At 46.7% G+C, this 115,818-nt stretch overlaps 14 protein-coding genes across 29 annotated transcripts in view; 9 read left to right on the top strand and 5 right to left on the bottom strand.

Moving 5' to 3' along the window:
* Window positions 1-1,059: 1,059 nt before the first annotated feature.
* LOC124997245 (SUMO-conjugating enzyme UBC9-like) lies at window positions 1,060-3,904 on the bottom strand. The gene is made up of 7 exons (XM_047570814.1): window positions 3,558-3,904; window positions 3,208-3,293; window positions 3,017-3,100; window positions 2,723-2,795; window positions 2,418-2,527; window positions 1,525-1,604; window positions 1,060-1,443 (listed from the first exon to the last, which is right to left on the bottom strand). Exons 2-7 carry the CDS (start codon window positions 3,271-3,273, stop codon window positions 1,380-1,382), a joined length of 477 nt encoding a protein of 158 aa, XP_047426770.1. The 5' UTR covers window positions 3,274-3,293; window positions 3,558-3,904; the 3' UTR covers window positions 1,060-1,379.
* Window positions 3,905-7,555: 3,651 nt separating this feature from the next.
* si:ch211-256m1.8 lies at window positions 7,556-17,955 on the top strand. 2 transcript variants are annotated; one of them, XM_047571717.1, is made up of 4 exons: window positions 7,556-8,038; window positions 9,684-10,128; window positions 11,952-12,353; window positions 12,450-17,955. In XM_047571717.1, the coding sequence occupies exons 2-4, from the start codon at window positions 9,685-9,687 to the stop codon at window positions 16,326-16,328; spliced, it is 4,725 nt and encodes a 1,574-aa protein (XP_047427673.1). In that variant the 5' UTR covers window positions 7,556-8,038; window position 9,684; the 3' UTR covers window positions 16,329-17,955. The 2 variants fall into 2 exon arrangements, with proteins under 2 accessions (XP_047427673.1, XP_047427672.1); XM_047571716.1 differs by having other exon boundaries at window positions 9,666-10,128.
* Window positions 17,956-19,885: 1,930 nt separating this feature from the next.
* mief1 (mitochondrial elongation factor 1) lies at window positions 19,886-24,804 on the top strand. Of its 2 annotated transcripts, XM_047571718.1 has the most exons (7): window positions 19,886-20,037; window positions 20,123-20,276; window positions 20,500-20,680; window positions 21,336-21,371; window positions 21,623-21,879; window positions 22,329-22,640; window positions 24,160-24,804. In XM_047571718.1, the coding sequence occupies exons 2-7, from the start codon at window positions 20,130-20,132 to the stop codon at window positions 24,706-24,708; spliced, it is 1,482 nt and encodes a 493-aa protein (XP_047427674.1). In that variant the 5' UTR covers window positions 19,886-20,037; window positions 20,123-20,129; the 3' UTR covers window positions 24,709-24,804. The 2 variants fall into 2 exon arrangements, with proteins under 2 accessions (XP_047427674.1, XP_047427675.1); XM_047571719.1 differs by lacking the exon at window positions 21,336-21,371.
* A 1,075-nt stretch (window positions 24,805-25,879) lies between these two features.
* On the bottom strand, window positions 25,880-32,095 carry napsa (napsin A aspartic peptidase). Its single transcript, XM_047572253.1, has 9 exons — window positions 31,892-32,095; window positions 31,533-31,698; window positions 31,098-31,221; window positions 30,189-30,307; window positions 29,896-30,095; window positions 27,683-27,805; window positions 26,986-27,130; window positions 26,819-26,917; window positions 25,880-26,183 (listed from the first exon to the last, which is right to left on the bottom strand). The coding sequence occupies exons 1-9, from the start codon at window positions 31,951-31,953 to the stop codon at window positions 26,022-26,024; spliced, it is 1,200 nt and encodes a 399-aa protein (XP_047428209.1). The 5' UTR covers window positions 31,954-32,095; the 3' UTR covers window positions 25,880-26,021.
* A 201-nt stretch (window positions 32,096-32,296) lies between these two features.
* On the top strand, window positions 32,297-39,063 carry LOC124998063. 3 transcript variants are annotated; one of them, XM_047572247.1, is made up of 10 exons: window positions 32,297-33,945; window positions 34,725-34,821; window positions 34,905-35,018; window positions 35,177-35,323; window positions 35,414-35,500; window positions 36,581-36,679; window positions 36,776-36,838; window positions 36,910-36,949; window positions 37,025-37,082; window positions 37,214-39,063. In XM_047572247.1, the coding sequence occupies exons 2-10, from the start codon at window positions 34,759-34,761 to the stop codon at window positions 37,947-37,949; spliced, it is 1,407 nt and encodes a 468-aa protein (XP_047428203.1). In that variant the 5' UTR covers window positions 32,297-33,945; window positions 34,725-34,758; the 3' UTR covers window positions 37,950-39,063. The 3 variants fall into 3 exon arrangements, with proteins under 3 accessions (XP_047428203.1, XP_047428202.1, XP_047428201.1); XM_047572246.1 differs by having other exon boundaries at window positions 34,725-35,018; window positions 35,177-35,305; XM_047572245.1 differs by having other exon boundaries at window positions 34,725-35,018.
* A 153-nt stretch (window positions 39,064-39,216) lies between these two features.
* Window positions 39,217-41,727, top strand: atf4b (activating transcription factor 4b). Its single transcript, XM_047572254.1, has 3 exons — window positions 39,217-39,429; window positions 40,130-40,543; window positions 40,760-41,727. Exons 2-3 carry the CDS (start codon window positions 40,234-40,236, stop codon window positions 41,596-41,598), a joined length of 1,149 nt encoding a protein of 382 aa, XP_047428210.1. The 5' UTR covers window positions 39,217-39,429; window positions 40,130-40,233; the 3' UTR covers window positions 41,599-41,727.
* A 745-nt stretch (window positions 41,728-42,472) lies between these two features.
* Window positions 42,473-47,076, bottom strand: si:dkey-110g7.8 (GTPase IMAP family member 8). Of its 2 annotated transcripts, none has more exons than XM_047572248.1 (6): window positions 46,570-47,076; window positions 45,802-46,357; window positions 45,045-45,142; window positions 44,822-44,953; window positions 44,147-44,737; window positions 42,473-43,352 (listed from the first exon to the last, which is right to left on the bottom strand). In XM_047572248.1, exons 1-6 carry the CDS (start codon window positions 46,598-46,600, stop codon window positions 43,279-43,281), a joined length of 1,482 nt encoding a protein of 493 aa, XP_047428204.1. In that variant the 5' UTR covers window positions 46,601-47,076; the 3' UTR covers window positions 42,473-43,278. The 2 variants fall into 2 exon arrangements, with proteins under 2 accessions (XP_047428204.1, XP_047428205.1); XM_047572249.1 differs by lacking the exon at window positions 42,473-43,352 and adding an exon at window positions 43,444-43,644.
* A 146-nt stretch (window positions 47,077-47,222) lies between these two features.
* adsl (adenylosuccinate lyase) lies at window positions 47,223-52,995 on the top strand. Of its 2 annotated transcripts, none has more exons than XM_047572251.1 (12): window positions 47,223-47,508; window positions 49,314-49,517; window positions 50,248-50,292; window positions 50,369-50,448; window positions 50,589-50,760; window positions 50,872-50,918; window positions 51,026-51,116; window positions 51,182-51,251; window positions 51,507-51,654; window positions 52,273-52,453; window positions 52,619-52,795; window positions 52,880-52,995. In XM_047572251.1, the coding sequence occupies exons 1-12, from the start codon at window positions 47,365-47,367 to the stop codon at window positions 52,964-52,966; spliced, it is 1,446 nt and encodes a 481-aa protein (XP_047428207.1). In that variant the 5' UTR covers window positions 47,223-47,364; the 3' UTR covers window positions 52,967-52,995. The 2 variants fall into 2 exon arrangements, with proteins under 2 accessions (XP_047428207.1, XP_047428208.1); XM_047572252.1 differs by lacking the exon at window positions 47,223-47,508 and adding an exon at window positions 47,746-47,763.
* Window positions 52,996-58,264: 5,269 nt separating this feature from the next.
* On the top strand, window positions 58,265-69,074 carry pdgfbb (platelet-derived growth factor beta polypeptide b). 2 transcript variants are annotated; one of them, XM_047572772.1, is made up of 8 exons: window positions 58,266-58,684; window positions 61,163-61,259; window positions 61,481-61,537; window positions 65,190-65,383; window positions 66,197-66,367; window positions 66,759-67,380; window positions 67,940-68,093; window positions 68,163-69,074. In XM_047572772.1, the coding sequence occupies exons 1-7, from the start codon at window positions 58,619-58,621 to the stop codon at window positions 68,083-68,085; spliced, it is 1,353 nt and encodes a 450-aa protein (XP_047428728.1). In that variant the 5' UTR covers window positions 58,266-58,618; the 3' UTR covers window positions 68,086-68,093; window positions 68,163-69,074. The 2 variants fall into 2 exon arrangements, with proteins under 2 accessions (XP_047428730.1, XP_047428728.1); XM_047572774.1 differs by lacking the exon at window positions 68,163-69,074 and having other exon boundaries at window positions 58,265-58,684; window positions 67,819-67,954.
* A 2,839-nt stretch (window positions 69,075-71,913) lies between these two features.
* Window positions 71,914-83,793, bottom strand: csf2rb (colony stimulating factor 2 receptor subunit beta). Its single transcript, XM_047571013.1, has 15 exons — window positions 83,636-83,793; window positions 82,719-82,905; window positions 81,218-81,335; window positions 79,902-80,065; window positions 79,668-79,822; window positions 78,930-79,074; window positions 78,474-78,606; window positions 78,245-78,399; window positions 77,574-77,707; window positions 77,301-77,487; window positions 77,124-77,211; window positions 76,817-76,883; window positions 76,658-76,737; window positions 76,412-76,580; window positions 71,914-72,841 (listed from the first exon to the last, which is right to left on the bottom strand). Exons 2-15 carry the CDS (start codon window positions 82,810-82,812, stop codon window positions 72,497-72,499), a joined length of 2,034 nt encoding a protein of 677 aa, XP_047426969.1. The 5' UTR covers window positions 82,813-82,905; window positions 83,636-83,793; the 3' UTR covers window positions 71,914-72,496.
* A 4,627-nt stretch (window positions 83,794-88,420) lies between these two features.
* On the top strand, window positions 88,421-94,716 carry pvalb6 (parvalbumin 6). 2 transcript variants are annotated; one of them, XM_047572924.1, is made up of 5 exons: window positions 88,421-88,511; window positions 91,111-91,176; window positions 92,629-92,761; window positions 92,853-92,962; window positions 94,344-94,716. In XM_047572924.1, the coding sequence occupies exons 2-5, from the start codon at window positions 91,116-91,118 to the stop codon at window positions 94,367-94,369; spliced, it is 330 nt and encodes a 109-aa protein (XP_047428880.1). In that variant the 5' UTR covers window positions 88,421-88,511; window positions 91,111-91,115; the 3' UTR covers window positions 94,370-94,716. The 2 variants fall into 2 exon arrangements, with proteins under 2 accessions (XP_047428880.1, XP_047428881.1); XM_047572925.1 differs by lacking the exon at window positions 88,421-88,511 and adding an exon at window positions 89,224-89,721.
* Window position 94,717: 1 nt separating this feature from the next.
* On the bottom strand, window positions 94,718-104,840 carry baiap2l2a (BAR/IMD domain containing adaptor protein 2 like 2a). The gene is made up of 14 exons (XM_047572922.1): window positions 104,723-104,840; window positions 104,546-104,621; window positions 102,594-102,680; window positions 101,417-101,478; window positions 101,274-101,345; window positions 100,944-101,024; window positions 100,435-100,569; window positions 98,657-98,755; window positions 98,039-98,084; window positions 97,334-97,577; window positions 96,825-96,890; window positions 96,610-96,742; window positions 95,505-95,539; window positions 94,718-95,413 (listed from the first exon to the last, which is right to left on the bottom strand). The coding sequence occupies exons 1-14, from the start codon at window positions 104,786-104,788 to the stop codon at window positions 95,332-95,334; spliced, it is 1,284 nt and encodes a 427-aa protein (XP_047428878.1). The 5' UTR covers window positions 104,789-104,840; the 3' UTR covers window positions 94,718-95,331.
* A 1,676-nt stretch (window positions 104,841-106,516) lies between these two features.
* On the top strand, window positions 106,517-111,319 carry LOC124998496 (neuronal pentraxin receptor-like). Its single transcript, XM_047572946.1, has 5 exons — window positions 106,517-107,326; window positions 107,883-108,132; window positions 108,264-108,499; window positions 109,433-109,612; window positions 110,708-111,319. Exons 1-5 carry the CDS (start codon window positions 106,682-106,684, stop codon window positions 110,936-110,938), a joined length of 1,542 nt encoding a protein of 513 aa, XP_047428902.1. The 5' UTR covers window positions 106,517-106,681; the 3' UTR covers window positions 110,939-111,319.
* Window positions 111,320-112,880: 1,561 nt separating this feature from the next.
* Window positions 112,881-115,818, top strand: part of sp100.1 (SP110 nuclear antigen, tandem duplicate 1) — a 5,739-nt gene continuing 2,801 nt past the window's right edge. Inside the window, exons 1-4 of one of the 8 annotated variants that reach the window (XM_047570957.1) lie at window positions 112,881-113,356; window positions 114,866-115,040; window positions 115,445-115,648; window positions 115,732-115,818. The exon at window positions 115,732-115,818 is cut by the window's right edge and continues 33 nt beyond it. In XM_047570957.1, coding sequence (XP_047426913.1) covers window positions 113,213-113,356; window positions 114,866-115,040; window positions 115,445-115,648; window positions 115,732-115,818 — 610 coding nt within the window. In that variant the 5' untranslated portion in view covers window positions 112,881-113,212. Of the gene's footprint in view, window positions 113,357-114,761; window positions 115,041-115,444; window positions 115,649-115,713 lie in introns of all 8 variants that reach the window. The other 7 variants (XM_047570956.1, XM_047570953.1, XM_047570955.1 and 4 more) reach the window with 7 other exon arrangements.

Genomic DNA, 115,818 nt, shown 5'->3' with positions numbered 1-115,818 from the left:
AGACTAGAACCACGTCCTCACGTCTCTGTCCTCACGTCATTATGTCCTTACGTCCTCACGTCCTTATGTCCTCACGTCCTCACGTCCTCATGTCCTTACGTCCTCACGTCCTTATGTCCTCACGTCCTCACGTCCTCATGTCCTTACGTCCTCACGTCCTTATGTCCTCACGTCCTCATGTCCTTATGTCCTCATGTCCTCATGTCATGTCCTCATGTCCTCATGTCTCCGTCCTCTTGTTTTTATGATGTCATGAACATTTTAACTATTTTAACACAACCAAAGAATCTGTCAGCGTTTTAATGAACCCTCTGAACAGGAAGTGGCCTCTGTGGAGTTCAGGGTCAAATATGGACCTGGATCATGTTTAGGTTGATCTGATGAGGTTCACTTTAATTTACTGTCTTTATTGGAGGAAAACCAGATTTAATCCAGTGTCACATGGAGATGAATGAATAACACAACAACAGTCTAACAGTTTCCTGACACATGACAAGAGTGAAAGGTTTGAATGACGCTTAGGAAACGTTCCATGAGACACAGACTCTGACATCACACGTTCCAACTGGTGTTTCATGCTACCGGGGGGGGGGGAGAAAGAGGAGGAGGTGGAAGAGAAAGAGGAGGAGGTGGAGGAAGAGAAAGAGGAGGAGGAGGAGGAGGTGTAGGTGGGGGGGGGGGGGAGGTGTCACATCTTTATTTTTGTGTTTCCATGGTAACCTGAGGTGTGAATCAGCTTCAGGAAACAGGACCTCGGTCTGTGGTGACTTTTTTATTTTTCATTTCCGTCAGAGTTGTTGAGCTTCAGGTTCATCATGTCTTTGTGTGTCCACTGGACTGAGGACCAGGACCAGGACCAGGACCAGGACGAGGACCAGACCAGGACCAGGATCAGGACCGGTCAGTCTAACCAGCTTGTCCCTGGAGGGGGAGGAAGCTGGAGGAGACTCACGGAGACACAGGGACAACATGTCCCCCCCTTTTATTTCTTCTCGTCTCTGCTGACGTGTGTTTGTTACAGAAGAAGCTTCAGTTTGATGAAAAATCACAGAAACTTTATTTCACATCTCAATCTGTTTATTTTTCTTTAACACCAACAATAGAAAAAAACCTCCACAACTTCCCCTATTTATATTATTTACATGCACGCGTACGTCCACAGAGGACTCCAGCCCCCCTCCCCCCCCTCCTCCCCCCTCCTCCCCCCTCCAGGATGAAGATCTGTTTATGGATCTAAGATCAGATCTGGATCCCGTTATTATTTCATTATCAGCTGACAGATGAATGGATGAAGAAGGAACTCGGAGTCCTCCCCGGGGGGTGAGGGGGTGAGGAGGGGGGACCCTGGGACCTGGTTCCTCTGGGACCAGGTCTATGGTCTATGTGGGGGCAAACTTCTTGGCCTGAGCTCGGACCCGCTTCTCATAGTCCATCCTGTTCTGACTGAAACACAAAGAGGATTCACTCATTAACTCGTTCATTCACTCATTAACTCATCAACCCGTCGCCCATTCACTCATTCACCAGTAGATGGTGTAGGCTTCAGCCTGAGCCGGGTCCTGGATGTTCGGCTCGTTCAGCAGCTCCTGGATCCCCAGCAAGATCTGGACACAAAGGGACAATTTATTAGGAACCCCAGAGACAGGAGGGGGAGAGGACGGGGAGAGGGAGAGGGGGACAGGGAGAGGGGGACAGGACGGAGAGAGGACGGGGGAGGCTTAGACATTAACATTAATGCTAACACGGGCATCCTCTCTAACATTAATGCTAACACGGGGCGTCCTCTCTAACATTAATGCTAACACGCTGCGTCCTCTCTAACATTAATGCTAACACGCTGCGTCCTCTCTAACATTAATGCTAACACGCTGCGTCCTCTCTAACATTAATGCTAACACGGGGCGTCCTCTCTAACATTAATGCTAACACGGGGCGTCCTCTCTAACATTAATGCTAACACGCTGCGTCCTCTCTAACATTAATGCTAACACGCTGCGTCCTCTCTAACATTAATGCTAACATGGGGCGTCCTCTCTAACATTAATGCTAACACGCTGCGTCCTCTCTAACATTAATGCTAACACGGGGCGTCCTCTCTAACATTAATGCTAACACGGGGCGTCCTCTCTAACATTAATGCTAACACGGGGCGTCCTCTCTAACATTAATGCTAACACGGGGCGTCCTCTCTAACATTAATGCTAACACGGGGCGTCCTCTCTAACATTAATGCTAACACGCTGCGTCCTCTCTAACATTAATGCTAACACGGGGCGTCCTCTCCGTCCAACACCATCTTTAGTAACAGGACTTGATGTCAGTGTCTGTCTGACCAACCAGTCACATGACCACCACACAGAGGACAGGAGACAGGAGACATCAGGGGGACATCAGGGGACATCAGGGGGACAGAGGACCTGTTTGATGGTGATGGCTGGTCTCCAGTCCTTGTCCTCCTCCAGGATGGACAGACACACGGTCCCTGAGGGGTAAACGTTGGGGTGGAAGATGGGAGGCTCAAATTTACCTGGACACAAAACACACAGGATCTTCATCATCATCATCATCTTCATCTTCATCATCATCATCACCATCATCTTCATCTTCATCATCATCATCATCATCATCTTCATCATCACCATCATCATCACCATCATCATCATCATCATGATCACCATCACCATCATCATCTTCACCACCATCTTCATCATCATCTACTCACATTTGGGTGGGGAGGACGGGTAGTCGTCTTTGAACAGCATCCTCAGTTTGTAGAGTCCTCCCTCCCACAGAGTCTGGACCAGAGGACACAAAGGTCAGAGACAAGCGATCAGCTGTCAATCAACCACCGACCAATGAGCAGGCACCTAGTTACGCGTTGTCACTGCAACTGCCAATCACCATGAACTCACCTGTGTTTGTGTCAAACAGCACGAAACGACCGATACTGCAGCCATTGATTGGCTGGTTGGTGGATCGATTAATTGATTGGTTGATTGATTGATCAGTAACTTACACCTTTCTTTCCGGGGATGGCACACTCCCAGTTCATCAGGTTCATGGTTCCATCTGGATTCTTGGTCGGCACGGCAACAAAGCCCTGAGAGAACACACATGACCAATAATCAGTGATCAGGAATATAAATGAAATAAATGGAATAAATATAAATAATAATAACCACTGATCATTACTGATTAGTTGCTTACAAACGGGTGGTCTTTCCTCCAGGCCTTCCTCTCCTGGGACAGTCTGCTCAGAGCGATGCCAGACATCACTGCTCATCAACGCCCCCCTGCGGACCGACATCAAACTGCTCCATTAATCACTGCCCCATTAATCAGTGACCCATTAATCAGTGATCCATTAATCAGTGATCCATTAATCAATGAGCCATAACTCGGCTTTGGCTCCTCCCACTGAACTAACGCTATCACGTGACCAGGCTCTGATCGATCACATCATTGAGCCTGATCAGCTACGTCACCATCTACAACATTATCGATGACGTCAACGGACGTTGACGCTGATCAGTTGATCGATCGATCGATTAACCCACCGTTTATCGACTCCACTGGAATCCACACGAGCGCTCCGTGTGTCTCGGGGTTAGTCCGTTAGCTCGTGTAATGCTAAAGCTAATGCTAACGCTAGTGACGGCGGCCGAGAGGAAAACAACAACAACCGCTCGACGAATAACGGAGATTAACGGTATCGACCCAGAGAGGACGGAGACGACCGGGCGGGGGACACGGACCCCACCAACATCACCCCGACTCGGACTGGATGCGTCCCGGGATCCGCCTCAGTCCACACGGCGTGAGTCCGGAGCGAAGGACCTGGTGTATTTATTTCTCGGGGGCCTTCAGGCACCGTCCGGGACACCCCGCTGATACACGTCACAGACTGTCCGCCATTTTTGTTGTGGTGATTGCCCCCCCCTTAAATCTTTATTGACAGAAACAGATTCAAAACAAAGACAGTTACATTTTTCTCGACTGCTGAGACACGTTTCTTGAAATCTGCTCCTTTTCTCTAAACTGTGAACACAAAACACGATTTTCAAGCTACATTCACAAAACCTCAGACTCTTCTTGCAAAACCAAACTTTCACCTCAAAACAGTTCAATCTGTGCTCAACACTGAACTATGTTGTCAAATCGTGCCCCGAGTCAATCAACATTAAAAACATTGATCAGTCACTAAACACTACATAGAAAAATAGCAAACGCCATAATCAGGACGTGAAGCTGGAGAAATAAATGCTTATTGTCCAGTGTTGGCTAAATGCAAACTTCAGCATTTAGCACCTGTACAAAGACACAAAACAGAAATCTTGTGCATTTACATGTAGCACTTGTAAAAACAAACAGAAATCTTATGCATTTGCCACTTGTGTACAGTAAAAAATAAAGTACAAAAATATACAAACAAGTGCATTACTCAGCCACAGCATCATGTCTCCGTACTGGGTTAGGCCACAGGACTTCATCCACATGGCTCGGCCTGGGATGCCGTATCCAGGCTCGGCCTGGGATGCCGTATCCAGGCCTGGTCTGGGATGCCGTATCCAGGCTTGGCATGCTTCCACACCTATGTCACCACAAGCAAGTTCCTTGGCTTGCAGGGATTTACCGTGGTGTCAGGTTGGCGTTCATACCTTCCACCGCCATGAGAAGAATTCCTCAGTGGGGTTTAGGAAAGGGGAGTACAGTGGAAGGCAAAGATTGATAAAACCTTGGTTCATAACCTGGAGGGCTCCGTGAAAACTCACATTGTCCCAAACAACAACATAGATGTGATGCTCATCCTGCTGCCCTAACAGAGCATCTCGCATGTGATTGAGGAAAGTGAGGAGCTGGTGAGTGTTGTAGGGCCCATGTTGTCGCTGCCCAGAGACACCAATCACATTACGGCCTCTCCTCCTGTTGGTGAGATTACACCCAGCTTCACCCATGTAGATGTATTCATGGGGTCTGTCCATTGCATCCAGTGTAGAAATAGATATAGTTTTGTAAGTGATACAGAAAAAGTGATTTAGGCCACTACAGTAAATCACTACTTAGAGTAATCAGCATTGAATGTGTCTGGATATATAGCAACCTGTACATACTGGAACCTTTGCTCTTTGACTCTGAGTTGCGATCAAACGGCAACTCTGTACAGCTGTGTTTTGCACAGTCTGTTGCGCTTTTGGACACGATCAACAGTAGAGAGGCTGACACTGTTGATACCCTCAGAATTTACATGGTCCTCAATGATCTTCTGCCAAATTTCACTCGGTTTAATGGCGTTGTTCTCACAGACCATATCAACATTTGGGGTTTCTCGGTGGGTCTCCCCATGTGTCTTTCAATTCTACCAAAAGAGAACATGCAGTTACAAAAAATAGACATGGAATATGAGGCCTACAAACGGTTAGACCAACCCTGCATTACAATACTACAACATATTGGTACAGTGATACAGCGGCTTACATGTCCCCTCACATTATTAGCCACAAGTGTGATCAATTCTGAGTTGTTGTGTTCAAGTGGTGACACCTGTGCTTTAATTGTGTTTGACTTCTGTCACCTGTGCTCTCCATTGTGCAGCACAGGTGCATCGCAATGAAAATGTGTTGGCAAGTTGTGTCTAAACAGGTGAAAAGTGCTCATGGTTTTGCCAAAAGAGTGATTAAAAGCTGCCTCCCCTTCTTTGGATCTGGTGCGAGGGATGAGTAAATGACCACTGCCTGTTGACCGAAGTGTTGTTGCTGGGGTGTAAGTGATGAGCATAGCTGCTGCATTGTGAATTAGTTGTAACCTCTGAATACTTGAATTCGGGAGTTCAGTGAATAAACCATTACAGTAATTCTAATCTACTTGTTATAAATGCGTGGATTAATGTTTCCAAGTCTGATTGCGACAGAAAACCCCTCAATTTGGAGATATTTTTGAGATGATAAAAAGATGTGATTGATATGACTTCTGAAATTTAGATTGCTGTCGATAATTACAATAAGACAATAGGGTTTAGTGTTTCAGCAATTGAGAAAAGCTGTAACAGGCTGGTGTGTCCTGTAGTCTGCTAACTGGTGTAGCGTTAGTACGTGTTAGTGTTAACATGTTGTGGACTGATGGAGCTTCAGAAGCTGCTCTACTACTCTCCCATACATGAACGGTTACCACGGCAACCACGACACTGGTGAGCTTGTCAGGTATCTCCTAGGGCTGGACAATTCATCGAATTTTGATCGCAATTTCGATTTTGGCTTCTCACGATCATAAAAACACTGTGATCAAAGAAGAACGATTAATGTGCCGCTCAGCGTGTTTGCAAGTTCCTGCGCTGTAAAAGCACCGCGAACGCACCTCTGTCGCTGCAGCTGCAGCAGATAACGGAGGTGGTTCAATACTTTTTTTTTTCCTCAATGAATAATCGTGTTTATTAATCGTGATCTCAATATCAATCAAAATGATTATAATTTTTTCCAGAATTGTCCGGCCCTAGTACCTGCCTGATGCAATGCAGGCTGGGATTTTTAGTTTCAATCGTGCACACTCAAAATACTTGGGTTTGTAAACAAGGTTTTCTGAGGGGCGGGGCTTAACTGGATACAACACAAACTGTCGCCTCCAGTTTCCCTCTGTTCTGCCTCCAGTTAACATCATGACGTCACAGTGACGTGGACCATGAAGGGGTCTGTTCTGGACCACAGGGGGACAGGGTTCCCCAAACTATCAGCATCACTGTCAGGTACAGAAAGGCATGGACCGGACCGGACCGGACCCTAAATAAATGGTTCTGACTCATTAGGGGAACCCACCTCTTCTGGGCTCCGGCTCTTTTCCTCATCACCTGCCGTTTGGCCTCATGTCCACCACCTGGAAGTCCTGGTTCTGGATGTTCTCCGTGACCTCCTCCAATGACTTCACCCAGGACCGGTTCATGGTGGCAGAGAACCGGGCCGTTTCTTGACGGGTGTAGGCCGCTGTGACCGGGTGTCCCTCTCTGACCCAGTACCTGAAGCCCCCGTTCAGAACCGAGGTCTGCGGGGGTCTGAATAGTCGGAACATCCACAAGACCCGGGTACATGAGAACGCTCCAAAGATGGTATTTATTCATTTATTTAACTACTATTTAGAGCTAATCTTAGTAGTATTTTCTAATGTGATGGTTATATCTTATATATAATATATATAATAATAATAATGATTATATATAAATAAATATATATTATATATAAATAATGTATATGTTACAGTATGTACGAGTATAAACCATGGACCATGGATTCAGTGATGTGAGTGTAGATGACGGTGTCTGATCTCATCTTCCGTACCTATTAATCCTCACTAGGGTCGTGGGGCTGCTGGAGTCTGTCCCAGCGGCATCGGGCGAGAGACGGGTCCACCCTGGACAAGTCTCCAAGCCTCTAACACTGAGACACTCACGCCTAGGGTCAATTTAGATTCACCAATCAGCCTAACCAGCATGTCTTTGGAGGAGAGAAACCACGCAGACACAGGGAGAACATGCAAACTCCACCCAGAAAGACCCGAGCTGGACTCAAGCATTAGCATCAGTGCTAACCACTGAGCCACTGTGCCGCCCCACGGTGTCTGATATAAAGACTTAACCTATATGTTCCGGTATAAAGACTTGTATATAAATACCTAGAGGGACGTCCATTTATTAGGGTTAGAAGCTGTGATGAAGCATCCACACTTTTTAACATCATCCTCGTCCTCACTGTTTACTCACTGGTTCTGGATTCGTCTCCAGGCTCCAGGACTCAGTGGGTCCTCTGACCCGGTCTCTGGAGTCCTGGTCTCATGGAATCGGGGATAAAGTTTTCGGACGTTGGAGCAGAAATAAGAAGAAGTTCTGAGAACAGAGGGTGAGATAGAGGAGGAGGAGGAGGAGGAGGAGAGTGAATTAAGTTAATTGGAGTCATCCCTCCTTCATTACCGACTAACCTCCATCTTCTCGTCCCACCAAGCGTCTCCACTTCGTCTTCCTCCACCGAGCAGCCGGCAGATCCTCGTCCACACCCAGGTAAGAGCTTTGATTCTCCTCCTGTGCAGATGTGAGGCTCATCCAGATGTTCTCAGTAGGACATGAAGCTGAAGATGAGAGAAGGAGGCTCAGACTCAGCTCATAACTCGTTACTAGTTGAGACTTTAATGACGACAGTTGAGGTTAAATGAGGGAGCAGACGTCTGATAATACGAGACCCTCTGTACAGATGTTTTTATTCTTAAAGCCGACTCTCTTTTTAATACTTGAGGCTCATTGGAGCTTCTGCAGCGTTTGGGATGAATCAGGACAAATATAATTTTACCAAAGTCCAGCAGAGGGGGACTCGTTTCTGTGGCAACCGGCCTGATAAACGTCTTCAGTTCAGGTTGAGGACTAAGTGGTTTCACGTGTGAGCAGACGGATCCAGTTAATGGACATAACCAGGGTCTGACTGAGGGACGGGGAGGGGCTGGGGGGTCTTTGTCCCGGGACACATTCCACTCGGGTCGAGATCATTAAGCGACAAAGAGGCCAGTGTTCAATCTGGAATCAGATCAGTGACTCAGCAGCCGACGCCTCCGACGCTGGACGTCATGTGACCGAGACACGAGACGAGGAACCGCCAGGACAAAAAGATGTCCCGACTGTCTCAGAGGACAAAGAGTCACGCCACCTTCAGTCCAATTAGTTAATTATGAACACATAGATCACACTACAGCTCCACTTCAGTTATCATAGTAGAAATAAGAGAATCATTGGATAGAGTAAAGAGCAGATCTAAGATCTGTTATCTGGTCCTGATGCGTCCTGGTCTCCGGGTCCGTTACTCTGATCTTCATCACAATGACTCCAGACATTCTCCTGAAACTAGAACATGGACCAGACGAACCAGTGAGTCCTTGTGTCCAGTGTGTGAGTCTGTGAGTCCTTCAGACTAAATGTTCCTGTAACAGCTGATCAGGGTCTAATCTGATCCATTAATCAGATCAGAACCAGTTCGGTTGTGAGATGTTGGTGGTTTCCTCTCATCAGCTGATGCTCCAACATTTCTGTTGCATGAAAGTCAGGACTTTGACTTGTTCCTAAACATTCATCTTGAAACACTCTGGTTTAATCTGTCATGTGTGATTTTGGTTCATTATAGTCTCATATTTGTGTGTTTTGTGTTTCGTTGGGTTCTTTGTTGACTTTCAGGACCTGTGTGAAAATATCTGAGTCATTTTAAAGAAGAAATGTTAACGATAAATAAAACTCTTCCCTGAGACATTTCTTTGATTAACAACATCCCGATGAGGGACAGAGTCTCTTCTCCTCATTCATGGCTGCTTTACCCTTTCATTTCATTCATTGGTCACATTTAAAATAGGAAGAACAATAACTATAATGGAAGTACAGTAACTATAGAACTGCTTTGATAATTATGAACCTGATTATTGGCTATGAAGAAATTATTAAAAATTAGGGAAGAGTTTTATTTGATGAACCAAATCTGAGGAGGAAGAAATGATTCACGCAGCTGCTTTAAAATTCCAGCAACCACCTTTAATTTTACATTTTATTTTATTCCATGCAAGTGTATTTTATTTTATTTTATTTTATTTTATTTTATTTTATTTTATTTTATTTTATTTTATTTCTTATCTTATGTGTTATATCTGTGCAGCCTTGTCCATTTTAACAGGATGACCCTCCTCAACTACCCCGTCCCAGAGCTGGACGTCACCTTCCAGGAAGTGGGCCGAGTCCTGCAGCTCACTCTGAGTCCAGACCTTTACCCTGAGTTCAGAAGTACCCTGGACCAGCAGAGGGCGCTGCTGGAGGAGGCGCAGCAGGAGTTGGAGGCCAACGCTGCAGACCAGGAGAACTGGGTGACCCGGCAGTTCAAGAGAGGCCTGCTGTCCTGCACCGACCCCCTGCCCACCTCCACCGCCCTGCCCGTCGTCCTCCTCCCATCTAAAGCCAAGACTTGCACTCAGCTGGGGAGGGCGGCCGCTCTGCTCTGGGGGGCCGCCAAGCTCTACAGCGAGCCCCTCCTCCTGGAAGGACACACCCACATGGAAAACACCCAACAGTCCGAAGTATTCGCCGCCACCAGGATCCCTGGGGAGAACCAGGACCGAATTAAGGTGAGATTCATAAAGTCTGAGGGTGAAAGTCACCCACATTCAGATTCAGATCAGATCAGATCAGATCAGATCAGATTCAGATTCAGATTAGATCAAATCAAATCAAATCAAATCAAATCAAATCAGATCAGATCAGATCAGATTCAGATTCACTTCAGATCAGATCAGATCAGATTCAGATTCAGATTCAGATCAGATTCAGATTCTCGTCGGATCAGATTCAGATCAGATTCAGATCAGATTCAGATCAGATTCAGGTCAAATCAGATTCAGATCAGATCAGATCAGATCAGATTCAGGACAGGATCAGATCAGATTCAGATCAGATCAGATCAGATTCAGATCAGATTCAGGACAGGATCAGATCAGATTCAGATCAGATCAGATCAGATCAGATTCAGGACAGGATCAGATCAGATCAGATCAGATCAGATCAGATTCAGATCAGATCAGATCAGATCAGATCAGATCAGATCAGATTCAGATTCACTTCAGATCAGATCAGATTCAGATCAGATTCAGATTCAAATTCAGATCAGATTCAGATTCAGATTCTCGTCGGATCAGATTCAAATCAGATTCAGATTCAGATCAGATTCAGATCAGATTCAGATCAGATCAGATTCAGATCAGATTCAGATCAGATCAGATTCAGATCAGATTCAGGACAGGATCAGATCAGATTCAGATCAGATCAGATCAGATCAGATTCAGATCAGATCAGATCAGATTCAGATCAGATTCAGATCAGATTCAGGACAGGATCAGATCAGATCAGATCAGATCAGATCAGATCAGATCAGATCAGATTCAGATCAGATCAGATCAGATCAGATCAGATCAGATCAGATTCAGGACAGGATCAGATCAAAATCTGTTCTAATTAAAATCAATGAAGAAAAACAAAAGCAGATAAAACCTTCACAGATTCCTCACACCTTCAACTTCTCCTTCCATGACCCCCAGATTTAGATTTAGTTTTAGATTCAGATTTATTCCCCAGTCCACCTACACTCAATAGGCGCATTTACACTAATGTAGACACTATTTACTCTATTGTTTGTTTAGTTGGGGATAAGGGGTTAAATGCTGCTATCTGTCCCTCGTTGGACCAGTTCCATTCATTCCGTGCTACTGGTGCTTTTATTGTAAAGATTGTATTTTATTGTGTATAGCTGCTATAGTTTTTATCTTTATGCTGCTATAGTTTCTATTTTTGTCACTCCTGAACCAAAGAACTGATGAACTGTATTTACATATAAAAACGTATTATTATTCTTATAACGGGCAATAAAACATCAAATGAAACAAAGTAAAACTGTCAGTAAAAACTGGATTTGAAGATGAGATGAACTGAGCTAAACAAAGCTAAGCTAAGCTAGGCTAGGCTAGGCTAGGCTAGGCTAGGCTAAGCTAAGCTAAGCTAGGCTAAGCTAGGCTAGGCTAGGCTAGGCTACGCTAGGCTAGGCTAGGCTAGGCTAAGCTAGGCTAAGCTAGGCTAAGGTGAGATGAGGTAAACTAAGCTAAACTAAGCTAAGATAGCCTAAGCTAAACTAAGATGAGATGAGATTAGCTAAGATGAGATAAGCTAACATGGTATGAGCTAAGCTAAGCTAAGATAATATCCCTGTGGGGTAGTTAGGGTGTAACGGCGACAGGGAGCAACAAAGATACAGGAAACAGAGTGAGGTAGACAAGAGACAAGTATGTAAAAAGTAAATGTGTTACGGTGCAATAAATACTGACGAGCTGGGTCTTTGGATCCAGTAACAGCTGCTCTGTTGATCTGAGAGCACCATTAAAACCCGTTCCTGTATGTCCAGGTCTACCCCGACAGCCTCCATGCCATCATAACCTGTGCTGGAGGCGTCTTCCCTGTGGACATCCTCTGGCGTCCAAGCACTGGCGGCCCGGTCTCTGCTCGGTCCTTCGTGGACATCTACCAGCAGCTGGCCCAGGTCATGTCCCAGCCCAGGGCTGAGAAGACCAGCGACGCCTACGCTGTCTGCAGCCTCTCAGCCCTGCATCGCAAAGTCTGGGCTGGGATCAGGGACCAGGTCCTGGAGCGAGGGGGACCAGCCGTGACCTCCCTGGGGCTGATGGAGAGCTCTGTCCTCACGCTTTGTCTGGAGGACAGAGACGCTCCGTCCGAACTGGCTGATGTCCTCAACGCGGTGAGACTGGGAGGAGGAGGACAGAGTCCATGTCTGAGATACTACGACAAGGTGAACTAACGTAAAACTGATGATAAATGAACGGATGATAAATGAACGGATGATAAATGAACGGATGATAAACTGAGCCGTCTGTGTGTTTACCAGGTGGTGAACATGGTGGTGTTTAAAGATGCTGTCGCTGGGATGTTGTTCGAGCACAGCGCCGTGGACGGGATGGTGGCCGGACTCGTGACTGAACGTGTTTTCCATCTGTCTGAAGCTGCTGATTTAAACCTGCTTCATGCCGACTCAGAGAACACGAGTGGGTCCGTAAATGCTGTTAAATCTGTTTGTCCGAGGTCCCTCCAGTTCCCCCTGGATGGAGTCAACACCCCCCAGCAGAGCCCCGACCTAAAGGCAGCTCATCCTGTCCTCACCTTCGATGTGTCGTCCTACCCTGATGTCTTCTGTACTCTCCGAGGACAGAGGGGTCTGTACGATGCCTGGATCAACTTCTCTTTACAGCTCTCCCTGAGACAGACTCTTGGAGAATCCGCTGCCAATCACATGCTGGTCACGCCCACCCACATGCGGCACTACAAACATGGCCGCTGTGATCCCACCTACACAGTCACCATGCATTCCCGTAGGTTAGTTGGTGCTTTGGCCGCCCACATTTTGCCAAATAACACAACCCAGCTGACTACTGATCTGCTGAGGCTGTTTCACACAGCATTTCTGGAGCATAAGAGTCTCATCAGGAAAACCAAGAGCGGTCGAGGCGTCGGTCCACACCTAGCTGCTCTGCGTCGATCTTTGCCATCTGACAATCCTCTGAAGAAGTTTCTGGACCCATTTGGATGTCCATCGGTGTACCTGACGGGGACAGACCTGATGGAGGGCGTGGAGTGTGGAGTGGGCAACGTTTACGCCCAGGACCAGCTGGCTGTGACTTACCTGGGCAAGAAAGACAAGGTTCGCATTGTGCTGAATGGGAAAGGGAGCTTTGCTCTGGTTCTGGAGAAGCTTCAAGAGAATCTCAAGATGAACCTGAAGGTGATGATGCTTCTGGCTATCAGGTATGCCATCGCTTCTCAGATGGGAGCCCTGGAGTGTCTCCTCCAGCAAAGTCAGACAGAGAAAATAAATGGAGAAGCAGTTCACTGCCCAAACAACGTTCACACTAAATCTGGCCAGAGTCCAGACTACATCCTGGTGATTCATGGGGGTGCTGGAGAGGAGGTCATGCTGAACGCTCAAGTGATGGAGATGATTGAGTTTGCTCTACAAACAGCCTTAAGCCTCGGCTCCCAGGTGCTTCAACAGGGTGGCCGAAGTCTAGATGCGGTTCAGAGGTCGGTGGAAGCTCTGGAGGACTGCTTCCTCTTCAATGCAGGTAAAGGATCGGTGTTTAATAAAGATGGCGAAAATGAAATGGAAGCAACCATTGTAGACGGCAGTGTCAGGAGGTCTGGGTCAGTGGCTTGTGTAAAAAGTGTGAAGAACCCCATAAAAGCAGCCAGATGTGTCATGGAGCACAGCTCTCATTCACTGATTGTAGGAGACGGGGCTGAAGAGTTTCTGCAGAGTCTGGAGAAGAAGGAAGAGCCTGTTGGACCTGACTATTTCTACACTGATGTACGGCACAGACAGTTAATGGCAAAACTGAGCGCTGGAAATACCTCAAAGAACAACCATCCTCAGACGGTTGGAGCTGTGGCCTTGGATCGGTGCAACAAGTTGGCTGCTGCCACTTCCACCGGTGGGTTGGTAGGAAAGTTGAGAGGACGCGTTGGGGATACAGCAGTGGTCGGGGCGGGAATATACGCAGATGATAAGTTAGCTATCACCTGCTCTGGAGATGGAGATGTTTTTCTGAGGAACACGGTTGCAGAGAAAATAGCTGGTCTGTACCATCACAAAGGCTACAGCCTCAGGCAAGCATGCAGGGAAGTGATGGCTGAAAACCTGAAAGGGTCCTGTGCGGGAATCATCGCTGTGGACAGTAAAGGCGACGCCATTGTTGAGACAAATGCTGGCATTATGTTTGTGGCCTCAATGATTGATGGCATTTCAAGAGCAGAGGTCCTTCGGCCACTCAAAGACTTCTCTGATGTGATCTGGGAAACAGATGAGCTGGTTGCCTACCTAAATCCTAAGCCCTGGATCCCTGGGTCAACAATTCTGACGAGAAAAACTCTCAGTGGGGCAAGCAGCATCTTCCAGTGGGCTCTTCCTGATTTTATTGCTGTGCTACAAGGAGCTAGGGCTGTGTCCAGTTTGCTATGTGAGCGACTGGGAGTGCAGCGCTGTGCTTTGGTTTTCAACCCGACCCCCGACCAGCCAGCACACATCAGACTGCTCCCGCTTCATGGCCTAGAGCCGAAGTGGCAGCCTCATCTCGCTGGTGAAGAAGAGTTCCACTCTTACAATCCTGGCTACTGCACCTCAAAAAGTGGCCCACGGTGGGACGATGAAGCTCTGAGCCACGTCCAAGCCCAGATTAGAAATGCACTGCCAACACCTAATGCACCCTTCTGCTTTGACTTTTTCGGTGACCCTTCCAATGACAGTTTGTTCAGTCGCATTGTGCGTGGAGAGCAGCAACAGTGGCGAGTGTGGGAAGACAGTGAGCATGTTGCCTTCCTCACTCCGTACCCAAACAGTCCTGGACTGACGGTTGTGGTGCCAAGAAAGCCTCTGTCCAGTGACATCTTCAGACTGGATGAACCCGACTACACAGCTCTGATCCTAGCCACTTATAAAGTGGCCCAACTGCTGAAAGAGGGGTTGAAAGCATCGAGTGTGGCTCTGATCTTTGAGGGTTTTGAGATTGACTATGCTCATGCCAAGCTCATCCCTCTGCTCAATTCACTGGATGGCACCAAACCCTCAGAGCTGCCACCAGAAAGCTTCCAGAGCTACCCTGGATATGTGTCGTCTCTGGATGGTCCACCGGCCGACACTAACACCCTCAGAAACATCCACTCAAACATCACCCAGTGTAAACCTCCTCACTCATGGAGAGACCCCCAGTCTCACTCCAGACTTGCCATCAAGAGCCAGTGGTATCGCAGCCTGTTCCAGATTCAAAACACTCTTTTCCATGGTACAGTGGAGTATTTCCACAGTTTGTGCCAGTACGCCTATGCTCTGACGCCTCTCACCACCGACACCATCTCCTCACCAATGGGGCTGGGGTCCGACTCAGAGCCTGTGTCTGTTAACCTGCTGGGCCAGGACGTCTACCTGGCCGACTCCATGCAGTTTGTTCTTGAATATTTCCTTCGCTTCCAGGAGAACCTGCCAGGAACCTACTACATATCCCCCAGCTTTAGGGGTGAAGATCCTGACGCCACTCACTTGAACCAGTTTTACCACGTGGAGTGTGAATTGCTAGGTGACATGGACGATGCTATGTCCATAGCAGAGAGATACCTGGCCCATCTCACCAAGTCCATGTTGAAGAGACACTCCGATATAATCCTCAATACTGCTGGAACCCTGACACATCTCACAGCTCTGCTGAGTAAGCTGGATGGAAAAACTCCACTACCCAGAATCCCTCTGGACCAAGCCATTCCCATGATGCCGTCTGCTGACTGTTTAGAGTGGGTCCAAGATGGCCAGCCCCACTTTGGCAGGAAGCTAACTCGCAAAGGAGAGCGGGTGTTGATAGAGAAGTATGGAGGCGCTGTGTGGCTGACGGAGATGGACCATCTAGGAGTTCCCTTCTACCAGGCCTATGTGGAGGGCAGTGGGCGGACCAAGGCCAAAGCTGCTGACCTTCTCCTGGGACTGGGAGAGACCGTGGGTCTCGGGGAACGTCATTCCACCCCTGAGATGGTCCAGGAGGCCTTGAAGCACCATGCAGTGCCGGAGCAGGCCTACAAATGGTACATCAACATGCGCCAAGTCAAACCGCTCCTCACCAGTGGATGGGGCATGGGGACGGAGCGCTACCTGTGCTGGCTGCTCGGACACGATGACATCCGGGACATTCACATCATTCCCAGGATGAAGGGACGCAAGTACATGCCGTGATTCTCGTCAGTCGATGTTGGTATATTTCTAATACTGGGTTTATAATACACTATGCTGCCAAAAGTATTCTCTCACCTGCCTTTACACACATGTAACCTCCAGTGACGTCCATTCTTAGTCTCTAGGGTTTAATGTGACGTCTCTGGCCTCTGCAGCTCTAACAGCTCCAACTCTTCTAGGACAGTTTTCCACAGGTTCAGGAGGGAGTTGATTCCACAAGCTCATTAGTGATGTTGGAGGAGGAGGCCTGGCTCACAGTCCAGATCTAGTTCATCCCAGAGGGGTTCTATGGGGGTCAGGAGTCTGTGAGGCCAGTCCAGTTCCTCCTCATCCAGGTCTTTATGGACCTGGCTTTATCTCTGGTTCTCAGTCATGTTGAACAGGACGGGGGTCGTCCCCAAACTGGACTCCCCAAACTCCTGAAAATGTCTTGGTGTGCTGGAGCATTCAGTTCCTTTGACTGGACCTAAGGAACCAAGTCCAGCTCCTGAACAACCAGCCCCCCCAACATAAACCCCCTCCACCAAACTCCACCTTTGGCCCAGTGCAGTCAGACCAGCAGGGTTCTCCTGGGAACCTGCAGACCCAGACTGGTCCATCAGGTTTCCAGATGTCACTCCAGAGAACGTCTCCACTGCTCTAGAGTCCAGTGGTGCTGTATCCCACGCCCTGCATCCCACGCTCTGCGTCCCACGCCCTGCATCCCACGCTCTGCATCCCACGCTCTGCATCCCACGCTCTGCATCCCACGCCCTGCATCCCACGCTCTGCATCCCACGCTCTGCATCCCACGCCCTGCATCCCACGCTCTGCATCCCACGCTCTGCATCCCACGCTCTGCATGGACCGTGGTGATGTTTGACTGGGATGCAGCTGCTGGGCCATGGAAACCGATTCATGAAGCTCTGTCTGTCTCTGCTCTGTCCTGGAAATAATCCGAAGCTAAACATGAAGTCTGGAGACTTTCTGGGACCTCACCATGATGACCCTGCTCTATAATTTTACTGGTCCTGACACTTCAATGGCTTCCACTTTCTTCTAAACCCTAACTGACAGGTGACTGTCACTAATGTTTGTAGAAGCAGTCTGCAGACTAGAGGCTGGATTCATACACTTGGATGAGAGAATACTGTTGCCTGTATAGTGTAACAACACGAATCCCTTGATGATCCCTGGAACTTGGATACAGGTTTTAATTCATTTTATATTATTCCACCCATGAAGAAACTTCCTGCCTTAGAATCACGTGACAACGGAAGACCTTAAAAGTTTCTAGAAACTGGAGAAGATTAAATCATTTAAATAATAATAATAATTATTATAGGAAATAACTCCTTAAAAGTTAGAACTATGTTATATTCACTATTTCCTGGTATGAGACAGAATGATTGCTGAGATGTAAACTGCAGTCAGTAAACTATGTTTGAGTGTTAACTACGATGGTTATTCCATAAATGTTGTGTTTTCTGAGGCATGCTTTTATATTACTCCTGGATATAATCTGTTTTATTTCTCTGTATGTAAATGATTTTTCCTGCCTGACCATTTCTGTTTTGATGTTAAACTGGTAATGATGCTTCACTGGGTTTGATGTTCTTCAATAAATCTTTTGTTACACAATGGAAAACATGATTTTGTGGTTTTTTTTGTTAATCCTTTACAAACTGACTTGAAATCTGTTAAGTGAAGATGACCTGGACAAACAGCAGCAGAAATAAAAATCAATAAAATGTTTGTGTGAACATGTGACTTTACCACTTTGTTTTATTTCCAGCAGGTCTGAATACGTTCCTCCTAGTCTGGAAGTTAAAAACATTTTAATCCTTAAAACCGTTTTCATAAATAACACTGAATTTATCTGACTTGTTCTCAGTGGTACGGTCTGAAAACATGTGTTCATTTAAATAAAATTAAATCCTCAGTGAATAAGAATTAATAATATAATAATTAATAAGAAGAACTGTTTCTACACCAGAGGTATTAGGTCTTAAATTGGTTGATCATTGATCAATAAACTGACATAATTACATTGATATTGTCTTCAGTCTTCATGTATAATTAAAATCCGATATTTACAGAAAAGTGAAATAAGTTGAAGCCAGACTGAGAATCAGAGCTGAAACAGGTCTAGATTCAAGATCCTTTATTGTCTTTTATTGTTAAATTCTTGGTGTATGGAGCCCACACCAGACTTCACAGAACAAAGCAAAGTTAAAATAGAATAAAAAAAGGTTCAAAGATAAAAGAGACATGTGGCAAAATGAGACGAATATAAACATAAGAGTTTGTAGTATTATTTAAATGGTCGTACATGGGAAGCCTGGCAGCTACATAAATAAAATGGAACTGAATTAACTCGGCAGCTGAAGAGATTAACGGGACTAACGGGAGGTTAACGGGAGGCTAACTGTTGTAATATCTATCAAACCGGCACTAAAGTTAAAACCCACAGTCACTGGTCAAAACCTCATTAATAATTAATTTGGCCAAATATTATATCGACATAAAAGGTCGATACACTAATTAAAAACCACATCTTTGAAAATGAGCCCAAGCAACATATTAAAACTATGAGACTAAGACTTTAAAATGTGTTTCTGAAATATGTCTATGTTTGTTGCCCTCTGGTTGTTGTCATTACACGGGATTGTATTTTTTAATAAAGTTTATTTAAAAAAAAACGCAGCCGGAAGTAGAATGTTCTTCCGGGTGACCTCTGACTTCTGACCCCGGCTACAGCGGCTCCGGCTAAAGCAGCTCTTCGCTCCTCGGGATAAAACCCTCGGTGTGATTTCTGAACAGTAGGTCTCCTCGTGTTTCTCCTCTCTGATTGTAATTCCCCATGTTGTCTTTTATCTTCACGTCTTTTATCCGTCGGGCTGCTTTAAAGGTCAGTTAGCCCCGCAGCTAGTTAGCCTGTAGCTCCAGAGCGGGTCCAGAGAAATGTGACTTTCCTCCAGGACAGCCATTTTACAGCCGAACATTTAACCCCAGATACTTCACCAGGGCGGGATGAGATTTAACCCCAGATATTAAACCTGGACAGGATAAGACTCCAGATAATTCACCTGTAGAGGATAAGATCTGAGAGTCTGACCTGTTCATAGTGACTAACATCAGCTAGCATCTGTTGCTAACAGCTGTTAGCAGACTGTTAAGTCTGAGAGCGTTTGTGTATAAAGTGTGTTCATAAAGAGTCTGAAAGAAGAGAAAGATGGTTTAAAATATAAATGACGGTATTTTAAATAGGTTTGGAGAATGATTAATGTCAGTGTTTGTTTTATTGATCATTAATGGACTGAACGACTATTTATTGTCACTGTTCATTACTCAGTGGAGGAACATGTGCATATGTATATGTATATATTATTATTATTATTATTATTATCATTAAGTACCTATGACCCGGTTCAGGTGCCAGGGCGCCCCCCCTCTTCATGCCTGGTCCCTGATGGGCAGCTGGTCTCGTGGTGCTGTGCTGGAGCTGTACCGGGCTCTGCTCCGTGCAGGGCGCCACCTTCAGTACACCGACCGGAACTACTACCGCCGGGCTGTGGCTCGGGAGTTCAGGCGCTGCCAGGACCTGACTGGACCCCAGGACAAGGAGGACGCTCTGCGGAGGGGCCAGTTCTTCCTGGACAGCCGTCTGGGTGGGCTTATGTAGGAGCGAGGGGCGGCGGGTCAAGGGTCATCTGGAGGTTGGTGCCAGGTGGGTGAGGAGGCCGGGTACGTATGTTTGAGGGTCCGGGTCAGACTCTGAATCCTCTCAGACCCCGTCTCTGTGTCGTCCTCAGGGCAGCGATGGCCGGCGTGAACGGAGACCGCAAAGGGAAGAAAGACGACAACGGGATCGGGACGGCCATCGACTTCATGCTGTCCAACGCCAAGCTGGTCCTGGGGGTGGGGGGCGCTGCCATGCTGGGCATCGCTACCCTGGCCATGAAAAGAGTGAGTCTGAAGACGAAACCTGGTCCCCCCTGACCCCCTCTGGATCAGGTTTACCTCAGGACCTACCAGGAACAGGGTTCAGTTTTGTTACTGTACTAATTACAGACACGGATTAAGAACATGAGAGAGATTTAATCCAGATTACCACATTAGGTCCCCATTAAACCAGAGACCTGGTCTGTTGTTGGTCCTTCTGGTAACGGGGCGTTAACTCTGTGTGCAGATGTACGACCGGGCCATCAGCGCACCCACCAGCCCCACCAAGATGGAGCAGGGGGGGAAGAGGAGCTGGGAGGAGCCGGCCTGGATGGGCTCGTCTCCTCGGGTCCTGAACCACGACATGAAGTCCACAGTGAGCCGCTCGCTGCAGTCTCTGCCCACGTCCTCCCACACTGTGGAACCAGGTGAGACAGTGTGTCCTGGTGTCCTGGTCTCCAGGTGTCCTGGTCTCCTGGTCTCCTGGTCTCCAGGTGTCCTGGTCTCCTGGTGTCCTGGTGTCCAGGTCTCCAGGTCTCCAGGTCTCCAGGTCTCCTGGTGTCCAGGTCTCCAGGTCTCCTGGTGTCCTGGTGTCCTGGTGTCCTGGTGTCCTGGTCTCCTGGTCTCCACGTCTCCAGGTCTCCTGGTCTCCAGGTCTCCTGGTGTCCTGGTCTCCAGGTCTCCAGGTCTCCAGGTCTCCTGGTCTCCTGGTGTCCAGGTCTCCAGGTGTCCAGGTCTCCTGGTGTCCAGGTGTCCAGGTGTCCAGGTCTCCTGGTGTCCAGGTCTCCTGGTGTCCAGGTCTCCAGGTGTCCTGGTCTCCAGGTGTCCTGGTGTCCTGGTGTCCAGGTCTCCAGGTGTCCAGGTCTCCTGGTGTCCTGGTGTCCAGGTCTCCAGGTGTCCAGGTGTCCAGGTGTCCAGGTGTCCTGGTGTCCTGGTGTCCAGGTCCCCAGGTGTCCTGGTCTCCAGGTCTCCTGGTGTCCTGGTGTCCAGGTCTCCAGGTGTCCAGGTCTCCAGGTGTCCTGGTCGTGTTGTCTGATGAAACCGGTTTCAGTGCGGTGTCTTCTCTCCTTTGTCCGCTGACAGACGGCTTGTTGGGACACGTCCTCGTCCTCCTCTACAGTGGGTGCTGCTCTTAGAGTCTGTTGAGAACTAGCTGAACCTGTAGCTGTAGCTTATTGTCGTAGTTCAGTTTCAGAGTGTGGAGGTGGTTTAGAGTCTAAATCTCGCAGGTTTATCCAAGAAGAACTTTAAAACCTGTAGAGTCCAGAGGAGACGTTTCGTCTGAGTCTCTTAATGACAAATGTCCACATGTGGATGTTTGATGTGGACCTGGTCTGGTTGGTCTCTGAGGGACGGCTCTTTGTCCTCAGACTGTCTCCGCAGGGCCGTGGGTCGGGCCGTGGTCGGAGGAGGAGATCTGCTGAAAGCTCGAGCTCGTCTGTCCCTGCAGGAGCATCTGTGCAGGTTTTACCAGAAGGAGGTGAACATCCCTGCGGAGGAGCAGGCGGTGGCCAGGAGGGCGGCGCTGGACATCTGTGCCGAGCTCCGCGTCTTCCTCCACGCAAAACTCCCCGACATGCCGCTCCGAGAGATGTACCTGAGCGGCAGCCTGTACGACGACCTGCAGGTACCCCGCTGCTCCTGCTGCTCCTGCTCCTGCTGCTCCTCCTGCTCCTCTATCATCCTCCCTCCTCCTCCTGCTCCTCCTCCTCCTCCTCCTCCTCCTGCTCCTGCTGCTCCTGCTCCTCCTCCTCCTCCTCCTGCTCCTCCTCCTGCTGCTCCTCCCCCTGCTCCTCTATCCTGCTCCTCCTCCTGCTCCTCCTCCTCCTCCCTCTCCTCCTCCTCCTCCTGCTGCTCCTCCTGCTCCTCCCCCTCCTCCCCCTGCTCCTGCTCCTCCTCCTGCTCCGTCTAGAGGTTTGTTTACAGTTTGAGCTAAATGCTAAATGCTAAATGCTAATCCTTCCTCCGCTGGATAAATATGTGTCAGTAAAAGGTCAGAGGTCGATGAGACGTCTTGAACGTCTCCTCGTCCTGGTCACAGAGGAAACGTGAGTAATGCAGGTGTTTTGTCTCCAGGTGGTGACGGCGGATCACGCTCAGCTCATGGTGCCTCTGGTCCTGGAGAAGAACCTGTGGTCGTCCGTCCCTGGAGAGGACACCATCATGAACGTCCCGGGCTTCTGGCTGGTCCGCAGGGAGAACCTGGAGTATTTCCCGCGGGGCAGCAGCTACTGGGACCGCTGCATGGTGGGGGGGTACCTGTCCCCCAAGTCCGTGCTGGAGGTCTTTGACAAGCTGGTGGCGGGATCCATCAACTGGCCGGCTATAGGCAGCGTCCTGGACTACGTCATCCGGCCCGTGGTTCCCTCGGAGACGCTGACCCTGGAGGTGCAGTACTGAAACTCACTGGACTTTTACTTTGAAGGAGGTGAACAGGAAGGGGTCATTAGACTAGTTTAGACCTGGTCCCAGAGTCTGACTCTGTTTCATTCTGTCAAACTGTGTGAACACGTTGGAGCTAAAACCAGACTAGAACCATCAGATCCAGGAGGAACCAGTTACAAAACCACAAACATGTTGAACCAACCATTTCTAGAACTTAGAATGTAAATCTAACCTGGACATTTCTAAAGCTGATCAACACATTTACTTATTTACAACTATTTCCATTAAAACTATTTAGGACCATGTCCACAACTATCAGGTGTCCAACCAGTAATAATGTCTGAATGTCTCTAAACTGTCTCCTGTCTCCATAGACTGAATATAGCCTCACTGTTGCTTAGCAACCACTGACACATCATGTCCTGATTGGCTGATGGATGCATGTTTCCACCAATAGGAAAGAGGCTGTTATGTTGTTTCTTTCTATCATGTGTAGCTGGCTAGCTCTCTCCTCCTGCTAGCTCTCTCCTCCTGCTAGCCTCTCCTCCTGTAGCTCTCTCCTCCTGCTAGCTCTCTCCTCCTGCTAGCTCTCCTCCTGCTAGCTCTCTCCTCTGCTAGCTCTCTCCTCCTGCTAGCTCTCTCCTCTGCTAGCTCTCTCCTCCTAGCTTAGCCTCTCATCTCCTCTTGCTAGCTCTCTCCTCCTGCTAGCTCTCTCCTCTCTAGTCCTCCTCCTGCTAGCTCTCTCCTCTGCTAGCTCTCTCCTCCTGTAGCTCTCTCCTCCTGCTAGCTCTCTCCTCCTGCTAGCTCTCTCCTCCTGCTAGCTCTCTCCTCTGCTAGCTCTCTCCTCCTGCTAGCTCTCTCCTCCTGCTAGCTCTCTCCTCTTGCTAGCTCCTCCTCTGCTAGTTTCTTCCTCTGCTAGCTCTCTCCTCCTGCTAGCTCTCTCCTCCTGCTAGCTCTCTCCTCCTGCTAGCTCTCTCCTCTGGTTAGCTCTCTCCTCCTGCTAGCTCTCTCCTCTGGTTAGCTCTCTCCTCCTGCTAGCTCTCTCCTCTTGCTAGCTCTCTCCTCTTGCTAGCTCTCTCCTCCTGCTAGCTCTCTCCTCCTGCTAGCTCTCTCCTCTGGTTAGCTCTCTCCTCCTGCTAGCTCTCTCCTCCTGCTAGCTCTCTCCTCTTGCTAGCTCTCTCCTCCTGCTAGCTCTCTCCTTCTGCTAGCTCTCTCCTCCTGTTAGCGTTTTCCTCCATGAACCAAACATGACGACAATATTCAGGAAAAAGACTCAGTTATTTAGAACCAGTCTAGTTTTACTTGGTCTAGAAACACAAGTTAGAAACTGATCTATAGGCTGAAGTTTAGAAACGTCGTCTTGAACTGGTCATGTGACTCCAGAGGGTTAAAGGTGCAGCTTTATATATAAAGTGGATCATGGTGTCGTCCAGGAGAGTAGATTATTAGGGTGAAAACAGACCCGACCGGGTTAAAGCCAGATGAGAGAACATCTTTTCACCAGGTCATTTTTCCCGTGAAGGTCCAGTACGAGGCCGACCGGAGGCTCTACGTGGACTTCCTGCCTCTGCTGGTGATGGAGGACGGGACGTCGCTGATCGCCAAACCTCACCGGCTCGCCGCCGGCCGCCACGAGAACCTGTGGCGGCAGAGTTTCCGGGTGGCGGAGACGGCGAGGCTGCGGGCGCTGGACCGGGACGACGGCGGCTGCAGGAGCGTGTGTTTAAAAGTGGCCAAGGCCGCATGCAAACTGAACCCGGCTCTGAAGAGGCTGAACGCCAGCCAGCTGACCAACGCCATCCTGCTGCTGAGCCAGAGCGAGGCCGACTGGAGCCCCGAGGCGCTGGCCGAGCGCTTCCTGCAGCTGCTCAGGGCGCTGGTGGGCCACCTGGAGGCCGGGAGGCTGCCCTGCGCCCTGAGCCCGCGGGTCGACCTGTTCTGTGAGCTGACGGAGCAGGAGGTGGACGAGCTGGGCTACACCCTCTACTGCGCCCTGTCCCACCCCGAGGGTCTGCTCAGGACCCAGGAGGCCGGCGCCGACCCGGGGGGAGGAGGAGAGCCGAGGTTCTGACCCAGACGGGGACACTGCTGTATGTGATGCATGGTTGCCACGGTGACGGGAAGCAGGACGTGTGAATGCCAAAGTGAAAATAAATTGTTGAGCATCTCCAAGGATCTAATTTAATCTGCATTGTTACCAAGGAAACGGACGTGTTCAGACTGCGCACGTTAAACATTAGAGGCGGGGAACCTGCCCTGGACCAGAACCAGAACCTGGTTCTGTCCTGGTTCTGGTCCCGTTGGATCTAAACCTGTGTAGAGTCCAGACGTCGTGTCCGTTCAGTCCAGTATTTTTGTATTAATGTACATTTCATATTTATCCGTCCACTAATCCTGTTCCTCACATATCCACCTCCTCCTCTACCACCTCCTCGTGCTCCTCCTCCTGCTCCTCTACCTCCTCTACCACCTCCTCCTGTACCACCTCCACCTCCTCCTGTACCACCTCCTCCCATCTCATCATACCTCCTCCTATCCTATCACCTCCTCTCTCCCATACCTCCTCTCTCTCCTGCTCCTCTACCTCCTCTACCACCTCCTCCTGTACCACCTCCTCCTCCTCTACCTCCTCTACCACCTCCTCCTGTACCACCTCCTCCTCCTCCATCACCTCCACCACCTCCTCCTCCTCTACCTCCTCCATCATCACCTCCTCCTCTACCACCTCCTCTACCTCCTCCATCATCACCTCCTCCATCATCACCTCCTCCTCTACCACCTCCTCCTCCCTCTCCCTCCTCCTACCTCTCCTCTATCACTTCCTCCTGTCCACCTCCTGCTCCTCCTTCACCACCTCTCCTCCTCCTCCTCATCACCTCCTCCTGCTTCTGTCTTGTGATTCTCGTTAAACCACCCAACTTATGTACTTTATCTCAATCCCGAATAACCTTTCACTCGCATCATGTGACCACCCTCTCCTCCATCCCTCTAACCTCCTCCTGTCACACCTCCTCTCTACTCCACACTCCCTCCTCTACCTCCTCCATCATCACCTCCTCCATCATCACCTCCTCCTCTACCACCTCCTCCTCCTGCTCCTCCCTCTCCTCCTACACATCCTCCTCTATCACTTCCTCCTGTACCACCTCCTGCTCCTCCTCTACCACCACCTCCTCCTCCTCCTCCTCCATCACCTCCTCCTGCTGTCTGGGTTCTTGTGATTCTGATTAAAACCACGACCAAACATTTATTGTGACTTTTATTCAATCCCAGAATAAACTTTTTCACTCGCATCAGATGTGACTTAAAACAACATAGTTTTAAACCAGATTAAACCAAATTCAGATTAAATAAAACCCGACGGATCAGGTCTCGGTTCTGTTTCTACTTTGCTGCTGCGAAGCCGACGCGGTCCTGGTTCCTGTCGAACACTGTGTAGTACCTCCCCATGAAGACGTTCCCCAGGATCCACAGGGGCCCTGCAGGGGGAGGAATGTCCATCCCCATGAAGCCGGACAGACAGATGGACACTCCCATCTGAGACTCCTGGGACAGAGAGGACACGTTCACCAGTTTAACACTTTTATCTTAGGGTCAGTTTAAATCTCCATTATCACAGTGCGTTTACCTGCACGGGAAGAAAACAAATTATTACTTTAATCGGACTCTAACAGGAGAACGTACGTTCATGTGAACACGTTACTACGACTAAAATCAGAGTCTCATTATTATTGAGACGCTCAGATAATGAGACTGGAACTCGATTTTCTCTGGTATGTAAACAGTGAATCGAAGTTTTCATTGGATAACGTGTGTGTCCTGTGACTCCGGAGAAGAAGAAGAAGAGAAACGGAGGCGTCTGAGGGACAGCGCGGATCTTACCTGCACCAGAAGCAGCGCGAACATTACGTATAAGATTAAAAATGTTCTATTATCCGTCTGGTTGTTGTTTAAATGTCTGACACATGAACGACTCTAGTTTATTACATCATGTAATAGATCAACCAGAAATCGGGCCGTATTAACGTGGTATTAACCCGCTGAAAAGACACGTGTCGCCCCCTAGTGTGGAGGAGGAGAACAGTTATTAGATTTTCTGTAGTCAGAAAGTAGAGTTTAGAGCAAAGCTCCATTAAACTCTGCATGTAAACGCTCTGACAGTTTAAAATGTCCCCTCATACCTTCACCACGTAGTCCTCTCCAGTCAGGTTGAAGATCTTCCCTCCGATGTTGAAGGAGATGAGCGGCAGAGAAGGAATCTTCTTGCAGTCGATCAGGTACTAGAAGGAAACCCAGATGTTATTTCCAGAGCAGAGACCAGGCGGAGGTTAAATGTGGGGTCACCCACCTCCCCCATCAGCAGGGGCAGAGCCCCGATGGCTTTCTGCAGAGCTCGGACTTCCTGTGAAGGACCAACGATGAGCGACGTCCCAGAGTCAACGATCGCCTGGCAACCGTCTCCACACAGACTCAGCTGGTCGCCCACGGACACCCTGCAGAGACGAGAGGACAGACTCAGCACCTAGGTCCAGCTCCAGGTGGGACGTCCTGTCCTCAGGGACCAGTTCAGTCTGGGTATTAATCCTGTGTCTGTGTGATTAGTGAAGTTATAACTACAACATGACCAAACCCTGTCCAGACTCTCTGGAGGGAAGTGATGGACACGGTTCAGTCACCAGGAGGCAGCAGAGCCCAAACTAACCAACAGACTGGGAGGAATGAAAAGAACGAGGGAGGAGGCGTCAGAGGCAGGAAGTGACGGTAACGACATAAAAAGACCAGGAAACGAATCTGTTCAGGGAAAGAAAATGTTCTGTGTGTTTCATCTGATCTGATGAGCTGAGTAGAAGAAAACAAACATATTAAAAAGGATGAAGTTCATTTTATTATTTATCTGTTTTAATAAACGTACTGAAGGACACGTCCTTGGCTCAATAGACTCTAATATGAGTTTTATTATCCACTAACTATGGACATTAGAGGACAACACAGGACCAGGTCCCAGGTAGAACTCGTCCCTGATGATAAGAAGGATCAGGTCTCACCGGGACATGTGGATCTGCCAGTAAGCTTTCCGGGTCACATTGACGTAGTGAAGGTCTCCAGAGTAGAACTGAGGGTCGGTCCCACCCAGAACCAGCTCCCCCCCCACAGCCGCTTTCGGGTCCCTGAGGGGACAAAACCAGGACCTGAGAACAGAACCTGGACCTTCACAGTCCAGACACCGTGCTAACACCCTGCTAGCATCCTGTTAACACCCTGCTAACACCCTGCTAACACCCTTCAGACACCATACTAACAGCCCGCTAACACCATGCTAACACCCTGCTAACACCCTGTTAACACCATGCTAGCATCCTGCTAACACCCTTCAGACACCATACTAACACCCTGTTAACACCATACTAACACCCTGCTAGCATCCTGCTAACACCCTTCAGACACCATACTAACAGCCCGCTAACACCATGCTAACACCCTGCTAACACCCTGTTAACACCATACTAACACCCTGCTAGCATCCTGCTAACACCCTTCTGACACCATACTAACACCCTGCTAACACCATGCTACACCTACACCCTCGCTCATACACACCTGTTAAACACACATGCTAGCATCCTGCTAACACCCTTCTGACACCATACTAACACCATGCTAACACCATGCTAACACCCTGCTAACACCCTGTTAACACCTTCAGACACCATACTAACACCCGCTAACACCATGCTACACCCTGCTAACACCAGCTAGTTAACACCATCAACACCTTAACACCTGCTAGCACCTGCTAACACCCATTCACCTGCAACACCCTGTAACACCCTAACACCATGCTAACACCATGCTAACACCCTGCTAACACCCTGTTAACACCCTGCTAACACCATGCTAACACCCTTAACCCTGAGACACCACCCCTTAACACCCTGCTAGCATCCTGCTAACACCCTTCAGACACCATACTAACAGCCCGCTAACACCATGCTAACACCCTGCTAACACCCTGTTAACACCCTGCTAACACCCCGTTAACACCATGCTAGCATCCTGCTAACACCCTTCTGACACCATACTAACAGCCCGCTAACACCATGCTAGCACCCTGCTAGCATCCTGCTAACACCCTTCTGACACCATACTAACACCCTGCTAACACCTTGCTAACACCCTGCTACCCCGCTAACACCCCGCTAACACCCTGCTAACACCTTGCTAACCCCCTGCTAACACCTCGCTAACACCTTGCTAACACCCTGTTAACACCCCGCTAACACCATGCTAGCACCCTGCTAACACCATGCTAGCACCCTGTTAACACCATGCAAACACCCTGTTAACACCATGCTAGCACCCTGTTAACACCATGCTAGCACCATGCCAACACCCTGTTAACACCCTGTTAACACCATGCTAACACCATGCTAACACCATGCTAGCACCCTGTTAACACCATGCTAACACCATGCTAGCACCCTGTTAACACCATGCTAACACCATGCTAACACCATGCCAACACCCTGTTAACACCCTGTTAACACCATGCCAACACCCTGCTAACACCCCGTTAACACCATGCTAGCATCCTGCTAACACCCTTCTGACACCATACTAACACCATGCTAGCACCCTGCTAGCATCCTGCTAACACCCTTCAGACACCATACTAACACCCTGTTAACACCATACTAACACCCTGCTAGCATCCTGCTAACACCCTTCAGACACCATACTAACACCCTGTTAACACCCCGCTAACACCCCGCTAACACCATGCTAACACCTTGCTAACCCCCTGCTAACACCTCGCTAACACCTTGCTAACACCCTGTTAACACCCTGCTAACACCATGCTAGCACCCTGTTAACACCATGCAAACACCCTGTTAACACCATGCTAGCACCCTGTTAACACCATGCTAGCACCATGCCAACACCCTGTTAACACCATGCTAGCACCCTGTTAACACCATGCTAACACCATGCTAGCACCCTGTTAACACCCTGTTAACACCATGCTAGCACCCTGTTAACACCATGCTAGCACCCTGTTAACACCATGCTAGCACCCTGTTAACACCATGCTAACACCATGCTAACACCATGCCAACACCCTGTTAACACCCTGTTAACACCATGCTAACACCCTGTTAACACCATGCTAACACCATGCTAACACCCTGTTAACACCATGCTAACACCATGCTAACACCCTGCTAACACCATGCTAGCACCATGCTAGCACCATGCTAACCTGCTGATATAGAAGGAGAAGAGGTTGTGAGGCAGTAGCTTGGCCTCCATGGCTGAGTCGAACACGGGCGTGACACCAGCCACCGATATGGCCGGGTAGGCTAAGCCCAGCACGCCATCGAACCTCGCCACGGCAAACGTGATGCCGGGCTGCTTCACCGCCTCCGCAAACTGTTGCTTAGCAACCGACAGGCCAGCGACCTGCAGAGACATTAATAACAGATTAGTAACTATAGCTGTGAGTAGTAACTGAGTAATTAATAACTAATGATTAGTAACTAATTAATAACTGACTGAGACGGTGTCTCCACTGATGAAGCCCGTCAGGCTGCCTCTCCCATAGCGGATAGAGAACTCGGTTCCATTCTTAACGAACGTGGTCGACTTCTGGGAGTTGTAACGATGATGGATCCCTGAGGATGAATAATCAGTGAGGATGAATAATCAATGAGGATGAATAATCAATGAGGATGAATAATCAATGAGGATGAATAATCAGCAAGAGGATGAATAATCAATGAGAGGATGAATAATCAGCGAGAGGATGAATAATCAATGAGAGGATGAATAATCAGCGAGAGGATGAATAATCAATGAGAGGATGAATAATCAGCGAGAGGATGAATAATCAGCAAGGAGAATAATCATGAGAGGCATGAATATCAGCGAGAGGATGAATAATCAGCCGAAGGATGAATAATCAGCAAGAGATAATAACAATGAGAGATGAATAATCAATGAGAGGATGAATAATCACTGAGAGATGAATAACAGCAAGAGGATGAATAATCAATGAGAGATGAATAACAGAAGAGGATGAATAATCACAAGAGATGAATAATCAATGAGGATGAATAATCGCAAGAGGATAGATAACATGAGGTAATAATCTAAGAAGGATGAATAATCAGCGAGAGGATGAATAATCAATGAGAGGATGAATAATCAATGAGAGGATGAATAATCAGCAAGAGGATGAATAATCAGCAAGAGGATGAATAATCAGCAAGAGGATGAATAATCAATGAGAGGATGAATAATCAGCAAGAGGATGAATAATCAATGAGAGGATGAATAATCAATGAGAGGATGAATAATCAGCGAGAGGATGAATAATCAATGAGACATTGGATAATCAACGAGAGGGTGCATAACTAATGAGTGCATGAATAATTAATGAGGGTGGTCAGGTGACCCGCTTACAGCAGGCCAGGTCGAAGAAGGAGCAGTGGATGGAGGGAACCCAGAGGTTGGAGGAACCGGTGTCGAACAGAACCGTGAAGTTCTGAGGGGGCGTCCCGATACTGATCTGACCGTAGTACTGGGCCTGAGACATTCAGTCAGAACCGTGAGGTTTAACCGCACATACAGCATTTAAATGTGTAGATACACACACACACACACACACGTGTGTATATATATATGTGTGTGTGTGTGTGTGTGTGTGTTAGAATATTTATACATTTACTGTTTTATTTATTCAGTTATTCAGTAGAGACAGAGCTCATTACTGAACATCCATCCAGGCAGCAATAGATGTAAATATGTCAGATTGTAGCAACAATACAGAGACATCACAGACAGGACATCCTGGTCCTGGTTCTGGTTCTGGTCTGCGATGCATGTGTGGCTACGTACGTCCATGAAGTTCGTCAGTCTCTCCACAGGTAGCCCTGGGGGGGGCGTGGCATTCTCTGGTGCCACACCCCCTCCGAGACTCTGCGCCAGAGCCCGCAACTCCTCCACGGACCTCCCGCTGTCACTCATCAGGCGGCGCACAGTCCTGGTTCTCTGGAGAGGAACCCTAGAACCGACAGCTTTACGTCAGAACCGACGGCTTTACGTCAGAACCCTAGAAACTACAGCTTTAACTTAGAACCGACAGCTTTACGTCAGAACCGACAGCTTTACGTCAGAACCCTAGAGTCAGAGTAAAGGACACACACACACACACACACACACACACACACACACACACACACACACACACGTTGTACCTGATGATGGACGAACATTGCGTCACCAGCAGAGTTGCTGCTAAAACAACGAATCGCTTCATTTTCCGTCCTCGTGAAAAAGCAAACAAACAAACAGTTAAAGTTTCCGGGTGTCACGCGATGAGACGCAGCTCCGACCGTTAACTGACGCGGAAAAGAGAAGTTAAAGCAGCTTCGGCGAAGTCCGCGCGTCACTCGGCTGTTTCCGTCGAGCTCCGCGATTGGACGAACCTGAAGCGCGCGCCGCTCATTATCCTGATTAAAAACCGGTGCACGAGCTGTCACGAGGTTTTACTTTATTATTTGTTTATATATATCTAACTTTATTAATAACTTAGATCCAGTACAGTGACAACGTCCATGACTCTACACACAGGTCAGAGAAAATATTTCATTACACAAAAACATTTTCTCATAAATCCAGAGTCTAACTTTCTTCCATAATATTTTCAATGTGTTGCTTCAGAGATGGAGAGGAGCGCTTTTAGATGACTGTATCTTCATTTGTGGACATTATATGTGTCTAAATGTCTAAATGTCTAATCAGATTAATGATAGAATGAAGCCGGGTAAAATGTGGTTCTAGTTGCAGATATTTTCTCATCATTTGGTAGAAAAGGGACAAGACCAGAATAAATGAAAACATCTTTACAGAAAGATCAGTATTCATCCAGAACTGTTTAGAATCAAACAGACAAACAAACAAACAAAACCTTATTTTAAAATGTGCTTCTTTGACCCCGTGTTAAAGGCCTAATGCTGAGTTTACAGGGATATTAAACATGTTTACAGCTCGGTTCGGTCTCAGCAGTTTATTTCACGGTTCATGACATCTATCTATTTTTTAGGTTTAAAATTCTGCATCATCATCATCAGCTATATTTTGTATTATTAGATTCTACGTGTTTCCTTCAGTCCGATCTTTGTATCTGAGACAAGTTTGTTTATCTTGTTTTTCTACTGTTAAAATGATTTTTCCTTCATGCTGCTCTGGAGGCTTCAGGACTTTTTAAACTGCCTTGAGACAATTTATGTTGTTATTGAAAACTGAATTGAATAATTAAAGGTGATCCACACGTGACATGCGGCTGTTGTTGTTTATGATTGTTTATGATTGTTTATTGTTGTTTATTGTTGTTTATGATTGTTTGTTGTTGTTTATTGTTGTTGTTGCTGCTGCCAGCTGTATCCTTTCAGCTGAATTTCAAATAGAAGTAAAACCAGGCTGGTTTGCTTATTTCCCAGCATCCCGGAGGTGAGTCTGGAGAATCCGTAGCTGAAGCTAACTAGCTTACTAGCCAGCTATTGTTTATTCTATTCTACTCTTTTAATCTTATTATTTATCTTTTACACAGACCACTCTTTATTCTTGTTACTTTTCTGCACTACGTTGCTGTTGCAAAGTGCAATTTCCCCACTGAGGGACTATTCTATTCTATTCTATTCTATTCTATTCTATTCTATTCTATTCTATTCTATTCTATTCTATTCTATCCTTCCAGTCAGGCTCTGGTTTGAGATAAAAAATAAAAAGTTTCAGTCTGTATTAAAACTATGATTGGATTTAAATAAAGATATGGATTGAATATAAATAATAGTTTTAATAGTTAAGTTTTTGTTGGTATTGTGTCACAGTCGTCCTGAGACAGACGTCCCACCAGAGCACTGAAACAGGTGCATACTCACTTTTCCCGTTGGGCGAGTTTCTGGTGGAAGAAGCTTTGAACTGGTTCACGTTAAGTCTCACGTCTTTATCTGCCTCTTATCAGGTTTCTTTCCTCGTGTCTGGAAACATCTTTTCTGTCGTTACAGTAAAGGACTCACTCACTCGTCCCTGTGACGCTACAGGAATTCACACTGTTTTAACAACAGATCTGAGCAGGAACAAGACGACACCTGAATCTGGACTAAAGAAACCAGCCTTCAATCGGTGGGGTGGTCTGGACTAAAGTCTGGACTAAAGTCTGGACTAAAATCTGGACTAAAATCTGGACTAAAGTCTGGACTAAAGCCTGGACTAAAATCTGGACTAAAGTCTGGACCGGAGCATGAGGGTAGGACCAAACTCTACATTAATTTTTTAACATCTTGATGTTTCCTTAAAGAATCTGGATAAGAAACTCACGTGTTGAGACTAGAACTTGTTCATGTTCAGGGGCCACATCCAGACCAGTCTGACTCGAAGGGACTGGACCAATAACACAACAGAATAATGACCTATAAGGTTTCAGACTGAGTCCAGATGTGGACTCTGGTTTCTGGTCTCTAGAGTTCAGGTATGAGTCTAGAGCCCCGTGATCTATTCTAATCAGCAGCCTTTATAAAGAGCGGATCTGACCGGTTAAAAAGCTGCACCATGCTGCCCATTGTTTACCTGTGATCTGCTGCAGCTACATGTGTTTAAACCACAGTCTCACAGAGGGAGGTCCGACCCCGGACTCCGGGTCCAGGTGTGGACCCTGGTATCTGGCCTCTAGAGTCCAGGTGTGGACCCTGGTTTCTGGTCTCCAGAGTCCAGGTGTGGACCCTGGTTTCTGGTCTCTAGAGCCCAGGTGTGGACCCTGGTTTCTGGTCTCTAGAGCCCAGGAGTGAGTCCAGGTGTGGACCCTGGTATCTGGTCTCTAGAGTCCAGGAGTGAGTCCAGGTGTGGACCCTGGAGTCCAGGTATGAGTCCAGGTGTGGACCCTGGAGCCCAGGAGTGAGGTAGTCCTAGAGATGGACTTGTCCCTGAGCTAATGACGTGGTTCCTGGTTCTGGAATGACTGATAGCGTCTGAAACATGAGAGGAGGTTCCTGGTTGATCTCAGATAACGCAACATGTCTCTTCTAACAGGATCTGATTTTGTCCCTCGTGTCTTCGTGGAGACATGCAGTCCAGCAGCTCAGAGGAAGTGTCTCAGTCCATCTACGAAGACCCGGACGCTCTGACGGTAAAACCCATGAAACCTGTTACCTCTGTTCTGACGGGCTGATCTCCTCTAACCACTTAACATGTGTCCTGCCATGTGACCAGAGTCCCCATGGTAACAGGGTCCCAGCAGAGAGTCCTCGTCCTGTCCGTCCTCCTCCCAAACCACCGGTGGACAGACGTCTCAAACCAAGTTTTAATGGGACGTCCTCTGTGAAGGTGACAGAAATCTTCCTTCCTTCAGACAGAGCTAGCCTAGCTTAGAGTGAAGCTAACGGCCTTAGCTAAGCTAGGCTAGGCTAGGCTAGGCTGCAGGATAAGCAGTGATCCTTAGTGTCTGTGGTTGTCTTACGGTGGTGTCTCTTCCTCTGTGATAGCCTCCAACAACCAGCGCTGAAGAGACAGCTCCTCGTTCTTGTCCTCGTCCTCATCCTCGCCTTCTTCCTCCTGGTCCTCGTCCTCAGCTTCGTCCAGTGTCTCCCCACAGCAGCCATGCTTCGTCTGTAGTCAGTCTTGAGTGTGACGTGAGGATAATTTAACTCATGTCCTCTGCCACATGTCCTCAGATACATGTCCTCTGACACATGTCCTCCTGTGTCCTCTTATTCTTTCAGGATGCAGACAGGACGTCCAGACCTCGTCCTCAGGGGACGTCCTTTAGACCTGCTCTGCCCACCCCTTCTAAGGCTGTTGGACAAAAGGTGAGGACATGATGACAGATGTGCTGTGGTGAGGACCGAGCCAGACAGCTGCTATGTGAGACAGGACAGACGTCAGTGGACGAGTCCCGTCTTTATCAGGCGTCCTCGTCACAGATGGAGCTGATTGTCTGAGACATGAGTCCATGAATGTGACACCTCGACATATTTTTACTAATTCAGGTGGAAAAACCAGTCGAGGACGAGGAGGTCAGATAAGACATCATCTACGGGGGACAGAGTGTCCCTCGGGGACACGTCAGCATGTAGGACATTACTGAGCATCGAGCCACCAACCCTCTGAGTCACGGACAACCCACTGATGTGTTGATGTGTTGGTGTGTTGACGTGTTGATGTATTGACGTGTTGATGTGTTGATGTGTTGATGTGTTGACGTGTTGGTGTTGACGTGTTGATGTTGTGTTTTTAACGTAGTGTCATGGTCTGACATGCTGGACGTGGTCTTTAGTGGTTTAGGACAGAAACCAGATCCTAGTGTTTGTTTCTTGGTTGGATGGAAACCAGTTCTTAGTTCCTCAGAATTAAAGGTCACGTTTTCACTTCTGTTCAACTAAAGGTTAAAAACAGGGAAATGAGAATAATTGCGTAGGTGACGGTTCTAAATGTTTGTCCTGTCAGAGACGTTCTGGTTAAATGAGGAGACATTTAACAAACCTCTGACCAGGTCCCGTCCCGAGGAGGTGTGATGTTAGTGAGGAGGTGTCAGGTCTACTTTAAAACCATTGTTGCTCTTCATCCATGTGGTATTAACCAGGTAAAATGTCTCAGGGGTTGGATTCCTGCTCCATCCAATCATTCAGTGTTTGGAGAATATCTCTCCTCCTCTTCTTTCCACCATGTTCTCCTCTCTAAGCCTCTTAAAGTTCTCCTCCCTGCTCTCAGCACATCTCACTGCAGAACCTTTTTTAGGAACCTTTCCTCTCTACCTCCTCTAGGAACAACATCAGGGTCCTAGCTTCATTTTATTAGCATTGGTCCTGTAGGAGCAGCTCTTTGAGTCTTTAGGGACGTGTCCTGTGATAAATGAAGATTATTAACAAGGTTTTATTCGTCCCACACAGACCAGTCCTCCTCCACCTCCTCTCAAGCCTCCACCTCCTCTACCAAGCTTCATCCAGACACGCTGTCCTCCATATGTGGACGTCCTGCCTGTTGAGACGGTGAGACCAAGACACAGAGACAGAGACAGATCCCTGTCGGATTAGACAATTACTGTGTTCATGCTTTAATGCTTTGATGTCTTTCTGGTTGGACAGTCGTCCCTGAGGACAGAGTCTCTCTGTTGGATGGCCTCGTCTCATCGGCTGAACTCAGATGACGTAAGTCTGCAGATGATCAGTCTGATCACATTCATCCTGAGATCAAGTTAAAGTCTGTCCTCTGTCCCCAGGAAGTCACTGTGCAGCTGAGATGGTTGAGACGGATGTCCAGTAAGATCAGTTTATATCTTCACAGTATGGTCATAATGTAATCATAGATGTCCACTAACTTGTCCCGGTCTACAGAGTCTGATTTCATGGACCTGACGCCCCCATATCACCTCGATGTCCAAGAGGGTGTCAGGTAACAACAAACCAGCATCTCATCGTTTTGGGGAAAGATATTGGAAACGTCTGCTAGTTGTTACTTAAAGCTTATTAGTCTGTTGTGTTACTGGTCCGGTCTGAAGGTTTACAGATGTGGTCTTTGTGCAGGTCCTTGAACCAGAGAGCCCTGGACCTGAGGAGAGCCCTCTACCTCTACAAGCTGCTCATGGCCCGGTCCAGAGACCAGCTACGCAAGATCCTCTCAGACTTCAGGGGCATCTCTGAGACCCTGGACAAGGTGAAGCAGAAGAACAGAAACATGGGCATCGCTGGAGGAACCACCGGCGCCGTGGGGGGCGTGGCCGCCGTGGTGGGCATCGCCCTGGCCCCCGTCACCATGGGCGTGTCTCTGGTGGCTACAGCGGTCGGTGCCGGCATGGTGGCGTCTGCAGGCGGCATGGGGGCCCATGCTGTCAGAACCAATAAGAAGATGGTGGACAGGAGGACAGTGGAGGGTCTGGTGGACAACTACAGGACGGAGGTGGTCGACCTGGAGATGTGTCTAGACCTGGTCCTGTGTGGGATGAACGAGCTGCGGAGGCTGGACCTGGCCAGGCTACACCGGGCCGGAGCTCTACCTGAGGCGCTGAGGACGGCTCACCTGGCTCAGGACGTCTACACCAGGACCATGGACACCAGGACGCCGGTGCACACAGGTGGGTTGCCGTCTGAGAGACTGCTGCAGACTTTCACCAAAGAGATGGATCAGTTCTTCACAGAGAACAAAGGCCAGAAGCTGAAGGGGTCCAGCAAGAGCAAGTTTTCAGTCAGAGTGGATCTACTGGCCAGGAACCTGCAGGACGAGCTGGAACATCTGGAACTCATGCACAGCATGTTGAGCTGAGTCAGAGGACACATGTGATGCAGATGTTTGTTAATTCATTCATTCATCATGACTGGGTGCCTCCCTTACCACTTGTTCATATTGTATAGTTGCAAAATCATAGTCTGACTGAAGCACCTTTCACATCAAGTGAAAAACCCGGGTTTTTCATGCTGATGTTCTGATCGACGGCCTGACAGACTGTACCATCAGCTCAAAAACAAGCTTTGTTCTACTCACATAAAGACTGATCTCTGAAGAGCTGAGATTTTGCTCATCTTTTTTTCATCAAACAAACCTATGGAAGCGCATAGGTGAACGGTCACTGTGTTTATATACAGCTTGTATAGCGATCTCCCAGCGCTCTGCATCCAAAGAAAAGAGGAGATTTGGCGGCAGATATCAGGCTCTGTGCAGGAGATTTATTCTAATATTAGTTATTTTGAAGGAGCGGAGGTTTGACCGGTCCATTCTTCAGGTCATCAACAAACTGCAACGTTATCGGCAACGTACCGATGGCTTGTGAGAGAGGAAGAAACAGGTACGCAGCTCTCACAGCGGGACGTCTGACCCAGGACTTCTGCTGATGTGAAAGCACCAAAGGCAAGTCGACCCAGGTCTTAAATGTGAAAGGGGTATAATAGTTATAATAAATCACAGGTGCCAAACATACGGCCCACAGCTCACAGGTGTGTGTCTTGTGTGCCTGGTGCTATTTCTTGTTTCTTTTTTGTGTTGTGCACTGTTGTTCCCTGCCCCATAACACCTAATTATGCCACTACCCCAACTAATATCTAAACTGACACTTTATTTAAAAGTATTATTAATTACGTTTTGACTTTGGTGATGTTTGATAGCCCTTACAAACTATATAGCCTCTTGTTAGCCTCTCGTTAGCCTCTGTAACAAAGCGGAGCCTCTCTGGAAGGCTAGCCTAATTAGCCTAAGTGTAATTCATTTGAGGGCTAATTAGACTGTTAACTTCATTTTCCAGGAGAACCGTGTTGGGAACTGACACCGGCCATATAGATAATCCTCCATATTCACTTCTGGGATGTTCTGGATTATTTATTTTGACTTAAAATGTCTGTATACTTTTCATGGATATTGAAATAAACTATTAGGACCAAAACCATGTTGTGTACCAGGCTGTAAACGTGTTTAATATTTTAACATCAGCTCTCTACCTGTGGAGCCTCCAGCGGCCGCTCGATGAACTGCACATTATTACACTTCTGCATTCATCGCTCAGACCCGGATGTTGGCGGATTGATATGAGCACCAGGCGGAAGGAGATGGGCTCTATTTGCTGTAGCTACTATATCTTATCAGTGCTCCGCGCCGCCGCCATTTTGTCCCAGCAGCAGAAGAAGTTACAGCCGTGTCTGAGTCGCCTCTGTCGGCAGAGATGGCAGCGTAGACGTGGTCAGCGACCCAGCAGCAGCCAACAACACAGTGCATCCAACCCGGGCACTGAGTCTCTCTCACTCAGCAACATGTCGTGAGTATTTTTATGAATAATAATGTGTAAAGGTTCGAGCTCCCCACCGCCCAACGCTAAATGTTCAACATGTATCACGGAATTTAACGTGAATACGAAGCAAAGACAAGTCGAATATGTAGAAATAATGACTTTATTATTGAGTAAATCAAACCGGTAGACCGGGACTGGAGTGACGTAACACCCCGACATGACAGCTGTTATCCTATTGGCTCAGGTCTCGTCACAGTCAAACACTTGGATTATTTGTCATTTTGTTCGTCCTGTTGGTTGAGATTGACTCATTACAGACACTTACGTTAATTAATTATAAATTTATTCAAATTGTCGAGTCTTTCTGTTTTGTGGCGGCCGTCTCGTGCCAACGTGGCAGACACAAAGGACACAAAATGGCGGCTGTTTGTCAAGTGACGTCAGAGTCATGAGACTTGGCGGAAACGGTGCTGCGCATGCGCGGTGACGCAGATGCATTTACATTAAAAACAAGATTAATTAACCACGTGTTGATTTTATATATATATATATATATGTGTGTGTGTGTGTGTATAAGTTAATAACCTGTGTTGATAAACAATAAGTATTCATGAGATAAATAATTACTTAAATTTACGACACTGAACTAGAAACAGTTTATTCTAATATCTTTAATATATGATGTAAGATGTTGAGTTTTAACGGCGTGCCCCCCCACCCCCTGCAGGTCCTTCGTGGAACCCCTCAGCGCTGCTGCTTTCGACAGCATAAAAGATTTGCCCTCCTCTGAACCCTGGTCGCGCGCTCCCCTGGTGACCAACAACAGCCACTATGACCACGATGATGACGAACTCGCCGTTTGGCCTGGCAGACATGGAGGCCCTTCTTTGGGGGCCTTCCTCTCCCACGGCTGACGCCATGACCTCCATCTTCTTTCACCCTGACAAAGAGGAACAGCAGGAAGGAGGAGGAGCCTCGTCGGTGTCTTCTTCCTCCTCTCCTCCCCCCTTCTACTCCCCTCCTCCCTCACCCCCGGCCGTCCTCCTCCACGGGGACAAGGCCGGCGGCGAGGAGCTCTCCTCCCCGTGGTTGGATCCCTGTGGCCAGCTGAGGACCAGCCAGACGCTGACGGCTGGTGAAGGTAAACGTCCTTCAGACCCTCTAGTCAGTTATTTATTGCTTCTTTATTTTTATCATTTATTTACAGGTTGTTATTTATTTGTATGTTGTTATTGTTGTTTATTTATAGGTTATTGTTGTGTTACTGGTCTGGGTTGGACCCCCCTGGTCCAGACTACTCTGTGTGATTGGCTGTGGTCTGGGTAGTAAGACCCTCTCTGATTGGTTGTCTCCTCAGAGGACGCCCTCCATGACCTGGACTGGATGTCTGAGAAGATGGACCTGAGCGACCTGGACCTGGACTCTCTGATCGGCCCCTGCAGTCCCGCTGAGGAGACCCCTGAGCCCCCAGAGGACTTCCTGGCCTCCCTGGACTGCCTCCCGCTGCCCCCCCTGCCAGCTCCCATCTGTGCAGACCCCTCCGAGTCTTCGGAGTCCTGCGTGGATGGACAGGAGGTCCCGTCCTCCCCCCTGAGTGTCCCAGAGCCCCAGGAGGAACTGGAGATCAAGTCTGAGCCCATGTCCCCGTCCACCCTGGACCTGGGTAGTGAGGTGGACGTCTCTGAGAGCGAGACCAAGCCCGTCGTCTCCTCTGTCCTCCCCCAGGTCCCGAGGATCGTCCTGTCCCTGTCTCCGACCCGCATCGTCCTGGTGCTGGCTCCCAAGCGGGAAGTGATCAGCGCCGCCCCTGAGGTCGTCCACTGCGCCCCCCCCAGCCCCCTTCCACCCAGGTCCACCAGAACCAGACCCTACCCTGAACCCAGAGCCTCTCCATCCTCTCCGGGATCCTCCGGCCTCAGAGCCAAGCCCCCCCTCCGAGGAGGAGGCGGCGGCGCCGTGAAGCCACCGAGGGACAGGAAGCAGAAGAAGATGGAGCAGAATAAAACGGCAGCCACCCGGTACCGGCAGAAGAAGCGGGCGGAGCAGGACGCCCTCCTGGAGGAGCACTCCGTCCTGGAGAGGAGGAACGTGGAGCTGGTGGAGAAGGTCCAGTCCATGACCCGAGAGATCGAGTACCTGAAGGAGCTGATGGAGGAGGTCCGTGTGGCCAGGATGAGGAAAGGTGCTGACCCCTAGTGGTCGGAGGGAGCAGTGACTTTCAGTATTTATCTAAGTCTTATTAATCGTCCTGTACATTTTTAAAGTTTTAATGTGTGTTCATAACCAACTGTATCTGAATCATGAATAAAGAGTCTGGAACAAGAAGCTCAGTGGTTCTGCCTCTTTATCACCACCATGATGATGATGATGATGATGATGGATCTGTGGAGGTTCTCAGTCCTTCAGGTCCAAGTTTATATCCAAAGAAAAACTGAAAACCCATCAGGACCTGTAGAGTTTAGAGGAGACGCTTCATCGATTCTCTCGTTCAGTTCTAGGGACTAGAGGTTTAAATAGAAACCGACTGGACTAGTTCCTGTTAATGACTAATGTCCATTAATGTCCCTGTCCCTAACCCTGTCCTGTCCTTATGACTGGTCTAGACCAGTATCGGTCATGGCTCCAGTCTTTAGGTGTGAACGGGGACAAATTCAGACTGGATTGTAAACGCATGTTGGTTTATGTCTCGGTCTGACGTAGATTCAGACTTTATTTGAACGTTGTCCTCAGAGGAAGACGTCCTCTGTCCTCCAGGTGGGGGGCGTCTCCGAGTCATGTTGGTCCATGAGTCTGTGGATGGTTGTTGGGTTTCTCACTGCACTGAACAATATCGGCTACGTCACTCTGGTTCTGACTGGGGGGTTAGTTTCTGAGGGTGGTGTCCTTTTTTACCCTCAGAGTCAACCTTAGAACTGAACGAGATCCTCAGGTGAAGCATCTTCTCTAAACTCTACAGGCCCTGATCATTTAAAAAAAAAATTTAAAAAAGGATATTTTGTGAACATGAACTTGTTTGGTCGGTAAAGTATTTGTTCTTCCTGTCGCCCACATCAACGAGCAGAAACATCCGTAAACAATATGACAAGTGATTTATTTTCTGAGGATGAGCCGCCGCAGTCATGTGACACAGAGCTTCACATGTACATTTACACATGTTCACAGCTACAGTGAATGAAACATCCTACCACACGCTAACGTCATGCTAGTCACGTCACTACATGGAGGAGGCTGAGGCAGTGGTCACATGGTTCATTTCAACCTGTCAGGCTTTTTTGCTGCTGTAAAGGAGGAAGTGATGTCATCAGGTAAAAGTGAGGCACTCGTTGATCTGCATGCTGCATGCCTCCCAGCTCGTTACATATTCATTATTAATTCAGGATGTAGAAAAGTTGTGGTGTAGCAGCGGCGTAATTCATGAGGTGATGTGGTTGGTTAACATGCTAAAGCTAAAGGATGTAGCCACGCTCATGCTCTGATGCTGAGGCACGAAGCTGAATCTGCCAATGTGTGACCATGGAGAGGATCTGAGTCTGCACTCATTCCCTCAAACTACAACACACGGGACCCGTCCCAGGTTCAGTCCTTAAGACACTGTGTAATGATCAGACGTGTCCTGGTCACTGCTGCAGCCGTGGTTCTCTAAGGCATCAAATCACCTGTTCGGTTTATCAGTGCAGACAGAACGATGAGGCTGAAACGCCGTCGCCTTTGAAGCAGCTGATTCTGGGACAGTTCGGACGTTTAGTCCCGGACGTGGTCTTTCAGTGACTGTCAGATGAACAGTGACGCTGGTCTTTCGTTTCCCTGAAACTGTCCAGAGTTAGAGAAGATGATCTGGATGAGGTGGTCGGACATGAGGTGATGTTTCCTTCACAGTCACTGCAGCTGGCAGCCTCGGCAGTCGTCCTCCGGTTCAGTGTTATCAGAGGAGTAGGAGCTCTCCTCGCTCACTGCCAACACAACACAACACAACACAAAGGTTAGAGTCAACACAACACAACACAAACCTAAGAGTCAACACAACACAACACACAAGCGTTAGAGTCAATACAACACACAAGCGTTAGAGTCAACACAACACACAAACTTTAGAGTCAACAAAACACAACACACAAAGGTTAGAGTCAACACAACACACTAACATTACAGTCAACACAACACAAGCGTTAGAGTCAGTGAGACTTTGCGCTGCATCTGCTCATCATCGATGGACCAATGAACTGTGAATTCTACCAGTGAACTCTGAAAGAAAATGTCAGGACATGAGTCCATGAGCTGAATGTGAAGAGAAACTGGGTCATGGAGGAAGACAAGGAGCCCAAGAACACCAGTGGTTCTCCAGAAGAACCAGATGAATGTTTAGGAACAAGTCAAAGTCCTGAACTTCATCCAGTAGAAATGTTGGAGCATCAGCTGATGAGAGGAAACCACCAACATCTCACAACTCACCTGGTTCTGATCTGGGATCAGATTAGACCCTGATCAGCTGTTACAGGAACATTTAGTCTGAAGGACTCACAGACTCACACACTGGACACAAGGACTCAACAACAGGATCAACACTGGACCATTTGACTGAATAAAATAAGTAGGTTCTGTTTCGACGTTCAGCATGTTCTGATTAATTTTAAGGTCGAGGTGTAGAAACGTCTGAAGGACGTAAAGACTTTGAAGCAGCTCTGAGTCTTGGTTTGTCCCTTTGCTTCCTGACTCCCCCCCGACAGAGACACTGAAGTTGACTTACACCACTCGGTCTGGATGGGTAGGAAGGCCTTGTCCCCGTTCTCCCGGATCATCTCTTCGATCTTGTCCAGCAGGACGGACACACTCCGGTCCTTGCCGGGCGTCTTGCTGTCCAGGACGTGGTAGTAGTTTCCGCAGTACTCCAGGAGTCTCTGCAGCTCGCGGCCTCCTCTCAGGATGTGCTCCTCGATGGGCGTCCGGCCCAGCCAGTCGCCACAGCTGAACAGCACCATGGTGTGGAGGCAGGCGCCGTCTCCGAACAGAGTCTCTATGTGGGCCAGCAACGTCCTCCTCTTCCTGGCCGTGAGCGAGGACACGACGGGCAGGACCAGCAGCAGCGTGTGGGGTCCGGGTCGCAGCAGGGCGGCCCCCCGCTGGGACTCCTGCCGGATGCGCTTCGGGGTCCTCCTCACCGAGAACCAGTCCCAGCCTGGGGTGTCCACGATAGTGACCCGACGGCCCGACACCAGGGCCTGCCTCCTGAGGCACAGCTCCGTCTCCTGACCCGACTCAAAGAACCGTCGGCCCAGGATGGCGTTCCCCACCGAGCTCTTCCCGACGCCCTTCCAGCCCAGCAACAGCAGCCGGAGCTCTGAGGGGGGGGGCACAGGACGGTCAGACAGGACAAACAAACACCCACCACTGGCTCGGTTCTGCAGGGCTCGGTTCTCCGTACCTCTGGGAGGCCCTCCGATCATTTGCTCCCTCTGCCTAGCATGCTCCTCCATCCTCATCCTCTCCTCCTCCAGAGCTCGTCTGGCCTGTTCCTCCTCCAGCAAGATCAGCTCGTTCACCTCGAAGTACCAGCCTGCAGGAGAGTCGGGCTCCGGGTTAAGGTCAGAGGTCAGAGGTCAGGCAGGGTTATTATAACCTGATAAACTCTACAGCTCCATCCAAACCTTGGTTGTCAGTGATCATCTCCTCCACCTTCTCCATCAGCTCAGGTACTTGTGTGTTGTCTTCTGTTTCTTTACGAGTGTTGTCGAAGGCGTGATACCTGCAGAGAGAAAACATGATTGATTTATTATTTCAGATTCATGAGGTTCTCTGTAAACACAAACAACCTGAACCAGATCTAACTCATCAGTCAATTAATCTTTATATCGCACTTTAAAAAAACAACACGAGGACAGAACAAGATTAAAATCATAAAACAGTCAAACAGTAGAAACAATAAGAACCAATGTCTCAGACGCATTTTGTACATTCATGCTTTGAGCCGGGATAAACCTCCTTTAGTAGCTTTCACACAGACAGATACCTAACCCTAACTGCCTCCAGGGGGCGGGGCTTATATGACCTATACTGTCTCCAGGGGGCGGGGCCTGTGTGATGACCTATACTGCCTCCAGGGGGCGGGGCTTGTATGAGCTATACTGCCTCCAGGGGGCGGGGCTTATATGACCTATACTGCCTCCAGGGGGCGGGGCCTGTGTGATGACCTATACTGCCTCCAGGGGGCGGGGTTGAGATGAGCTATACTGCCTCCAGGGGGCGGGGCCTGTGTGATGACCTATACTGCCTCCAGGGGGTGGGGCTGATTTGACCTATACTGCCTCCAGGGGGCGGGGCCTGTGTGATGACCTATACTGCCTCCAGGGGGCGGGGCTGAGATGAGCTATACTGCCTCCAGGGGGCGGGGCCTGTGCGTCCTACCTGCTCCCACAGCGCTCCACCAGCCACTGGAGGGCGTCCCCGGTGTTGGCGATGTGCTCCTCGATGAACACGTCTTGGGGCAGCTGGTCCACTCCTGTGAAGACCACCATGGAGTACCTCCAGGTGCCCCCCCCCAGGGCCCCCAGCTGGTCCTCGGCCGCCCTCCTCTGGGTGTCTGTGAAGGGCTGGGTGACCGACACCACCAGGAGGATGGCGTGGGGCCCCGGGGGACAGAGAATGGCCCCCATGCACGGCCCCTCGCTGTCCAGGCTGGCCGGGGGACGGGGGAGGCTCTCGGACTCAGCGCCGGCCTCGTCCTCGTCCCCGTCCTCGGCCTCGTCCTCCGGGTCGGGGGGGACGGCCCACGGGGGGGTGTCCACCACCGTCACGCGGCGACCGAAGATCTCTGTCTGTCCCACGTTGCTGTGGGTCGTCTCTGTCCCGGCCTCGAAGACCTCGTCCCCCAGGATGCTGTTGGCTGTGGACGTCTTCCCAGACCGGGGACCCCCCAGGAGGAGCAGCCGGCGCTCCGGGGGGTGGCGTCCCCTTGGGTCCCCTGGAAACACCCCAGACAAGAGGGTCAGGATCTCCTGGTCTGAAGAGAGTCTACATGTCCCTCCTGTACCCGTCCCCCCGGCTCTCTGACAACATGAGACACGTCTCTACAGAGACGTGTCTCATGTTGTCAGAGGAGGACACATGTCCCCTCATAGAAGAGGAGACATGTCTCCTCAGGGAGGGGGACGTGCAGCATCTTCCAGGACTCACCAGACTCGGAGGCAGAGGACACGGCGGCCATCTTGTGAGCAGAGCCTCTGGCGTCCTCGTCCTCCCCCCGTCTCCTCCTCCTCCTTCTCGCCTCCACCGTGGATGCGTCTCCTTCAGAAAGCTGCAGACCTGGAGCTCAGACGCTGTCTCGTCCTTCCACTTCTGTCCTCATGTTTCTGGTCTGTGTGGCTGCTCTCCGTCCTCCTGTCCCTCCTGTCCCTCCTGGTCCTCCTGTCCCTCCTGGTCCTCCTCCTCCTCCTCCTCCTCCTCACTGGGGAGAGGTTGTGCAATGCAGAGAAGCGGAGGATGAATCCAGCTTCGTCATTTTACTGAGACTAAACCCAGGAAGCTGCTCCTCTGGTCCCCCCCCCTCCCTCAGCCACAGCAGCAGACTGCGGAGAGGACGGGGGGGGGGGCGTTATACCTCCGACTATATTAAACTGTAATGTTGTATTTTATGTTTTATTTTTACGTTTTGTTTGTTACATTTTTATGTTTTATTTTATTTTATTTTATTTTATTTTATTTTATTTTATTTTATTTTATTTCGTCATTTTCTCTTTAACTCCTCCTCTCTGCCGTAAAGCAACACAGCTTTACTGGCATAAACCGCACACTTCACGCCGTAAGTCGACGCTGAGTGTCGTAAAGAGCTCCGCTTTATGTTCCGCCTCATGCTTTGAGTCCCAGAGTCCCGGTCACAGTCCCGGATCCTGAGCTCCACAGCCCGGTCAGTGTCCCGGTGTGTCCCGGTGTGTCCCGTGTGTCCTGTGTGTCCCTGCCCCGGCGAGAGACATGGAGTCCGCGGAAGAGTTCCTGAAGTACCGCTCCCCGCTGGTCTCCAGATACGCCAGCCGAGAAATGTCGTTCAACTTCAGCGACAAGAAGAAGTTCAGCACCTGGAGGAAACTCTGGATCTTCCTGGCTAAAGCCGAGCAGGTTCATGCTTTATTTTATTTCATTTTATTTTATTTTATTTATTATTCCTGGCTAAAGCCGAGCAGGTTCATGCTTTAATTTATTTTATTTTATTTATTATTCCTGGTTAAAGCCGAGCAGGTTCATGCTTTTATTTATTTGTTTTTTGTATTAATAATCTTTTTTTATTTTATTTATTATTCCTGGTTAAAGACGAGCAGGTTCATGCTTTAATTTATTTTAATTTATTTATTATTCCTGGCTAAAGCCGAGCAGGTTCATGCTTTTATTTATTTGTTTTTTGTATTAATAATCTTTATTTATTTATTTTTTTATTTAATGAACACAAACAGTCTCCTGTCTAGAAGTAGGAACCCAACGGTTCCCAGATCCTCCACAACTTAAGGTCATGAGTCAAGACTCAGCAGGAATGTGTGATGGCCTGATAACATGTGGACTGCAGAGACCTGGGGAGATCCAGTTCTAGCCTGGAACAAGGTGTCAATCAGTCTTAGCAGAGATGTGGAGTCTGAGTCCAGAGGTGGTCCAGAGGTGGTCCCGGGTATAGTCCAGAGGTGGTCCAGAGAATACTAAACCAGACCGTGAGAAGGGGTGGAGGTTTTATTTAAAGTCCGGGGCCTCCAGCCTCTGCTCAGGTTTCCTGCTCCAAATATAGATGAAGAGTCAGAGCCACAGACACGTTTAGCTTTCAGCTTTGAAACCAGAAGGAGTTTCATTGACCTTCATTAACTTTAATTAAGTCTGACGCCTTCACTGTCTGTGGGAACTTTGATATGATCTACACCAGGAGGTCCAACTCATTCTAGTTCAGGGGCCACATTCAGACCACTTTGACCTCAAGGGTCTAGACCAGTACCACAACAGAATAATAACCTATTCCTGGGTCTGATTAGTCCTGGGTCTGATTAGTCCTGGGTTTAGTCCTGGGTCTGATTAGTCCTGGGTCTAGTCCTGGGTCTAGTCCTGGGTCTAGTCCTGGGTCTGGTCCTGGGTCTGGTCCTGGGTCTAGTCCTGGGTCTAGTCCTGGGTCTAGTCCTGGGTCTGACTAGTCCTGGGTCTAGTCCTGGGTCTGATTAGTCCTGGGTCTAGTCCTGGGTCTGACTAGTCCTGGGTCTGACTAGTCCTGTGTCTGTTCCTGTTGTTTTAATTGTTTTATTTTGTTTTATTATATTCATTGGTGCCTTCAGGGACTCTTAACACAGGACGAATGGACTCTAATCTGAAACGCGGTGTCTCTTATTGGACGTTAACTGGACACAGACCCTGGTCAGGAGACCCCGGTCAGGAGACCCTGGTCAGGAGACCCCGGTCAGGAGACCATGATTAGATTTAGAAACCACAGAAGAAGAAAGGGTCAGGGTCAGGATCAGGTCTGGGTTCAGGATGACCCGACCCAGTCCATAAGGTCTGAGGATGAACTCACCATGGACCAGTTCTAATGCAGGTCAGGTGAGGGGTCCCGTGACCTTTGACCCTCAGAGTCCAGAGAGACTCTTTCTTCTTCTGTGGTTTCTAAATCTAATCAGGGTCTCCTGACCAGGTCTCTTATCTCCCAATGTCCTTGAACTCAACACCATCAACGCAGCATTGAGTTCATTTACTCCTCCTCCTTCTCTTCTTCCTCCTCCTCCTCCTCCTCCTCTTCCTCTTCCTCCTCCTCCTCCTCCTCCTCCTCCTCCTCTTCTTCCTCCTCCTCCTCTTCTTCCTCCTCCTCCTCCTCTTCCTCCTCCTCCTCCTCTTCCTCCTCCTCCTCCTCCTCTCCTCCTCCTCCTCCTCCTCCTCCTCCTCCTCCTGCTCCTCCTCAGGCGCTGGGCCTCCCTATCTCAGATGCTCAGATCCAGGAGATGGAGCGTCACGCTGAGGACATAGACTTCGTCATGGCGGCGGAGGAGGAGCGTAAACTGAGACATGACGTCATGGCCCACGTCCACACCTTCGCCCACTGCTGCCCCAGCGCCGCCCCCATCATCCACCTGGGGGCCACGTCCTGCTACGTGGGGGACAACACGGTAACGTCCTCCTGGCTACACTGGTTAATTAATCTCAGGTTAATAATCAGATTAAATCTCTTTCATCTTTAATCTCTATTGATTCGTTTCACTGTTGATGATGAACAGACTCCAGGAAGAAGAGAATATATCTGCACTGAACGTCTTTCTTTGTCCACCATGTGTCCACATGAACGTGTCCCTGTTGCTACGTAGACAAACTAATTTGTGGACATTGTCCAACCAGAGGAGAGCTGACGCTTCTTATTGAGAACAGTCTCTCCCAGTGAACAGTGGCTGCAGGAGTGGACACATATTAGCAGCAGCATTGGCAGCTTGTCTTTGTCTTGGTTTGTCTTGGTTTGTCTCCAGCTGTTAGCCGCGTTAGCCCAAGTGCTAGCAGAATCCCCGGCTAACGTATGCTTGGCTTGGTTCATGTGCTGTTTGAAGCTGGAAAGAAAACTCCTTCCTGCAGAGTGTGATGATACTTTATGTGTCTCCACTGGTCCCTCTTGGTTTCTTTGTCCTCAAATGTCCCATGGAGAGGACCAACGTGCTGTTTAGCGTCTTCCATCTTTATGGGTTGGTTCTGCTGCCTGTCACTACCGGATCAGCTGGTGCTAACGCTAACGCTACTTGGACAAACTGAGACACGTTCACAGTCGTTCTGCTGCAGATGCTTCATTAATCACATGAATCATGACGATGGACTGATCCATGCTAACAGCTGTCGTTGGTGTTTGGTCCTCAGGATCTCATCATGCTGCGGGACGGCTTCGACATCCTGATGCCAAAGGTGAGACGCGACACATTAGCAACACGTTAGCAACACGTTAGCATGAAGTTGAAGTAACTTGGTCCTCTGTCCACAGCTGGCGAGAGTCATCGACAGACTGGCCAAGTTTGCAGAGAAATACGCTGATCTACCAACTCTGGGCTTCACCCACTATCAGTGAGTCTGGATCCTCCTGGTTTAGACCAGTTTCATGACTAAACTAAAGCAGATGGAACAAACGCAGATAAACTCTGGATCTTTACCTGAGGACCCACTCATTCAATATTAAACGAACCTTGGACACACTCTGTCCTCAGACCGGCTCAGCTGACCACGGTGGGGAAGAGGTCTTGTCTCTGGATCCAGGACTTGACGATGGACATGAGGAACCTGCAGAGGGCCAGGGAAGACCTTCGGTTCAGGGGCGTAAAGGGGACCACGGGAACCCAGGCCAGCTTCCTCCAACTGTTCCAGGGAGACCACGAGAAGGTGGGAGGGAGGACGAGGGGGAGGAGGGGGAGGAGAAGGACAAGGAGGAGGAGGAGGACGAGGACGAGGACGAGGACGACTACAGTTTTAAATGTGTTTGTTTGTCTCCAGGTTGAGGAGCTGGACAGGATGGTGACAGAGATGGCTGGATTCAAGAAGTAAGTTCAGACAGGGGACAGATGATAGAGGACAGGGGACAGATGATAGAGGACAGAGAGACATCATAGTCCATGTCTCCATTACTGGATGTCCTCGTGTCTTCCAGAGCCTACCTGGTGACGGGACAGACCTACAGCAGGAAGGTGGACATAGACTGTCTGTCCTCCCTGGCCAGTCTGGGAGCTACTGTCCACAAGGTGAGCAGAGAAATGTCCCCCGATCCCCCCAGGAGGACACTCATTCATTCATGTCTCTGCTGCAGATCTGTACGGACATCCGTCTCCTGGCCAACCTGAAGGAGGTCGAGGAGCCTTTTGAGAAGGAGCAGATCGGTGAGTCCTTGTCGCCGTCCACATGGGACAACTGACGTGGACTTGTCCTCCTCCTGCACACTAGGGGGCGATATGTGTGTCCTCAGTGGGTTGATGGGGCCCCTCTCAGGTTGACCTGTTACATAGTAAATAGTTCATCAGGTCAGGACGTCCTGTCCCTCAGGTCTACGTCTGCTTTACTAACACACTAAGGCTTCACTCTGTCCCCCGTGTCCCCCATCCTCCTGTCTCTCCCATGTCCCCCCATGTCCCCAGGCTCCAGTGCCATGCCCTATAAGAGGAACCCCATGAGGTCTGAGCGCTGCTGTAGTTTGGCCCGACACCTGGTGGCGCTGCTGACCAACCCCCTGCAGACGGCGTCGGTGCAGTGGTTGGAGAGGACACTGGACGACAGCGCTAACAGGTCAGCTAACGCTAAGCTAAGCTAACATCCAGAGTCTAGTCTAGACACATTATGTCCTGATTGGCTGATGGATGCATGTTTCCACCAATAGGAAAGGGGCTGTCATGTTGTGTTTCTTTCTATCTGTGTAGCTGGCTAGCTCTCTCCTCCTGCTAGCTCTCTCCTCCTGCCAGCTCTCTCCTCTTGCTAGCTCTCTCCTCCTGCTAGCTCTCTCTCTCCTCCTGCTAGCTCTCTCCTCTTGCTAGCTCTCTCCTCCTGCTAGCTCTCTCTCTCCTCCTGCTAGCTCTCTCTCTCCTCCTGCTAGCTCTCTCTCTCCTCCTGCTAGCTCTCTCTCTCCTCCTGCTAGCTCTCTCCTCCTGCTAGCTCTCTCCTCTTGCTAGCTCTCTCCTCCTGCTAGCTCTCTCTCTCCTCCTGCTAGCTCTCTCTCTCCTCCTGCTAGCTCGCTCCTCTTGCTAGCTCGCTCCTCTTGCTAGCGTTTTCCTCTGTGAACCAAACATGACGACAATATTCAGGAGAAAGACAAGTTTTACTAGAAACACTAGTAACACTAGTAAAAACTGATCTATAGGCTGAGAGTCCTGATGCTACGTGACCTCAAACCTCCTTCTCCTCCTCCAGGAGGATCTCCTTGGCTGAGTCCTTCCTCACGGCCGACATCATCCTCAGCACCCTCCAGAACATCAGCGAAGGACTCGTGGTTTATCCCAAAGTCATCGAGAGGCACATCAACCAGGAGCTGCCCTTCATGGCCACAGAGAACATCATCATGGCCATGGTGACGGCAGGAGGAGACAGACAGGTAGGAATCAGACAAACGGGTAGGAGGAGTCAGACAGATATGTAGGAGGAGGCAGGTAGGAGGAGGAGTCAGACAGGTAGGAGGAGTCAGACAGGTAGGTAGGTGACGTGACCTGATACCGTCCTGTCCCCTGACGTCCTCCTGTCCCTGCGTCTCCTCCTGCAGGAGTGCCATGAGAGGATCCGGGTCCTGTCCCAAGAAGCTGCTGCTGTGGTCAAACAGGAAGGAGGAGACAACGACCTCCTGTCCAGGGTCCAGAGGGACCCCTACTTCGTCCCCATCCTGGGACAACTGGACGTCCTCCTGGACCCCAAGACCTTCACGGGACGAGCCCCCCAGCAGGTACATGGACCGGGACACGACGTCCTCTGATTGTTCCCGTGTCCCAGACTAACGTGTCCCAGACTAACGTGTCCCTGTGTCCAGGTGTCCAGGTTCCTGTCTGAAGAAGTCCGTCCTCTGCTGGAGCCGTTCAAGACCAAGATGGACGTGAAGATGGAGCTGGAGCTGTAACTGGTCCAATAAAACCGTCTCAGACACCGTCCAGTCTCAGTCTCATCCCTCAGGTCCAGGTCCAGGTCCAGGTCCAGGTCTAGTTAAGATAAGCAAAAAGACATGAGATGGGACAGAGACAGCAGACAGACTAGAGGCAGTGGTTTATCATCTGACCAGGTCTGGGTCTGGTCCTGGTCCAGGTTTTATCTAATCTAATTCCAGGCGTTTTCTCATTGTTGCTTTTTTTAGAGGTGAAGTTTGAACGTTTGGTCTCAGACGTGTTGAAGCTTCACTTCCATCCATGCAGCGATAGAGCTAAGGAGGCTAAGCTAATTAAACACTCACTGGCACCAGATCAGTCTGGTTACTACTGTTAGCATCAGCACCATTAGCATCATACTTCTAAAGCTCCTCATCAGTGACAGGTGACGTTCATCTGAGAGAATCTGTTCAGTTTAGGACATCTTCAAAACAACAACAACAAAAAACCAAATGTATAAAAAGAGGTTTTTGACAGATGTCTTGTGATGGGTCACAGTGAAATGAGGACTGTTGGTTTTATAGGGAAGGACTCCTCAGCATTCACAGGTTTAGACGATGAAACATCAGAGAGTTCAGGTCCAAACACGTTCGGAACCTGCTGCTAATGACTGAACGCTAAGAGGATTAATGTTGATGTGATGTTCAGGGTCCAGACTAATTAAGCGCTGGGGTCAGATATTAATTAACCTTAATTAACCTTATCTCTCATTAATTCATTCATTTATTAATCTTAATTCAGATCCTTCTGTTTTTAACTTTTACTTCCATATGAATAAAATAAATGACTTGTCCCAGCCTCATGGGGGCAGCACTGTGCCACACACCACTCAGAAAAACTCTTCTACAAATGTCTGGACTCAGGGACTCTGGGGACAGGCTGGGGACACAACAGACACATGGACAGACAGACGGACAGACAGGAGTGGGCGCTGGCTGTAGTCCTCTGTCTCCGTCCTCCGTCTCCGTCTCGACCGTTGGCCTTTGGCTGAAAAATGCCGAGCTCCACATTCCTGGAAGGTCGTCCTCGTCCTCGTCTGTAATTATGTGGCCTCAGACTGAGCGCGCTCAGTGCAGAGTTCTTATCTCAACATGTGGGCGCTCCAGCTGTGAGGAGCGGGTCGCCGTGACGACCAGGGCCAGAGGTCAGGGGTCAGGGCGGCCATTGTTTGCCTGGAGCTGGACATTCAGATTAAATCTAGATGGACTCGATTCAAACACATGAACTTTTTGTTACGTCATTAATTTTGGAATAAAAGGTCAGATGAACGGATGAAGACATGAAAGGATGAACGTGTGACAGATCCATATCAGAACTGAGCCAGTGTCTCTGTCCTCTGGCCCCTGGCCAACGTCTGGGTGGGTCAGAATGGACAGAATAGACTATTGTTGATGGAGGGCAGGGAGGAGGTGGAGGAGAAATTAGCTTCTAACGAGAGAATGGAACCAGATTATGATTGGGTTCAGTAGAGAATCTGGTTTGTAAATCCTGGTAAGGCCACGCGGGAAAGTCCAGAAATACCTCAACCACTACCAAAGCAACATCTGGACTCCACCCTGACAGGCCCGAGTCAGACTCAAACCCGGACCTTCTGCTGGGAGGTGCTAACCACCACTCCACTGTGTCAGTCTGAGACTTAGAACGTGACAACAACAACAAAAACACAATGCGTGGCTCATGGTGTGAATGGCACACACCCAGTACACAGCAATCAATACACAGTCACGACACACAACATACCACAGACAAACATTTCAGCACCACAGACCGGTGGACAGCTTCACACACATATCACCAGTGACACATCACACAATAACCAAACAATATGTAAACTACACTATCACTTACATTCAGATTAAAATAAATTAGACCCATCAGCTGCTTTTTTATGAGCTCCCTGTTAAACCAAGTTTCCTCTTTCCTCTCCTGGTTGAATGACCTACTTTTGTCTTTTCCCTTTTGAGAAGTGATTAAATCCTCCAGTTGATGTGTTCCCAAACCTTTTATGTCCAACTCCAACATCTCCAACGTTAAGTAGCTCACGGTATGTTATGTTATGAATGTTAGCCGAGCTAGCTAGCAGCCCCTGCCCCCTGCTGGAAATCAGCCAATGAGAAGAGCTCTGAGTCCTAAACTTAAACAGTTTGCCAGTCCACAACACTACAGGCCAGGACCATCTGGGCTGGAGCCCCCCAAGAGGAAACTGAGGAGACAGCATCACAACGCTGATAATCCTCACCTGCACAGCAGCGCCCTCTGGTGGAACCCCATCAGTCCCTAATACATTTAAGTTATAACCAGATTGTCATCAGGTTATAACCAGATTATATCAGATCATATTGATCAGATTTCTCTGAAACATCATTTCTGATCCACTGAACCAGCGTCGGGTTCATGTTCTGAAACTCAACTGTATTTGACTTCAGAGGTTTTTCAGAAACTGAGAAACATAGAGAAATCAAACCGAGGTCATGTTCACTGGCACAAGAAATAAATCATCTTTTCATTTATAGAATCACTGTGACAAAGCTCTGCGGTGTTAGTGAACCAGCAGCATGCTAACATCTGCTAAGGCGTGCTAACATCTGCTAACGCATGCTAACATCTTGCTAATGGTCTGGCTGGAGAAGAGAAAAGAATAAAGGCGGGAATAAAGAATAAAGGCCATGGTAGCTGTGACTCTGATGAGGAACAATAATCAGAGGCTCGTTGACCTTTCAGAGCTAAACTGGGTCCATTGTGTTCTCAGAGCTTATCACCCAGCTGCAGCTTCCTCTGTCTGTGTGTGTGCACGTGTCTGTGTGTGCACGTGTGTGTGTGTGTGCATGTGTCTAGTGTTTGGGTGGTGTTGTTACCGAGCCAGACGGATGAGGTTCAAGCAGAAATGACTCACACCAGCGTAGGATACGAACCAAGAGTCATTCCGCACAGGACTATGAAGTAGACTATTACCATCTGTTAGCATCTGTTAGCATCTGTTAGCCTCTATTAGCATCTGTTAGCCTCTATTAGCATCTGTGAGGTGTCCTGTTCATCCAACAAACCATCAAAGCTGCTCTTCTGTCAGAGGACGGATCAGCTGATAAGTGTCTCCTGGTGTGTAGTGTGTGTTGTTTATCTTGAGGAGAAGATGAGGAGGAGGAGACCAGGTAGACCCAGGTAGACCCGGATAGAACCAGGTAGACCCAGGTAGAACCAGATAGAACCAGATAGATCCAGGTAGACCCTCACAGACCCAGGTAGACCCAGATAGAACCAGGTAGACCCAGATAGATCCAGGTAGACCCTCACAGACCCAGGTAGACCCAGATAGACCCAGACTAGGAGTGTAAATGGGGAAATCCCCCCGGGGGAAGGTGGGGGGGGGGGGGGGGGGGGACTCCTACTCCACATACAATGTGAATTATGTGTGAGAACAAAGAGCCTCAGAGACACAGTGGGAAGGATCCGGGTTCAGCCAAGACAGGATGTGATGTCTGGACCTGCTTCATAGAAACGAGGGGGGGGGGGCTCCACCCACACACTGAACATGTTTATGTCAGGTTACCATGGCAACTAGCACTCGGGGTCTACCTGGTCTCCTCCTCCTATAGGTCCATGTCTGTCCCTAGACGTCTTCAGATCCTTTTGTCCAACGCTGTCTCGTCTTCAGTGAATCAAACGCTGTCTTTGTTCAACAGGAAACAGGCCGCAGTGACCTCTGACCCCCAGAGAGACACAGACAGCCTCTATGTCCATGGAGGACATGAGGACATGAGGACATGAGGACATAAGTCTTTTTCATGGAAACCAAACCAACACGATCAGAGAGAAGCAGCTGAAATATATGACATGTATATAAATAAATATTATATCTAATATATTAATAAAGATCAGACCAGGACCAGACCAGGACCAGGACCAGGACCAGACCAGGACCAGACCAGGACCAGTATCAGGTGTGATCTGAAACACTTAACAAATAAATAAATAATAATGATAATAATTAATAAAGAAGCAGATTCTTGATGGCCACAGAGCTCTCAGTGAAAATATGGGACACACATTGTGCTACTTTTTGTATTAAAAGTGCTTTACGATTGATTGATTGATTGATTGATTGATTGATTGATTGATTGATTGATTGATTGATTGATTGATTGATTGTCTCAGACCAATCACAGATGTGGGACCAGTATAATTCCTGGCCTCGTTACAGGTTAATTAATGAATGTGACCCACTCACTGTGGGACCAGGACTCTGGTTCTGGTTCAGGCTACAGCGCAAATTTAGCTGCTTCCTCATGAAACTCCTGCAGCTGGAACAACAATAGCATCCTCTCCCTGACTCCTGGAGGAGGAGGAGGAGGAGGAGGAGGAGGAGGTGCTGCTGAGTCACACATTGTTCTCAAATGTTGCCCAAACACCGGCCACGACTCAAAGGTCGACTCTGAGAATAGGAGCTGATATTTAGGAGCAGCTGCTGATGCTGAGGCGATACCAGGAGTCAGTCGGCATGGAAACCACCTCCAGGACCTCTCAACTACAGGTGTCAAACATACGGCCCGCGGGCCAAAAACAGCCCCCCAGAGGGTCTGATCTGGTCCAAAGCATGAATTTATAAAGAGTGAGGACCCAGGACCAGTCAGACCCAGGACCAGTCAGACCCAGGGCTAGACAGACCAGGACCAGTCAGACCCAGAACCAGTAAGACCCAGGATCAGTCAGACCCAGGACTAGACAGACCAGGACTAGTCAGACCCAGAACCAGTCAGACCCAGAACCAGTCAGACCCAGGACCAGTCAGACCCAGGACCAGACCTTCTGTTCTAGTTGTTCTTCTTTGCTAAATCAAACCATCATCAGCTGAAGAAATTCAACCTCCTAAAAACAATGATGGGCCACATCCATCACTGAGTCCACCACCACCTGGGGCTGCAGCCTCAGGTCCAGGTCCAGGTCCAGGTCCAGGTCCAGGTCCAGTCCTAGTCCTTGTATGTCATTCTCAATCATTCTTGTCCATAAAGTCTCTTCTGATCTGATTGAGACCCAGAGAGAATGTTTGGGATGAGCTGGAGACTCAGACTCTGACATCATCAATACAAGATCTGAACTAAAAACACTGGATGAAATAAACCTGGAGACATTGGAGAAGCTTCATATTGAATCAATGAAGTCAAAGCTCGAGGAGCTCAGCCCAGTGATGTGTGAGTCCTCGGCAAGGGGGCGCCCCAGAGCTACCCCCCCCCCCAGCAGTGCACCGCTGCTCCTCCTCCGCCTCCTCCTCTGTAATCAGTCCGGTCCAGGCGGCGCTGCTCGGCTCCGACTCTGATAAGACTCCTTGGAAGAAGACGAGGACACGCTAGAGACTGAGTCCACAGTTACAGGGTTTAAATGTTTCTCCGGGTCTTTGTCTCTGGGTGAGTTCCTCTCATGGACTTAAAGAATAACTTTTAGAGTCCTGGGTCTGGATCTGGATCTGGTTCTAGTTCTGGATCTGTTTCTGGACACGCTCTCATCCTCGGAGGATTTTACGCAGCTTTCTCCCAGTCGTCCTCTGGTTTGGGGACAGTGTCTCTGAGGACCGGGGGCCCCTCCGGTCCTCCATAAATGCCCGGTCCCGTGGAGGAGCCTCGAGGCTGGAAGGCAACATGCGCTCCTGGGTCCGGCTCCTGTTTGCGCTCCTGGCGACGACGCTGCGCTTCGGCGAGTCCCAGGTGAGTCCAGACGATGATCGATCAGCGCGTTGATTGTTGATTTTATCGACAGGTGTCAAACCTACGGTCCGTGGGCCAAGAGCGGCCCACCAGAGGGTCTACCCTGGTCCACGGCATGAATTTACAAAGTGAGAAAATTAAACAGAAAATTAATCAATGAAATTGACTAATAAATAATCTCTAATTTATCCACTGGTTTATTCAGAGACAACACAACAATGAGACCAGGACTAGAGCCGGGACTAGTCAGACCTGGACTAGACCCGGGACTAGTCAGACCAGGACTAGAGCTGAGACTAGTCAGACCTGGACTAGACCCGGGACTAGTCAGACAAGGACTAGAGCCCGGATTACACTGGTTATTCAGATGAGACTTTATTATTCACATACACAGTGAGGTGTGTTGTACCTGCAGCCAGTGGTAATAAAAACCACTACTTTCTTTATTAAGAAAGTTTAATTTAAAGCAAATTTTATTAAATATAAACATTCTCCTAATTCCCTTGTTCTTCTTTGAACTAAAACTAATGTTATTTATTTAATTGTTAGTTAATTGTTATTTATTTATTGGCTATTATTGTCTTGTGTTACTGATCCGGTCCCCTGAACTAGAATGAATTGGACCCCCCCAGGTCTAGTCCATTTAATAAATACATATATTCATAAGTTTATGAATCAAGCTCCTGTTGACTCAGATCAGAACCAGATCTGGATCCGTTGTGGTCCGGTTAGACCCATCTCTGCAGGTTGTGGATCAGTAAAGACTTCTTGGTTCTGACGGGTCCAGACGTTTATCTGATCTTCTTTAATCTGAGATCTATTAATTCGACATAAATGAGTCGGGCCACAGATTCTTGAAGACTGGAGCAGAACCAGGATCTTCACAGACGCCTCCAGGTCCTGGACTTTTCAAGTTCTTTTTATTGGTTTTCAAGTATTGACAGATGCACAGGACGGACTCTGGAGGGGTCACAGTATGACACTGATATTTGGAGAAAAAGGTTTTCAAATTATTTAATCAGATTAATCTGAGGGTTGATGTGGATTAATTCAGATTAATCAGATTAAATCTCCTCCATGTTTAATCTCCATTTATTTGTTTCATTGATGATGAACAGATTCCAGGAAGAAGAGAATATATCTGCACTGAACGTCTTTCTTTGTCCACCATGTGTCCTCATGAATGTGTCCCTGTTGCTACGGAGACAAACTAGCTTGTGGACATTGTCCAACCAGAGGAGAGCTGACGCTTCTTATTGAGAACAGTGTCTCCCAGTGAACAGTGGCTGCAGGAGTGGACACATATTAGCAGCAGCATTGGCAGCTTGTCTTTGTCTTGGTTTGTCTTGGTTTGTCTCCAGCTGTTAGCCGCGTTAGCCCAAGTGCTAGCAGAATCCCCGACTAACGTATGCTTGGCTTGGTTCATGTGCTATTTGAAGCTGGAAAGAAAACTCCTTCCTGCAGAGTGTGATGATACTTTATGTGTCTCCACTGGTCCCTCTTGGGTGTCTTTGTCCTCAAATGTCCCATGGAGAGGACCAACGTGCTGTTTAGCGTCTTCCATCTTTATGGGATGGTTCTGCTGCCTGTCACTACCGGATCAGCTGGTGCTAACGCTAACGCTACTTGGACAAACTGAGACACGTTCACATTTGTTCTAATTAATTAGTAATAATAACAGTAATAAATGTTGGAACATATGGTCTTTGAAACTAAACAGGTCCCCCACATCCTACAGAACCTTTGCTCTGACCTTTTAACAGAGTAATAGTAGAGTATGTAGCCTTAGGCAAGACATGAGGTCCTCCAGACCAGATCTACCCAAACCAGGTCTATCAGAACCAGTCCAGCCTCTGTCTCTCGGGGTGTTCCTAATGTTGTGGCGGCCAGCCTGCATCTGTTTGGTGGATCAGGCCTGAAGTGTTTATTCCTGCTCACATCCTCTGGTCCAGGTCTGCGGGAGGAAACGGTGATGATGAGTCCTCAGGGTCCGTGGACACGTCAGAGACAAACAATGTGTCCCCTCATGAACGTCCTCTTCCTTCAGATTTAAATGTGTCCCCTCATGAATGGTTCAGATCCAGTAAAAACCCCAACGAGTTGCTAAAAGACTTTGTTCCTGTTTTCCTAAAATATGACTTATATGACATATTAGATTAGACTTAATGATCCTCCGTCTATTATTCCTCCTCCTCCTCCTTCTCTCCTTCCCCCACTTCCTGACTCCTTCCTTGATCCTTTGACCCCTAAATGTTTGCAGATGAGTCGTCATTCACTCGGATCTTAGAGGCCATTGTCCTCTTCCTCCTACTCCTTCATCCTCCTCCTCCTCCTGTCCTCCTGTCCTCCTCCTAATCATATAAGTTCATATCAGTCTTGGGACTCTGGATCCAGGTCTATAGAGGTCCTTGCCCCGGTAGACCCAGGGTGGAAGAGGACTAGTGTTGGTACTGAGCTGGATGTGGTTTTGTGTCTCAGGGGGAAGTTCTTCCTGCAGCCCTGGTGGAGCTGGTTCGAAACAACCCCATCTCCTCCATAGAAGACCTCCAGCTGCTGCTCCTCTCAGACTCCACAGGTAAAGGACTGAATGTGAAGGGAGCCTCCATCCACCTCCTCTTCCCTCACTTTAAAGCTTCTTAGACCTGATGGATCGATGGAATGTAATGAGTTTAGAAGCTACTGGTGAAGTTGAGCTGTGTTTCCTCTCTGAAGACGTAGAGGGCGCTAGAAGGCCTCCGTGAACCAGATCCTTTATTTAACTGACACTTGGTTTACGTGAATCTATTTCTGTTTCAGACGAGGAAGACGAGGCGTCTGCAGCCAACGGAGGTCACAGAACGCCACGAAGCCTGAGTAAGTTGGACCAGACCTCCTTCACTATACGAGACTGGCCCAGATCCAGTAGGCAGAATAAAAAGAGAAGAGTATCTGGGTCAAACCTGAGACTAGTCCAGATCTAGAAACAGAATAACACCAAGAGCTACAAAGAAATGTTGGATTATACACTGAACTCATTGTTAAAAACGGTTTTGACAACTCTCTGTTGTTTGTGTAGCTTCACATAACGAACTAAAACAAAACGTATCCAAATAATGGCACTTGAACATTCATCAAAATGACAGAAACCATACTTGGAGTAAATGAAATCGACCTGGAAACTCAGTCATGTGTCGTCAGTTTGAAGAGTAACGGGCTCGGGATGGATGACTGAGGAGGAGGCCTGTCACAGACGTTGCACAAGATGGTGTTGAAGGCCACTACAGGGGCTAGAGGGCGACCGCTCTTTAGACCGGTTATTGAGGACTGGTTTGATAGTGGCCTGCTTGAAGCATGGAGGTACAGTGGTACAGGGAGGTGTTAAAAATGAACCGTGGCCTGAGTACTTTCCTGGGAATGTTGTCTGGCCCTGCCGCCTTATTGAGGTTTATTGTTTTCAGGGTCCTGTGGATATCAGCTCTTTCAAGCTGCAGTGCTTGCTCATCCTCCTGTGGTGCTGTTTTCCTTCCTGCGGTGGTGTTCAGTGAACCTGCCAAAAAGTTGTTGAGGTCATTTAAGAAGTCAGTGTCATCCTGGCAGCGAGCTCGGGTTTCCTTGTAGTTTGTGTTTCCGTGCCACATATTCCTGGTGTTGTTTGGGTCATGGGTGTGCTTTGCTTTCCTTATAGATGGTTGAGATTTGCTGTTGTTGATCTTAGCCTCTGCATCTCCAGATTTAACTGCAGTGCTCTGTGCTTTCTTGTTGGTCATGTTTCTCTTTCTGCTTTTCCTGCTTCCTCCCCACTTTTGTTTTCATGTTTTCGGTGCAGCCGATCCAACCTAACCTTGGGCCTACGCCTCAACACCATCTCTGTTGGAGTGTGTCCTGTAGTGGTCTGTGGTGTGAGGCGATATTAAGACGAGAGCCTTCTGTCATCCTCAGCCCCTTTTTGACTGTTTGAACAGCCCACTCTGCCAGGCCGTTTGAGGCTGGGTGGAAAGGAGCTGTCAGGATGTGATGAATGCCATTTTGTTGCATGAATTCAATGAACAGCTCACTGGTAAATGTCGAGCCATTGTCAATTACCAGAGTGTCATGCAACCCGTGGACTGCAAAAAGCCTGAGTTTGTCTCTTGTCATGGGGGCTGATGTTACTCATGATGTGAGCTTCTGTCCATTTTGAGTGTGGATCCACCATTATATGAAATATCTGCCTCGTAAAACTGAAAGGGAAAAGTCCAAATGCAGCCTAGACCATGGACGGTCTGGCCACTCCCATCAATGCATAGGGTCTGACTGAGGCATGCTCTGATTGGTCTGACACTGAGTGCATGCTTTTACCTTGCCCTCCAGATCCTGGTCCATTTTTGGTCACCAGACGTAGGATCTTGCAAGACTTTTCATCTGGGACACGCCTCAATGTGTCTCATGGATTTCTTCGCACCACAGGAAATGCAGCCATCCTGCAGACTCAGCTCTGTTTTACATTTAGTATAAGGCCTCTGTTCCTCTCCTTCCACAGCACTAGGCCAGCCTTATAAGAGAAAAGTCTTGGGACAGAACCAAGTCCCTCTCTGTCCACTGTTTGATCTGGGTTGCTTTCACAGGTGTAGTGTACTGTGTCTAGTATACTTGCAGTGGGATACATCTGGTCTCACCGAACAGATTCATGAGTGCTTTGTGGTCTCTGATGTCTGTGAAAGCCCGACTGTACAGGTACTGATGGAAGCGCTTGACATCAAAAGCATCTGCCTGTGAATACCCCTTCTCTGGTGCTGTTAAGGTGCATGAACCAAAGCCAATAGGCTTCTCTGACCCATCCTCCATCACATGTGAAAGAACTGCCCCTACTCCACAGGGTGAAGCATCACTTGAAAGGGTTATTTCCTTGACTGGGTCATAGTGAACAAGAACGAGCCCTTTAACTTCCTTGAAAGTCTCCTCTTGCTCTTTACACCACTGCCCTTTAATGTCACTGTGAAGTAGCTTGTAGAGTGAGAGGTGGACGCCACACCAAACACTAGGCAATTGTATCTGAACAATCCCTCGTGAGTGTTGACAGTGACGTCCTCATCGAGCAGCAGCTGCTGATAAGCTTGGCTCATGTCCAGCTTTGTGAATAGCTTACGCCCTGTCAGCATCATGAACAGGTCCTCCCCCCGGGACAACAGCTAGTCCTCCAGCTTGGAGACCTGGTTCACCTTCCCTGTAAGTCTGTCCTTCAGCACAGGAACAATAGGAGATGCCCACCTTGAAAACTGGTCTCTAAATCAATCTCAAACGTAACATCCTGCCCCCTGGTTCAGGGGGTTCCTCATCTGCTTCCATCTCTGACATGTTGTAAGAACATACTGCCTCCTCTCCTCCTTCTTCCAGGTGGCTGCCTGAGTCCGTGGAGCTTCCCATCACCCTTTGAACTTCTGCATTTTCTTAACTAAATGTCCTTTTTTTGTTATAAGCAGGCACCCTTAAATGTGTAATCATTTGGATAGTGTCTCCCATCACATTCCGCTTGCTGAGCCCCTCCTGACTGTCACATCCCATTTCATTTCGGAATATCTTTGGCATTGTTAGCAGCCATCTCCATACCTTGTCTCCAGAGAAAGTCAGCGGTGGTGCTTCTTCCTGCAGGTGGCGCTGTACGGCGTCATTATTAACCTGTCCCAGAGCATGTCATCCAACACTGTCCTAAAACCACAATGCTCCAATAAATGGTGTAACTCAGCCTCAAAGTTGGCCACAGTCTGATATTGTGTCCTAAAATGTCTTTGAAGCTTAAAACGTTGAACTATCACTGATGGTTCCCCACCACCTGGACCAGGACATCATATGGAATATCCCCACGTTTTCCTTATTGAATACACTGATAAATATCTTCTATTGCTTCCACAGTGTCAACCAGCTCCAAATAAATCCATCAGCATTTTATTAACTTCCTGGATTGATGAGACATGTTTAGTATGCTTGATCCAGATATCTTCTTGTAAAACTCACTGGTCTAAAGGAATGGTGAAATATTTATTTATTAAATCCTCTCACGTTTGACTGAGAGATAAACACAATGACGCCTGAGTAGAGAAGTGTTCATATTATTGCTGCTCTGTTGTTTCTGGAGTTAAACTGTGACCAGGATGACTGAAATAAAAATCAAACAGAGTCTATTCTCTTCATATCTGGAGACCATGACGCCATTAAAGCACAGGTGTCCATCATACGGCCTACAGGCCAAAAGTGGCCCCCAGAGAGTCTAATGTGGTCCATGGCAGTTCAAACATTACATCGAAGAAGTATCTGTTATTCCTCAGGTTCACACAGTTTTACATTTAGAATTGTGAACATGAGACAACACCAAGACCTGGAACTCAACAGAACTCCAATTCTTTTTCTTTAGTTCATTCAATAGAAACACTTCCATAATGTTCTTCTTTGGCCCAAACAAAAGGGAAACATCTGGAACTAGTTTACAGTTGTCTTTTACTAAAAGTGCCCTCTAGATGCTAATGCTAATAATGCTGATGCTAACCCCCAGATGCTCAGCCGGCCCAGCAGGCTCTGTGTAAAGTCCGGACCGAGGTGGTGGAGGTGACCAGGGCCATGCTGGACCGCAGCAACGCCCACTTTCTCCTATGGCCGCCCTGCGTGGAGGTGCAACGTTGCTCCGGATGCTGCAACACCAAGAGTCTGCAGTGTGTCCCCGTCATCACACACACCAGATACCTACAGGTAAGCCAGCACACGCTTCCTTATCACTGTATCCACAACATACCCTCGGTTCGTCAGTTCCTGTAACCAGGAGGAATTATGTTATTTAAACGTTCAGGACAGAATCCAACCACAGTTTAATTGGTCCAGTTAGTTCCTCCTCAACAGAACCCGTCGTATCTGCTCAATACTTCAGAAACAAGTCAGATCAACTATATTAAGAACTTGGACTGGGAACACATTTGGAACTTACCTGCCAGATATAGGAGAAATAATAAGGTCAAAACAGGATCTTTGAAAATAATTCGAAGGTTAACTACAGTGATTAGAAAAGAAGATCTAAATGTAAACGTCTGTTTCTGTGAAGACGTCTTCATTTATTCTGCTCTTGTCCCTTTTCCTCTAAATTACAGGAAGATTTCTACAACTTCTTCTACTTGTACTGAACCACATTTTTCCTTTTGCTTTAAACATATATTGTTTGGCTTCACTGATTATTCACCTGCCAAAAGAAACTATTGTGTGTCATTAATGTGATTATACATTTAGACACATATCATATCTATAAATGTAAACACACTAATCTAAAACCACTCCTCCCCATCAAACTATGAGACATTCCACTAGTATGAAAGAGACTCTGAAGACGTATTTGTCTATTAAGATGTTCTGAAATATTAGCTCTGAAATGTTTGTTGCCCCCTTGTGGTTGTCATTACACTGGATGGTATTTATTAATAAAGTTTATAAAAATAATAAATAAAACAAGCACATGTTAACAAAATGCTAATAAGATGCTAACAACGCACCTCGTCCTCGTCTCCAAAACTCCAGGTCATGAAGATCGAGTACAACAACAAGCGGCCGACGTACACCAAGGCCGTGGTGGCGGTGCTGGACCACGTGGACTGTAGATGTCAACCACGTCCTCCACCGTCCAGGAAGAAGACACCACGGAGACACCATCGAAACCAGACGCTGATCCACGGACACACGCCTGGACAGGTAGGACCGTCCTTAAAACATGTCCACTGTGTCCCCTGTGTCCCCTGTGTCCTGTGTGTCCACTGTGTCCACTATGTCCTGTATGTCCTACAGAGACACGTCTGTCCAGACTCTGGTTTATGACTGGGCCTGCATCACTATGAGGACGTACGAATAAACTAAACTCTATGAAATACGAAAATACACCCTGGACCAGTTTAATACCAGCACCTCTGAGTTAGGAGGGACGTTTAGTCCAGTTCTCTAGAGGGACGAGTTTAGTCTGGGTCCTCTGGTAACCTCTGATAACCAGATGACACATCAATCCAGGTCCCGGGTCAAACTTGTCCCAGAGTCTAGAAGATTTGATCCATCCTGGATTCTCAGCCTCCGTCTTCTTTCTGCCGTCCAGGTCAAGGTTCAGTCCAAGGACGAGCTCCACCAGTGGGACGAGCTGAAGCGGAACCAGAGGGTCCACCTGGACGATCTGCACTGGAGCTCCAGAGGAGACACCTTCTCTCAGCCCGGAGACGGGGAGGACGGGGTGGGCTTTGGTCCACACTGGGCTCATAATGCCAGCACACTTCTAGGGACTAGAGACGGATCTGAGGTCCAGGAGGACAGGACAGTCCGAGCCAAGAACAGAACCACTGACGTCCTGCTCAACAGGACCGAGGGGGACATGAACGAGGTGGACACAGCAACACTGGTTCTGTCCCAGGATGGTTCCTCTCAGCGGGTCACTCCACAACCTCAGACCAGGTTCATGTCCACAGAGGACACCATCAGGTTCAGACCAACCAAAGAACCAAACCCAGAACCTCGACCCCCGTCCAGACGCAGAGACAACGAGACTCCAGAGGACCAGAGGTCATCACAGAGGAAGGAGGACAGGAAGGAGGTCCTGGTCCTCAACTGGAGGTTGGACCAAGAGGAGACACTGAAGCAAATGAAACGAGAAGATGAGGATAGACTGAAAGAGACGGAGACAGACGGAGGGACACATGTCCACCATCTGCAAACAACAACACCAGGTAAGAGATGAGGAAAGACTGTTATGAATCAGGGACTAGTTTAGTCTGGTCCTCTGGTCGGAGGTCGTCTGTGAATCGTCCATGTCTGTTATTAGTAAAGATTAAACCATAAATTATCTGAACCCTGGTCCTGGTACCACAGAGATCCTGAGATAAACCTGGTCCAGAGAGAACCAGACTCTCTGAGATTTAGGATCGGAATCATAATTTATTGTCACTGCACAAGAGCAACGAAACGAAACGAAGAGCTTCACCTTTAGAGGACAGGTCACATGACAAGACTCCAACCAATCAGTGCCTCCATTCAGCATGAGCAGTTAATACATGGACCTGAGGGAAGGAAGATAAACAGTACATGACAGTACTATATATTTATAATGGCATTACATCAATGTAGCTGTTGATATTAATGTGTTCATCTGGTTTGAATACTGACAGGTCCTTAGTTATTGGTGACTAGTCAGACGTAGGGGGAAACCACAGGACCAGGTCCCAGGCAGAAGGTAGAACTAGTCCCTGAGAACAGGACTGATGTCTCATCTTTTTATCTGAATGACAGCCAGGACGACGTCCACCACCACCACCACCACCACCACCACCACCACACGGCCTCCGTCTCTTCGTCCAAACCTGACCAGGAGACGGATGATGAAGAACCGTAAACGGATCAGCAAGGCAGCGATGAGGGCGATGCTGATGATGTAGACCACCAGGTGAGTCCTTCACATTCAGACGGGGAAACGCTGAGTCTGTGTCTGAACATCTGCCTCCTCCTCCTCCAGATCCCCCCAGTAACACTACTAATGATGAACCTGTAACCTGGAGGCCGGCCGTCTCAGAGGACTCGGGAAGGCCGAGTGGTGTGTGGAGGACACTGTGGACGACACTCCACCTGGACCCGGGTTTAGATATCAGCAGAGACTCAAACCTGCACTTAAACCGAGTCCGTGGAGGGCGGAGCTTCTTTAAAGGGACGATGTTTGGAGACAACGTGTGATATCATCAGAGCTCATTAAAGCACCCTGGCCTCAGCTGTTGACTCTGGACAGACGGCATCAGAGGACAGCGCTGTGTTTCTTATTTATTTCTGAACCTGTTTCCTGATGGTTCTCTTTAGACCAGGGGGGTCCAACTCATTCTAGTTCAGGGACCACATTCAGTCCAGTTTGATCTGAAGGGGTCGGACCAGTAACACAACACAATAATAACCTACAAATAACTCCAGATGTTTCCCTTTGTTTAGGTCAAAGAAGAACAAGAGTTTCCATTTTATGAACCAAACTATTTAACGAACAACTGGACGTTTCTAAAAACAAAGAAGTGGAGTTTCTGTTTAGGGTCAGGTCTCAGTGTCGAGTTATGACCACAACTCCTTCCACTCATTCCGTAGAAGTTTTATAGAAACAGGAAACTAAAGAGAACCAGGAGCCACTTATAACGATGATATTTCCAATGTTCTTCTTAAGTTATTGAGAAACGAGTGCTCTTCTTCTTCTTCTTCTTCTTCTTCTTTTTCTTCTTCTTCTTCTTCTTCCTCTTCTTCTTCCTCTTCTTCTTCCTCTTCTTCTTTCTCTTCTTCTTCTTCTTCACACCAACTCACAACTGTTACTTACTTCTGTTTCTTTGGGACGTGGTGGAAAAGTTTTGTGATAACTTTGATATTTTGATGTAAGAATCTAACGTTCGACAATCTGCTCCGACTTGTGTTTTTATTCCATGTTAGCGTGATAGCATGCTAGCTCTTGGATGTTCCTACTGGGACCAACTCTACGACATTAAAGATCACTCAGTGTTTAAAGATGTGGACCTCCATAGTTCCAGAGACGTCATGTGGACATGAGTCCAGCCCTAGGTAGAGACAGAGACGTTGCCTCTTGTTGTCTCTGACTATAGACTGGGAGACGCTGGGGTGGGGGCTGATGAGCTGAGGTGAACTCTGGCAAACACTGTGTTTGTAGTTAGTTTGAGTCTTGGCTGCAAAGCCCCCGACTCAGCAAACATGTGCTCAGCTACCAGCGAAGGAGCCAAGACGAACCTGGTCCCTGTCAGTGTGGAATCCACCAGAGGTTCACTGTGGAGCAGCTGGATTCAGGTCTCACACAGACCCTCGACTTGTCAACAGCAGAACAGCTCGACATTCATCATGGAGGTGGGAGTCCTTCCTCTGGGTGTCCACCTCCTTCAGCTTCAAACAAAGACACAACAACCAGGAGTCTCCACAGAGGACTGAGACCACCTCTGATCCAGGGAGGATGTGAAAACCTTCAGATTAAAACTTAGGAACAACTTCAATAAAAGATGTATGAACATGATCAGATAAAGCAGGGACATCGTAACACAAGTTTAGGACTTTACCTTTGGGTCTTCCCAAAGGTAGGTTGGTAGACATGACACAGGTAGAGAAACACAGGTAAATACACACAGGTAAATACACACAGGTAGAGACACACAGGTAAATACACACAAGTAGAGACACACAGGTAAATACACACAGGTAAATACATACAGGTAGAGACACACAGGTAAATACACACAGGTAGAGACACAAGTAGAGACACACAGGTTAATACACGAAGGTAAATACACACAGGTAAATACACACAGGTAAATACATACAGGTAAATCAGGTTCAGGTTCAGGATCAGGATCAGGATCAGATATACAGGTAGAGACACACAGGTAAATACACACAGGTAAATCAGGTTCAGGTTCAGGATCAGGATCAGGATCAGATATACAGGTAGAGACACACAGGTAAATACACACAGGTAAATACACACAGGTAAATACACACAGGTAGAGACACACAGGTAAATACATACAGGTAGAGACACACAGGTAAATACATACAGGTAGAGACACGCAGGTAGAGACACACAGCTAAATACACACAGGTAAATACACACAGGTAGAGACACACAGGTAAATACACACAGGTAGAGACACACAGGTAGAGACACACAGGTAGAGACACACAGGTAAATACACACAGGTAGAGACACACAGGTAGAGACACACAAGTAGAGACACACAGGTAAATACACACAGGTAGAGACACACAGGTAGAGACACACAGGTAAATACACACAGGTAAATACACACAGGTAGAGACACACAGGTAGAGACACACAGCTAGAGACACACAGGTTAATACACACAGGTAGAGACACACAGGTAAAGACACACAGGTAGAGACACACAGCTAGAGACACACGGGTAAATACACACAGGTAGAGACACACAGGTAAAGACACAGGTTCAGTTACAGACAGGTCAGCAGACACATCAGGATAGTTAGTCAGACAGACAGGATAATCAGATCACAGGTTCAGTTCAGAAGGTTAGGATCAGACAGACAGGTAAAGACACACAAGTTAAGGTCACGGTAAGATCAACAGGATAGATAGACAGACAGGATACTGAGTTCAGGTTCAGGTTCAGGTTCAGGATCAGGTTCAGGTTCAGGTTCAGGTTCAGGTTCAGGATCAGGTTCAGGATCAGGATCAGGATCAGGATCAGGATCAGGATCAGACTGAGTTCAGGTTCAGGTTCAGGTTCAGGTTGAACAGATGTGGAGATAAATGGAGATAAAGTGGATCCATATGTGTGGGGGGGTTCCTCCTCGTATATTTACAGTAGCTGAACAGACTGAACCTCCGCATGACCTGAAACCTGAGGCTGAGCTCATCACATTCACATCAGCCACAACATTATGACCCCCACCCTGTTCTGATCAGGTATTTAAACGGATCCACATGGATCAAGTCACTCCTCCTTATGAAACTATTTCCATGTTGTTGTAGTTCTTATTTCAGCCACTAGAGGCCAGGACGCTGCTCTGACTCAACAAAACACAACTTGGTTTAAGGACTAAACTAAAGGTTCTGACCAAATTATTCGTTATGAATAATAACAATAGGCAGACACATTTACACAGAACAAGCATTTATTTCTAGTTTGTCAATAAAAAACAGTTTGAATAATTGGGATAGTTTGTAACAGACGTTGGTAAACTACAGAGAGTCTTAAAACATTCTCAGGATTTTCAGTTTGGACCATTGATTGAGCCCAGACACACAGTGAAGCACATCTATGCACATCTATACATGTCTATATTTATACCTCTATATATCTCTACATCTGTGGATCTATACATTTATATCTCTATGTATCTATATATACATATATCTATATTTATATTTCTCTACATCTGTACATCTCTATATTTATATCTCTATCTACACATCTATATTTTCATACATCTATATACACTGTCCGGCCAAAAACAAAGTCTCCATTTGGACTTAACTGAACTCATAGTCCAGCGCCTCCTGGTGGATCATTAGTTCAACAAGTTATTTAACCAACTGATGCAATGAGAAGCTTCTCTGGTGGAGAAGGGTCAAATCATTGGCTGCATCAAGCAGAGGAAACATCTAGAAACTACTAAAACTGGCTTAAGACCTTTATTCCAGACTGGAAGGATAGTGGAGAACCATGTTCTACCAGGAAGAAATAAATCCTGATTGATGGAGAAACGTTTGGAAGAAAAGCAGCAGTAGAACTCAGGGCTGTGTTTAATAGTGGAAGGAAAACATTTCACACCATGGACAATGTGAAGGGAACTCAAAGGACTGGGACTGAACAGAAAACCACACATTGTTGGTGACTTTTCTTTTGGCCAGGTAGTGCATCTATATCTGTATATCTATATCTGTATATCTATATCTGTATATCTATATCTGTATATCTATATATCTACACTTCAGCCAGGTCTCATAATGAGTGCGTCAGACAAATGTTTCCTCTGAAAGATACTGATCGTTGAGTCAGTGATGATGTAGGAACATGAGGAAGTCATGAGAGAAGCAGATTTCGACACAATTCTTCAGAGTTTGTGGTCAGGAGGAGGAACCAGGAGGAGGAACCAGGTCTGGGCTCAGGAGGAGGAACCAGGAGGAGGAACCAGGTCTGGGCTCAGGGGGAGGAACCAGGAGGAGGAACCAGGTCTGGGCTCAGGAGGAGGAACCAGGTCTGGGCTCAGGGGGAAGAACCAGGAGGAGGAACCAGGTCTGGGCTCAGGGGGAGGAACCAGGAGGAGGAACCAGGTCTGGGCTCAGGGGGCTGCTCTCATGAAGGCTGCAGGGAGCTGGCAGTACCCTGAAGCCTGAATGCTTCCCCCTGGAGGCCAGGAGGGGAAAGGTCCTGAGTAGTAGTCTGGGGGTTGGTCGCGGTCCGGCTCAGGGTCCCGTTCAGGTTCCAGCTGGGGGTCTGGCTTGGGGTCCAGCCGGGTCGAGTGGTCTTGACCGTGACATGTGAGGTCCTGAGTGGACCTGGTGGTGGTGAGGCTGGGCAGACAGACGTAGCCTTCACCAAACAGAACCAGGTTCAGTGGGACATCACCCCCGTCTCTATCCTGTGTCCTTGTCTCCTCTGCGGAGCCTGAGGACGTCTCTGCAGACTATCAGAGGACACAGAGAGGACGTGCTAGCGTTAGTATTTATTATTTATTATTACTGCAGCTAGTTAGCTTAGCTTCTCTCGTCTCAGTTTTATTCAAAACGCATGGTCCCTGGGGACGTTAGAGACATAGAAGAGGAGGACAGGAAACACCAGAACAGGACAGAACAGAGACGAGAGTCTGATGTGAAGCGTTTCGTTTCTTCTGTACTTCAGCACCAACACGAAGAAGAGGAAGTTTTTATTCAGCTTCTCATATGTCAAACATTAATCACAGTAACTCTCACCCTCTCACGAGTCACAGTAACCCTCACCCTCTCATTAATCACAGTAACTCTCACCCTCTCATATGAGTCACAGTAACTCTCACCCTCTCATTAATCAGTAACTCTCACCCTCTCATTAATCACAGTAACCCTCACCCGCTCATTAATCATAGTAACCCTCACCCTCTCATTAATCACAGTAACTCTCACCCTCTCATATCAGTCACAGTAACTCTCACCCTCTCATTAATCAGTAACTCTCACCCTCTCATTAATCACAGTAACCCTCACCCGCTCATTAATCATAGTAACCCTCACCCTCTCACGAGTCACAGTAACCCTCACCCTCTCATATGAGTCACAGTAACTCTCACCGTCTCATTAATCAGTAACTCTCACCCTCTCATATGAGTCACAGTAACTCTCACCCTCTCATTAATCAGTAACTCTCACCCTCTCATTAATCAGTAACCCTCACCCTCTCACGAGTCACAGTAACCCTCACCCTCTCATTAATCAGTAACCCTCACCCTCTCATATGAGTCACAGTAACTCTCACCCTCTCATTAATCAGTAACTCTCACCCTCTCATTAATCACAGTAACCCTCACCCGCTCATTAATCATAGTAACTCTCACCCTCTCATTAATCAGTAACTCTCACCCTCTCACGAGTCACAGTAACTCTCACCCTCTCATATGAGTCACAGTAACTCTCACCCTCTCATTAATCACAGTAACTCTCACCCTCTCACGAGTCACAGTAACTCTCACCCTCTCATTAATCACAGTAACCCTCACCCTCTCATTAATCACAGTAACTCTCACCCTCTCACGAGTCACAGTAACTCTCACCCTCTCATTAGTCACAGTAACTCTCACCCTCTCATTAATCACAGTAACCCTCACCCTCTCACGAGTCACAGTAACCCTCAACCTCTCATTAATCACAGTAACCCTCACCCTCTCACGAGTCACAGTAACTCTCACCCTCTCATTAATCACAGTAACTCTCACCCTCTCATTAATCACAGTAACTCTCACCCTCTCACGAGTCACAGTAACTCTCACCCTCTCATATGAGTCACAGTAACTCTCACCCTCTCATTAATCACAGTAACTCTCACCCTCTCACGAGTCACAGTAACTCTCACCCTCTCATTAATCACAGTATACCCTCTAAACCTCATTCACGAGTCACAGTAACTCTCACCCTCTCATTAATCACAGTAACTCTCACCCTCTCACGAGTCACAGTAACTCTCACCCTCTCATTAATCAGTAACCCTCACCCTCTCATATGAGTCACAGTAACTCTCACCCTCTCACGAGTCACAGTAACTCTCACCCTCTCATATGAGTCACAGTAACTCTCACCCTCTCATTAATCACAGTAACCCTCACCCTCTCACGAGTCACAGTAACTCTCACCCTCTCATTAATCACAGTAACTCTCACCCTCTCATTAGTCACAGTAACTCTCACCCTCTCATTAATCACAGTAACCCTCACCCTCTCACGAGTCACAGTAACTCTCACCCTCTCATTAATCACAGTAACTCTCACCCTCTCATTAATCACAGTAACTCTCACCCTCTCATAATCACAGTAACTCTCACCCTCTCATTAATCACAGTAACTCTCACCCTCTCATTAGTCACAGTAACTCTCACCCTCTCATATGAGTCACAGTAACTCTCACCCTCTCATTAATCACAGTAACCTCACCCTCTCATAATCACAGTAACTCTCACCCTCTCATTAATCACAGTAACTCTCACCCTCTCATTAATCACAGTAACCCTCACCCTCTCACGAGTCACAGTAACTCTCACCCTCTCATTAATCACAGTAACTCTCACCCTCTCACGAGTCACAGTAACTCTCACCCTCTCATTAATCACAGTAACTCTCACCCTCTCATATAAGTCACAGTAACTCTCACCCTCTCATTAATCACAGTAACTCTCACCCTCTCATTAGTCACAGTAACTCTCATCCCTCTCATTAATCACAGTAACCTCACCCTCTCATAAGTCACAGTAACTCTCACCACTCTCATTAATCAGTAACTCTCACCCTCTCAGGATCTGTCACAGTAACTCTCACCCTCTCATTAATCACAGTAACTCTCCACCTCTCACGAGTCACAGTAACTTCACCCTCTCATTAGATCACAGTAACTCTCACCCTCTCATGTAAGTCACAGTAACTCTCACCCTCTCATTAATCACAGTAAGCTACTACCCTCCATGAAGATCACAGTAACTCTCACCCTCTCATTAATCACAGTAACCTCACACCTCTCATATGAGTCCAGTAACTGTCACCCTCTATTAATCACAGTAACCTCACCCTCTCAAAATCACAGTACCACGACCACCTTCAGGGGTCACAGTAACCCACTTAATAGATACAGAACCACCTCTAGGTCACAGTAACTTCACCCTCTCATTAATACAGTAACTACCCTCTCATAAACACAGTAACTCTCACCCTCTCACGAGTCACAGTAACTCTACCTCTATAATCATAACCCTCACCCTCATATGAATCACAGTAACTCACCCTTCACGATCACAGTAACTCTCACCCTCTCATGAGTCAAGTAACTCTCACCCTCTTTATCACGTAACCTCACCCTCTCATTAATCTACTCCACCCTCTCAGAGTCACAGTAACTCACCTTCATTAATCAGTAACTCTCACCCTCTCATGTAAGTCACAGTAACTCTCACCCTCTCATTAATCACAGTAACTCTCACCCTCTCATGTAAGTCACAGTAACTCTCACCCTCTCATTAATCACAGTAACTCTCACCCTCTCATATGAGTCACAGTAACTCTCACCCTCTCATTAATCACAGTAACTCTCACCCTCTCATTAATCACAGTAACTCTCACCCTCTCATATGAGTCACAGTAACTCTCACCCTCTCATTAATCACAGTAACCCTCACCCTCTCATTAATCACAGTAACCCTCACCCTCTCATTAATCACAGTAACCCTCACCCTCTGTGTTTCCTCCCTTATTTCTTCCTCATTGTGCGTTAGCGTTAGCGCTGAATGAGTCGCCCCCTTTGCAGTCCACGTTATAAGCATTAGGCTAATGTTAGGTTAACGTTAGCCTAACATTAGCCTAACATTAGCCTTTATGAAAAGAAATCTGTTGGACATGGCATTAAAACCTGTTAAATAAACCAGACACTACACCTGAAAAACTCTGGACTCTGTCCCTGACAGATGAGGAGGACATGTCTCTGAGTCTATTCTTTGGTGACGATGAGGAGGACATGTCTCTGACCTGACAGAAGATGTATGGTCCACTGAAGCTCATGGACGACGTGTCCGAGCCGCTGACCTTCTCTGCAGGAGACGGCAGGTTTTCACAGCTCCAGCAGCCTTCGTCCTGGTCCACGCTCGTCCTCGTCCTCTCTGGGTCCCTGTTGGACCACAGCAAGGCTTCTGAGGAGCTGCACAGAGGAAGGGTTCAGGGTTAGGGTTGGATTACTCCGTCCTGAGGAGAACGACCTGTGTGGATCAACCTCACCATGTGGACATGTTGTCCAGCTCCTGCACTTTACAGATGGACATGTCCTCAGTGTGGATGAGTGTCTTGCTGCTGGACGACTGGGGCACGGAGAGGAGGGACACGTTAGTTCAAGAAGGAAAACACGAAGAAGAACAAGGTGTTAGGGTTGAGCCTCACCCGGATCTCAGAGAGGATTTTACTTTTTCCTGGAGAAGGAACCGAGTCCACCCACAGAACCACCTTCCTAAGGGGTCACAGGGAACAGAACCAGGTTTAAATAGAGACAAGAACCACCTTCCTAAGGGGTCACAGGGAACAGGACTGGATTTGACGTGTGCATACAGATGGAGACGAGGTCATGAGACAGTTGGACCAGATCACTGATGTAGATTATGAGAAGGGGGACGGGCTATGTATCTGGAGCCCTGAGGAACACCCCTGGACAGAACCGGGTAAAAGGAGTTTAAAGGACCTGGAAGTGTACCTCTGACATGCTGGGATGGTGCAGTAGAGGGTGAGGAAGACCGAGGCCACGATGATGGCGGTGAAGACGTAGAGGAGAACCGAGGGTGCTGAGAGGACAGAAGACAGAGACATGAAGACGACGAAGATGATGAAGATGATGAAGATGATGAAGATCCAGAACAGAATCAGATCTCACCTCTGTTAGAGGTCCATTCCACAGGGTCAGTCCACTCTGAGGGGACACATTCATACTTGAAACCACGGCCAGTTGAGACCACCAGAGACCGGACCCTGACCTGGTGGACTTGAGACGGGACCAGAGACCGTCCCTGGATGGTCAGAGACGTGGAGCCCTCAGAGATGTTCAGCAGCACCAGAGACCCCTGGAGGACCAAGGTTTGAGTTTCATTCAGGGACAGAGATAGAGGACAGAGACAAAGACAAAGACAGAGGACAGAGACAGACTCACCTGCTCCTGTGTTCTGTAGTAACAGACCTGGTAAGACAATCTGAATGTTGAAGTCCTGGGTTCGGACCACTCCACCAACCAGACGTCATCCCCTTTCTCACTCACATTTACCTGGTGGGGAGGAGGGGGACGGACTGGACAACCAGAGGACAAAACCAGACAGGACAACCAGAGGGGACAACCAGAGAGGACAACCAGAGAGGACAACCAGAAGACCACAGTGTGAGGAAAGACGTCAGGCATTTTCCATTTACTGATGAATGATGTGATGCTTCCCTCCAGCCACCAGGTGGTGCTGCTTCATTATCATGTGTCAGAAAGCTGTTAGACTGTTGTGTTGTTCTTCACCTCATATCTAACGTGTTATTCATTCATCTCCATGTCAACACAGGATTAAATCTGGTTTTCATCTAATAAAGAGAGCAAATTAAAGTGAATCTGCTCCACGGATCAACCTAAACGTTTCCTATGATCCAGGTTAATATCTGACCCTGAACTCCACAGAGGCCACTTCCTTTTTAGAGGATTCATTAAAATGGTGAAAAATTATTTGGTTGTGTTAAAATAGTTAAAACATCATAAAAACAAGGACAATGCACTTTTACACATTTTAACTTAGAAATGGGTCAAATTTTACCCTTAAACGGTTAAAATCTGGTGTTAGCTCTTACTGTTCTTGCTGGGGTCAAAGGTCTTGGTTTGGAGCGTCGGCTTCAGGTCCAGCAGAACGTGTTCTGGTTCTGAGACATTGAGGGAGCAGCTGAACCTCAGCATCGTCCCGCTGGAGTCAGGACGTGTTCTCGGTTTCATGCAGCACGGCTTGGACCTGCAGACGGGATGAAGACAGACTCGTGAGAGAAGGAACCAGGACCTGGACCAATGAGCTGGGACTCCACCTACGCTGCTGTGGCGTTGGTTCTGCACATCAGCGTGAAGGAAATGTAGTGAGCCCTCTCTCTGCTCAGGTCCCAGCTGCACATCACCTCCCCGTCTCCAGCCAGCTCACAGTCCACCGACGGGACCTGGTCCACGTCTAGATCAGAGTAGACCAGATTAGATTAGTTTAGATTAGATTAGATTAGATTAGATTAGATTAGATTAGATTAGATTAGATTAGATTAGATCAGATTAGATTAGATTAGATCAGATTAGATCAGATTAGATTAGATTAGATCAGATTAGACCAGATTAGATTAGATTAGATTAGATTAGATTAGATTAGACCAGATTAGATTAGATTAGATTAGATTAGATTAGATTAGATTACATTAGATTAGACCAGATAAAATTAGATTAGACCGGATTAGTTTAGATCATATGCACAGATGAGAGACCAACACATACACAATGACTGACCTCTTCCACTGGTCCAGGTCACTGGGTGACTCCAGATGCTCCACTGTCCCACGTCGGCCCTGGTCCTGACCCGGGCCGTGAACCTGTGTCCTGGAAGCAGCCGCCGGCTGTCCAGCTTCACTCTGGTGTCAGAGACGTTGTGAGTCTGCAGAGAGACAGTGTTGATGCCACATCTAAACTGAGCTTTCAGAGAAATACATCAACAAGAACAGGATCCAGATACAGGTGCTGGTTTAAAGTTTGCTTTAAAATACTGTAAATTCATGTCTATAGCTGCTACCTCCTTTAACTTGGCATTTCAGGTTTACAGTTTATATTTTAACCAGTTTTAATTTGTTTTATTTTATTGTGTATCACTCTTTCTACTGTAGTACTTCTTCTTCTACTACTTTTTATCTTGTCCTAGATACAGAGATACAGACGCTTTCCACTGATACCGTGATAACAGCAAGAGTTCTTTTAGGTCCATTTGATCATTGTCCCCTAGTGGACTCATAGCAGGCGTCAGGGGGACTGTTGAACTACAACATTCACTCAGGAAGTCCACAACTTTTACCCAAAATGGAGCCACTAATGTCCACTCCCACAGTCAGTTCTCAGTTCTGTTTTACATTTCCAACCACTGTCATTGAGCAGCTTCACTGTGTGTAATCTCTCAGGGGTTAGGTAATATCTGGGTACAAATGAAATCTATGTCTTGACGTAAATCTGCTTCCTGATTCTATAGCTGTCCCCTACCGTCCATTCGTCCTGATGCAGCATCCTGTAGCTGAGCTGGTAGGACAGCACTCTGTTCAGGGACGAAGACGGGGGGTACGGGCTGGACCACTGCAGCCACTGGCCTCCATCATCTGCTGTCCACGTGGTCAGTTGGACGGGAGGACGGGGTCTCACTGCAACGCAGACAGAGGGTTAACAAGAGACGAGCCGGACTCAGAGGGACAGAGAAGGCATCAGGACATCAGGACTCACAGAGCTGAGACAGAACCAGAGACTTGGGTTGGGATGAGCAGACATCCAGCGTCTTGTTGTCCAGGAAGAACGCAATGTGCTTGTTCCCGATGGCAAAATTCTTAGTGTCCAATCTGCAGCTGGACAATTCAGCGTCTACAGGATGATCAGGGACACACTGCATCCTGGAAGATGAAGAAGAAGAAGAAGAAGAAGAAGAAGAAGAAGAAGAAGATTTTCTTGTCACTGTGAAAAACGACCAAATACAGTTGATCAGCTCTTTGGAGCAATAAAAATAGAAACTACAGCAGCTATACACAACAAAATACAATCTATACAATAAAAGCTGCTGAGAATGAATGGAAGTGGCCCAGTGAGGGAAAGATCTTAATTTAAAACAGTCAACAATTAAACAATAGAGGAAATGGTGTCTCTGTTAGTGTAAATGTGTCGATTCAAGAATCAAGAATCCTTTAGTGTCGTTATGTGAGAACATGACACATTTTTGGGCAGTAGCTTCTGTCTTAGTAGTGCAATATAAAGAATAAGCACCTATAAAAAATAAACACAAAATAAAAATAGAGTTGTACAGATTAAAAGCGTTCCTTCCTGATGTCAGGAATGTTAGTAACACGTAAATGTTTCAGATTTCTTTAACTTACTAATTAAAAGCTTCATTTAAAGATTTTGTGTTTTACTTGTGTTAGCTTAGTCTTATATTTAAATTTGTCTGATGATCTGAAACATTGAGGTGTGACAAGCAAGAAAATGAGAAATCAGGAAGGAGGCAACACTTTTTCACACCACTGTACTGTATATCTGTACTGTGCAAAAGTTTTGGGCAGGTGTGAAAAATGCTGTGAACTAAGATACTTTCAGATATATAAATAATGATTGGTTATTTTTGTCAATTTACAAAATGCAGTGTGAGCGAACAAAAGTAAAATTCATCAGGCATCAAGTGGTCTTCATGGAAGAGCTGCAGCCAAACATCCGTCCCTCTGACATGGAAACAAGACCAAGACCAGAACTTAGGAACTGGGCTCAGAAACTTCTGGACTGACGAGTCAACATGTGGACTATTTGAAAGGCGGGCCACACAAGATACTGATTTGATTTAGATATCTTTTCTGTTCATTCCTGATGAAAATAAACTTTTAACACTAACATGTCTGAAAGTTTTCTGAGTTCACAGCGTTTGTTCCACACCAGCCTCAAAGTTTTGTATAGTGCTGTATGAACAGGTGAATTAGCAGCAAACACACAGTGCAGAACAAAGCAGAAGAGTGAGGCTCAGATCCACCTTGACCAACATCCACCTCCACCTCCACCGTTACCTGCCATCAATCACGTCCAGCCACAGTTGAGCTGAGGAGTTTCTGAGTGTCCTCCACCGGCAGCTGACGTGGGACGCGTAGTCGTTGTAGCAGTGCAGGGAATCCAGAGACGGGGACACTGAGCAGAGAGGAACATAATAATATATATTATATATACAGACAGTGACACAGTCCTCATGATTTGGCCTGTACATGCCAACGCATTAGATTTGACATGAAACAACTAAGATGCAGTTGAAGAGCAGATTTTGAGGTTTAATTCAAGAGGTTAAACAAACATATCCAGTGAAAGGTTATGGAATAGAAGCCATTTCTATACAAAGCCTCCTCATTCCAGGGGCTCAAAAGTTATTGGACAAATGAACATTACCATGAACAAAAGGTTCATTTTTGAAGTATTGTTGAGAATCCTTTGCAGGTAATGACTGCATCAAGTCTGGAACCCATGGGCGTCACCAGACTCTGGGTTTCCTACTTGTGATGCTCTTCCAGGATTTAGTGCAGCTGTCTTCCCTTCTTACTGGTTTTTCTGGTCTTTCTGCCCTAGGTTTAGGTTTAGGTTTAGTCTTAAGTTAGTGAAATGCAGCTCAGTCAGGTTGAGATCTGGTAACTGACTCAGATACTGCAGGATGTTCCACTTCTTGGGTTTCATCTGTTGGGTGTTTCGGGTCTTTGTGCATCTGTCCGATAAACTCTGTGGCATTTAGCTGAATTTGAGCTGAAAGTATATCCCATGCATCACACGGAAACCACCATGTTTTACAGAAGGTGCAGTGTGCATTGAAGGCTTCTGCATTCTTTCTTCTTCCCGTCATTCTGGTCCAGGTTGATCATGCCATCCGAGACCTGGGCTGATGTCTAAGGTCTGATGTGGCCTTCCTGTTTTTGAGGCTGACTGATTGTTTACACCTTGTGGTGAACCCTCTGTATTTAGTCTCGTGAAGTCTTCTGTTTATTGTAGACGTAGATACTGATACACCTGTTAAACATTCACTGACTGCAGGTTCTGGGTTCACAGCAACAGCTTCTAAATATAAAAGCCACACATGGAATCAACTCCAGACATTTTACCTGCTTAAATGATGAAGAATTATTATTAGTAGTATTAGTTTATTGAATTGGGACAATGCACATTAGTCAACATTGATTCATGGGGGAATAGCCCGTGCAGCCCATGAAACAGCCTCTGACTGCGTTGTCCAATTACTTTCGGTCCCTTGGAAAAAAAAGGCAGCTGCACATTAAAGAGCTTTTATTCTGAAACCCTTTGTCCAGTTTGTATGTGCAGTAAACTCCCTTGTCGTACAGCAGAGAGAGTGGTATTTGGTTGATAACGTAACAGCAAGTCAAAATATGACTTTTGCTACGAGGCTAAAACAATATGTGGGCAGATCACTTTGTTTTGATCGTAGTAAAAGCTCACAAGCCAAAAATATGTGGACAACCGTGCGGTAAATGCTGTGAATGTTGGTGAAGGTTTAATGAATGAGTGAATATTTACCGCTGTGTGAGCTGAAGGTGCAGAGATGAGGATCAGAGACGCTGAGAACCAGACGAGGCTGCAGAGACCAGAGCAGAGCCCAGAGGAGAGGCATGGTTCCTGGGGAGGGAGGTCGGCTCTCACCCTCTCACCCTCTCAGAGACCTGAGAGATCTGGCTGAGCCTGTTGTTGTGATGAGGGGGGAGGGCTGAAGGAGAGACAGTGACAGAGAGGGAGAAGTTCATTTACTAGAAATAATGAAGAAATGAAGAAATGAGTCATAACCACAGCAGCAGCCTCTTCCGCTCTGACTGAGTTCTTGTTGTGGGATGTGACCACACGTCCTCCTGCTGCTGCTTATCTCCCCCGACACATGTGATACACACAACAACACACTAACAACACACTAACGACACACTAACTACACACTAACAACACACTAACACAACGGCATCTTTGAATCAACTTGAATTAACCTGACGTTTAATACGTTTGAGCAAAGTCGTGATAAACATTCTGGATTTGAGACAGACAGACAGACAGACAGACAGATAGATAGATAGATAGATAGATAGATAGATAGATAGATAGATAGATAGATAGATAGATAGATAGATAGATAGATAGATAGATAGATAGAAGATAGATAGATAGATAGATAGAAGAAGACAGACAGAAGATAGATAGAAGATAGATAGATAGATAGATAGATAGATAGATAGATAGATAGAAGATAGAAGATGATAGATAGATAGACAGACAGACAGATAGATAGATAGATAGATAGATAGACAGACAGATAGATAGATAGATAGATAGATAGATAGATAGATAGATAGATAGATAGATAGACAGACAGATAGACAGACAGACAGACAGACAGACAGACAGACAGACAGACAGATAGATAGATAGATAGATAGATAGATAGACGTTACCTTGTGATGGTCGCTGCCGTTCCTCGTCCTGATGAGAAGTGAGTGGGGGACCGAGTGGAGAAGTGACTGGGACTTTCCTGGGTTCAGTTCCCTCTTTCGGTCCGGCCTCTGTTGGCCTCTGTCGGTCTCTGTTGTTGTTTCCTGCTCAGTCAGCTGTTCTCATGTTCACTCAGCCCTCCTTTATCACACATTCATGTGTTCATGTTAACAGAGCTACAGGACACTTCTGCTTTCTGGTGAATAAAAGATCCTTCCACAGAACATCTCTGCCCACAAACTGTTCACAGAGAACTGGTCTGTGATAAAACAAGAACAACATCATCTACAATAATATACAATAATACAAGAATAACATCATCTACAATAATATACAATAATACAAGAATAACATCATCTACAATAATATACAATAATACAAGAATATCATCATCACATTAAATGTAACAGGATTAGATTAGATGTTAGATTATTTTAAATAGTTTAGATCAGAGACTAGACTAGATCAGAGCCTTCTGATTGAGTCACATAGAAACTGTGAGGACTTTACATGAATACTGAGACAGTTCACTGACTGTGGGAGTTCTCATTACTGAGTAAGATGCTTTCATCACGCCTCCTCGGATCATGTAGCGGGTCCAGGACGGCATTTAACCACGAGCTATCACATAAACTCACCTTAACCCTGTTCAGCTGCATCAGTTTAGTCTGAAAACCTGAAGTGTTGGAGTCCAACCTGAAAGCTGTGTTCTGGAGTTTAGTTTCAACCTTCTAGAGATGAGTCAACGGTCTGACTCACACTTTACTAGAAACACGAAAATTACAGAGAAGAATTACTGTCAGGACCATGACCGTAATCTAGATTAGATTAGATTAGATTAGATTAGATTAGAGATTAGATTAGATTAGATTAGATTAGAGATTAGATTAGATTAGATTAGATTAGATTAGATTAGATTAGATTAGAGATTCAATTATATTATATTATATTAGATTATATTAGATTAGATTAGATAAGAGATTCAATTAGATTAGATTAGATTAGATTAGATTAGATTAGATTAGATTAGATTAGAGATTCAATTAGATTATATTATATTAGATTATATTAGATTAGAGATCAGATTAGATTAGATTAGGGATTAGATTAGATTAGATAAGAGATTCAATTAGATTAGATTAGATTAGATTAGATTAGATTAGATTAGATTAGAGATTAGATTAGATAAAATTAGATTAGATTAGAGATTAGATTAGATTATATTAGAGATTAGATTAGATAAAATTAGATTAGATAAAATTAGATTAGAAATTAGATTAGATAAAATTAGATTAGATTAGAGATTCAATTAGATTAGATTATATAAGAGATTAGATTAGATAAGAGATTAGATTAGATTAAAATAGTTTAGATGAGATTAGATTAGCATAGAATAAAATATCTTAGATTAGATATTAGAAATGAGATCAGATTAAATTAGAAAAAATTAGATTAAAATAGTTTAGATGAGATTAGATTAGAATAGAATAGATTAGATTAGATATTAAAAATGAGATTAGATTAAATTAGATAAAATTAGACTGAATTTGATTAGAGCTTCGAGATTATATTATATTTGATTAGAGATTAAATTAGATTAACATAAGATTTTAATCAAGTCCATCTAATCTAATCTTTCTTTCTGTCTCTTTGTATTTCTGTCTGTCTTCATTTCTTTCTTTCTTTCTTTCTTTCTTTCTTTCTTTCTTTCTTTCTTTCTTTCTTTCTGCCTTCCTGTTTGTCTTTATCTCTCGCCCCCAGACTTCCTCCTAACAAATATCTTTAACACTTTGACAGACACAGTCAGAGCAAAGTTGATGATGAACAAAAATAGTTTGTTCCTCATTCAGCCTCTGATGTTTTGGTGTCACATTTGATCCGGATTAAACTGGACTCTCTGGTTCCCTGTTAGGATGTGGTCCTCACGGACTCCTCTGTTTCTAGAGGTTCTAGAGTTTGTGGAGGAGTTTATGGAGGAGTTTGTGGACGTCTGCAGCTATGAGAGCAGAGAGATGGTATCAGCTGGTGGTGAGTGCTGATGCACAACTGTTGGGGTTAACGCCTCAGACAAGTCAGGACGACCAGAATAGAAACTTCTAGAAAGACTCGGTCATTCTCAGAAACGAGGAGGAACTGATGAGCTCAGAAAAGCTACAGGAGGTTAGAGTCCAGAACCGACTGAGCCTCATGGTCATCAGAATCAGACTCAGACTCAGACTCAGACTCAGAATCAGAATCAGAATCAGAATCAGACTCAGAATCAGAATCAGAATCAGACTCAGAATCAGACTCAGGGTCAGAGTTAGATTAAGAGTCCTGGAGGCTCAGGCCGAGGAGGAGGAGTGGCAGCAATCTTCCACTCTGCTTTACGTATTAATCCTAGACTTAAGCAAAGCTTTAATTCATTTGAAAGCCTTGTGTTTATGTTTGCTTATGTTTATTTTGTTTAATATGGACACAAATACATTGACGTTGTCCCAGTGGACAGACCAGATGCTTTGCTCGAGTGTATATAACAGATGTGCTAATTTTCAACACTTATTCTTAGTCTTGCTCATCCAGACTGGAAACACAAAAACCAATTCTCTTTGTTGTGGTGTGTCGCCCACCTGCTCCTTACTCTGAATTTTTAGCTGAATTCTCTGAGTTTCTATGTAATTTAGTGCTTAGAACAGATAAAGTCATTATAGTAGGTGACTTTAACATCCATGTTGATGTTGGCAGTGACAGTCTTAGTTCTTCATTTATGTCATTATTAGACTCAATTGGCTTTTCTCAGAAAGTAAATGGTTCAACTCACTGTTTCAATCACACCTTAGATCTTGTACTAACTTATGGCCTAGAAACTGAAGGTCTAACCGTATATTCTCACAACCCTCTATTGTCTGATCATTTCCTCATAATATTCAAGATTAGAACAGGATATTATTCTTCATTAATAGAAGAAAACAAGAACAAGCCCAGATTTCTTTTCAGCTGTAGCCAGGCTGACAAAGAGTCACAGCTCTGTTGAGCATCTATTCCTTCAGACCTCAGCAGTAATGACTTCATGAGCTTCTTCTCTGATAAAATTGTTGACATTAGAGATAAAATTCATAGCACCCTTCCATCTGTCAAAGATGTAAGTACAGTGGCATTAGAAACCTCTGTAGGACCGAGTCAGTATTTGGATTCTTTCTCTCTAATTGATCTTCCTGAGCTCACTTCAGTTATTACAGCATCTAAACCATCAACTTGTCTTCTAGACCCCATCCCAACTAAGCTGCTCCAGGAGGTTTTTCCATTAATTAATACCTCCATATTAAATCAGATAAACTTCTCTTTATTAACAGGATATGTGCCCCAGTCTTTTAAAACTGCTGTAATTAAACCTGTACTTAAAAAACCCACTCTTGACCCAGATGTTTTAGCCAATTACAGGCCAGAAGGAGAAGGAGACTGTTTATTACTTTATTTTTCATTCATGTTCCTGAGTTAAATCAGATGAATGAATGTCTCATGTCTGGTTCCTGGTCCTCAAACTAATGTAAACATGTATTTGTCGCATTAGAACATCAGAGCTGATTCAGACACTTGTCAACATCATCACATTAGAAACATCAGGACACTTGTTCTTCTTCATGGTTCCTAATAAACCAGTTCAGAGGGGGACCTTGTAGACCACATTAGACCCTGATTAGACCTGAGGATGTTTCCTGGATCTTCTCTGATTGGCTCAATGAAAACCACATGACAACAAACCTCACTGAGAGGAACCAGGAACCACGTTACCACACATGGTTCCTGGTTCTAGATGGAGGGTTAAAGGTTTAGTCCACCTCTAGAGATCATGACTTGAAACGAGGACATGTCAGAGTCCTGTGGATTTATCAAGGCTCAACGCTGACACCTGGTGTCCACAGAATGAACTACTTGAATCGTCCTCAGCACATTCTGTTCTTTAACCCTCAGGCTTCAGGTTCACGTATTCATTTACTCTGGAGTCATTTAGGACAAAAACTCCAAAACAAATGCTATAAAGACTGAGGTGATTCATTTTTTTCTGCATTTTCCTGCATAAATCTCTTAAACCACGTCAGCACCATAGTGATAATGCATTGGTTTTATATCAAACTTTTCTATTAAATGCTCAAAGCGCTTACATTTGAATGCTGGTGGTGGTGGCAAACTACCTCAGGACAGACTGATGGAGACACAGCTGCTGATCTGCACCTATAGCCTCTACAAGTGTCTTGCCCAAGGACACAACAGACCGGCTAGGGACAGGGCGGAATCAAACCACCAACCTTTACGTTTTTGGACAACCTCTCTACCTCCTGGGCTCCTACAGCTCAGTAGCTCAGGTCTCAGGTCTCAGGTCTCAGGTCTCAGGTCTCAGGTCCACTTTACAAATTTACCAAAAAAGCATCGTTTGACCAGATCTTCTAAAATACTGACCTGATCGCATTATTCGTTTTTGTGCAGCATCACGTTTAAAATTTACTACAGAAAATGTCCCATTGACCTCTATCTATCTATCTATCTATCTATCTATCTATCTATCTATCTATCTATCTATCTATCTATCTATCTATCTATCTATCTATCTATCTATCTATCTATCTATCTATCTATCTATCTATCTATCCCTCCCTCCTCTAACCAACTTTCCTCTCCTACCATTTGCTGCAATCCCTCCTCCTCTCCAACATCACGCTATCCCCTCCCTCCCTCTTTCTCCCCTTCATCTCACCTCCAGCTTCTCTCTCTCCTCCTCCTCCTCCTCCTCCTCCTCCTCCTCTCTCTCCTCCCTCCACTTCTCTTCAGTCTGTTCTTCATCGGACGACCAGAACACACGAGGTAAGAGTCTGTTTCACTTTATCTGCATCAGCTGCTGCTTTAAGATGGAGACGGGACAATGGACAGGGACAGAGACGGGGACAGAGATGGGGACAGAGAGAGAGGGACAGAGAGAGAGGGACAGAGACAGTGATACAGAGAGACAGAGAGACAGAGACAGGGACAATGGACAGGGACAGAGACGGGGACAGAGAGAGAGAGACAGAGACAGAGAGACAGAGACAGACATACAGAGAGACAGAGAGACAGAGACAGGGACAATGGACACGGACAGAGAGAGCGGGACAGGGACAGAGACAGAGACAGGGACAGAGAGACAGAGAGACAGAGACAGAGACAGAGAGACGACGATGATGATAAAAATCTTGAGAGACATCGTCGTCCCGTCAAAGAAAATAGATTTAATCTGAACTCATTGACAGACTGGAGACAGACGGACAGATGTGTTCAGGGACAGGACGAGTCCAGAGGTTTCAGTGTGGACATGATTGTGAGATGTGAGCTGGAGCTGTTTCACTTCTTCATCTCAGTGAGCGATGGGACGTCCCCCATGTTCTCCATGTCCTCACGTCCTCTTTCATGGATATCTGCTCTTCATGTGGAAGCCATTCATTTAGATTCATTTTGTTTTTTCCAGAAGGTTTGTCCCCTGGTGAGACATGTCTCCCCTGATAGGAACATGTCTCCCCTGATGGAACATGTCTCCCCTGATAGGACATGTCTCCCCTTATGGGAGATGTCTCCCCTGATAGACATGTCTCCCCTGGTGAGACATGTCTCCAGAGGTTGTGGATTCATTTAAAGAGCATCAGAAGTTTGTCTTTTCTTAGATGGTCTCAGAGGTCAGAGGTCAGAGGTCAGCCTATTTCCAATTAGAAAAGCATGACCTCTTAATTAAGATCATTAACGAAGACACGGATGCAGGTTTAATCTTCCAGAACAGGACAATTAACAGGATGAAGATGATGAGACTCTGGGGGATGAAGTAAATTTAATGTGGTCCAGATTACAAATTGTGTTTCTTGAGTTTCTTGCTGCAGGAAAACTGGACAAAGAAGGAACAAAAGAAAAGAGACAGATGTGACTTCAACAGATAAAAAGACGAGAGGAACAACTAGAGGAACAACTGGAGAACTAGCTAGAGGAACACTGAGATGAACAACAAGAGGACCAAATGAAGGAACAGTTAGAAGAACAACTAGAGGAACAGGTAGAGGAGCAGCTGGAGGAACAATAAGATGAACTATTCAATTCAACTCTATTTATATAGCGCTAATAACAATACAGTACGTACATCGTCCCCCTGCAGCCTCGGCCTATAGCAGCATCACTAAGGGATGGTTAAGTCCAGCTCTAACTATAAGCTTTGTCTAAAAGGAAAGTCTTAATCCTGACCTTAAACGTAGAGACGGTGTCTACCTCCAGAACCCAAACTGGGAGCTGGTTCCACAGGAGAGGAGCCTGATAGCTGAAGGTTCTACCTCCCATTCTACTTTAGAACCTCTAGGAACCACAAGTAGAGGAACAAATGAAGGAACAACTAAAGGAACAGCTAGAGGAACAATATGATGAATGACTAGAGGAACAGCTGGAGGAACAGCTGATGTTGATTCAGGGTGGATGGAGGATTCTGTCCGTTTCCTGGTGCATCCTGGGACCGATCCTGGTGGATGGAGATGGAGCGTCCTCTCCCAGAGTCCTCAGTGTTCAGTCCTCATGTCCTACATCCTATGGAACCATAGTTGATTTATTCTCGCCTGGTTTGATTTATTAATTTATCCTTCTACTACTGGTGCTAACGCAAACATCCGTCCCTGAAACTCAGTGAGTCATTGTCTTCCTGTTTTCTTCACATGTTCTGGATCCTGGAGAGAAAACTGTGGCCAGTGAAAAGCTGGAAGTTAAAAGAGCTGCAGCAACACGAGAGGAAACAGATCCAAGAGAAGAGAGGGATGAGAACAGAAAGAAGCAAAAAGAGGAGGGAGAGAGAAATGGAAGGACAGCCAAATGAGAGAGGGAGTGGATGGATGGACAGGGGGAGAGATAGAGTGGCATTCAGGGACTTGGTTTGTGCAGAGGATGAAGAAAAGATAAAAATGAGGAGGAGAAGGAGATGAAATCTGGACCTGAAACAAGACTCATTCATCAGGAGGAAAAGATTCAACACTTTTATTCTGGTCCATCCCTCCATCCCTCCCTCTCCACCTCCATCCATCTCAAATAGTGGATTGAGCAGATGAACTTAGTGATGTGTTCAGGGACCCTGTGGTCAGTGCTGCCTTCAAGGGCTTCTCATTAAAGTGCAGGTGTAGGTGTAGCGTAAATGTTCAAACATTTGACCCATGGGCCAAAAGCAGCCTCAGAGTGTCTAATCTTTGGACACAACGCTGAGACCTGGAACTAAACAGAAACTCCTCTTCCTTTTCTCTACAAATGTCCAGTTGTTCATTACATGTTTTGTAATAGTTCAGTTCATTAATTTATTTTTTTTATTATCATTTGCAGTAAAACAAAGGAAAACATCTGGAGTCGTCTCTGAGTCGTCTCTGCTGACCTTGTCTCTAACCTCGTCTCTTTCTTCTCTGTCTCACCATCAAAGCCAAGATGGCGATGAGCAGCATCCTCAGTAACGACAACATCAAGAAAGCTCTGGATGCATTTGCAGGTAAACTACTCACAGACCTTCTCATTAATACCAAGCAAACGGACATGACTGAACCTGACTCTGAACCAGAATCCTCTTTCTTTCAACATACGGAAGAATAAATTTTGCTGGTTGGTCCAATAATTCAACATGTCATAAAGTGACATCTCCATCTTGAACCCACTGAGTCATCATCTCTGGCCCCGTTCAGATCTTCTGTTAACAACAATCAGACAGCAGCTATCCAGCTTTATGTACCTGTTGGTCAAAGACTTACCTGTTAGCCTCTGTGAGCTTATGTTAGCCTGTTAGCTTGAGCTTTGCTGCTGCAGGTTGGAATAAAAAAAGAAAAATTAATGACTTGAAGTTGTTGATCATAGCAATGTAATGATGAGCTTCTGGTCAGAGTTTAAATCTGTGTGTTCTCAGGATTCAGGATGAACATATGAGTAGAAACCAAATAAAGCCTCAGATATTAAATCCTTGTTAGGTGTGAATGAGGTGTTCATCACTACAGAGATCAGGACGAACCAAACACAGACTGTAGAGAAGAACTTCCACCACTAGATGTCGCTTAGTCCAACTCTCAGGTCCTACAATATTGAAGAAGAGACTGTGGCAGAATCCAGGCTGGAGAAACACTGTAAGTCATGCAAGATGTAGAATCCTTCCAACTGAACCAAGACCTTTCTCCATAAGTATTTTCTCTAATGGTTCGTTCTGCAACACTTAAACATTTTTGCAGAACATTTCTGTCTGACTACAGTTTGTGGACATGCCAGAAGACTGTTGGGACAATGTTTAGTGGACAGATGAGACCAGAGTAGAACAGTTTGGTTTAAATGTTTGGGCATCGTCATGTTTGGAGATGAACCAACACTGCATTCCAGCATCAGAACCTCATCCCTCCATGACACATGGGGGCGCTAATGTCCTGGTTTGGGCCTGTTCTGCTGCATCTGCTCATCATTGATGGACCAATGAACTGTGAATTCTACCAGTGAACTCTGAAAGAAAATGTCAGGACATGAGTCCATGAGCTGAATGTGAAGAGAAACTGGGTCATGGAGGAAGACAAGGAGCCCAAGAACACCAGTGGTTCTCCAGAAGAACCAGATGAATGTTTAGGAACAAGTCAAAGTCCTGACCTTCATCCAGTAGAAATGTTGGAGCATCAGCTGATGAGAGGAAACCACCAACATCTCACAACTCAGCTGGTTCTGATCTGAATGGGATCAGATTAGACCCTGATCAGCTGTTACCAGGAACATTTAGTCTGAAGGACTCACAGACTCACACACTGGACACAAGGACTCAACAACATCAACACTGGACACTAGGACTCAACAACAAGAACAGATGATGAATTTACTAATGAAGTAATGACATGCTTCTAATAATATGTGGACCTCACTTAGCTTATTTTTTATTATGTTCAGTTACTCCTGAGCAAGCGTCTGTCTGTGTTTGCAGTTGCTGACTCTTTCGACCATAAGAAGTTTTTCGAGATGGTGGGTCTGAAGTCTTCATCCTCTGATGATGTGAAGAAGGTCTTCACATTGCTGGACGCCGACAACAGTGGCTTCATCGAGGAGGAGGAGCTCAAGTGAGAAAGACACAATCAGATTAAAGCACAAACACACAATGACACAAACAGAGACGTCCAGAGACACAATCCACGTCTCTTCCTGGTCCAGATTCGTCCTGAAGGGTTTCGCCAAAGATGGCAGAGACCTGACAGACAAAGAAACCAAAGCCTTTTTAAAAGCAGCTGATAAAGATGGAGATGGAAAGATCGGGGTGGAAGGTAAACATCAGCGCACCCAGAGTTCAGACTAAAGTTCAGACATTACTGACGTTACAGAAGTTACTGAGGTTAGAGTTGTTACAGATGTTACTGACTTTACAGACATTACAAATGTTACAGATGCTACTGACGTTAGAGATGTTATAGATGTTACTGACGTTACGTTACAGACATTACAAATGTTACAGATGCTACTGATGTTAGGGCAGGCATGTCAAACTCAGGTTGGCTCTGGGGCCGGATCAGTAAAAGAATGTCAACTCCAAATATTTAGCTTTGTTTTTCAGTACTATGCTTTATCATTCAGCCTACATTTGTAGCCTACCCTACATATTATAATCACGGATGACAAGGGATCTTTTCTAAGCACAACACATTTATTCAAAAACAATGGGAAAAAAATGATTTTTCATGTTTGGCCGTGAATGTGTTAACAACTGGTTTATTTTAACAGTTGAGTGAATGCAGTTTTACACCTGAACCAACTCACCACACTAAACAAACTCAAGTGGGAGCTATAAAAAAAATATTTTCGCCTTAATTGTCATACTGCTTTGAAATAAATGAAAAAAGAAATACAAAATAAAATAAAATAAAATAAATAAAATAAAAAAGTTATAGCAGTGCATGGGCAATAGGATTAGACTACATCAGATCAAACTACTAGGCTGGGCCTACTGAAGCTGAGAATATACTGCACAATATTAATTGTCTTTAATATGACATACTTGTCTTTATGATGAGTGGCGCCGAATATTAAACTCTTTGAACACTGCAACTTGCTGATTACATATCATCACACTGGTTTTGCATTCACTTCTGTGAATAAATACTTCTCGGTCCATTTCTCCTGGAAAACTCTGCACTCCGTGTCCACTCTTCTTTTTTTTGACAGTGCCATTTTGGGAAGGGTGTGTTGACCGATAACTTGTTTAGTAGGTGAATGGTGAAGCAAGATTGCCGGTTTATTTTTACTTGGACACATCACGTTGCGAATGTTTATTTCCTGTGACTAACTCGTGTCAGTGCCGCATGCTTGACGTGAGCGCTTTTACACATTTACTGCCCTCTAGCGGCCGGAGGGAGCATTTGGTTTGTATTTATTTTAAAAAATCACAACTTTTAATAGAAATTAGCCAGAGACTCGCTTCTTTTTTTGACATACTCAGAAATTTATGCCGGGCCGGATTAAATGAAACAACGGGCCGGGTCCGGCCCGCGGGCCGTATGTTTGACATGCCTGTGTTAGAGACATTACAGATGTTACAGGTGTTACAGATATTACAAATGTTATAGATGTTACTGACATTACAGGTGTCAGAGATATTTTCTTTGTTCAGTCTTGGTTCTGACAGTTTCTCTGTTTCTTCCTCTCTTCCAGAATTCACTGCCCTTGTGAAAGAATAAGTTTTTCTTTGTCACGGTTAAAGATCAGCTCCCAAACTGTCCCCCATCCCTCACCCCCTCACCTCAACTCCCCTCCCAACTAACTACATCCGGTTCCTGCTGCTACCCCCTCCTCTCCAGACTTCACGTGTTCATTGATCATTTTGATACACACAGATTAAGATGAACAGATGCAGGAACAAATGCATGAAGTAGAAATTTAAGGAAACTGATTCAAGGAGAAAGACCTTCCTCTCTCCGCCTCTCACATCCATCCCTCCATCCCTTTCTCCTCTAGTAATGCGCTGTGTAAAGCAAACCAAAAGATGACAGAAGCTGCGAAAGAAGAAAATAAAAAGAAAACAACAGCAGAGTCTCAGTCATTTATTGAAGAGATCAGTTGTAGCAGCAGCTACCTGCTTTAAACGTCCTTTCTCTGGAGGAAGCTTCACAAACATGTAGACATTTGAACATTTTTACATTTCAACTTTGTAAAGACAGATTTTCTGGGTCAGAATTGGAACATTCTTTATTTCTTTACTCGTGTGTTGGAGGACTGAGCTGTTGAGCCCTTAACAGAATTAGACTCAGGCTGAGGTTTAATTTGGATTTAGTTTCCCAGTGGATGAACAAATAAACTCAGGAGGTATTCGCTGTCCTCAATGAATAGACTCAGATAATAAGATGATTTAAATCATCATCATAAACATTCCTTCAGGTCCCACAATAGAGAGAAATCATTTATTTATTCAGAAAGACTCTGATCCTATAACAGTACACATTACAACATTACGTTCTTATTCCAGCCTTATTCATTACATACTAGATAATACATGATCTATTATCATTCTCAACCAGCTCCATGTATGATGTAATTAAAACCTAATGTAAAACAAAGGGAGCAGATATTAAACCAACAAAGATCAATACCCGTCCATTAAAGGATTTCATTGGTTCAGAGGAGGATCTGTTCAGTGATTGGTTCATCTGCGGCTCAGATATGGAGCTGATCTGTCATTGGTCGACGTCGGCTTCAACTTCACTGTGGCGAACGGGTTGGTTCCCCTGAAATAAAACCAGGAGGAAGTAAAGCACCAGGAACCACAGAGTGTGATGGGTAAGGTTATAATCTCCTCACCAGGTCCATGGATCTTACCTGGGGAAGAGTACAGGATTTGTCCCAGCTGAGCTCTGCAGAGAAGGAGGAGAAAGGGAGATGTTCAGATTTGATCCTTTTATTGGTTTATCAAGCGCTTAATGGTCTTAGTCCAAGCTATTTATCATATGAACCTCTTAGAGGCCTCAGGTTTTCTGGTAGTGGCCTTTTAATAAAACCTGCAGTTATCCAGTCTTTTATCAAGATGTTTTATCCCTGTGTGCTGATATTTTTAAAGACCTTTTCTGTTTAGCTTTTAGTTGTATCTTACATATCTATTTATTTACTGACTAATTAAAAAACAAATTAAAAATTTTACTGTTTTAGTAGTTGGCATTTTTTATTATTATTAATGTAATTTTCTCACATTCTCTCTTATTTGCATTTAGCATTTTTATTATTATTAGTTTGATCTTGTGTTTTATTCCATTCCTGCTGATGTGTAGTTTTTATTTAGTGACTAGTTTTACCTGCGGTTGGTTTTCTCAGCCTCTGGCTTTCCCTCAGTTCTTGCTCTTGTTTTAATCGATGCTGTTCTTAGGTGTATAGCTCAATTGTGTGGGTTGAGGGTTGGGGGGTTGAGGTCTGGGATTGAGACCATGAGGAGACTAGCAACACCATAACCAGCCATAACATTATGACCACGTCCTGTAGTCCTCTGAAGGGGAGTTCAGACGTGGAGCCTCCATGGATCGGAACATATGATCCTACACTCAAACAAAGCCTTTCTTTGTTCTGATATTCTCTCCATCCATGTCTCAGACACGAGTGACACGAGTCTCCTCCTTCCTTGGGCAACTCGTTGAAACCCTGCTGGTCATAATGTTATGGCTGCTACACACTAAACACAGCAACTCAAACACCACCTCCTCCATCAGCAGCTGGAGCTTCGTCCCTGCATCCACCAGAAGGAGGGCTGTGGTGTCATGGAGAGCAGCACCACGCCACAGTGCCCCTGCTGGACACACGAGGAACATGGTTCACATCTGGTCTAATCCAGATGTTTTTATTCCAAAGGAGATAGGAGGAACCGGTTTCAGGATTAATAGACGATCGCTGATCTGTTGGGTCTGGCTGTTTCGTGATCATTTCTAGTCTCACGTACCTGCTTTCCTGATTCGATCTTTGGCTCGGAGCTCGGCAACTCGGGCTGAGAAGGAGGAGGAGGTGGAGGAGGAGCCGCTTGGTCCAGAAGGTTGTTCAAGCTGCTGCTCTTTCTCAGGGGGGGCGCACTGAAACTATGCAGACATTCATGTGATCACCAGAACATTCAAGTATTCACCAGAACGTTCGTGTGTTCATTAACTGGTTCATGTTTACCTGTAGCTGCTGGACCTTGGAGGTTCGTCCACGTTCTCCACATATGAGGCTGGAAACCACCCCTGTCTGCAGACATGATCAAATTTACATGTTAAATAAATGTGTTAAATAACTACATTTAATATAAATGTATTAATTTAACATATATTTTAAATAGACAATGAATAGATGTTAAATGAATGTGTTTTGGGGCTGAGGGGTTGATGCCTCCCAGTGAGAAGGTTCTGGTTCGAGTCCAGCTCGGGTCTTTCTGGGGGAGTTTGCATGTTCTCCCTGTGTCTGCGTGGGTTCTCCCCCCTCCAGAGACATGCTGGTTAGGCTGATTGGTGACTCTACACTGACCCTAGGTCTGAGTGGTTGTTTGTCTCTGTGTTAGTCCTGAGACAGACTGGAGACCTGTCCAGGGTGGACCCCCCCTCTCTTAGGCCCCAGTGACCCTGGTGAGAATAAGAGGTAGTAGAAGATGAGGTGAGATGAGATGAGATGAGTGTGTTTTGGACCAGACCCACCGTGAGCTGCCTTCAATCCGCCCGTACAACCAGCCGTTACGAGGCTGCTGCACCAGGACCGTGATCATCTGCCCCTGGCTGAAGGGCAGCATGGTGGGGCTGGAGGCAGCAGGCTGGTGATCCACCCTGGCCCTCACGGTCCGGCCTCCGCCTCCTCCGCCCCCTCCGCCCCCTCCTCCTAATCCGCCTACTCCTCCTGATGAATCTCCTGCAGAGCGAGGGAGGAAGCCCTGAGGAGACGGAGCTGGGGGTGGAGAATAAAAGGATTTACATATGTATTATTTACAAGGGTCTATGGATCATGAGGAGGATGTTCTACATTCCATGTTCTATGCTCTACACTCACATTCTGTGCTCTACATTACATGATCTACGGTCTATCGTCTACTCTCTACATTCTATGTACTACGTTCTACAATCTACGCTCTATGATCATAGATAATGATCTCGTTGGACATTAAAGATGTTGTTGGACGTTAGACATTAATGACTTGAGAGTAAGGGGGGGGGGGGTACATGGAGACTCAGTGAAGGTGAAATGTTCTACTTAAACATGTCAAATCAACTCCTACATGTTGGTAAAAGTTATTTTTTGAATGTCTCACTTCTGAACAGGACGTTGGACATTAATGATCTTGTTGAACGTTGGACATTCATGATCTCATTGGACATTAATGACATTGAAGATCTCATTGAATGTCTCACCTCTGGACGGGGCTCTGCCCAGAGTCATGTTGTCCCGGGGTCCCACCTGAGGACAGGTTACATTTGTTAAAGGAAAAGGATAAAGATCCTCTGGATCCTGGTTTCAGGAGGTAGATCTGTCTCATCGTGCACTTTGAGGAAAAAAGGGGGATGTAGACTTGGGACAGGGTTTTAGTACCAAAAAACCCGTTCTGTGTTTTAGCTCCTAGACTCAGGATCAGGTCCCAGGAGTCCAAAACTGAGACTGTCCCCTCACAAACTCACAAAGAGGAGGCCTCATTCCTGCGAGCTGGAGTAGAGGCTAATATAAATAAAGTGTGGTGGCTCTAATACTCCTCAGTAGTCTAGTTTCACCACTTCATCATGCATGACATTTTTTAGAAATAGTCACATGCTCTGAGTCTCAAAATGTCATAATATTTAGACTTTATTCTCAACTTTTCTCTCAAAGTGCATGATGAAAATAAAATGCACACCTCTCATGTTTTTTTCTCATGGGGGGCACTGGCTACTGGGGGGTCCTCCCCTCACAGTTACTCCTCTAATTCTCCCCCAGGCTTAGAGTCAGAGTTGACGAATTTGTCCTGAGGTGGCTGCAGATGAACAACATGAACTCACGCTGTGGTCTGGAGGGGACGTCTTCATGGCCTCAGCTCGTCTGGTTGAACCCACCTCCCCCAACCAGACGTGGGCTCGTTGCTGCAGACTTTCTCCATTCTGTCCACAGAGACATGTCCACCATTAGAGACAGAGACATGAATAGACCATCACAGAGAACCTGAGTATGTTCTACTGATGACTCATTAAAGCTGCTTTCATTTGAGAACAGCTCATCAGATAATGAAGGAATGTCCACATCTGTCCAGGAGACTGACTCAGTCTAAAGATGGTTGTAGTTCCTCCACCTTTCCTTCAACCTTCCACTTACAGCTGAGAGTCTGAACCACCTTTAAAACCTGAACATCTGCCTGCAGATGAAAAACAGACCCAGGAAGAGAGAGTTGTTTGGAGGAATTAGTTGGTAAAAAAAAAAAAAAAGTTAGTTATAACCTTGAGATGTCAAGAAGATCTTCCAGACAAAAGCACAACTTCCCAGTGTTCAGCCACAGTGAACAGAACCCCGAACCACTGTGAGTTAGGGTATTTCACAAAGCTTTAATGGATCACCAGCGATCCATGCGTTTTACAGGGTTAACATCTGGTGGGTCAGGGTCAGGGGGGACATGAGGCTCCTCTTAGGAGAGTCCTTTGTCCTTCAGGTGGACATCTGAGTCCTGTCCATTGCTCTCAGGATTGTGAAACCACGTCTCTCTCTTTGTTTCTGGGACTTTTGTCATGGTCTGGTTTGTGTCAAACATACGGCCCGTGGACCAAAAGTGGCCCCCAAGGGTCTAATCTGCCCCAACAGAATGTCTAATATGGACTATGGGATGAATTTTCCTGTGAAAAAGTTACACTGAAGACATTAACCGTTATTCTTCAGGTTCACACAGTTTTAGTTTTAGAGTTGTGGACATAACCCAACACTGCGACCTGGAACTAAACACAAACTCTGCTTATTTTTCTCTAGAAACGTCCAGTTGTTCCTTAAATGGAAACAATTCCATGTTCTTCTTTGACCTAAAACAAAGGGAGACGTGGAGTTGCCGTTACTGAATTAGAATTAGCCTGTGAATTAGAATGAGTTGGACCCCCCCCCCCCCGGTCTAGACGTCCATTTACAGTGAAACTGAGTGTGGACTGGTGCTTCTTGGTAAACTGGTCTGAACTGGTTTCTGGCCCAGGTGTGAACACACAGAAACTGTAAATGGTTTAATTAAACAGCTCAAAGAACTGAACCAGAGTCGGTCCCATAGATGGAGCTGAATCACTTTAGTGATTATTCCTTCAGATTAATGGTGACATCTGAAAACACACCTGAGACCTAACACAGCAGCAGGAGGTTCAGGCTCAGTGTCGGCTGTAGTGAAGTAGGTCAGCAGAGTCATAAAGACTGAGTCTAGAGTTACTTGGCGTGGCACGAGTCCAGATCCTGATTAAAACCATAAAAGCAGGACCTTCCTCCGGGGACCAGGAAAAACTCTTCAGAGATTGTTTTGGTTCAGTCACTGGTTCATTCCTCCAGTGCTGCTACCTGTCATTATTGGACCAGTTCCATTCATTCTGTGCTACAGGTGCTTTTTTGTATAGATTGCTTTTTATTGTGTATAGTTGCTATAGTTTTTATCTTTAAGCTGTTGTAGTTTCTATTTTTATTGATCCTGAACTAAAGAGCTGACAAACTGTATTTAGTTATTTTTCACCAGACACTGACAATAAAAACTTCTAATTCTTGTTCTGTGACCTGATCCACCTGCAGAGCTGAGCTATGAAATATTAAAAACCAGGACTGTTACCTTATTCATGAGCTGAGACATGGACTGGATCAGGCTGCAGTGTTTCTCAGCCAGGAAGCGGTACCGCCTCTCCTCCTCCTTCAGAGCCTGTCCATGGCTGTCCCTGAGGAACTGCATCATGTACTCGCCACCACCCTGACAGCACACACTCATTATATACCGGTTTATATGTATATACATACTCAGGATACACAGACTTATACATATGTACACTGCCTGGCCAAAAATGACTCCTCCACTATGTGGGAGGAGCTCCTCCCCTCTAGTCTGTGGGCGGAGCTCCTCCAGCTTTGACTCCATTGGCTCAATAAGCAGCTTCTCCAATGTCTCCATGTTTCTTCCATCCAGTGTTTTTAATTCAGATCTTGTATTGATGATGTCAGAGTCTGACCACTGATCAAAGCTTCTCCAGCTCATCCCAAACATTCTCTATGAGGTTCAGGTCTGGACTCTGTGGTGAAAATGATCTGGTCTCATGGTCCCTGAACCACTCTTTCACGTTCACTGACCTGGGCGACTCCTCTCCTCATCTGTCTCTGCAGAGCTGTTCTCTGGTTCTGGACCTCCATCTCATACTGCCTCCTGCTGGCCTGCAACCAGACCAGACCAGACCAGGATCAGATTAGATCAGATCAGACCAGACCAGACCAGATGAGACCATTCTGTGTATTAATGGCCATAGTTCCTCCACCTTTGCTCCAGGCTGGACGTAGAAACCTTCAAACTAAAGCTGAGAGTCTGGACTTTAAGAAGAACTGTGTCCTACCAGAACATTTCTACGCATGAACCCAGTGGACTCATGTCCTCACAAGGATCTAAAGTTTTTGGTTGTGACTCACTGAGATGAAATCTCTGTCCAGTCGGACGTTCCTGTCCAGCTCCTGAAGAACCTCTGAACTGAACCAGCGGAACTGCAACGAGACGTACGATCAGTAACGCTGAAGGATCACAGCGATCAGACGTGGTTCAGGGTGGAACTCACCACTCCCTCCAGGTCCCGGGTCAGTCGGCGATGACTCTCCGAGATCCGGATCAAGACGTCTCCTTGAAGACAGACCAAACATTCACATTCACATCCAGCAGAACGAGGCTTTCATCATTTCAGCAGAAACACATCAGAGACATAGACAACGTTACTCACTCAGGCACTGTGTGTGTTACTGTGGGTGTTACTGTGGGTGTTACTGTGTGTGTTACTGTGGGTGTTACTGTGTTACTGTGGGTGTTACTGTGGGTGTTACTGTGGGTGTTACTGTGTGTGTTACTGTGTTACTGTGTCACTCTATTATAGTGTGTGTTACTGTGGGTGTCACTGTGTTACTGTGTGTGTTACTGTGTGTGTTACTGTGTCACTCTATTATAGTGTGTGTTACTGTGGGTGTTACTGTGTTACTGTGTGTGTTACTGTGTGTGTTACTGTGTCACTCTGCCACTATGTTACTGTGGGTGTTACTGTGTGTGTTACTGTGGGTGTTACTGTGTTACAGTGAGTGTTACTGTGGGTGTTACTGTGTTACTGTGGGTGTTACTGTGTGTGTTACTGTGGGTGTCACTGTGTCACTCTGCCACTATGTTACTGTGGGTGTTACTGTGTGTGTTACTGTGGGTGTTACTGTGTCACTCTGCCACTATGTTACTGTGGGTGTTACTGTGTGTGTTACTGTGGGTGTTACTGTGTTACAGTGAGTGTTACTGTGGGTGTTACTGTGTTACTGTGGGTGTTACTGTGTGTGTTACTGTGTGTGTTACTGTGGGTGTCACTGTGTTACTGTGGGTGTTACTGTGTGCGTTACTGTGTTACTATGGGTGTTACTGTGGGAGTTACTGTGTCAATCTATTATGGTGTGTGTTACTGTGGGTGTTACTGTGTCACTCTGCCACTGTGTTATGCTATGTGTTACTGTGTCACTGTGAGTGTTACTGTGTTACTGTGGGTGTTATAGTGTGTGTTACTGTGTCACTGTGGGTGTTACTATGTTACAGTGTGTGTTACTGTGTCACTCCGCCACTGTGTTATGCTGTGTGTTACTGTGTTGCGGTGTTACTGTGGGTGTTATTGTGTGTGTTACTGTGTCACTGTGGGTGTTACTGTGTTACTGTGGGTGTTATTACGTTACAGTGTGTGTTACTGTGTCGTGTCGCTGTGAGTTGTGACGTACCGAGAGACGAGGAGGACATGCTGTGGTAAGCTTTCTCTCCGATCCTGGACAAAGTGCTGAAATACGCTTCACTAGTCGCAGTCAGAGCTGGAAAACAAACACTTATCAGCTGATAATGACCCAACGTCTTCCTGGTTCCTGGTTCCTGGTTCCTGGTTCCTGCTGCTGCTGCTGCTGGGATGTGAACCAAAATCTGGACGTCTCTGACACTAACATTGAGAATAGTAATCCATAAGCCATCTCTGAGCTCCACCAGCAAATCATCAGGTATTAAATAAGTATTATTCAGGTATTAATTAGGTATTATTCAGGTATTAATTAGGTATTAATCAGGTATTAAATAAGTATTAATTCAGTATTAATCAGGTATTAATTAGGTATTATTCAGGTATTAAATAAGTATTAATTCAGTATTAATCAGGTATTAATTAGGTATTAATCAGGTATTAAATAAGTGTTAATCGAGTATTAAATAAGTATTAATTCAGTATTAATCAGGTATTAATTAGGTATTAATCAGGTATTAAATAAGTGTTAATCGAGTATTAAATAAGTATTATTCAGGTATTAATTAGATATTATTCAGGTATTATTTAGGTATTAATCGGGTATTAATTAGGTATTAATCAGGTATTAAAAAAGTATTAATCAGGTATTAATTAGGTATTAATCTTTTACAGGACTCTGACTGAAATACATGGAAGTTCTAAATTTCAACCTTAGTGTTATAGGACATAGGACAACTTTGAATTTTGTGATTTTTTTGTTTTGTTTTTGTTTTCATTTGTTTGTTGTTTTGTTGTTGTTGTTGTTTGTATCTTCAGGGAGAAAATCCAGATGAATGAGTTTACCATATATGGATCCTAGTGATTAATGGGCAACCAAATATAAACACGTATTTTAAAGCTCTGCTGCATCCATCCTACAATAATTAACTCCATTACAGCTCCACCACCCTGAGTCAACAATAACACACACCCTAGACATGGTTTCGTTTGCTTTTTTACAGTTACAGTTTACAGTAATTTATTAGCACAGGACACTACCTCACTGTCATCTCCAGTACATCTTATAATCTCAGCAACTATTTAGTAATCTTAGCAATCTGTATATATTCCTCAGAGAGTTCCTAGTTGTTGTACATTTTTATCATAATATTTCCTTGTTAAATTCATTATTGTTCTTGTATATGTTCTTTCCAAATTCTGCCCAGCTGTGATGAGGACATTTCTCATATGTGTGTGGGATAGATAAACAAGGTCTTATGTTTTTGAAAATAAGGTTCTAGGTACATATAAGGCTCTAGGTACATATAAGGTACATATAAGGTTCTATGTACATATAAGGTACATATTAGGTTCTAGGTACATATTAGGTACATATAATATTCTAGGTACATATAAGGTTCTATGTACATTTAAGGTACATATAAGGTTCGAGGTACATATTAGGTACATATAATATTCTAGGTACATATAAGGTTCTATGTACATTTAAGGTACATATAAGGTTCGAGGTACATATTAGGTACATATAATATTCTAGGTACATATAAGGTTCTAGATCCATATAAGGTTCTTTGTACATATAAGGTACATATAAGGTTCTATGTTCATATAAGATTCTAGGTACATATAAGATTCTATGTACATATAAGGTACATATAAGGTTCTAGATACATATAAGGTTCTATGTACATATAATATTCTAGGTACATATAAGATTCTAGGTACATATAAGGTTCCAGGTACATGTGGTAAATTCATTCATTTCGATTTTCCACATGGAAATGAAAACCTAAATAAAAGTCTTCTGGTGGCCTACAGTCACACTTATATTTACCACATGTGGTCCCTTGCCCTTAATCGCCTGAATGAGGAAGTTGTGTTGGTTGTCATGAGAACGCTAACGGGACTTTGGAACCAGGTGTGTCCTGAATGAGAGAATCTTACCCCTGAAGGCCTGGACGTAGCTATTCCCCAGAGAAACCAGTTTGCTCATGCTGGGGTTGAACTCGTCTGTCAGATTCTGGAAGGAGACAGAGAAGCTGTGAGGTCTGAAACCGGATCCCCCCGACCCCCTTTACCCCCGCACCACCACCAGGATCCCTTCAGGTTAATGAGACTTACAGAGTAAATGGTCAGGGTGGAGCGGTGCAGCTGGTCCTGGCTCATCTGGTTCATTGCCACCGACATGTTGAACACTCTGGAGAGAATGAAAGGAGGAGGGGAGGAGGGGGGAGGAGTGGATAGAGGAGGGGGGGAGGAGTAAAGGGAAGAAGGAAGGAGTAAAGTACCTGTCCTCTGTCCACAGTGTCCTGGTTTAGTGTGGTAGCAACTCTACAGCAAACACAAGGCTACTGATAAAACAAGGGAGACGTCTCTACCTTCCCCTGAACTCATTTCACCTTCCTGAAAGACACATCTCACCTGGTGGACCGTCTCCCCTCAGGGGGGCGCTACGGGGCACTAACCACACTGTTACTATCCACAGCACAGCAGAATCACTACACTAAAAACACTAAAAAAGTCTGCATGTTACATGCAGTAACTTTGTGTGTTACATGTGGCACGTGTTCAGTGTGTGTTACATTCAGTGTGTTACATAGTGTGTGTTCAGTGTGTGTTACATACAGTTTGTGTTACATACAATGTGTGTTCAGTGTGTGTTAGATACAGTGTGTGTTACATACAGTGTGTTACATACAGTGTGTGTTCAGTGTGTGTTCAGTGTGTGTTACATACAGTGTGTGTTCAGTGTGCGTTACAAACAGTGTGTGTTCAATGTGTGTTACATACAATGTGTGTTCAGTGTGTGTTCAGTGTGTGTTACATACAGTGTGTGTTCAGTGTGTGTTACATACAGTGTGTGTTCAGTGTGTGTTACATATAGTGTGTTACATACAGTGTGTGTTCAGTGTGTGTTACATATAGTGGGTGTTCAGTGTGTGTTACATATAGCGTGTTACATACAGTGTGTGTTCAGTGTGTGTTACATACAGTGTGTGTTACATGTAGTGTGTTACATGTAGTGTGTTACTTACAGTGTGTGTTCAGTGTGTGTTACATATAGTGTATTACATACAGTGTGTGTTCAGTGTGTGTTACATTTAGTGTGTGTTCAGTGTGTTACATACAGTATGTTACATACAGTGTGTGTTCAGTGTGTGTTACATATAGTGTGTTACATACAGTGTGTGTTCAGTGTGTGTTCAGTGTGTTACATATAGTGTGTTACATACAGTGTGTTACATACAGTGTGTGTTCAGTGTGTGTTCAGTGTGTTACATATAGTGTGTTACATATAGTGTGTTACATACAGTGTGTGTTCAGTGTGTGTTACATACAGTGTGTGTTCAGTGTGTTACATATAGTGTGTTACATACAGTGTGTTACATACAGTGTGTGTTCAGTGTGTGTTCAGTGTGTGTTACATACAGTGTGTGTTCAGTGTGTGTTACATTCAGTGTGTGTTCAGTGTGTTACATATAGTGTGTTACATACAGTGTGTTACATACAGTGTGTGTTCAGTGTGTGTTCAGTGTGTGTTACATACAGTGTGTGTTCAGTGTGTGTTACATTCAGTGTGTGTTCAGTGTGTTACATATAGTGTGTTACATACAGTGTGTTACATACAGTGTGTGTTCAGTGTGTGCCATGGACCATGTGAGGAATATAATGATCCTTAGTAGTTATTGCTCTATATTTCTATATTTTCATATGAGCCTTTTTCTCTTTCGTTGTCTTAAATTAAAAAACAATCTGATCTAGTTCCATTGGACCTGATATTCTCTGAACCCAGAGGACGTGCGCACCACCTCCTCCTCCTCCTCTTCCTCCTCCTCCTCCGTAGCGGCAGAGCTCTGATGCTCTGATGAAGACCGTTTCTCCTCTTCCTCCTCCTCCATCTCTCTATCCCTCCTCCTCCTCCTCTTCCTCCTCCTCCTCCGTAGCGGCAGAGCTCTGATGCTCTGATGAAGACCGTTTCTCCTCCTGCTCCTCTTCTGTCGCTCCGGTCCTCTCTTCTCTCCTCTGGATATTTTTCTCGTCGCCACCCTGAAGTTCATCGTGATCATCTTGGCCGCCGGGATGGTGGCCTTCATCGGGGCCGTGATCTGCATTATCGCGGCCGTCCACACCGGATCCGGCGGGTCCTCACACCGGCCACCGGCCGCCGACAACCAGTCTCTGTACCCGGACTCCGCAGCTCAGCCCCCCTCTGCCGGCGGCTCCGTGGCCCGGCCCGGGTCTCTGGGAGCCCTCCACGGATCTGAGACGCCCGAATCCGAGGCTCCGACCTTCCACATCGGGCTGGGCGGACTGGACGGGGTCACCGGACTCACCGGACACGACCCCACGGCCAGCCGACTCATCTGCACCCCGATCCCCGCCGGAGAGTGCAACCCCAAAAACTCTGAGCAACAAGCGGACGACCCGGCGCAGTACGCGGGGGAGGACTGGGGCTACCTCCGGACCACCGCGGACGAACTCCGGCAGACGGTGGTGCAGCAGAAAGATCAGATCCTGGAGGACCAGAGGACCATCCGGGAGCTCAGCGGGAAGCTGTCCGAGTGTGAGAGGGGTCTGGACCGCAGAGGCGGCGAGGAGCGACGCGGAGCTGCGGCTCCGCAGCGGGGGATGGTCCGGGACGGTCCGCCCCCCCTTAGTTCCAGAGTCCTGGATGATGTGGAGCAGGAGATCAGCCAGCTCCAAGACCGGATAGAGAGGCTGGAGGTGAAAACCACCGACAACCAGTAGGACGTCAGATCCAGACCCATGATCTGGAAACAGCTGATCAATGAAGAAATAAATCTGACACGAATTATTATTATTGTTGTTGTTATTATCATTGTTCAGTGAACGATCTGATTGTGCTTGTGGTGATGAAAAGGAATGAACAAATGAATTAATGAATGAGTGAATGAATGATAAGAAGTACGTAAAATAAAAAATAAAAAAAGTAAAACAATAGGAACAGTAATAAGGGTAAAAAAATATCGGCATTAACGTATAACTGAGAAAAAATAAAATATTTTTTTATAAAATAACAAATAAATAGTAAAGGTGGTAACTGTTTTTAGAGCTAATGGCTGGTCCGGTGGGAGGTGCTGAAGGTACAAAACCACCAAGGTGGAGAGATCTCCTGAAATGTTTATACCAAATTATTGTTTCTTTTGTTTGTATCAATCTTAATTTTTTTCACATTTTTGTAAAGGAAAGTGGTGACTGGTTGCTATAGGAACCACTGGTAGAGATGGAGAGTGTTTCTTACTCTGTTCTCTGGGTGCAGTCGGACATCGGACCGTTTCCTCACAACCAGACGGACTCTCCGGGGGAACCGGAGGGGGGCGACCCAGACAGGACGTCCCATCCTGGGCTCAGGCCCTGGAAGATGGAGGAGTTGGAGGGGGAGCTGGAAAGGAAGGTGGAGCTCCTGAAGAAAGAGAGACAGGTCCTGAGGCTGGAGACGGAGAAACATCGACAAGCAATGGACCAGAGCATCGATAAAGTCCAGCAGCGAGTCTCAGGGCTGGAGGGAGGTAAGATTCCCTCTTCATCCAATACTCTAACCAGGCCACTGTGTTTCTGTGAGATGAAGAAATAATTAAAAGATAATGAATAAATGATCAGATGGACTGTGAGATTATCTGGACTGGGTTTTCTTTTAAAGGGCTGCGTTCCTTCCCTGAGGGCTTCAGACTCTCCTTCCCAACACGAACTGACTACATGTTCGCTGTGGTCAGGAGCTCCATCCCAAAGCTCAGGGCCTTCACCGCCTGCCTCTGGCTACGCTCCTCTGAGCAAGGCATCGGGACGCCGCTGTCTTACGCTGTTCCTGGTCAACCCAACGAACTGGTGCTGCTGCAGGGGCTCCACGCTCCAGCCGAGCTGCTGGTCAACGACAAGGTATAATTCATCTTTAGGAAAGAAGAGGAGGAGAGATATTCTCCAAACACTGAATGATTGGATGGAGCAGGAATCATTTTACCTGGTTAATACCACATGGATGAAGAGCAACAATGGTTCTAAAGTAGATCTGCTATTTATTTCTCTTAAGTCTCATAGATCAGATTCTAGGATTCAGTCTGTGGATGTGACTCCGTTCTATGGATCAATGACCAGCTCCTCCCTGACACCTCCTCACTGACACCTCCTCCCTGACACCTCCTCACTGGCACCTCCTCACTGACACCTCCTCCCTGACACCTCCTCACTGACAACTCCTCCCTGACACCTCCTCACTGACACCTCCTCACTGACACCTCCTCACTGACATCACACCTCCTCACTGACACAGCTCCTCCCTGACATCAAACCTCCTCACTGATATCACACCTCCTCACTGGCACCTCCTCACTGACACCTCCTCCCTGACACCTCCTCACTGACACCTCCTCCCTGACATCACACCTCCTCACTGACATCACAGCTCCTCCCTGACATCAAACCTCCTCACTGATATCACACCTCCTCACTGACATCACACCTCCTCACTGATATCACACCTCCTCACTGACACCTCCTTACTAACATCACACCTCCTCACTGACATCTCCTTACTAACATCACACCTCCTCACTGACACTTCCTCACTAACACCACAGCTCCTGTCCTGGAGTCACTCCTCAGACCAGACTCCTCTAGGCTCAGCTAGGAGCTACACCAGAGGATCTGGAGGAGGACCTGGAGGAGGACATGGTCCTGGAGGAGGATCTGGAGGAGGACCTGGAGGAGGACCTGGTCCTGGAGGAGGACCTGGAGGAGGTCCTGGAGGAGGACGGGTCCTGAAACGCCCGAGTGTCTCTGAGTTTAAAAATGCATTTGTACCCTTGTCCCTAGGTGGCGCCGTTGCCTCTGAACCTGTCCAGAGGCAACTGGCAGCACATCTGTGTGAGCTGGACCCAGAAAGAAGGGGCGTGGAAGGCCTACCAGGGGGGCAAGCTGAGGGGGGAGGGCCATGGACTGGCAACCGGACATCACATCAGACCTGGAGGCGTCCTGGTCCTGGGACAAGAGCAGGCGAGTAACACCCATGAATGAATGAATGAATGAATGAATGAATGTGGCCAGCTAAAGACAGACCCCTGGTAACCTTCAGTCTCATCGTTTGGTTTTAATTTCCTGATTGTCCAGAGAGGTGCATGATCCATTCAGCAGGATTTATGTTTTTAAAAGGGGGCGTGGTTTATATGACTACATTTAGGCTTTTGCAAAGCACAGCGACTGTGATAGAATTTAAGGCAAACTTGAAAACTGTCTATTCTAGAAGGTGGCAGTAATGCACCCAACAAGCCAGCGCCCAGTAAACGAAGAAGAAATGGGAGCGTGGGCAAGGAGGGGTGGAGGACTCCAACATGTGGCTCAATTCACTGTTGATTGGACACAAGAGAAAAGTGCTTGGATTCATGTGTAGGCACATATTCTTCATACTAGGGGTGGAGCTCAACCCGAATACGGTATTCGGAAAAGCACAAATAACCATCATTTCCCTCAAAATACAATAAATTTAAGCTTCTGGTACAACAATTTCTCATTTCCCATGTGGCTACACGGACCCGGACTGAGAGACGTTCAGGGGTCAGGGTGAAAAGTCTGGACTCTGTAACAGAGGAGACTCTGACTGGTTACGTTCCATTAGCATTGAGACGTCTGTAGTCATTTTCTCTCATGTTAGCATTCATCTGTTAGTTTTCGTCTGTTAGTGTTCATCTGTTAGCTTTCGTCTGTTAGCTCGCTAATTCAGACTATTGTCCACTGCTATCGGTGAATGGTCTTGTTTTTATAATTTATAAACATTTTTCTTACATATTGTTTCTCAAAGTCTTTACAGTCACACACACATCTGCTTATTCACTCACACAAGGACACACACATTCACACACCAGTGTCACACAATAGAAGCAACTGGACTGTGAGCCAGACCTTCTCCTCCAACACGACTAATGAGCTTCTGGAACCAACTCCCTCCTGAACCTGAAGAGTTGAAGCTGTTAGAGACGTCAAATTAAACCTGGAGACTAAGAACAGACGTCGCTGGAGTTCATATGAAGACAGGAGAGAGAAATATCGTGTACCTCCTCCTTCAACACATCTAACAGATTTCTTTCTGTGCAGGATTCTCTGGGTGGAGGGTTCGACTCCTCCCAGGCCACGGTTGGAGAGATGTCCCAGGTGGGTGTTTGGGACCGGGTCCTGACGTCCAGCCAGGTGTCCAGCTTGGCTCGCTGTGGCAGGGTGAGCCAGGGCAGCGTGGCCCCGTGGACCGAGACCGGCGTGGAGGTCTACGGTGGAGCTACCAAGGACCCGGGGGAGCCTTGTAGTAAACACAGCAGGAGCTCTCAGTGACCCCCGGGGCAAAGGAGGAGGCCCCCAGGGGCCCAAGGAGGAGGAGGACTCTCTGAAAACTGGATGTGGCATGGCCAATGTGTATTTATGTGATGTGAGTCAAAGGTTTGCAGTTACTTGTTAGTTCCTGGAACTAGTAGCCATAAACACACTGGGGGGTTAGCTACATGCTCAGCTAGCACGCTCAGCTAGCACGCTCAGCTAGAATGTTCAGCTAGCATGTTCAGCTAGCATGCTCAGCCAGCTAACAGGTTGCTATCTGACCTTTAAAGAAAACATTTAGGAAAACGTGTTTTCTTGTCCAGAGCCACGGATATAAATATGAACCAGGTTTAGGATCAGGCTCAGAGTTAGGATCTGGGTCAGGGTCTGGGTCTAGGTCTAGGTCTAGGTCTAGGTCTAGGTCTAGGTCAGGGTCTAGGTCTGGGTCTGGGTCTGGGTCTGGGTCTGGGTTTAGGTCTAGGTCTAGGTCTAGGTCTGGGTCTGGGTCTGGGTCTAGGTCAGGGTCAGGGTGTGGGTCTAGGTCTAGGACTAGGTCTGGGTCTAGGTCTGGGTCTGGGTCTAGGTCAGGGTCAGGGTCTGGGTCTGGGTCTGGGTCTAGGTCTAGGACTAGGTCTGGGTCTGGGTCTGGGTCTGGGTCTGGGTCTAGGTCAGGGTCAGGGTCTGGGTCTGGGTCTAGGTCTAGGACTAGGTCTGGGTCTGGGTCTGGGTCTGGGTCTAGGTCAGGGTCCGGGTCTGTGAGCGTCTCGTCAGTGTGAAGCTGTTTGAAGCCTCTTCATGAATCCTTTTAGTTCTGGTTTCTTTGTGATGATGTAATGATATGTTCCATGCATGACCTGAACTGTTGGTAGGGGATGTCTTCACCTGTCCCCCGTCCCCGTCCCCGTCCGCAGAGGAAAGTGCCTGTCAGATGTGTCTTGACTGTACAAAGTGTCCACGTGTGTCTTCTGTTCTTGTATTTAAAGTCCAACCGTCATTAAAGTCCCTCTCTTCTCAGCCAGAGCTTCGTCTGCTTTTATCCATGAAAAGATGAGCAGAGATGAGCAGACCCCCCCCCCCCACACACACACACACACAACCTGCAGGACATGGTCCCCCCGACCCCCCCAACTTGTCCCTTGAGACTTAACAGTTTCCTGACAGACGTAGAGGAGGAGGCTCTGGTGTTTCCAGACTGTGACTCTCAGAGAGAAAAGGAACAGTTTGTCTCTGTAGATGCTAATCAAGCTGTTACCCCCCCCCCCCAACCCCCCCACACACACACACACAGACAGACACACACACACACACACAAACACACACACACACACACACAGACACACACACACACACACACACACACAGACTTCAGCCTCCACGTGTCCCGTGGCTAAGACAGAAACAAATAATGACAAAGTAGAAAACAGAATAGAGCAGAATGGAATATTTTCTCTTCCGGGTGTTTTATTTTAGTCATACCTCATCTCAGCCTTCATCACTGCCCCCTCCTCCTCCTCCTCCTCCTCCTCCTCCTCTTCATGTTCCGGCTTCCCACAGAGGATCCATCTGGACTGGATCCTATCCTCATCTCAGGTCCACAGTCTGTTCAAACTCTGATATTATACATGGTTAAATCTGAAATATCAGATCATATCGTAGATTATACGTGATTATTTATGATCTATTAAACCACATCACATATTATATTTGAGCCTGGATGGAGACAGGTCAGATTCTCTCATGATGAGATGAAGATCAGTTTATCCTCTAAGCTGTCAGCATGAGGAGGAGGAGGAGAGATGAAGCATTATATATAACCCTATAACAGTTCACATTGTAGAAAATTGTTCAGCCCGTTTACACACAGAAGGACTTGATTTGCAGATACTGTTGAAAGCTTTGTTTATTTATTTATTTTTTCACCAAACACGTCCAACATATGCGCGGCCGATATATTCACACCGGAGTGAGTAAAAATATGCTCACGAAAAAAACAAAACAGGAAAGTGAAAAAGAAGCTTTTCTGAAAAGGAAAAAGACGCAGGAACAGAGGGAGGAGGGAGGTTTCAGTGTAGATACTATACCGTCATATACTATGACTCATTTTAGTTAAAACTCTCAAGTTCACGGACCACTGCGCTCCGAGGCGCGCTCCAGCCGTGCGCGCTCCCGCGGGCGGGCTGCAGAGGACTTTCGGTTTCCAAACGTCACCGGGAGGCGGCAGAGGCTTCGACTACTTCCTGGAGCGGAGCGGGCGGCTCTGGTCCTGGTTCCGGCCTTCCCTGGAGGGCCTCCATGGATCCGTTGGATTTCCTGGACTCGCAGGAGCTGCTGCAGTTCTTCCACTGCAATAAAACGGAGCTGTCCTGCATGGAGAACCCGAACACGTTCCTGAACCAGCTCCGAGACCACAACCTGGTCCCCGAGGACCGGTACCAGGTGAGGACACCGGGGGCGGGGGTGCATAGAGTTAGTGTGTGTTGGCATGTAAAGGATGTAAAGGGTTAAAATCTTCAAAATGAGTTTTTCTATCGTAAACAACAAACAAACAAACGCATGAAAATAATATTAAAAGCTTGAGAATTTTGAGAGTTTAGGTTTAAGGCCAGTGTGACCCCCCCCCCACACACACACACACACACAGGTCCCAGTGACCCCCCCCCCCCCCCCCCCCCCCACACACACCACACACACTGGTCCCAGTGACCCCCCCCCCACACACACACACACACACACACACTGGTCCCAGTGACCCCCACACTCCCCCCCCACACACACACACACACTGGTCCCAGTGACCCCCCCCCCCCCCCCCCCACCCACACCACACCACCCCACCACCCACCCACACACACACACACACACACAGGTCCCAGTGACCCCCACACTCCCCTGTGTGCATCATGGCTTCTAGACCCTCTCAGCTTATTTTCAGAATGTTTAACCACTTCCTGGTTAGATGCTGCTGCAGGAAGACGCCAGCTGGATAAAACAGTGTAGGTCCCTATACGTTTAACCGAGTCACCTGAAACGGCTCCACCCACCTCCACCTAGCTCCACCCAGCTCCACCCAGTGTGGACATGGCCGAGTGGAGCAGCTTCTCCCTACAGACAGATCAGACCAGACTTCATTTAAGTTCATCTTGAGTAAAACTGAGCAGAGCTACACACTGGATCAACATGATGGTTGACAGGATCCTTATGACAGGAGCCTCGGTTCCTCGGTTCCTCTCAGATCTAAGAACATGTCATTAGTTCCTCATGTTAGCAAACACACACTAGAACCAGGAGGAACGCTACAGGTGTGCTATTAGCAAACAGGAAGGATGTTTCTGCAAGGAGAGAAAATTAACTAGAACAATTAATAACAACATTTACATGAATGTAATTAATTGTTCTAGTTAATGCTCTTTAACCCTCCACCTAGAACCAGGAACCATATGTGGTAACTTCATTTATCAGTGAGGTTTATTGTTATGTGGTTTTCATTGAGCCAATCAGAGAAGATCCAGGAAACATCCTCAGGTCTAATCAGGGTCTAATGTGGTCTACAAGGTCCCCCCTCTGACCTGGTTTATCAGGAACCATGAAGAAGAACAAGTGTCCTAATGTTTCTAATGTGATGATGTTGAATCAGCTCTGATGTTCTAATGTGACAAATACATGTTTACATTAGTTTAAGGACCAGGAACCAGACATGAGACCAGGAACCAGATATGAGACCAGGAACCAGATATGAGACCAGAACCAGACATGAGACCAGGAACCAGATATGAGACATTCATTCATCTGATTTAACTCAGGAACGTAGTGAAGTAGTAAACAGTCTCCCTCTGTCCTACAGTAACACTCTGGGGTGAACAAACTCTACGAAGCTCTATTAAGTTTGAACTCTGGTCGCTGGACCTCTGGAAGACTCTGGTGTCTCTTCTTGTTTCTGTGGAGCAGAAGGTGATTCGAAAGAAGAGCAGAGAGAACCAGAGGAGAGCCATCTATGACATCCTGGACTGGATGGAGACGGAGCACTGCCAACACATCCACAGCTTCTGGAGATGCGTCTTCAAGGACGTGACTCTGAACCAGTACCCGACCCTGAAACACCTGAGGAACAGTCTGATGGACGGTGAGATCAACCAGGAGAAGGAGGAGGAGGAGGAGGAGGAACTAACAGGTTCACTTAGAATAGAATAGAATAGAATAGAATAGAATAGAATAGAATAGAATAGAATAGAGCTTCTCCTTATCATTGCAAAACACAAGTTTTTACAAAACAGCACAAAGTGCAAAAGATATTATTTACAAGAGATTAACAGGAGAAACTTAAAATACTGAGAATATACAAAAATTACAAAATAGATTTTAGGAGCAGCAGCAGTAAAAATATAAACATGTATTACACACGGTTAAAACCAGAACAGACAGAAGAGCAGCATTAGTGTAGTTAGAAGTCTGTTATTACACTAATTACACCTGGTCTCACCTGGTCTAATTAACGCATGGACTTATTCATGTGTCCATTGGTTTCAGGGTCGTACCGCTCTCAGCTCCCTGAGAATGAGGAGAATGAGGAGGAGAAGGAGGAGAAGGAGGAGGAGCAGAAGGAGACAAAGTCAGTGAAGAAGAGGAGGAAGTCGAGGAGGAGGCACCTGTGCACTGATGAAGAGGAGCAACCTGGTCCTTCATCACAGCTGAGTCCAGGTCAGAGGAGACGACCCAAGAAGCTCCACTTCTGTAGGTCCCACCTCCTCCTCCTGTTCATCCTCCTCCTCCTGGTGTCTTATTTTGTCTTACTGCAGAATGTCTTTGTGTCCCAGCGTCTCCGGTGAAGAAGGGACAGAGGGAGGACATCTGGACGTGGCCTCTCTATCGGTCCCAGTTTCCAGTGGAGTGTGGGAACCTGA

This window comes from Mugil cephalus, chromosome 20, assembly GCF_022458985.1.
Source record: "Mugil cephalus isolate CIBA_MC_2020 chromosome 20, CIBA_Mcephalus_1.1, whole genome shotgun sequence".
Lineage (NCBI taxonomy): Eukaryota > Metazoa > Chordata > Actinopteri > Mugiliformes > Mugilidae > Mugil > Mugil cephalus.
This window is presented reverse-complemented; position numbering and strand designations above follow the sequence as displayed.

Coding starts and splice junctions, on each gene's coding strand:
- LOC124997245 (XM_047570814.1), bottom strand. CDS start 3,273: ATGTCTGGCATCGCTCTGAGCAGACTGTCCCAGGAGAGGAAGGCCTGG. Junction 3,101..3,207: donor GGAGGAAAGACCACCCGTTT/GTAAGCAACTAA, acceptor GTGTTCTCTCAG/GGCTTTGTTGCCGTGCCGAC. Junction 2,528..2,722: donor CCCGTCCTCCCCACCCAAAT/GTGAGTAGATGA, acceptor TTTTGTGTCCAG/GTAAATTTGAGCCTCCCATC.
- si:ch211-256m1.8 (XM_047571717.1), top strand. CDS start 9,685: ATGACCCTCCTCAACTACCCCGTCCCAGAGCTGGACGTCACCTTCCAG. Junction 10,129..11,951: donor AGAACCAGGACCGAATTAAG/GTGAGATTCATA, acceptor CTGTATGTCCAG/GTCTACCCCGACAGCCTCCA. Junction 12,354..12,449: donor GTCTGAGATACTACGACAAG/GTGAACTAACGT, acceptor TGTGTTTACCAG/GTGGTGAACATGGTGGTGTT.
- mief1 (XM_047571718.1), top strand. CDS start 20,130: ATGGCCGGCGTGAACGGAGACCGCAAAGGGAAGAAAGACGACAACGGG. Junction 21,880..22,328: donor GCCTGTACGACGACCTGCAG/GTACCCCGCTGC, acceptor TTTTGTCTCCAG/GTGGTGACGGCGGATCACGC. Junction 22,641..24,159: donor CGGAGACGCTGACCCTGGAG/GTGCAGTACTGA, acceptor TTTCCCGTGAAG/GTCCAGTACGAGGCCGACCG.
- napsa (XM_047572253.1), bottom strand. CDS start 31,953: ATGAAGCGATTCGTTGTTTTAGCAGCAACTCTGCTGGTGACGCAATGT. Junction 31,699..31,891: donor CAATGTTCGTCCATCATCAG/GTACAACGTGTG, acceptor TGTCGGTTCTAG/GGTTCCTCTCCAGAGAACCA. Junction 30,096..30,188: donor TCAGTGGAGACACCGTCTCA/GTCAGTTATTAA, acceptor ATGTCTCTGCAG/GTCGCTGGCCTGTCGGTTGC.
- LOC124998063 (XM_047572245.1), top strand. Junction 35,019..35,176: donor ATGGGACGTCCTCTGTGAAG/GTGACAGAAATC, acceptor CCTCTGTGATAG/CCTCCAACAACCAGCGCTGA. Junction 37,083..37,213: donor GATGTCCAAGAGGGTGTCAG/GTAACAACAAAC, acceptor GTCTTTGTGCAG/GTCCTTGAACCAGAGAGCCC.
- atf4b (XM_047572254.1), top strand. CDS start 40,234: ATGACCACGATGATGACGAACTCGCCGTTTGGCCTGGCAGACATGGAG. Junction 40,544..40,759: donor GACGCTGACGGCTGGTGAAG/GTAAACGTCCTT, acceptor TTGTCTCCTCAG/AGGACGCCCTCCATGACCTG.
- si:dkey-110g7.8 (XM_047572248.1), bottom strand. CDS start 46,600: ATGGCCGCCGTGTCCTCTGCCTCCGAGTCTG. Junction 46,358..46,569: donor GTCCTCTGCCTCCGAGTCTG/GTGAGTCCTGGA, acceptor GGGTGTTTCCAG/GGGACCCAAGGGGACGCCAC. Junction 44,738..44,821: donor GATCGGAGGGCCTCCCAGAG/GTACGGAGAACC, acceptor CCCCCCCCTCAG/AGCTCCGGCTGCTGTTGCTG.
- adsl (XM_047572251.1), top strand. CDS start 47,365: ATGGAGTCCGCGGAAGAGTTCCTGAAGTACCGCTCCCCGCTGGTCTCC. Junction 51,117..51,181: donor TGGGAGCTACTGTCCACAAG/GTGAGCAGAGAA, acceptor TCTCTGCTGCAG/ATCTGTACGGACATCCGTCT. Junction 51,252..51,506: donor TTTTGAGAAGGAGCAGATCG/GTGAGTCCTTGT, acceptor CCATGTCCCCAG/GCTCCAGTGCCATGCCCTAT.
- pdgfbb (XM_047572772.1), top strand. CDS start 58,619: ATGCGCTCCTGGGTCCGGCTCCTGTTTGCGCTCCTGGCGACGACGCTG. Junction 58,685..61,162: donor TGCGCTTCGGCGAGTCCCAG/GTGAGTCCAGAC, acceptor TTTGTGTCTCAG/GGGGAAGTTCTTCCTGCAGC. Junction 61,260..61,480: donor GCTCCTCTCAGACTCCACAG/GTAAAGGACTGA, acceptor TTTCTGTTTCAG/ACGAGGAAGACGAGGCGTCT.
- csf2rb (XM_047571013.1), bottom strand. CDS start 82,812: ATGCCTCTCCTCTGGGCTCTGCTCTGGTCTCTGCAGCCTCGTCTGGTT. Junction 79,075..79,667: donor TGCATCAGGACGAATGGACG/GTAGGGGACAGC, acceptor GTCTCTCTGCAG/ACTCACAACGTCTCTGACAC. Junction 77,488..77,573: donor ACTACAGAACACAGGAGCAG/GTGAGTCTGTCT, acceptor TTGGTCCTCCAG/GGGTCTCTGGTGCTGCTGAA.
- pvalb6 (XM_047572924.1), top strand. CDS start 91,116: ATGGCGATGAGCAGCATCCTCAGTAACGACAACATCAAGAAAGCTCTG. Junction 91,177..92,628: donor AGCTCTGGATGCATTTGCAG/GTAAACTACTCA, acceptor CTGTGTTTGCAG/TTGCTGACTCTTTCGACCAT. Junction 92,963..94,343: donor TGGAAAGATCGGGGTGGAAG/GTAAACATCAGC, acceptor CCTCTCTTCCAG/AATTCACTGCCCTTGTGAAA.
- baiap2l2a (XM_047572922.1), bottom strand. CDS start 104,788: ATGTCGGTGGCAATGAACCAGATGAGCCAGGACCAGCTGCACCGCTCC. Junction 101,025..101,273: donor TGGACAGAGATTTCATCTCA/GTGAGTCACAAC, acceptor GTCTGGTTGCAG/GCCAGCAGGAGGCAGTATGA. Junction 98,085..98,656: donor CGTCCCCTCCAGACCACAGC/GTGAGTTCATGT, acceptor ACCTGTCCTCAG/GTGGGACCCCGGGACAACAT.
- LOC124998496 (XM_047572946.1), top strand. CDS start 106,682: ATGGTGGCCTTCATCGGGGCCGTGATCTGCATTATCGCGGCCGTCCAC. Junction 107,327..107,882: donor ACCGGATAGAGAGGCTGGAG/GTGAAAACCACC, acceptor CTCTGGGTGCAG/TCGGACATCGGACCGTTTCC. Junction 108,500..109,432: donor AGCTGCTGGTCAACGACAAG/GTATAATTCATC, acceptor CCTTGTCCCTAG/GTGGCGCCGTTGCCTCTGAA.